At 38.9% G+C, this 101164-nt stretch overlaps 1 protein-coding gene across 1 annotated transcript; it reads right to left on the reverse strand.

The window, feature by feature from the left end:
• Nucleotides 1–2082: 2082 nt before the first annotated feature.
• Nucleotides 2083–80329, reverse strand: LOC134658403 (nuclear factor 1 X-type). The gene is made up of 14 exons (XM_063514087.1): nt 80128–80329; nt 27819–27974; nt 26694–26885; nt 25794–25977; nt 24061–24129; nt 14177–14272; nt 13344–13502; nt 10346–10447; nt 9206–9321; nt 8264–8372; nt 6727–6893; nt 3141–3265; nt 2720–2808; nt 2083–2278 (listed from the first exon to the last, which is right to left on the reverse strand). The coding sequence occupies exons 1-14, from the start codon at nt 80203–80205 to the stop codon at nt 2160–2162; spliced, it is 1761 nt and encodes a 586-aa protein (XP_063370157.1). The 5' UTR covers nt 80206–80329; the 3' UTR covers nt 2083–2159.
• Between the last annotated feature and the right edge of the window lie 20835 nt (nt 80330–101164).

Consider the following 101164-nt stretch of genomic DNA (forward strand, 5'->3'; position numbering starts at 1 on the left):
CTTGATTACAGCAAGGGCAGTATACGTGTTTGTCACGTACCTCCAAAAACGGAAAATTGCCACAATATTCGAGTACAGATGACATTTTAGAGCGTTTTCTTATACATTAGTAAATATACATTTTAGCTAAATATAATCGTGAAGATACAATAGCTAAACAATAACGAAGTCAATTTATTGTTTATCTGATTGACAATGTGTCAGTCAAAAACGTACTTACTCATTTCAAGTGGCGATATCGTTTAATAAAGAGGTTGATAAATGATAAGTGATAATTGTTTATGAAAATCAAAAATACTATTTGAAATCATCCTATAAGTGGTTTGACGTCATCCGCACTTTTTGTCCGACCCCTGATTATCCTATAGGCAAATTAATATAACATTTTTATTAGTTAAGGACTAGCTATAATACAGACAGGCGACGCCGCAAAGTAAAATCTAAATTTCAACTACAACCATTATTATAAATATTTACACTAAACGTCTTTGCCCTGAATTATTATTGCTTTTAGTTTCACAAACCAGTACGGATGGTGAACTGGAACTATAATCTTACGATTTATTTTACACAGTAAACTGTAGATGGTAAATGCGTGTTAAGTTTTATTAAATAGATGGTCATCATGTTCAAAAATTTTAATTGTAGATGGTCTATACCAGCGGTCACAACCCGCGGCCTGCGGGCCGCATGCGGCCCGTGAACCTGTCACTTGCGGCCCGCGAGCGAGGCTATTTTGTATATAATATTAACAAACGACAAGGTCTGATAAAGTCATAAATATTAACAAAGTGCGGCCCGCGTCAACTTCGTAAATTACTATGTGGTTCTTGGCTGCTAAAAGGTTGCCGACCGCTGGTCTATACCGAGTCTACCGCGACAAGGATTGTCGAATCATATTTCCGTAGCAGGGATGTTGCGAACATCCGCATCCGCATCCGCAACCGCGGAACTTCCGCATTATTTTCAACATCCGCATCCGCATAAAATCGATGCGGAGCTTATGCGGATGCGGATGTCGAACAAGTCGGTACAGGAACGTCTTAGCGGAAGCGTAAGTGCTAGGTAATTTCGTCATTACCTATAACGAAATCGTCTAGATCCAGAAAAGTCGGCCAAGTTACTGTTGATTAAATATAACGCACCTATATTCTTGCTCAAATACTAAACGTTTCGTTTTTTTTTTAATAAAAAAGTTTTAAAAATGTAATATTTGACGTTTTCTAAGTACCTAGTCTTGACATCCGCATCCGCATCCGCATCCGCGGATGTGAGCCTTTAAATATCCGCATCCGCATCCGCGTCCGCGGATGTCAAAAAATCTGCAACCGCAACATCCCTGTTCCGTAGGTATGTATGTAGATGTTACAGGCTGTGAAATTAATCACATACCTACATTTTATAATGAAGAAATTAATAATGTTTTGCTTTTGTTTTGTTTGACGTAGCCTTGTCGCGCAATTACTTCAATTATTTCATTAAATTTATCTGAAAACTTTTTTTCACGATGTATTTAAATGGTCGTTATAATATAAATTGAAAAATGACCATGCTAACTTGAAATCTGAAATTTCCTTCAGTGGTACTTCAGATAAATTATTTTTTTTTACCAGAACTGTGTAACTATAGGTCGTGTTATGAACGGGTTTAACACGACACTAAACTACCCGAAAATAGTTTATAAAAATGTTTCATAAATTATTTTCGGGTAGTTTGTCTTTCCTTATCTCCGTTGACATTTTGATGGGACGTCAATCGTCCATGACAGCTGGTGCAAGCCAGCTGAAATGTCGGATAAGGTAAAAAGAATGAAATTATATCGCGTCAGACCCGTTCTAAACTAGATATCTAAATGATTCGATTAGTTAAGTGAGCGCTTCATTCGCCAACAAACTGGTTACAGTTTGGCATCATAAATTTTGTTTGTGAGCATGTACCTTTTGTGTAAATAAAAAAAAACATATGTGCAGGAAACACGAGAGTCAGTGTTAGAACTGTGTAGGTATATTGCACGTCTGTGTTTAATTGGCTCTATGCAGTACAGGTCGCCAATGCGGCGGCGGCGCGGGCGTCCAGCGCAGCACCGTGTGCGCGTCCAGCTCGGCGGCGGCGCGCTCGCACGACGCCGCCGCCGCCGCGTGCGCCGCCGACGCTGCGGATCACGGCGAGCGCAGGTCCGGCGCTTTGTCCGGCGCGATGTCCTCGGAGTCGACGGCGACGGCCGCCGTGTCCATCGCCGTCGCTTCGGAGGTTATCACGTTTGATTGGAAGAAGCGTTCTGGAAGGGAATGATAAATTAGTACCAAGCACTCAATACACAATTATATGCAATTACATGGAGGATAAATGCTCTGCGGGATATATGGCTGCTGCCAAATTGGGACCAGCAAAGATTTCTTGTAAATTAAGTATTAAAGGAGGTGAGAGCCAAAGATAATGCAATGTAACAATTAAGATAATGGTCTTAATGCCACGTCGAAGTAATATTCGGCACAAAAATTGCATGAACTGTATGGAATACATTCATAAAGTGGCCATGCACTTTTGAAGCTAGGTGCACTTGACACTCAAAACCAATATCCGCTGTGTATGGTTTTCCTACTCTTAAGCTTGACGTGCATAAATAAAAGCCAATAAATACCATTAGCCTAATTAACTACTGACATAGAAAAAGTTTTGTAAAGTAATGAGTAATGATAATAAAGTTGTCATTACTTACCATCGTCCAATAGAACGACATGGTCGGGCCCCGCGGGCGCAGTCATAATGTTGAATTCCTCCTCCAGAGTCGGGAATGGCGCGTTCCATCTGAAATTATCATAAGACAACATTTTACAAAAACAAACCAAAGGGAACCTATCTTGTCCAAGCGAAGCTTTTAAATATTAACGGAAGCCTATGCGAGAAGAAATCACAATTGGTATTGTTTCTGCGGGCACTGAATATAGATATACAACCGATTTTTTTAAATTCAAATTCATAAATTTATGTTAGGGCTGCCCTAGTGGCATATAGCCGCACCACCGGCTCAGAACTACTCGGCCTCCTGCGTGAGTTGAGTTAGAACTTGAGTTGAGAACGCCAAAAAGGCCCAAATGTTACGTTATAGTATAGGTATAAGAGTGGTCCCGTACTGGTACCTGACGGCGGCGCGCGGCGGGGCGCGCGGGTACAGGCCCAGCCCCCCCGGCGGCGACGCGCCCCCGCCCCCGCCCCCCGCGCCGCCCGTCAGCCCCACGCCGCCCAGCGGCCCGTAGCTGAACACCTGGAACACAAACAATACACCAGGGGTCACCAAGTAGTTTCTTCAGGGGTCCGGTTCTTAAAATAAAATGACCAGTCACGTAATCACGTTCCTTTGAATTTATTAAATAAGCAAAAAAAATACAATAGGTCGGCGATCCGAATGCGGACCGCGGTCCGGACGTTCCTCCAAAATATTTTTGCTCATTAAAGACCGAATGGCATTACAGTGCTTGTAGCACTTTTTTCTGCCCCAAACACCAAATCGCATGCGTGATATAACAGGATGTACCTACAAGCTACAACCTAAGCAGGGAACCAGAGCCGAACCAAAACTGGTGTGATTGGGACTAATCCTTTTTCCATATTTTTACCCGCAGCAGATTTTAAAATGTCATTCTATGGAACTTGCTAACTAGGTATGTAAACAAAAATCACTAATAAATTCATCAATTAGAGACAACTTCAATATGGCGGTTCGTTTACATAGTTAACAAGTTCCACATGAGTTCCATAAAATTGATATGATTCAGTACGGTTACAGATATTAATTACATCAGGACAAAATAAAAACATGACGAGTGCTCAAAGTTTCCAGCTATATATCTTTCCAGCTCTATAATTAGACATATGTAGTAGGTATTCGTATAGCGCGCGTTACTTGAAACTAATAGCGGCGCGTCGCGTGTCAGATTTGTATTTATTTATAATCTCTCGATAGATAGGTCGACCAACTCGATGATTTTAAAAATAGCACTTAGAAATTATGCATGTGATACGTCGTGTTCTATTCGGATTTTAAATGTGTATCGGTGACCGATCGGTTTTCCGCTATCGCTATTTAAAAAAATACTTACTAATTAAGATTTGTTTAGGTAAAAAAGTTTATACCTAGTGAGCTAAAATTTTAAATTAGTTTTTTTTTAAGAACTTCACCGTAAGATTTTTGAGTAAGTCACCTAAAAATGTATTTTAGTATGATGATATATATAAGAATAAGAAGATATTTTCTTTTAACGAAAAAAATAATGGGATTTATTATAGTTTTTTTTTCTATATCCCTTTCATTTATTTCAGAAATATAAATACGTACAAAACTTAAGAACTAAAAGCCGTTCTGAGCCATGCCGGGTCCAAAGGTCCCCATCACACTAGCAGCGTTACCCCGCTATATGGCGATGGAGACCTGTTGGACTAGCCATGACTCAGAACGGGGGTCAGTATTCGCTAGGTGCACGACTGGTGCTGCCCTCATTTTGGCAGACTTTCTACGTTAAATCTTATGGAGTAAAATTAGTTCAATCGGCTGCCGCTAGTACTAATGGCGGCCATTCCATAAGATTCCCTGTGTGTTTGTGACGATCAGCGCCACTTCCCCCTCCACCGACTTCGCACCTTGCCAATATTATATCATATTTTTCTATATTACGAGTATAGGCCCGATTCGGATTTTGAACTAGATATCTATTAGACATCACCAAGATACGATATTTTTAAGATCTAGCCTGTCAAATTTGACATTTCGACGATTCTGGAGATACTCTTGAACGATTTCCACAATGTCTAAAACGTCTCGTTAAGTATTTTTTAGATCTTATATACGATTTTGAAACGATCTTAAATTATATTTAAGGTAAAAGTGACATTGGTTGCCCGAATTGACTGCAAAAGATATCTAGTTGAAATCTAAACTACCAGGTATCTAGTACATATCGAATCGTTCTCTAGAACGGATCTTGTTTTCCGAATACCGCGGTTCATCACCTGCTGGGGCTGTGAGAAGTGGTTGTAGTGCGATATCGGCGGGCAGTCGGCGCGGTAGTGCGGCGAGCGGCGGCGCGGGGAGGCGGGCGGGGAGCGCTCCGGGGACGGCGGGGAGCTGAGCTCGCTCGCGGGGAGCGACGACAGCGCCATGTAGTCCTCGCGGGCCGCTGTAATGTCATTAAACGATGTACCTGCTGGGGCTGCGAGAAGTGGTTGTAGTGCGATATCGGCGGGCAGTCGGCGCGGTAGTGCGGCGAGCGGCGGCGCGGGGAGGCGGGCGGGGAGCGCTCCGGGGACGGCGGGGAGCTGAGCTCGCTCGCGGGGAGCGACGACAGCGCCATGTAGTCCTCGCGGGCCGCTGTAATGTCATTAAACGATGTACCTGCTGGGGCTGCGAGAAGTGGTTGTAGTGCGATATCGGCGGGCAGTCGGCGCGGTAGTGCGGCGAGCGGCGGCGCGGGGAGGCGGGCGGGGAGCGCTCCGGGGACGGCGGGGAGCTGAGCTCGCTCGCGGGGAGCGACGACAGCGCCATGTAGTCCTCGCGGGCCGCTGTAATGTCATTAAACGATGTACCTGCTGGGGCTGCGAGAAGTGGTTGTAGTGCGATATCGGCGGGCAGTCGGCGCGGTAGTGCGGCGAGCGGCGGCGCGGGGAGGCGGGCGGGGAGCGCTCCGGGGACGGCGGGGAGCTGAGCTCGCTCGCGGGGAGCGACGACAGCGCCATGTAGTCCTCGCGGGCCGCTGTAATGTCATTAAACGATGTACCTGCTGGGGCTGCGAGAAGTGGTTGTAGTGCGATATCGGCGGGCAGTCGGCGCGGTAGTGCGGCGAGCGGCGGCGCGGGGAGGCGGGCGGGGAGCGCTCCGGGGACGGCGGGGAGCTGAGCTCGCTCGCGGGGAGCGACGACAGCGCCATGTAGTCCTCGCGGGCCGCTGTAATGTCATTAAACGATGTACCTGCTGGGGCTGCGAGAAGTGGTTGTAGTGCGATATCGGCGGGCAGTCGGCGCGGTAGTGCGGCGAGCGGCGGCGCGGGGAGGCGGGCGGGGAGCGCTCCGGGGACGGCGGGGAGCTGAGCTCGCTCGCGGGGAGCGACGACAGCGCCATGTAGTCCTCGCGGGCCGCTGTAATGTCATTAAACGATGTACCTGCTGGGGCTGCGAGAAGTGGTTGTAGTGCGATATCGGCGGGCAGTCGGCGCGGTAGTGCGGCGAGCGGCGGCGCGGGGAGGCGGGCGGGGAGCGCTCCGGGGACGGCGGGGAGCTGAGCTCGCTCGCGGGGAGCGACGACAGCGCCATGTAGTCCTCGCGGGCCGCTGTAATGTCATTAAACGATGTACCTGCTGGGGCTGCGAGAAGTGGTTGTAGTGCGATATCGGCGGGCAGTCGGCGCGGTAGTGCGGCGAGCGGCGGCGCGGGGAGGCGGGCGGGGAGCGCTCCGGGGACGGCGGGGAGCTGAGCTCGCTCGCGGGGAGCGACGACAGCGCCATGTAGTCCTCGCGGGCCGCTGTAATGTCATTAAACGATGTACCTGCTGGGGCTGCGAGAAGTGGTTGTAGTGCGATATCGGCGGGCAGTCGGCGCGGTAGTGCGGCGAGCGGCGGCGCGGGGAGGCGGGCGGGGAGCGCTCCGGGGACGGCGGGGAGCTGAGCTCGCTCGCGGGGAGCGACGACAGCGCCATGTAGTCCTCGCGGGCCGCTGTAATGTCATTAAACGATGTACCTGCTGGGGCTGCGAGAAGTGGTTGTAGTGCGATATCGGCGGGCAGTCGGCGCGGTAGTGCGGCGAGCGGCGGCGCGGGGAGGCGGGCGGGGAGCGCTCCGGGGACGGCGGGGAGCTGAGCTCGCTCGCGGGGAGCGACGACAGCGCCATGTAGTCCTCGCGGGCCGCTGGAATGTCATTCAATATTACAATAATAAATTAATAATGACATTAATTAGTGGTTGGATCAAGGGCCAGATGCAGAAGGCGGTGATCTTGGACACGGCGCAGATAGTCCGCCGGTTCCTCTCTCTGCGGCCCTGACCACCGGCAGCTTGGGCCCTGCCCCGCTGCTGGCGGCACCCTAGGTTAGGTTTTTTATAATGTGTTTAGGTATATGTATTTTTTATTGTTTTGTAAGTGTTTATATATTTAATTTTATATTCATATTGTAAAGAACCTAACGTAAAACGAAAAATAAATAAAGTGAACATAAATCACTATCACTACAAAGTATAAAACAAAATGGCTTCCCGCTGTATATCTGTCCCTATGTATGCATATATCTTTAAAACTACGCAACGGATTTGATGCGATTTTTTTTAATAGATAGAGTGATTCAAGAGGAAGGTTTATGTATAATTTATTAACCCGTGCGAAGCCGGACGGGTCGCTAGTAATACAAATTGTCGAAATCTAATTAATTACCTATCTCTAAACATTAGGATTAATAAATAATAATCCTAACTATTTCCTACAAATAACCGAAATACTTGATTAAATTCTTGTTAAGTAATTAACAAGTAATGCGCTGCCTCCTTCAACGCTTCCATGCGAGTGTGACCTTCCTTCCTTTATTTGACCGAAGAAATTTTCTCCTCACTGCCTCAACGACGTGTGATACTGTGTAGACAGAATGGAATGAAGTCTTTCCGTCTGGGACCGGAAAAATGGGAAAACCGTGGAGGCGTTAAGGATAACTCACGATAGACTGAGCCGTGTCCGGGCCGGAGCGTCCGACATATCGTTTTATATGACGGCTGATCGGTGATCACGTGGTGCTTTCCATAAAACGAAGCGCCGGAAGCTCCTGCCCGGTCTAGCGTGAGTCATCCTTAAGTGTAAGGCCTGAGTGGACGCTCGAGTTGGGCGTGCAGCGGGGCGGGGTGTGCGGCGTGCATGTTAAACAAATGCAAGCGTATAGGAGCGGCCTTAGTGCACGCTGCTCAAATTACTCCAGACCCCGACGCCACGCTGCACGCCCCGCCGAACGCTCCGCTTCGAGCGTCCACTCAGGCCTTACACTTAGCTGAATATTGCGAATGATGTGATGATGATGTTGTAATGAAATCGTGCGAAGTGAAGCAGAAAAAGAAGGAAAGCTGACCCTGGGCTCCGAAGCAACAGTGGAGGATGCAACAGCGATAACCGAGAACCAATACTAATGAGAGAGAGAGACAGAGAGAGAGAGAGAGAGAGAGAAAGAGTGAGAGAGAGAGAGAAAGACAGAGAAATTAGTGAATGAAGTGTGTATTGTGGTGTGACTTACAACAATTACCTGTGGACCGTATGATGGCCACGGGCCGCGCCATGGGCGGCAGCGGCGCCGGCGGCAGCATCGAGCTGCTGAAGTATGCCGGCTTCGGACTTCGGGAGAGGCCGTGAACCTGGAAGGAGACGGAACGATTCATTCAATCATTATACAGATTCGTCTACTTCTGAAGATAAAGATAAAAGATTTTTATTCGTGACCATCACAAAACATGTACGATCACTAAAGTACATACGCATCACGTCTTCTGCATACGTTCACTAAAATATGGCGGTAGGCGTCCGATAGAGGGACGTTTTAGTGCCAGTTGCACCATCCGCACTTGACAGACTGATCAACGTCACCCGGCGCGCCGCGGCGGTTTACTATGAAACTGTCCATACAATAAAATGTAGCGAAGTCATTAACGATGACAAACAGTTTGGTGCAACCGACCCTAAGTCAATAAGATAAATGTAACCTTAAATAATTTATTCAAAGTTATCGTTCCAACGATCCAAAATCACGTGTGTCAACTGAGGGCGGGTGAAGGAGAGGCAAAAAGTCCTGGTTAGGGCGAACCAATGAATATTACTTTAACATGGTAACATTTCAAAAAACAAAATATAATATTGATAACCACTGTATATATTTTATGTACCTAAATAAATGCTGAACACTTACCGCAATTTGCACAACTATAAGTTGGACAGCTGGCCCCCGTAGACAACATGCCATCGCTAACGCTCCGTAGCGAACGAAATGCAGCTGTCACTGTCACACTAATATGGAAGAGTGATAGAGAGACATAAAGCGACTCGATGACGAAGCGATAGCGGTTGCCACCTTGGCTAATAGGCCGCCTGGTTCGAGGCCTCAGTTGTTTCTGAAGATAGCAATGCTTACTTTGCTCACTCTGCACCTCTGAGATGCCCACGGACAACAAGGCAAATAGTAAATGAAGGTTACCTGTAGTTGCTGAATATCCGTAGGCTCCTGACAGACGAAGGTCACGAAGTCTCCGAGTGAGTCCTGCGGCGTCCCGTCGTATTTGGCGCTGTGGTGGCTGCTCAACGCGTCTGAGGCTGGAAGGGAGGAATTAGCTCATTATTTATATTTTGTAGCTTTCTAATAGACCCCGAAGGCTAATCCTATCGTCTATTGTTAAAAAAAACCGCTCGTGCCACGTGCCACAACCACCTGCATAAAAAATCGGTACTTCGGTTACTGAGTGCCGGCGAGTCGAACGCTACAGAACCAGTCTAAAATGTGTCATCGAGATGCGTAACAAAGGCGCGTTATCGGAGAGCGCACCTACACTGGTTTTTTGAGCGTTGGACTAGCCCGCTCTCAGGTGCCAAATAGAATAATTAGGACCCTTTTTTGCTGGTAAGTAGCACGTGCGGTTTTACTGAACAATAGACAATAGGATAAGCCTTCGGGGTCTACTAGAAAGCTACAAACTATACTTGTACCTATGGTGAATGAGTAGATAGAAAATAGTAGGTAATCACATCGAAAGTTGCCAAACAACCCCTAAGCATAAGTCATAATCAGAAGGAGTCACTGACCAAGGAATAAAAAAATAACGACTAACTGCTGCTGAAATGCTGAAATTTTTCATACATATGTAAATCAGATGAAAATGCAATATTATAATGACATTGAGCCGATCTGATGATGGAGACAGGAGTTAGCCATGGCAACATGTGATAAAACAATGTGATAATTGTGTAGGTTATTGAACTGAAATAAAAGTGCAGTCATCTATAAAAACTTGTACCAAAAATGTAATCTGTACCAAAAACTTATGTTCCTTACAATTAGTCCTTGTTTTAATCAGTAAGTACCCTTATTAAGCCTACCATCACTAAGGTACGCTCGTTGGGTCGACGACATCACGGAAGATCACGGAACACTTATGGATGAAACTTAGCCCAGGACCGGGATAATGGGATCAACAATGGACGACAGGAGGCTAAAATGTTGATGATGATGTTAATAATGACCAATTTATTTGCTTCTTAACGATCTCGGAAATGTCTGAATTCAAGCAGGAAAGCCTGACAGCACCTTTCAAATGATCTCTGCATACTTTTACTCACTCACCAGTTGGATGTGTGTCGGTGGGCGGCGGTGGGTGCTGGTAGAATATGGTGTTGGATGACACCAGCGGGGCTTGGCTGAGACCCGCTGAACTGGGAGGGATACCTGAAATAAAGATAGAAGCGATTAAATAAAGGCAAGCGCGAAAAGACCAAGAGGCAATAGTACCCCAACTCGAGCGTTATACCAGGGATTCAGAACTCTTGAAGTAATGGTCCACGAGCCAGGCGCAAATTTCGTCAGTCATCGCCTCCCGGGTGAAAACTCGTATACTGGTTAACGGCCATATATGATGAACCCTCGTGGACGTCAGCTGCCGCTACGTTGGTGGGTTGAGGAATGGCAGCCACCGAAACACGTAAAAAAACATTTTTTTTTTCAGTCATCGCCTCCCGTTTCATACTTAGTCAGATAAAAGTTTAGGTGCTATTGTTAATAAAAACAATCGTCAGCCGGTTGTATCGCGGTGGAATCACCGTCAGCTGTACACATGAACATGTAAAAAAAATTTTTTTTTTCAGTCATCGCCTCCCGCTTGATACTTTGTCAGATGATAGTTTAGGTGCTATTGTTAATAAAAAAACTCGTCAGCCGGTTGTATCGCGGTGGAATCACCGTCAGCTGGTCACATGAACATGTAAAAAAAAATTTTTTTTTCAGTCATCGCCTCCCGCTTGATATTTTGTCAGATGATAGTTTAGGTGCTATTGTTAATAAAACAAATCGTCAGCCGGTTGTATCGCGGTGGAATCACCGTCAGCTGGTCACATGAACATGTAAAAAAAAAATATTTTTTCAGTCATCGCCTCCCGCTTGATACTTTGTCAGATGATAGTTTAGGTGATATTGTTAATAAAAAAAATCGTCAGCCGGTTGTATCGCGGTGGAATCACCGTCAGCTGGTCACATGAATTTATAAAGCAAATAAATAAATACAATCTAAAATTTAAAATAATTGGTTTCAGTCATCGCCTCCCGTTTGATACTTTGCCAGATGATAGTTTAGGTGCTGTTGTTAATAAAAAGAATCGTCAGCCGGTTGTATCGCGGTGGAATCACCGTCAGCTGGTCACATGAACATGTAAAAAAAATTTTTTTTTTCAGTCATCGCCTCCCGCTTGATACTTTGTCAGATGATAGTTTAGGTGCTATTGTTAATAAAACAAATCGTCAGCCGGTTGTATCGCGGTGGAATCACCGTCAGCTGGTCACATGAACATGTAAAAAAAAAAAATTTTTCAGTCATCGCCTCCCGCTTGATACTTTGTCAGATGATAGTTTAGGTGCTATTATTAATAAAAAGAATCGTCAGCCGGTTGTATCGCGGTGGAATCACCGTCAGCTGGTCACATGAACATGTAAAAAAAAAATATTTTTTCAGTCATCGCCTCCCGCTTGATACTTTGTCGGATGATAGTTTAGGTGCTATTGTTAATAAAAGAGATCGTCAGCCGGTTGTATCGCGGTGGAATCACCGTCAGCTGGTCACATGAACATGTAAAAAAAAAATATTTTTTCAGTCATCGCCTCCCGCTTGATACTTTGTCAGATGATAGTTTAGGTGCTATTGTTAATAAAAAACATCGTCAGCCGGTTGTATCGCGGTGGAATCACCGTCAGCTGGTCACATGAACATATATCAAGCAAATAAATAAATAAAATCTAATATATGTTCATATGACCAGCTGACGGTGATTCCACCGCGATACAACCGGCTGACGATGTTTTTTATTAACAATAGCACCTAAACTATCATCTGACAAAGTATCAAGCGGGAGGCGATGACTGAAAAAATAAATTTTTTTTACATGTTCATGTGACCAGCTGACGGTGATTCCACCGCGATACAACCGGCTGACGATTATTTTTATTAACAATAGCACCTAAACTATCATCTGACAAAGTATCAAGCGGGAGGCGATGACTGAAAAAAAAATTTTTTTTACATGTTCATGTGACCAGCTGACGGTGATTCCACCGCGATACAACCGGCTGACGATTTTTTTTATTAACAATAGCACCTAAACTATCATCTGACAAAGTATCAAGCGGGAGGCGATGACTGAAAAAAAAATTTTTTTTTACATGTTCATGTGACCAGCTGACGGTGATTCCACCGCGATACAACCGGCTGACGATGTTTTTTATTAACAATAGCACCTAAACTATCATCTGACAGAGTATCAAGCGGGAGGCGATGACTGAAAAAAAAATTTTTTTTTACATGTTCATGTGACCAGCTGACGGTGTTTCCACCGCGATACAACCGGCTGACGATTTTTTTTATTAACAATAGCACCTAAACTATCATCTGGCAAAGTATCAAACGGGAGGCGATGACTGAAAATATTTTTTTTTTTTACGTGTTTCGGTTGCTGCCATTCCTCAACCCACCAACGGAGCGGCAGCTGACGTCCACGAGGATTCATCATACGTAGCCGTTAACCACTATAGGAGTTATCGCCTGGGAGGCGATTGGTCATGGAAACCTGTTCGTGGCTCGCGGTCTATAATGTGAAGAATCTTCATGCTTTACTGTGTCTCGCTCTGCCCTGACACCAGCTTTACACCTGCCTCTTGAAGAAGGCTTGAGTATATTTAGTAGATGAAAGGTCTTTAATGCAGAATACTTACAGAAGCATTGTCCTACAAGCATAGATGATAACATGGCGTGCTCTGCCGGAAGCATTACGCGGGTACGCAAATCTACGGTACCCACAATAATCCTCGAGCTATAAACCTAAATAAATCTGTCTTTTGAAGGCTGAAGTATACAGATGATGATGATGATAAAAAGGTCTTTAATGCAGGATACTTACAGAAGCATTCTCCAACCAGCATAGAAGACATAGCACGATCAGCTGGAGGCTCGAAGGTGGGTAATGCGCGGGTCTACTGTACCCACAATAATCCTCGAGCTTCATACCGAAGTAAATCTGTCTTATGAAGGCTGAAGTATACAGATGATGATGATGAAAGGTCTTTAATGCAGGATACTTACTGAAGCATTGTCCAACCAGCATGGAAGGCGTGGCTCGCTCAGCAGGAGGCTCGAACGCGGGCGGCGCGGGACTATTGTACCCACAGTAGTACCCCGACTCGAGCTTTATGCCGCCTGAGCCGCTTGGGGACTCCGAACCCGTTTCTTGGAGGATTGAGGCTGGAGTTTAACAATAACAGGTTATTAAATAAATATATCAGACTTAATGGCGGACCGCGGTTCAAATCCGGACCGCTGACCTATATTATTTTTTCACTTATACACTTATTTAATAAACTCACTTAAAAACGGACGGTAATGGTCATATTATTTTAAAAACCGGACCCCTGAAGAAACTAATTGGTCACCCCAAGTATAGTGTTATGCGAGTGTTGAAATAAGACTACTCTTTAAGATGATAGAAAGACTTGACTTCCTAGCTTACTCTTAACACTTCTTAGCTCTCAAAGGCAAAAGTATAGGTACACTAATAGAAAACTCTTGAACTGTACGCAGTTAGCGAAACCATTTAGAAACTACCTATAAATCTTATTGATCAATCTACTGGAATTTCCTAGAGTCCTCACGACACAGGCTTGACCTAGTGTGAGGGCTGCTGCTAACCAAACTGTAATTTTGTAAGTGAAACTGATTTGTTTATCCTAGATTTCATCTATGCTTTGTAACGAAATAATTTTTTGTTATATTTTTTTTATAGTACCTATCTTTGCAGTCATCTGCAGTTGCAACGGCTAAATAGGTATTCGCAAAATAGATCCATTTTTAAGAACTTATTGGACATCTTCAGAAGAAATGTAGCCCTTATATCTATGTAATAGAGTTGCAAAGATTACCTTTGGACAGCTTCCAGAGTTCCTTCGATGAGAAGACGCCGGTCGCTAGAATAATATCGTTGCAAATTACTCCGTTGTACGGATTGTGGCTATAGCCTGAAAGTTCCCAGATACATTCAGTCGTGACATCGCTGTAAACTAGGGGATCATTTCAGCAATTTCGTGACATGTCAAATATATTAAAACGGGTCACTCACGTGTCGAAAATTCCACGACATGTATCACTCCGTACCGAGGAGCATCAGCCTTGGTTGCAGCGGGGGTTGCAGACCGTGGGAGTGAAACTTGTCGAGCTATTTTCGACTTAAAATACGTGAGTGACCCGTTTTAATATATTTGACATGTCAAATACTCTAAAACTTAGAGATTTTACAGCTGTTGCTTGTTCTTTTAACGCTGTAAGTAGTTCGATAACCATAAATATCTTTCAATCTTTAATCAAAAATTAATCGAAAAACATTATAATTACAAAAACTGTCACTGTAAAAATTATAAACCACTGAAGATTTTTTTACCTATTAACATCATGATTCATTATTAGGTAAAATATATAGAGGTCATTTAACAGATTCGTTAAACACACTATAGACATCAGTTCATAGAATATTATAAAGACGTAAGTCAATTCTTCAAGAACTAAAACAACAAAAACATTACGTAATTTAATTAACCTGAATTTAAACATGGGATCTCATAATATTGCTGAAATGAACCAATAACTAGAAACTATACAGTTCAAGCATCCATACAAACTGTACGAGTATGAACGCTAAAACTATCTATATCTAACACTATATTGAATGGTCTATAATTTTCCATACAAATAAAGGGGGCATATTTACAGGAAGCCACATATGCATTCCTCTGGATGAGAAATCGCATACCAAAAATATCAAGTCTATTTATAATAAGATGTGACAGATATTTCAAGACAGATAAGTCATAGAAGCCAAGGAACAAAAAGGTCATAAGCACCGTATTTAGTGCTGTATTTATAATCTTTCTTTTCAGTGAATCTTTAATAGTATTTACATTCTAAAGCGCACTTAACGATTTTGATAGCACACGCAGTGCAAGTGTTATTTTAAACGCCAAACTTCTATGAAATTATGACGTATAAATAACATTTGCACTGCGTATGCTATCAAAATCGTTGCAGACTTTTCTTGGTCTAACTCAATCGTTTCGTTCTAATTTCAGTCGTTTCAACGACGCTATAGCTAGACTGAAATTTGTGGCTGCACCGACTCATCGTCAATTATCATTTAAAACTGAAAAAAGTCAATGCTTTTCTGTAGTTAAAATGAAGTATACGTTAGAAAAGCATCGATGTAACACAAAGATAAAAAGAGTGAAAGAGAAAGAACACCGACTACATGTACAAATAACAACAAACGAGCATGATCAAAATCTGTACTGAAGAGCGAAAATTTTGCAATTTATATACCTAGTTATAAAAAGATCTATCTAACAGAATATATACATATCGTACTAAACAATATTAAACACTACCACGTTAAAAATGATTCTTAGAAATATGAAGATGATCCTAAACTGAATGTTAAGCTCTTCCAAATAACATTTTGTACCCTACACGGTACAGTCAAGTGTAAAAATATGGGTGCACAAATCATCACAAAAATATGTCCCATAGCTCTTACGTCAGCGAATTAAGAACTATTATGGGACATATTTTGAGTAAGTTGTCTGTACCCATATTTTTACACTTGACTCTACAAGGTATAAAAAAATCATAAAAGCCAGACTTGCTTTATTCAGTGCACTACGTAACCTATCAGTTTAAGTATTTAATAGAATCAACCAATGACCAAAACTTTCGCTCACAGTGAAGATATAAAAACAAAAATACGTCCAAATCAGAAAATAATTTTGTAACCAAAAAGCATGAAAGGTGTGAGAGCAAGCCAATGCGGGATTAAAAATTTAAAAATCCACAAATTACTAGAGAAAATTAAAGTAAATTTGAAAGACACTGTGCAACACCAATCACTGGTTATGTTGTTTCTTTAGAAGTAAGTAAATGTGGTGATCAGTTTACACAGGGTGTCTTCTTGGTACCCTGTCACAAGGCACAAAGCTGGACCCAGTTTTTTATTTATAATTTTAGCTATTGTAGTTTGTTGTAGTTTTTAATTTTAGTTTATAACTTTTTGCTTATATTACTTGTTTACGGTTTACGGTTTGGGTGGACTTAACCAATTTTACATGTTTATTTTATTATTTTGTTTCATATCTTCCCTGTAAATTGTGATTTTTCATGTTTTGTGATAGAACTCACCATCATAGTTGGAGCGGCTAATAGATGACGAAGGACCAGCGGAAGGAAGCGCAGCCCGAAGATAAGATGGGGCTATGGCTATGTATGAATAAATTATGGGATTAATGGGCCGACCTTACCTGCATGTAATTTTCATTGGATTCGGCGGCCGCCAGAAATGTGGTTCGTTATTCCTTCTTCCTTCTCCGTTCTCTTTTAACCTCTATATTATTCACACGCGAAACGTATTTTCATAATAGTTTATATTGATTGACATGTTTTTTTTTGCTCAATGACAGCAAAGCCAATATTTAAATTGTTTACTTTTTATTTGCGGTTTGATAGGTCGGCAGAAAAGGCGGGTGATGTGAAAAATGAGGTCGAATATATTTATGAAAGAAAGAGTGAGCGATATGGATGAATGTGAATGATAATGAATGAAAAGGGGCGCGAACATTCTCCCCCGGCTTTAAAGGGTTCCTTTAAAGGAAACAAAACTGAATAAAGTAAGAGATAACCCTTCTCATCAAACTAAGAAACGAACATTCACAACAATAGCGAAATAACAAACTAAAGAAAAATATTATCCTAACGAATTATACTATGTACATATTATTGGTTAGGCAATGGGCACAATCGCACGACAGGCCGTACAAAACTTCCCTTATTTGTCCTGATAGTGACAACGCGGGTTGAGCCGTCCTTTGAAGGATGTTCTGCCTCTACAACGCCTAAAGGCCACGAAAATGGCGGCGCATTATCTACCTTTATAACAACCACAGTGCCAATTACGATAGGAACTGATGACGTGGTCCATTTAGCTCGAGACTGCAACTGATGCAGATACTCTGCACGCCATCGCTGCCAGAAAGACTGCACTATCTTATCCAGGAGGGCATGTCGGTCACGTAAATTTCCTGACTCCACCAATGGAACAGGTAAAGACAACAGCGGAGCAGTGTTGAGAAAATGAGCCGGGGTGAGAGCTGACGGTTCAGCGGGATCACTGCTCAGGGCTGTCAGTGGTCGTGAATTTACCAGAGCCTCTATCTGCGCAAGCGTGGTCAGAAGTTCCTCGTATGACAGTATTTGCGTACCGATTACCTTGAAAAGGTGATTTTTGACTATTTTCACCATACTTTCCCATGCGCCTCCAAAGTGTGGAGAAGCGGGAGGAATAAACTTCCAATCAATACGGTTCTCCGCGAGCTCCATCTCAAGATGTGGACGTTGTTCGTCCAAAAACTTGTAGAGGTCTCGCATATAAGAATTGGCGCCAGTAAAATTAGTCCCATTATCCGAATATATGCATTGGACGGGGCCACGCCGCGCCAAGAAGCGCTTTAAAGCAGCCAAGAAGTTAGCGGTACTCAATTCCGTCGCTATCTCGATATGAAGGCAGCGCGTCGTGAGGCAAGTGAAAATGCATAACCAAGCCTTGCGACTCTTGACTCCTCTGCCACGAGTAGGTGTGTATTGCATAGGACCTGCATAATCACACCCCGTATGCGTAAAAGGTTTATCTACCTGATTCACGCGACAGCTCGGCAAGTCTGCCATGAGTGGGAAAGACGATTGTGGATTCGCTCTGAAACACGTGTTGCATTTGGAAACGCGGTCACGAATGACACGACGAGCCGACAGTATCCAATACTGAAGCCTAAGTATAGACATCAATGACTCAGGACCAGCATGCAAATGCTTTCTGTGGAAGTAATCAACAATCATATTAACTACATGATCACGTCGCGGAAGCACAATTGGGTGTTTCTGCGAATATTCTAAGTCAGCATTTGATAGTCGGCCTCCAACACGAATCAGACCGTCTTTATCTATGAACGGTTTTAGCTTTTGTAAGGCCGGTGAGCAATACTTCTTGCTCTTAATTTTGTCAATATCGTCACTAAAGTGTTGACTTTGTAACGATGAAAGAATTTTACCTTCAGCGAACTCTAAGTCAGATCGAGTAAGTGCCGTAGAACGCGGTTTCGGTTTAAGAATGCGATACACGTATACGATGATGCGCAATAATCGAGACCACGACGATATCCGCTGAGCGAGCGAATAAAGTGGCGACTCTGACACATCCGTAGTTGTAGCGTGTTTAAGCTCTGGCACTTCACCGATGGACTCTCGATCGAGCTCCCTTAAAGGCCACTCTGATGGATGCTTGGAAGCCCAAGCTGGTCCCGTGAACCACAAAGGATGATCCACTAGCTTAGCAGGCGTCAGTCCACGGGACAGGCAATCCGCGGGATTTTCCAAGCCCGCCACATGATAGAAGCAGCTGGCCGGAATAGCTTCGATAATCTTAACTACCCGGTTGGCAACAAACGTTTGCCAGCGGTGTGGTGATGACTGAATCCAGCAGAGGGCAACCTTCGAATCAGTAAACGCGTAGATCTCGTTAATGTTATAACGGGATTCGAAGTTATCTTGCACCTTCCGCATGAGCTTTGCCAGGAGGACCGCAGCACACAGTTCTAACCTCGCGACGGAGACTGTTTTAAGGGGACAGACCTTCGACTTGGAACACACCAGCCGGACAGTCACTTCGTCTCCCTTTAGAACCTGAAGATATACTACACCTCCATATGCACGCTCAGATGCATCACCGAAGCCTAAAAGGTTTATAGTACAACCCTGTACTACTCCAAGATGGCGCGGTATGTGGATTTCATTGAGTTTAGGCAACTCCGAACGGAATCGTTCCCATAAATCCACAATATGGGGTGGGGGAGTCTCATCCCAGTCGCATTTGATCAACCAAAGCTCCTGGATGAGGAGTTTTGCATATAAGACCACTGGAGCTACTAAGCCCACATTATCCCATAGACGTGCCACTGCGGACAAGATCGTCCTTTTAGTGCACGTTGAGTCTGGTTCTTTCACTTTGAAATGGAAGTAATCCCCAGATTTATTCCAACATAAGCCAAGAACCTTTTGCGAGACCCCTGGGTCAATTTCAATGTCTACGGAAGCCCGATGCGAAGCAGGTATTTCACGTAGCACGGCGTCTGAATTGCAGGTCCATTTCACAAGATCAAATTGACCGCATTTGAATAGATCAATCAGCTCCTTAGCCGCGGCAATAGCAACAAACTCATCCTGCTGTTGCGAGTCATCTGACATAATGCTAAAGCATACGTCATCCATGTAAGTACAGGAGGACGCAATCGCTGCAGCCTTGGGAAACTTATGCCCGTCGTCTGCAATCAGCTGACGGACGACGCGGAGCGCGTGATAGGGACTCGACTTCATGCCAAAACACACACGATTAAACTCGTATGTAGTAATGGGATCTGCCGGGCGGAATCTATATAAGATTCGTTGAAACTGGCGGTCCGCTTCGCGAATACCAATCTGTAGAAACATTTGACGACAATCGGCCGAAAGCGCTATTTTGAATAAGCGAAAGTTTAGAAGGATTGAAAACAAATCCCCTTGAAGGTTGGGCCCTGAGTGCAAAACATCATTCAGCGACAGGCCTGTGCTTGTTTTGCTACTCGAGTCCAGGACCATACGCACTTTTGTCGTCGTTTTGTCCTCGCGCACGACAGCATGGTGAGGAATTATATACGCGATGGCTAGTGAGGCGTTCATGGAGTTAGTTACCTCCGATATGTAACCCTTACTGACGTATTCACGAATGATATCGTCATAGGCGGCACGTAAGATACTCGATAACTCTAGCTTCCTTTCAAGGCAAAGAAAGCGCCTCTTAGCAGCAGAGTGCGACTCTCCAAGCTTGAACACGTCATCTCGGAAAGGCAATGCGACAGTATATCTACCACTAGCGTCGCGCGTGGTGGTAGCACGAAAGTAATCCTCGCATTCAAGGTCATCTTGACTTTGAGCGGGCGGAGCGAAAACTTCCTCAAGCTCCCAGAACCTTTTGAGGAGGTGGTCCATGGAGTCCTGAACGGAAGTACAACATGCCGAAGTATATTTACGCGGTGCCTGTAAAGCAGGGACCGAACCCATTAAAATATACCCCAATACCGTCTGAATAGCCGGTGGCATATGGTTCACGTCGCTTTTAACAATGTGCGGTAGCAACAAATGTGGGAATATAGTTGCACCCACCAGCACATCAATTGCGACGGGCGTATCTAACGTGTCGTCAGCTAAAGGGAGTCCATGAACATGCGTGAGTGTTGACATGTCCACGGGCACTGACGGCAAGTCGTCGGTAATGCGATCTACCACAAGACTCGAAACGTCAAAGTTGACGTTTTCGTCAAACCGCGAAAATACTTTAATGTTTGCGTTCCCTTTAACAATTTTTTTAGTTTTCCCAATGCCAAATACAGCGCTTGGTTTTTTATTAAAATTCAAACCTAATCGCTTACAACACTCCTCAGTAATGAAGTTACTTTGTGACGCGGTGTCAAGTAAACATTTGATGACTTGTGTGCCACCCTTATTATCGCGGACGATAACCTTTGCGGTGGACAGCAAAACCGTATCACACGAAGATGTTGAGTTTTGATTTGACATCTTATTGTTAGAGGCCGCTAGTGCTTGAGTCACGATAGACGTGTTACAAGATGTGCTCTCCGGCGGTGAAGACGACTCAGCCGCGGCGCTCGCAGATGTATTTGACACATCAGACGTCGTAGCCTTTTCATCCTTGTCGTTGTCAAAATGCAACAGAGTATGATGCTTTTGACGGCAAACTCGACATTTCACCTCGGAATTGCACTCGCGGGTGCGGTGTTTGATACTAAGGCAGTTAACACATGCCTTAAGCTCTTTAGCGCGTTTGAAGCGTTCGGAAGGCGTTAAGTTGTTGAGGGACGGACATTTAAATAAATGTTCATGGACAATATTGTCACACAAACATTTAGTAGTGCTCGCGCAAGCGACATAACTTTGTAGTTTTGGTGCGGCACTACGCGGTTGAGACGACTTAACACCCTTTTCGCGCGATGGATTTACGGCGGCGGAGACGGCGGTACATGGTTGCACATTTTGACAAATCCTAAACTGACTCTTCATAAAATCTGACAGATCACGAAAGGTAGGCAACTTCGTATTGCGGTGCAGCATTTCAAATGCTCGTAGAGATTCCTGGTCTAACTTTTTTAATGCTATATGCAGAAGCATAAAGTCGCTTAAGTCATCAAGCTTAAGCGCTTTAAGCGCATTCGCAGCTGTGACGAATTTATCGATGAATGTCTGAAAGTTAGAATTAACCTTTAAATTGAGCATTTGATCCATGTAGGTCGAGGCAAGAGTGCGCTTGTCTTGAAATCTGTCAATTAAACTATCGAGGATAAGCTGATAATTTTCAGCGCTCGGAGTTATACCCGCGAAGACAGTTTGAGCTTTTGGTGACAATTTCCCAATAAGATAGAAAAGCTTCTCTTCGTCGGTAAGCGACAGATTGTCGTGCACTCTAGATTTAAAACTAGCGTAGAACAGCGGCCAGTTACGTATGTCTCCATCGAACGCTATCAGTTCCATCGTTGGCAAAGAAGGTCTGGCTCTCTCCACTATAGAAGGTGGCGAAGAGGCCGGCGGTGCGGCTGGTTGCAGCCGCTTAACCGCTCTCCTGATGCGGCAGTACAAATCTTCGAAGGCTATGATCGGCTGATAATTAGGGACGGCAGCCGCCTTAGCCCTAAGCAACGTGCGATTATACTCATTAACAACCTCTTTGAACTCCGAGCGAAGTTCGTCGATATTTTCCGCAGCGGCAAGGAAACTCTCGCGACTGTCTGCATCTGTATCAACGACTAGCGACTTATTGTAAATGCCCTGGACGAGTTCAAAGAAGATATTGCGTTTTGCTTCAAGCATCAACAACTCATCTTCATAATACGCGCTGTCGACGCTTTCGATTTTTTTTTGTATCTTTCGCCATAGTGCAGGAGACGGGTTAAGTATGCGGTAAAACAATTTATGTTCATATAAATAAGGATAAACTCTTATAAACGTAAGTATACCTAAATTGCGGGTGCGGTTAAGAAATTATATTTAGGTAACTAGTTTATAAGGGCGGCGCGGAGAATAATAATACTCATATAAATAAATACCTAAACTGCGGGAGCGATTAATAAAGAATAATTTAGGTAATATTTATACGGGCGGAGCGGGAGGAGAACGATTCGCAATGAATGTATGAGGAGAGAAAAGGGAAAAGAAGAGAAGAGAATCCGGTTCGAAGGACCAGAAATGGAGCGGCTAATAGATGACGAAGGACCAGCGGAAGGAAGCGCAGCCCGAAGATAAGATGGGGCTATGGCTATGTATGAATAAATTATGGGATTAATGGGCCGACCTTACCTGCATGTAATTTTCATTGGATTCGGCGGCCGCCAGAAATGTGGTTCGTTATTCCTTCTTCCTTCTCCGTTCTCTTTTAACCTCTATATTATTCACACGCGAAACGTATTTTCATAATAGTTTATATTGATTGACATGTTTTTTTTTGCTCAATGACAGCAAAGCCAATATTTAAATTGTTTACTTTTTATTTGCGGTTTGATAGGTCGGCAGAAAAGGCGGGTGATGTGAAAAATGAGGTCGAATATATTTATGAAAGAAAGAGTGAGCGATATGGATGAATGTGAATGATAATGAATGAAAAGGGGCGCGAACATAGTAATGTTTTTAAGATTTGATCTTCTATGATTTGTATCTTCTAGGTCGGTGATAGTATTGACAACCCACAGTGCATTGCATAAATTGTTTTTTTTTTTTTAATTTTTATGTTTAAGGATTTCTGTTACTCTACTTTTTGGGAGATTACCGTTTCGTTTAGAATAGTAGTGGTTATTTAGGCCCCCCGCTGCGTCGTTCATTTGGTTTCAAAAATGGAACCTTAGATGGTTAATAACAACTATTTCTAAATTAAAAAAGTTTGTGTGTCATCGGTGACTGACTTAAGATACAACGAGTTTAGACTAAAGATATACTTAAGGGCTCATTTAAACGGTGCGAGAACTCGCATGCGTATCGTATACGATTTTAGTTATACATTGCGGACCACTGAGGTAACAACAATTCAGCCGACCGATCAAATGACGCAATTTAAATGAAACTCTCATGCAAGTTCGCGCTCCGTCTAAATCAGCCCTAACCTGTAGTATTCTTGAGAATGCACTTAGTACTTACTAACTTTTATGTTAACTTTTATGTTAAATTTAAAACTCGAAGGAATACACTACCTATATGAAGCAAATTTAATTAAGTGGGATAATTTAGATTGATCTAAGGTAGGTATTTTGTTTCTTTCTTCTAGACTTATTTTCACATCAAATTCTTATCATTTACGAGTATTAAATTTCAAATCTTTTTAGACGTCCGGTCGGATGAAAAGAAAAATGTTACCATTAATATCCAAAAGGAATAAACGACTGCTTCTTTTTGTATGGGTTGTGATAGTTTTTAGGTCGATTTTAAAACAGGTGACGCTATTGCATCTTTGCCAAGGTTTATCCATTTTCTATTTATCTTATTGCAAGTTTTGAACTATGTGTTGGTTTTTTATTTTATTTTTTCATGATTTAGTCTCTATTTTATAGGCATTAAAGCCGAAATTCGTAAACCGACCACCGTAAAGAAACAACACACCGCACACCGACAGCGCCGGCGTTACCTTTGCTCTTGGCGTCGTGTTCGTTCTCTTTCTCCCGCGGGTTGGGTGAAAGAGAGCCACTTAGGATATCTGAAACACATTAGCTGTTAAAGTATATAAGCTTATTTTACGATTTAGTGCAGAGGTCACCAGACCCGTAAGCTGGATCTTAAGGCCCATCCAGACGAGATGATCAATCGACCAATCTGATCAGGAAAAAAATTGGCACCAATCTCTAGCGTCCACACGTACACAATTTAATTACCAATTGATTTATAGTGACATTTGAGCGCTCGAATTTAGAAAATGCCTCAAAAGCGCATAATAGCGTCGAAAATTGGCATTCTTGCGTCCGCATCTCCATTTATCGGTCAAAATTTTAAAATCGAATCGAGTGGGATCGGCGAACTAATTTCATTTTTGGGTCCACACCACCTGATTTGATCAGACAATTTAATCAGATTGGGCGAAAATTATTCCATCTGGACTGGCCTTTAAAAATCCAAAAACATACATTGCGGCCCCCAAAAAGAAGATGAAGATCCAAAGACCTGGCTGTGGCCTTCGGGTCAAAATTTTTGGAGTCTCCTGGTTCAATGATAGCATAGATAGTTATGTCATAATGACACATCTCTCTTTATTTCCATGCATCTAGCTCTAGCATAGTCAACAGCGAAAAGTGACAAGCAGGTTCAGGAAGAGGGTGAACTAATACGTGAGCTCACGATTTGTTATTACATTTCCAATAACAATGCTTTTAAAAACGAATGCAATTCCATTGAATTGAAACTTGCATTTTTTTTATGCTATAATGTTAAAAACAAAATCCAGTGAAAAATTCTCTATTACTGACCATTGTCTAGTATGTAGTTCTATTATGTACAAAGAAAATTTGAAATTTGATGGGACCGAATTTTTTTGCGATTCTGGAGTTCAGTATACTAAGTTTTGAGAATCCCATGAAATTGTCTACCGTTATCCCGAACGAATTTTCTGAAGATTTGCAGGTACAAGAGTTTCCTTTTCTAAGACAAATAGTCAAAAATATACACAGAAAAATAATCACCAGCGTCAAATGCCGGAAAAAAGTCGCAACACAAGAAATAAAATGGGTCTGTAGGGGACAGCCCGTGGAATGCTCCTTTTTCATCTCGAATGGTAGGTTTAAGGATGACTCACGCTAGAGCTTCCGGCGCTTCATTTTTTAAGGAAAACACCACGTGATTACCGATCAGCCGTCATAGAAAATGACATGTCGGACGACTCGACCCTGGTACGGCCCGATCTAGCGTGAGTCATTCTTTAATCTAAACAAACATGAATTACCGCCCGCGTTTCCATGCACCATGCAGCTCAGTGGCGAGCGACCAGAGCTCAACGGGGCGTGAAGCGTTGCGTCGAGCGTCACTGAGGTCAATCGCATGTTTTCGGATACATTTGTTTAACATAGACGCTCTGGACGCCCTACTGGTAGGGCTGCCATTTGTCCGGGTTTCCCCGGATTTGTCCTAGTTTGGAGGCCGTCCGGAGGCCGTCCGGGGAGGTTTTCAAAAAGTGTCCAGGAAAAACCCGGACACTTTTTAGAATGAAAGAAAAAGCGATTGTTTCGGACACGTCCGGGGAAAAAATGCGATTTACGGCATTCGGCGAATTTAGAGATGGCAACCCTACCTACTGGCCACCATGCTTAAGCTATCTACACCTACAAGTTAGATAAGTGAGCGAAAGACCTGGCAGACCGTCGCTCCCATTACCATAGCTGTTGATGAAGTTGGCCAGGTACAGGTCTAGTTCTCTCACTGACACGTTGATGTGGTATGGGTTGACGCAGAGACCTGGCTGCGCGCATTCAGGGTGTTTCTCTAAGCGTTCACCGTCTGTGCTCTCGAGGGGTATCGCTTTGAATAGTATTACCATTACTAGGTCTAGGCGCCACACCTGGAAAATAGAGTTGCGTGTTTAAGGTTTTGGTGACTTCACAAATACTATCTATTTACATTTACGACTGTTCGATTCAATATTCAGTTCTGACTTTATCCTCCAAAACCTCCATTGTATTTTGACATATCAAACCAATTTGTCAGTAAATAAGAACAAAAAAAACTATACCCATGCTTTTCTTTTGGGTACTAGTACTAGTGTAAGATAAAGATAGTATGATACTCTCTGTATATGCTTGATATGAGACAGTCCTTTGACAAACTACATGTTTTTTATGATATAGGAGGCAAACGAGCAGACGGATCCCCTGATATGTATCAAAATTTCATTTTTCTTGGCAAATTTTATTTCGTGGGCAGCTAGAGGATAGAGATTATGTCTATGTCTAAATTATTCCTTTATAATTTTTTGTGCCTTCGTTATTGTTGCATTAAATCCACGGCGCCTTAAAGGCAAAAAAAAATTTTTTTTTCGGGCTGTGGCATACGAATGCGATGTCTCAGATATCTGTCTAAATTTTATTGATAACATGTGGTCGTACGAATAATTATGTAACTATGTCTTTCTCATTTTAAACATCAGCCTACCTTAAACAGACTTGCCCTTCTTGGTTTCGGAGCACACACACGGCTGGCCTTACCCTGGCGATACTCAGGACGAAAATCTCCCAACATTGTCTATATAGATTATATACAAAAATATATCTGTCTCACCTTATCGGCCTGTCTCAAGCAGTCTATCCTCCTCATCTTGCCCTTCTGATCTGGGTTGGAGAGCACACACACCGCCGGCCTTTTCCCCGTGATGCTCAGGACGAAATCCTCCCGACAATCCTGTGTGATGTCCTTTCTCAACTTGCCTAACAGCCGCGACGCCCATTTTTGTTTAACTTCTGCCTTTTCGTTCTGAAACCATTAAAATTGTGAAATTTAATTCCAAATTGTCTTTACTTTTCCCGGAGGATAGTTGAAGAAAGCTAGACCAGAATATTGTGGCCAAAAATTCTACAACTGTAGCACTATCCTACACTGTAGGGCGTGTAAGTACATAAATACAGAACCATCAATTTCAACGGTAAAAGCGTCCACAAAATATCAAATATCAAATAATATCAAATATCAACATTTATTCAGCAAATAGGCCACAAGGGCACTTTTACACGTCAATATGGAATTTACATACAGCAAAAAAAAAAACACATCAATAATTATAAAATACAACTAAGCCGTAAATATCAAATCAAACTAACATAGAGATGTATAAAGCCTCTAAATGTCGAATTACAGAAAACGCAATAACAATAGTATTGAAAAAAAAAAAAAAACACAAAGATACAAAAACTATAATCTAAAATTATTTAGAGATGTAAATGTCTCTAAGTGTCATCATAACTAAAAGATTAAAATATATAGTAGTTAATCAAATTATCCTTAGAGATGTATAGGGTCTCCAAGAGTCAAAATCCTGTATACCTAATTAAAACATTCATTAAATTAAAGAAAATGATAGTAAAAATAAAATAGCATACGAGAACCGAATGAGGTGTGTCCATGTAATTATACTCAAAAATAAAGTTACTAAATATAATAGCTCGTGTTAGCTTAAATAGACCAGTCTCCACAAACAGCACCCGTTCACGAGTATGACGCGTATCTCAGCCATCGCCTCTCTCAACCTTCATTCGGGAAAGTGGCGACCCGATCAACAACGCCACCGTAAGCAAAGACTTTTAAGCGAGCATGCAAATAATTGTTTATGCGTCTCAGCATGATATAAACATTTTCTTTTTACTTTTACCTCTAGAATATCACCATATGTTAATAAAAAATAATAATTACCTGTAATTCATACTTCGTATGCCGCTCCTCTTCAAGGCTCATTCGTTTTTCGTGTTTCTTATAATATTTCCGCTTCGCCGCTTGTAGATTGAACCATGTGTACGAAAAGGACTTCACGAAGGGCATCAGGGCCTCTATGAACGGATGGAACTCGTCCTGCGAACATTCCAATAACCAGAACCAGATTAGAACTAAAATACAAACGGATATGCAATGTCAAATCCCGATATTTATTTGAAGAAGACCAAGATAACATGACAGCGATCGATTAAAGATTCCGGGCCAATAAAAACAACCTTTAAAATTTTGCCTGATTTGCCTTTTAATCAATCATAAAATTTCTTTCAAAGAATATGCTTTGGTCAATTTTGGTGGGGGTGTTTCTATGACAGGATCTTTTATTATAACGTATGTTTAAACGATCAATTAAACAAAAATATCAACACAAAATTATATTTTACAATCTTCCATGACCGGGACTCGAACCCGAGACTTTTTTTTAACTGGCGCCCAACGTGGGGCTATATTTTGGCGACGAGAACTCCACAAACTTCTCAAGTTTTTACAAGCAGTTAGCTGTGAAATATTGCTGCTTTCAGGAAACTTGAAGACAATGGAACGTAGATCAAATGCAATTCTTATAGGAATAGTTAATCCAAACTTACTTAATTTATAACTTAAATAGCTGTGGAATGGAAACATTCGTTAATCATGGCATACAAACATTTGTCTATACGAGTACACAGGGATTGACATTATTAACATAGTACATACATGGGAGTGTTTTGATGATATATTATAGTAATATATTCTCAAAACAATCATAAATAAACATAGGCTTTTAAAACGGAAGACAAAAGCTGCAAGGCGAACGTGTTGAACTATAAATAAATGGTTTTGGCTTAGGTCTCGTACAGTCAACAGCAGAAATTGCTAAGCAGGCGAGGTGTTCAAAATTACCTTGACACGCTCTTATTCTCTTGACAATAAAGTCGCGTCAAGATGATTTTGAACACCTTGTCCGCTTAGCAACTTCTGCTGCTGACTGTATCGAATGAAATTTAACACTAGGGTTACTTAAGATTATATGACTAAACAAATCCTAAACATCGACATTGTTTCCAAAAGATCGAATAAATATCCGTCATTAACAACAACCCTAAGAAAGCCCAAATAGATGTATTGATAACCCAGAACAGATATGCCTGGCGACGAATGACGAGAAGAGCCGACCCTAAATCAAATGGGAATAGACTTCTTCTTTTCATCCTGTTACCCTCATCTGGCGTGTAGGGCTCGAATCATATTCCTCCACTTACTCCGGTCCTGGGCAGCTTGGGTAGCCTCCCACCCGATGGGGATGCCCAATACACCCAGCTCTTGCTCCACAGAACGCCAAGTCCGTTTACTGGGCATTTTCCAGGCCAGGGACACTTTGGATAAGTGGGTGTCAGGTTTCCTGCGGATATGCCCAATCCAATACTATGCCAAAGACTAGGCAAAAAAACCGGCCAAGTGCGAGTCGGACTCGCGCACGGAGGGTTCCGCACCATCAACAAAAAATAGAACAAAACAAGCAAAAAAACGGTCACCCATCCAAGTACTGACCCCGCCCGACGTTGCTTAACTTCGGTCAAAAATCACGTGTCTTGTATGGGAGCCCCACTTAAATCTTTATTTTATTCTGTTTTTAGTATTTGTTGTTATAGCGGCAACAGAAATACATCATCTGTGAAAATTTCAACTGTCTAGCTGTCACGGTTCGTGAGCTACAGCCTGGTGACAGACGGACGGACGGACGGACAGCGGAGTCTTAGTAATAGGGTCCCGTTTTTACCCTTTGGGTACGGAACCCTAAAAAAGAAGAAGAAGTGTTTCGTTTGTTTTGTGTTAGGTATGTTGGCGGTAGGCTCATATCATAACTGTCATCTTTTAATTGTCATGTTTTAATTACTGTTTTATCTATTTTCTTTCTCTATTTTTGTCTGTATTCCTTAACCTTAAGTTAATTATAAGTTAGATCCCCACCGAAAATCAGCGCTGCGGCTTACCGGCTTTCCTTTTTAACGTCTATCGCATCTAATACGTAGTCTATGTAATTAACTGGTTTGACGTAAATAAATGTATTTTCTGTCTTTCTATATTGAGATGGTTTGAATCCAACTCTTTCATAGCTTTTATTCATAAACAACCCTATGACCAAAAATAAGTGAGCATGGAAGTTTCTTCCACATACTATTTCCTATTTTACCGCAAACACATCAGTCACATTATACCGCACTCGATTAAACTTAACGACAAATCGTAAACACAAACACAACACTTAGGTAAATCCTGAATTCCTCACATAATAAACATGAGGCATTTGCATATGTATATTACGTTATGATTCAAACCGTCACAATACATGTGCATGCGTCGCATACGCAATTAATTGTATGTTGATATGACACATGTATTTGTATGAAATGGGGTCAGGGGTTTATCTTTAAGGGGAGGGGTTTTAGAAGAAAATAAGTTTATTGGTATTTGCATATCTACATGAAAAATTCATAAATAAAGTATTTAGTATTTGCTGCCGGCCCCATATTGGGATACCCTCCTCCAATTGAGGGGGGATTTAAATCTTCTCGAGGCAGAGGTGTAGCGTTGGGCCCGGTGTAGCTTTATTTGACGTTCATAAACGCATTGTAATATTAAACTAACCCACAATGCATCTCTCTCGTACTGACATTGGTGCAAGCGATATATAATGAAATCTTTAACTTTTATTTCAGGCAACTAGTGGCCCATACATAACTACCTTAAATACTAGCATACATATTATAAAAATATAACTAAACACTAAAAAACACATTATGATTGCGACGCATTACGCAACCCCGCAATGTTAGGGAACCGGCCGCGGAACCGCCGAAACTTGACACCCTTCGGCCAAAACTCTTCCTTGATAATATGCACTGCGTTGAAGTTGACGCAATCGCTAGCGTAAAACTCATGGTAAGGGTACTACTGTTCACTATTCAATTACAAAGTACATAACTCTACCTTAAGCTAGTCAATGAATAAACACAATTAATTTCTCCCCTTTAAGGACTTGAAAGAAAATCAATGCGACGTATTTGCAAACCATAAAAAACCGGCCAAGTGCGAGTCGGACTCGCGCACGGAGGGTTCCGCACCATCAACAAAAAATAGAACAAAACAAGCAAAAAAACGGTCACCCATCCAAGTACTGACCCCGCCCGACGTTGCTTAACTTCGGTCAAAAATCACGTGTCTTGTATGGGAGCCCCACTTAAATCTTTATTTTATTCTGTTTTTAGTATTTGTTGTTATAGCGGCAACAGAAATACATCATCTGTGAAAATTTCAACTGTCTAGCTGTCACGGTTCGTGAGCTACAGCCTGGTGACAGACGGACGGACGGACGGACAGCGGAGTCTTAGTAATAGGGTCCCGTTTTTACCCTTTGGGTACGGAACCCTAAAAAAGAAGAAGAAGTGTTTCGTTTGTTTTGTGTTAGGTATGTTGGCGGTAGGCTCATATCATAACTGTCATCTTTTAATTGTCATGTTTTAATTACTGTTTTATCTATTTTCTTTCTCTATTTTTGTCTGTATTCCTTAACCTTAAGTTAATTATAAGTTAGATCCCCACCGAAAATCAGCGCTGCGGCTTACCGGCTTTCCTTTTTAACGTCTATCGCATCTAATACGTAGTCTATGTAATTAACTGGTTTGACGTAAATAAATGTATTTTCTGTCTTTCTATATTGAGATGGTTTGAATCCAACTCTTTCATAGCTTTTATTCATAAACAACCCTATGACCAAAAATAAGTGAGCATGGAAGTTTCTTCCACATACTATTTCCTATTTTACCGCAAACACATCAGTCACATTATACCGCACTCGATTAAACTTAACGACAAATCGTAAACACAAACACAACACTTAGGTAAATCCTGAATTCCTCACATAATAAACATGAGGCATTTGCATATGTATATTACGTTATGATTCAAACCGTCACAATACATGTGCATGCGTCGCATACGCAATTAATTGTATGTTGATATGACACATGTATTTGTATGAAATGGGGTCAGGGGTTTATCTTTAAGGGGAGGGGTTTTAGAAGAAAATAAGTTTATTGGTATTTGCATATCTACATGAAAAATTCATAAATAAAGTATTTAGTATTTGCTGCCGGCCCCATATTGGGATACCCTCCTCCAATTGAGGGGGGATTTAAATCTTCTCGAGGCAGAGGTGTAGCGTTGGGCCCGGTGTAGCTTTATTTGACGTTCATAAACGCATTGTAATATTAAACTAACCCACAATGCATCTCTCTCGTACTGACATTGGTGCAAGCGATATATAATGAAATCTTTAACTTTTATTTCAGGCAACTAGTGGCCCATACATAACTACCTTAAATACTAGCATACATATTATAAAAATATAACTAAACACTAAAAAACACATTATGATTGCGACGCATTACGCAACCCCGCAATGTTAGGGAACCGGCCGCGGAACCGCCGAAACTTGACACCCTTCGGCCAAAACTCTTCCTTGATAATATGCACTGCGTTGAAGTTGACGCAATCGCTAGCGTAAAACTCATGGTAAGGGTACTACTGTTCACTATTCAATTACAAAGTACATAACTCTACCTTAAGCTAGTCAATGAATAAACACAATTAATTTCTCCCCTTTAAGGACTTGAAAGAAAATCAATGCGACGTATTTGCAAACCATAAAAAACGGGGTCAGTGACCTTCGTCCATTGTTATAGGTTCAACGCCCCAGCTTTATAAGATTTTCTAAAGTCCTGCTTTTTGCTTAACGGTATTTAAGATATAATTTATTCAGTTCATTTTGTATGTCAAACATCTTTCAATTGTTTATAAAATTATCTTCTATATATATAAATGCAAGTGTCCTGACTGACTGACTGACTGACTGACTGACTGACTGATTCATCAAGGCAGAGCCGAAACTACAAAAGCTAGAAAGTTGAAATTTGCACACTAGGTTGCATTTATAAAGTGTACAAGAGATAAGAAGCGATTTTGAAAAATTCAACCCCTAAGGGGGTTAAAAAGGGGATGAAAGGTTGTATGGGGTACAAGTTTTATTTTAAGCTAGGAATTTGAAACTTTGTAAAAATGTATTATATTAAAAAACAAGAAAACTAATTTCAGCGTTTTTGAAAATTCATCCCCCAACGTGGTGAAAAAGGGGTTGAAAGTTTGTATGGAGATCAAATATTTTTGTGAGTGTGGGACTTGAAACTTTGTAAATGGGGATATTATTATAAGACAAGAAAAGTAATTTCAGCGTTTTTGAAAATTCATCCCCTAACAGGGTTAAAAAGGGGTTGAAAGATTGAATCCATTACAAATGCTTTGAAACTTCTTAGAAAGGCATAATAGCCGATTACAAAATAAAGTAATTGCGACGTTTTTGGAAATTCAACCCCTAAGGGGGTTAAAAAGGGGATGAAAGTTCGTCTTGGGGTGCAAATTTTATTTTAAGCTAGGAACTTGAAACTTTGCAAATAGATATTAAATTTAAATACAAGAAAACTAATTTCAGCGTTTTTGAAAATTCATCCCCTAAGGTGGTGAAAAAAGGGTTGAAAGTTTGTATGGATATCAAACATTTTTTCGAGCGCGGGACTTGAATCTTTGTATTTGGGGATATTATTAAAAGACAGGAAAAGTAATTTCAGCGTTTTGTAAAATTCATCCCCTAACAGGGTTAAAAAGAAATTGAAAGTTTGTATGTGGTTCAAATTTTATTTTAAGCTAGGTACTTGAAAGTTCGTAAAAAGATATAATATTAAAATACAAGAAAACTAATTTCTGCGTTTTTGAAAATTCATCCCGTAAGGTGGTAAAAAAGGGGTTGAAAGTTTGTATGGATATCAAACATTTTTTCGAACGCGGGACTTGAATCTTTGTATTTCGGGATATTATTAAAAGACAGGAAAAGTAATTTCAGCGTTTTGTAAAATTCATCCCCAAACAGGGTTAAAAAGGGGTTGAAAGTTTGAATCCATAACAAATGCTTTGAAACTTCTTAGAAAGGCATAATAGCCGATTACAACATAAAGTAATTGCAACGTTTTTGGAAATTCAACCCCTAAGGGATTTAAAAAGGGCATAAAAGTTCGTCTTGGGGTGCAAATTTTATTTTAAGGTAGGAACTTGAAAATTTGCAAAAAGATATTAAATTTAAACACAAGAAAACTAATTTCAGCGTTTTTGAAAATTCATCCCCTAAGGTGACGAGAAAGGGGTTGAAATTTTGTATGGATATCAAAATTTTTTTTGAGCGCGGGACTTGAATCTTTGTATTTGTGGATATTATTAGAAGACAATACAAGTAATTTCAGTGTTTTGTAAAATTCATCCCCTAACAGGTTTAAAAAGGGGTTGAAAGTTTGTACAGGGTACAAATTTTATTTTAAGCTAGGAACTTGAAACTTCATAAAAAGGTATTATTTTAAGACGGAAAAAAAATAAATTCAGCGTTTTTGAAAATTTATATCTCAAGGTGGTTAAAAAGGGGTTGAAAGTTTGTATGGAGTTCAAACATTTTTGTGAGAACGGGCTTGAATCTTTGTACAGAGGCATATTATTAGAATACAAGAAAAGTAATTTCAGCGTTTTTTAAAATTCATCCCCTAAAATGGTTTAAAAGGGGTTGAAAGTTTATATAGGGTTCAAATTTTATTTACTTCAAACTTCGTAAATAGGTAGTTAGGTAAATAGAGGACATGAAAATCTTCTAAGGGGTTTGAGAGGGATTATGTCGAGAACAATTTTATTTAGTTAGGGGCTAGAAACTTCGTAGGTTGTGAAAGACAAGTCTCATGCGTTGTATAATATTAATAATTAACAAATGATTAACCGTCCTACTGCAATATTTTGCTGCATAATGTTCTAAGCTAATGTAGAATAAATAACCACCAATATACAAATCCACGCGTACGAAGTCGCGGGCAACAGCTAGTTCCGTATAAGTACCTAATGTGATACGATGCATACAATATTGTATTTTGTCGTGTTTACTGACCTTTTTTTATAATCGTAGCTTACTATTTATACTGAATTTAGCAAACAATCTAAACATGTCGAGAGCTTAATATAAGTTTATATTGGCTTTTTTTAGATATTTCATATGCATGTCTAATAAATATGTGATTTATAATATCATTGATAATACTTTCTTTTTTTTTTGAAGCGCTGGTGGTAAGAACGTGCGACTTGCAATCCGGAGGTGGCGAGTTTGAACCCCAGCTCGTACCAATGAGTTTTTCGGAACTTATATACGAAATATCATTTGATATTTACCAGTCGCTTTTCGGTGAAGGGGAAACATCGTGAGGAAACCGGACTAATACCAATACGGGCCTAGTTTACCCTCGGGGTTGGAAGGTCAGATGGCAGTCGCTTTCGTAAAAACTAGTGCCCACGTGCCGGGACAACGCAAGGTAGATGATTGATAATACTTTTTTTGAAAATTCCCGCTAGAATTTTCCTATTGAAAACTTGCGTTAAATTCTCGTGTAAGTTTCCAGAAACTTACGAGAATGTTCTTGCATGTTTGAGAATGATTTGCAACTTGCACATTGCTATTTTCGACACAATAGGGTATTTGACTACTGGATAGTCAAATCAGTTTCTTTTTTCGAACTGTCAAAACGATTTTGTTAGGTACTATGGAATTTATATGAAACACTAGCATGTGAAGTCAAATTACCTGCCCTTTATAGTTTAATACGGGTTTTAACATAGAAATTGTGTCTAAAAATAACTGCTGTCTACGTTTCTCTATGAATCTTCTGGTGCTTTATTTAATGCATCGTGTAAAATAATTTATTTTAATACTGTCAAATACCCTATACCAAATACCGGTGTGCACATGCGTGTCCATACAGTGAGCTGAAGCTGCGCTGTGTACGCAACTGGTATGTTTCCTCTTCAAAGATATCTAATGTTTTGTTGAATCAAAAATGGCCTTCAAAACTCACAACACCACCTTTTACGAGCCACCGTCACAATAAACTAAGAACCGGCCAACAGCGAACAGTCAAAACATTCAGTTGGCGAACGCCTCAGACACTTGGCAGGACCCCGTGTGACGTCACGGAATCTCCTGGCACTCGGTGAACTCGTGAACCGGCCAATAATAGCGTTTTGGCAATATTTTTGGGGTTTCCCTGTTTAGTATGCGAACGAGAGATCAATGACTGATAGGTTAAAAAAATTACGGATAGACTATGGTCACCTATGGTATTCTCTGGAATATCATGGTAGAAGCTACCCCCTCTAAAACCTGTTAGATCAATTACCATACGTTACTATCTACCAATATCTGGGAGACCGAGCAAAGCTCGGAAAATATACAAAAACCCAGAGATAAGACCTAGTTAGATCGTTTTTTCGCCCCCGAAAACCCCCATATAGCAAATTTAATCGAAATCTTAGAGCCGTTTCCGAGATCCCCGAAATATATACATAAATAAAAATATAATACAAGAATTGCTCGTTTAAAGGTATAAGATTGGTTGCTTGGAAGACATTGTTCTGTAGCGATGAATAAGTAATCAGAAATAACATTTTGCTGAAAACATGTAGGTTTGAATTATACTGGCAACTTTGGTTACTTACTCCCAATCAAGCGAAGCGGAGATTAATAGACTGTCTCATTTCAAACATAGACAGAGAGAATCATACTATCTTTGTCTTACACTAGTACTAGCACCCAAAAGGAAAGGATGAGTATAGTTTTCCTGGTTACTGACTGACAAATTGGTTTGATCAACTATAACCAATGCTCTTATCTTCGCTCATCTCCGCCTCAGTGGCAAGGCAGCCTTATAGTTTCAACGATGTTATGCAAACAGAAACGATATTCGATAAAATACGTTCGATTATTGATAAAGTAAAGATTCAAAATTAAATGCCCTTAAAACTATAATAGTTATTTTCGATACAAGTGCGAAAAAGAGGAAATTCGAAACGAGTGGCGATAAATTAAAACACGACCGAAGGGAGTGTTTTAAATCGACACGAGTTGCGAATTACCTATTCGCACGGGTATCGAACAACGTTTTACAGTACATATGGCACTTTAAAGTTTCGACATACGCACGAAAAGTGCTATTTTACGCACTAGTGCGGAAAAGTAGACCCATATGTACTGTAAAAATAAATGTATGTCAACTTCAAACCACGCATACACACAAAGTTTGCAGTCAATAACTGTTGAATAAACATCCTCCCAATATTGATCGCAAATTGAAGTTACGTCATAGTTCTGTATAAACTAGGTACTCCACGAAAGAAACTCCACTGTTATGTATATTATACTAGCGGCCCGCCCCTCCATCGCACGGATTAACAAATTATACATAAACCTTCCTCTTGAATCACTCTATCTATGAAAAAACCCGCATCAATAGTTTTAAAGATCTAAGCATACAAAGGGACAAACATGTAGTGACTTGATATGAATCGGAACTGATAAAAATCTCCGACGAATACTCCGCACACAGCGTTACTTTACTATCGTAGTTTTGCCAAGAATCCAAATGGCTTTACACTGTTGCCGAGCCTTAAGGGGCCCACTGATTAACAGTCCGCCGGATATCGGCCTGTCAGTTAGAACAAAAAGTTGACAGCTCCGAACAACTGACAGACCGATACCGTCCGGCGGACTGATAATCAGTGGGCCCCTTGAAATTGAAATTGAAATTGAAATATTTATTGTCATATTGTGAGTTACAATGATCTTAAAATTATGTTAAGGTAGAATCATCACAATCAACCGCGATGCGGAGTACAATATTAATACTAAAACAAATCTTACAGCTAAATATTTATACAAATATCATGCCATTACATGTGATACGAATAAAATGATTGGTACTATGTCAATGAGTAAATTAATAAATATTACTATTCGTACGAATTATTGTTCGAAGACATAAAGTGGTCACTTATCTTATAGTAAGATTTTTCTAGGCACCATTTATAAAGTTTACGTCCGAAGTCAGGTTGTTCAAGTATTTTAATTTCATTAGGCAAGTGGTTAAATGTGTGAACAGACATATAAAACACACTCTTTCTAAAGTAAGCTGTTTTGTGATCAATGGGATAGCACAAGTTAAAGCCATGGAGTTTGGACGTTATTCTCGGATTGCTTTTTTGTATATTAAACTTGTGTAGATTTTTTTTCACATAAAGACAGATTTCATATACATATAAAGAGGGGACCGTTAGTATTTGTAATTCCTTGAACAATGGTAGGCACGAGTCTCTACTTCGGGCGCTACAGATCGCCCTTACACATTTTTTCTGCAGCTTAAAAACTCTGTTAATGTCTTTGCAATTGCCCCATAAGATGATGCCATAGCGGAGGTTGGACATTATATGGCCATGAAATGCCGATATCGATGCTTGCCTGGAAGCGATATTCCTCAATCTACGCAGAGCAAAGATAAACCTAGTCAATTTCTTAATTAAGTGTTCAATATGGACTTCCCAACTATTGTGACAATCTATCATAACGCCTAAAAATCGCAAAGATGTTACGCTATGTATCTTTACATTGTTATACATAATGTTGATATTTGTGGGGTTACCCTGAGGAGCATAAAATTCCATATAATTTGTTTTATTTAAATTAACTCTTAACTTATTATTATCTAGCCAAACATTAATATCATGGAAAACAGTATTTACTTCAAACTCGTAAGTAGCAGGATCTTTGCAGCAAACAACAACGGAACAATCATCAGCAAACAGAGTTACTTTGTGCTTAGTAATATTAGGTAGATCATTTATATATACAAGAAATAATAACGGACCAAGTATACTGCCTTGTGGAACACCCTGTTTTACAATTTCAACGTCAGAGTGAAACTTTACTATAGTTTGAGTCTTAGGACAGTATTTTGTGGTTTCGGTTAACTGTTGCCTGTTCACTAAATACGATTCTATCCAGTCCGCACAGATCCCACGTATGCCATATTTATGCAATTTGTCTAATAGAATATTGTGCTGGACATAGTCAAACGCTTTTGACATGTCCATGAATATTGCTGTCACGGGCAACCTCTTCTCTCTGCTCTCAGCAATATCTTCTAGCAACTCAAGTATAGCCGACGTTGTAGACCTGTTCTTTCTAAAGCCAAATTGACGATCAGACAGGACATCAAACCTATCAAAGAAATTTAACATTCGAGAATACATCACCCGCTCAAATACTTTATGGTATACCCTAACTTACACCCGTTATAGATTTACTGTTTTGAGTTTTGACAGTACCTATTGAAGAAAACTTTCATTTCTACAATCTAACGTTAGATTAGGAAAGAGGGACAATAGGCTACATGACTAATTTTTTTTATGTTATCAATCGATCGGGTTTGTTTTTAGGATCAAATGTCTATATGGGACCCATTGCATTAAAGTAACACAAAAGTCAGAAATTGTAGTCAAAGTCCGACAGTCGCACTTCACTCGCGAAACGCCCTATACAAAACGGCCAGAGGCCGTGACGTCATCGCCCATCTTGTAGTACGGACAAAACAAGAAAATTGCGTTTTTGTCGGTGAAATATTGCGTTTATGTATATAGTTGCTATACAATATTTTTTTTTGGTGAAATGTAAGGAATCGAATGGTACCCTTACTTTAATCGTTTTTGGAAGTTAAAAAAAAAACTTAAATTTTGAAACTTTCAGGTCCTGTAATTTTGTAATTATTCAATATTTTATTTTAATATCCACATTATTGTGATAAATTGCTCGTTTGCTATCTATTTTACTAGATTTTGTTAAAAAATTCAACATGTGTCATCATCCCTATTGTAAAATATAATATAAAATCTACGTTAATTTAAAAAGACCGCTATATCTTCAAGTTTATTTGTCAATAATACCAACGTGAACGACATTAAAATACCTTGATATTGCTATGACCTTCCTAACTCAATTTGCGAAATAAAAATAAATTCTTAAAGCACTCCAGACGCGGCAAATGCAAAATGGAGTCGTAAAAATATCAGAAAACGCGATACGGTGCGAATATTTGGCAATAGAGCGGTTTTCAGTTCAAACAAAAATGTTATTCAGGAACTTGAAAAGGAAATGAGGCTGTATTTTAAAACGTAAGTGGATTTTTCGAAAATTTATTGAGATTATTTCGAGGTGCTTTAAGACGAGCTAGACCGGGCCATGCCCGGGCCGAGGTGTCAAACATGTCGTTTTCTATGACGGCGGTGATCTCGTGGTGCTTTTCATAGAAAACGAAGCGCCAGAAGCTCCGGCCCGGCCCCAGCCCGGTCTATTAGCGTGAGTCATCCTTTAATTATACCGAAGGGTAAACGCCAATTTCATAGTGTGCTTTAACTGTAGTGAAAGCTCATGCATTTTGAATCTCATAGGATTTGAAACACCTACATCAATAATTTACCAACATATAAACAGTTAAGCAGGAATTATGATAGCGATAGCTTTGTGAATGGGTGTGAGAGCTAACTTCTAAAATTGACGCTTTTCTGAAACTATAAGGGCCACTTACACTAACCCACTAACCCGAGGTTAAGCTGTTAAACCGTTACCCCAGTATCAAATTGTACTGGTAACCATGGTAGCTCCAGGTTTAACCGGTTAACCCCGGGTTAGTGGGATAGTGCAAGTGGCGCTACAAGTGTTACCAGTGTTACCACACCAATCGATCGATGGCATAAATTGACGTCGACATGGAACAGATTGGATCATATCTAACTTTACAAAATGGATCATAATATCTAACTTTAGTTCAGCGTCCTTAATTGACTACCTACACATTGCGTTCATCAAGTCTAAAATTATTTCAACTAATTTAATATATCACGAAATACAAAATACCATCGCAACAAAATAAGCGAATATTTGGCAAAAGAGTTCGGCTGAATAGTGATAGTTGGCACAACTGCCCGAACGGTGATATCACTTGATCGCTTATCGAGTATATCTATGTGTATTATAGGTTATGATTGTCTAGTCATTTGCATTGTATTACAATGTAGGTAATGAATAAAGTACGTACTCTTATATTGTAATACTTGCCCATTATACATCACTACAACTTGAGAAATTACCTAACAATTATTTTGTACGAAATATATTATGGTCTCAGATCTAACTTTTATTGATCAGAATTTTTTAGTTAAAGTCATTCGTGTTTATCTATAAAACAATATGTATGAAATCACATAAAACGCAATAAGATTAATGTAATTCTAATAAATGAAAAACTTCATTGATAATAAAACAGGAATTTCTTACTTTTAAAAACTTAGACAAGACAAGACAAGACAAATTATTTATTTGTAAACATAGGTAACAGTGTTGGATAGGTACAAAAAGTATTTGAGAACGCTATGTTTCGCCGGCCGGCATACAAATTTGAAATTAGGTATACACATACTTAAGTACTACACTTAAGTAGTACGAAAACTGATTATATTCCCGGCTTTTAAGTTATTTTAATATCGTTAGCAGAGGAAGTTGAAACAACACATTGATACTCATATTTTTTTGAAGTTCGAATTCACAACGATAAAATAGTAGTTAAAAGATAAACTTTGAACATCACAAACAGAAACAACGGGTAACATGAACTTAGCCGTTAAATCTAGTATCTTTAGGTAAAATAATTCATTAAAACATTTTTAAGAAACCATCACAAGGCAACTGTGCAAATGTAAACATTGTAAACTCATTAAAACATCAACTCCGCAATCAAACTAAAAGGTAGAACCGCTCAAACTTTGTTTACAAACATATACTATTACTATGTTCCCTTATCAAATCAAACTATTAGGACAGGTTCCAAGAGCGGCATGCCAAACTCCAGTGCGTTCACCCCGCAATTTTGGCGGGAAATCTATGACGTTTTACTTCATTATTTTTTTTCGCGGTCAAATTTATTTTATAGATATTGGCTCTGGTTCATCGGGGATGCCCTGGACTTGGCCCTGGCATCGGTTGGCGAGCCTAACTGGGGCGCCGCGTCACCGGGGCTCTGGCCAAAAACACGGTAAAGAGGAAATGCCGTGAAAAAATCCGCCATTTTGAAACGTGGCGCAACAAGTGATGCGTGCCGCGTAGATTTATAATTGGAACGCATCAGTTGGATAAAGCGCGATCAAAAGATTATGCTTTTTAACAAGTTTCTGGAGGATTTTCAGTGTCAAGTAATCTGTTATTATCATAGTTTACACGTAGGTATAATAATATGACAAAACTCATCTTCAGAAACTTCCCCTCAGTTTAATACTTCTTTATATTTATCTATTATATATCGTCGCTATACTTACTCAACCTCATATCTGCAACAATCATTTGATGGAAATGTCGCTTTTCTTTCATTCGGAATACGGGTGTTTTTGTCATCAAATGAGTGTTGCAGATACGAGGTTGAGTAAATATAGCGGCGATATTTTGTTATCAGTTATCACAAATATCACAATCTATAATTGAATAGTGACAGGTTTATTAAATTAACTGCTACCTAATGTACGAATACATTTTCAGGAATTTTACTAAGTTCACCTCATAGATGGCCTGTCAGTTACTATAAAATTTCATAAGAAAGAAGTGACCTGAATTCTCCGTAGATAGGTAAGTACTTTAAAGTTATTTTCGATTGTTCGTAAAACTCAACATCATGTCTCATGATTCAGATATAGGTATAATTTACTGGAAATTTCCGAGTATACGTAAGTTACGTAAAATTGATTATTTGCTGAACTGTCTGCTCAAGCTGCGCCATCATGTTGACACTCAAAATACCATAAAAATATTTATGGCGCAAATAAGCCATCACACTCGACTTTTTAATTTTAGTCCGCGTAACGCACAACCACGCCACGTTTTACCACAATTAACTTAATCAAATATAACTCTTTGGCAAAAAAATCTTTTTTGGTACAAGCTTATATCGCTGTCTGTACTTTTCTTTCCACAGGCAACCAATACTCATCGAGACAATTCTAAAAACCCCAAACACATTAGGTTTCGTCATTTTATCACAGAGTTCCTATGGCCACCTCCTGTCTCCATCATCAGATCCGCTCGATGGTACCATAATATTGCATTGTCACCCGACTTACATATGTATGCAAGTTTTCAGCTTCATTGGAAGTGGATCAAATTTAACTTGCAAGATTTGACCCGTACATACCAAACATACATACCAGGAGCCCGTTTCTCAAAAGCTTGTAACTTGTAATACAAGTGGAAGTCCCTTTCCAACAAAAGCTGCCAAAAAGTGACATCCGCTTGTATTACAAGTTACGAGCTTTTGAGAAACGAGCCCCTGTATATTGCAAGTTAAATAAAAGCTTGTAATAATTATAAAAACATCTTTATAGCATGAATAATCCATCAAATACGCATAACGGAGTTTATAATCTCGGACCGCGTAATGCACAAACGCGCCACGCGCCATTTTGGCGCATCACCAGCATGCGTTAACGCGTTGCACGTACTTCTACAATAAATCCATCGGTTACCGGAATGCAAAGGCCGGGCCGTTCGTTCTCATTGCATGTGCTAGCGCAGAACTCGAGTAAAACCAGTTAAAATTGCGCATAACCCTTTAACGGGCAGGACTAAAAAAAATAAGAAAGGTATGTTGAGATGGTATGGACACGTGGAAAGAATGAGTGAAAGAAAGTTGACAAAGAGAGTGTAAAAGGGAGAAGTAGAAGAGGGAGTTGGAATGAGCAGACCTCGGCGGACTCTCTCTGATCAGATCGAGGAAATCCTGAAGAGAGGCCAGGTCAAGAGCACCCTAAACCGGCGAGCGTGTATGAGGAATGTTATGAAAGTAACGGAAGCGAAAGAGGTATGTCAGGATCATAGCAAGTGGAAATCCGTGTTTCCCTCCGGGAAATAAACTTATATGTATGTATGTGTGTATGTAAAGTTCATTTATATTGGTTTTATCTCAGACTCTTAATAGCCCCGCGGTCGCTAAGCGATTGCAACTAAGCCGTGCGCGTACGCACGAAGAATATGCGTGGATATTTAGAATTTCCAAAGATGGAAAAGTCCGGGTGCGCCCTATCAACTTTCTAGGAACTTGATGGATGGGGGTACGTGTGCTGAGATCATTGTTTTCAATAAATACAATATTTTATTCAAGATAAAAACAACAATTTGGAAAAATAGAGCAAGGTAACCTACTTTACAAAGCATATTAGGAATAAGTGAAACGTGGAAAATTCACTGCGAATATTTCCATCATGTCACTCATAAGTTTATTAAATGCATATACATATATGTTAGTCTGTAAGGTATTTGTAGTTTGTTGCCTGATTTAAATTTCTAAGTAAATAAATATGTGCTTTAGCACTCATATCGTTTGTAGACATTTCTGCTATACACAATTAAGTTAAGGTACCTTACATAGTATATCATAAAAATTCCGTCGACGTAACCGAAACTAATTTGAGTTTCATTTTTTATGAAAAACTAAAAAAAGACTACATTCTGAAAACTTCAATCGGGGAGAATTCGGAAGTAAAAGGTAACCGTCACGAACAAACCGACTGAACGTTTGATAGCTGTTTCGTAGCAGTCGTAAACCGCCTTCTAACCACCAGAAACATCTACACAATTCTGTACTTTATGCCATTGTAATAAGACGACACATGCATGTATATTTTTGAGGTGAGTCGCTCACCCAGTTTCGCAACTGTTTTTTCAGCTGACCGTTTGACGTTTGTAGCTTTTGTGATTTTGGGTTTCAGGGATTACCGCGATTTCCGATTCGAGAGACATCTTTTGCAAAGCCACTTGCACCATTCACTAACCCGGGGTTAACCGGTTAAACCTGGAGTTATCATGGTAACCAGTACAATTTGACACTGGGTTAATGGTTTAACCGCTTAACCCCGGGTTAGCGGGATGTTGCAAAACAGATACAAGCGAACATATGAAGCTCCCGATGGGAATAAGGTGCGAAGGTCAAAGCTATGCTGATAGCACAATTTGTTCTTAAGTTTGGTGTCCAAAGTCAAATCAAAGAATAAATATTGTTAAAGACTCACGGCCTGATTCGAACTTTAAGATAGGTAGACTCTGTTAGGAAAGAGAAGAGTCGTAAAATATAGGGTAGCCCATACATTCTACGACTCTTCTCTTTCCGCACAGACCCTACGTCAAAAATTTGCTAATTATACGATATCGATTGAATATGTCAGTGTCAAATGTGATCACTTTTGACACTGACATATACGATCCATGTCGTATCTTTAGCAAATGTTTGATGTATCTCAAAGTACGAATCAGGACGTCAGATGCCGTGAATATTTTAGCCATATCTCATTCAGTACTTTTTATCGAATCAAGCTAAATGAACCTACTGATGATGACCATCGAGTAGTGTCCGAGAATGAAGCGAACCTTATCACTCGATAAGCATAACCGCTGTCAGAAAGCTCGATAAAAATATCATGTAAAAATGTGAAATATTATCACGCAATAAAGACGAATCTTGTTAGAAAGAGACACAAACTTATCACGCGATAAAATCACTACCAAAACCGCCTAAATGCTTATCCGTATGCAATTTCGCCTGAACGCGATCGCCGTTCGCCGTCGAATCAATCACGGGCCGCCATATTTTAGCAGCGCGTATTTATACCGTACCTACGGCCAGCTGAACGCTGCGATAGAAAATAGTTTCAAGAACAAAGGCTGCGGCCTGTGTGGCAGCGGTTCAGAGACAAGCGACTTTTATAAGCAACAGCGGGTAAAGGAAATGTGTAAATTTGTGTTTATTTTTTAATCGGTCATCTCATTTGAAGGGTTTCAGAAATTATGTTAGCAATACATGAATTTATAAATAACGGATACTAGGTATCCGTGGTTCATATGCGTATTGATACTAAACCTCACTAAAAATCCCATATTTTAGTGAGTTACAACGTGCAACAGGTACATAAGACATAACAAAGGTTCTTCAAAGTCAAATGCCGAAATTACAAAACGAGACGAAGTCGAGAGAGTTTCGAAGACACCAGCAGCAAACACGTTAAATACTAATACCGTATTAGTAATACGTAAAATATTCTTTAAACTACTGGATCGATTTTTATAAAACATAGCTAAGAACTGCAGGGACACTAGCTTTCACGTAAAAAAAAACCGCATCGAAATTGGTCCATCCGTTGAAGAGCTACGATGGCACAGACAGACAGACATTGGCGTCAAATATACAGGGTGGATTTTCTTTTTGGGTCAGTGAGGGCAGCTACCAGATCCCGTGCTGCTACGAGAAAATGGTCTTAGAAGACCTTCCTTCGATTTCAAATTAATGAAGATTGGCTTTTACAGATTTTGAAAAAAACATACAGGGTGCGAGAAAAAGGTCATTTTTGACTAACTTTTTTTTATGCCAATCGATCCCATTCCTATTGAGGATCAAAAACTTGTATGGAACCAAAAAAAATTTTCCGGCTAGAAAAGCCACAAATCAAGGAAAACTTTTCCCATACGATTTGTATGAAAATGAAAGCTTTTATTTTTCACATGCTATTTTTGTATGCCAATCGATTACATTCCTATCCAGTATCAATAGTTTCCTAGGGGTCAACTTTCGATAGTGTACTAAAAAGCCACAAATTAATAAACACTTTTGCATACATTTACTATGGAGAAAACGTGAAATTTGATTCACAATTTTCTATCTCGCCCATCAGTCTTACAGCAATGTCTTTATACAGTATTATGATCCTTAAATGTAACAGGACTGATTGGGCAGATAGAAAAATGTGAATTAAATTTCACGTTTTCTCACAAACACAAATCATTCACACACTTCAAATTACAAAAAAACTCTTATCCGTTCAAATTCACTCGCGAGTCTCGCGACCCTCAAAACTCATACACTCCTCACAACTCGCAACAGAGTCTCTGGATCGCGCGAGGCGCTAGGTGCTCGCCTGCTCGCTGACACTCAAAACTCAAATGTCTCAAATGAAGAAACGAGTAATGATCCACACTGTCAACTGCCGAACTACAAACCTTATTGCAACGACAAAAGGTCCACCGAGAAATGCGTTGAGTTTGTACCACTCACCGCCTCTCTATGACATGAACCCCTCAAAAATCCTTTCAAAATGAAACAATGAATTAGAAATACCCAAAGAGGGAGTGAGACCGACACGCGACGTACTTCAATATCGCTTCGCGTCACCACCGAAAATACGTTAACAATTAAACACGAAAGACACAAGCGTAAGCGCTGCAAGCTTCCATACATCTTAAAAAAATTGTCGCTGTTGGTATTAATGGAATAGTTGACGCTGAAAATATGCTAGTACCTGACCTCATTTGAAGTAAGACATTATAACACCTCATTTTAGAAAATGAGGTACTCATACAAACTCATTTTAAATTGATGTCCTACCCATCACTAGTCGGGGGTTAAAATAGTTATTTACGATACAAGTGCGGAAAAGAGGAAATTCGAAACGAGTGGCGATAAATTAAAACACGACTGAAGGGAGTGTTTTAAATCGACACGAGTTGCGAATTACCTATTCGCACGCGTATCGTACAACGTTTTACAGTACATATGCCCCTTTAAATATTTGATAGCAACGAAAAGTGCTTATGTACGCACTAGTAGGAAAGTAGCACCATATGTACTGTAAAAGGTTATAATGACCCGCTTGACGCTGATAGCGACCGCTATAACTGGCGCCTTACCCGCTGCAGCGGCCTCGAGCGTACATATAACTAATCGAAGAACTTCCTCTAATGCAATTCTAGATCTGGGCCCGAAGATCACTCAAACATACGTGGAGCAAAAAAAAATTTCTTATTAATTCAAAATATCATTATATATACGCAAAATATAGTTATTTTGGCCTCCATATACAGTTAGAATGGAGAAGATTTTTTGTCACTTTCGAAGCAACCCTTACTTAAAATATGGCTATATGAATAGGTGTGAATAGAATATACAAAGTATATACATGTGGGCGTTAATAATCCGAAAGATTTAAATCAACGATTTTGTACATTTTTGGTCAATATTTTTAGTATTATTAGTTTTTTCTACTCCAGCACTTAAATGTGTCAATTAAATGACTGTCAGTGATATCTAAAGCAATGTCATTTGAATGGTTTGTCTATAGGCTCATAAGATGACTGCTAGCAGTCATCTTATGAGTATAATACAACTGCTTTATTTTTTTTAAAGATACAACTTCCGATCATCTTGATTGAAAGAGGTATGTTTTCATTTACAATATTATTTTTTTTACAATAACTTTTTTTTGGCTCTATGTTTTGCTGTGTGCATAATAATTCATACAAAGTAACCCATTTTCTTAGTCTCAACTGTTTTGTGTCGGGTGCAGCTGTCATAGAAAAAGTAATGTATGCAACAGCTCATAATTGGTTCTTAAAATTCTCGGGTCTTTTTTTACAAAACTCGACTACGTCTCGTTTTGTAACTTCGACCCTTGAATTTTAAGAACCCTTATTATATCACTGTTGCATAAACTACTATTATAATATCACCTACATGCAACACGAGATTGATGCAAATGGTGCTGGTTAAAATATGTACAAGACGACAGGAGACCCGATATCTACTGACTTAAATATTTATACATTTTTATTGTAAATATTTGAGCTCATCAACTTAACAAAACAGCGTTTAAATCACTGTCACTACATAGTATAAAACAAAGTCGCTTCCCGCTGTCTGTCTGTCTGTATGCTTAGATCTTTAAAACTACGCAACGGATTTTGATGCGGTTTTTTTTAAATAGATAGAGTGACTCAAGAGGAAGGTTTATGCATAATTTGTTAACCCGTGCGAAGCCGGGGCGGGTCGCTAGTATACTATAAAACCAGCTATAAACATTTTTATCCCCGCCGTAATTCATCAACACAACAGGTGTGGTGCTCAGTGATATATATATACATTATCTACCAATACGGATTCACGGAGCTCCCAAGATAACGTGACGTATGCAAAGTTGCACGTAACGTGGAAGCTTATTCTGGTAGCTTAAATGATATTGTAGTACGTTCTGAAACACGTTAAACTACGTACAGTGGCCGGAAAATTAGGAATTGGCGGCCGAGTAGTTTTTGGAGGCCGAGCGCAGCGAGTTCGTATAAAGATACGAGGCTGGCAATGTTTTTTCTCGAGAAAAATACGTGCAATTATTTAAGACCTTACAACCAATAACAACAATCTAATATCTAAAATCGCTGTTGTGGTGGAGATTTTTGATACAATGAATGTTGAAAACCTTTATTCACCAAACATGGTTTTTACGTACCTACAATCTACATATACTTCTCAAAAGTTATTTATCTTTAACTTTCATTATTAGTAGCCCTTTGCTTCTAATCCACCTCAAATCCCTTTTCAAATCCCTCACACACTCAGTATTCAGAATCCGCCTCATTATTATAATGGCGCTTGTTCACGTGTTAGCCGATTACGTGTACATACATACATACATACATACATACAGACAAACATCCGGGAGCGCGTGCAAGTTCACAACGGTATCTCAGGACTCCGGTATGTTGATGAAGTTTGAGCTAGAATTTAGGCTACGAGTTAGTGTCTATTCGTAGAGCTTGCATGGGAAAAAATGTATTTATTTATCGTACTTTTAAGGGGTGAAATAACAACTTTGATCTTACAATTGAACACACAAATAAAAATTTAATCACGCCGTGTGCACGAAAAAATCAACATAACTTTGGTTTTGGTACCTCCATGATTTTACCGTTTTTGCAAAAAATTTGCTTTGCAAAGATATTGATGTAGGTAGGCCAAATCATTTCCGTTCCGGTTTTAGAAAATACTAAAAATATCAATATTGGGCATTACTCTTGCGCTAATATTAAAATGGCCATGAATGGAAAATGGCGTGAAACCCCAATCGTTTAGAAATCATGGAATGATGGAAAGTTGATCATTTTTAGGGTTCCGTACCCAAAGGGTAAAAAACGGGACCCTATTACTAAGACTTCGCTATCCGTCCGTCCGTCCGTCCGTCTGTCACCAGGCTGTATCTCATGAAATTTTCACAAATGATGTATCTCTGTTGCCGCTATAACAATAAATACTAAAAATAAAATAAATATTGAAGGGGGGCTCCCATACAACAAACACGATTTTTTTGCTCTATTTTTTGTTGATGGTGCGGAACCCTCCGTACGAGAGTCCGACTCGCACTTGGCCGGTTTTTCTGTATAATTTGCCACATTTTTAGAGACTTGTCAAATACCTACCCCAGACTAATATTTAAGATCCTAGACTCTGATAACTTCCTGTCATCTAATCAGCCTCCCAATTTCCCAATTCAGAACAACCAATCACTGGAAAATTGCTACCGAAACTTTATGATTCATCATAAGTTTCGAGCGAACCCGATACCGGGTAATATTTTATTTGGCGCGCGGTCAACTCCTCAAGGTTACCGTAGGGCTAAACTTGAAGAAATAAGATTTAAAACCGCATGACATATTTCTAACTAATGAGTACCTCAAGGTTACGGTGAGGGTTTTGTTGTGTAGTTAAAGAATAGAGAGACAAAATGTCTGGGAAAATCGTGAAAAAAAATAACATTGACGATAAAAACAATAAATGAATTTCAAAGAATTAAATGTAAGTATTTAAAAGTATCACTGCAATGTGCCTCTGTTAAATTTCTTTTATTGTTAAATAAATATATTGTTAGATATTGTTATTGTTAGGTCACTAAATTAAATGGTAATGAAAATTGATACTCTTACAAGATTAAAGAATAACGGCTTATGGGGGTCCAAATTGGGGTTGTTGAGATTTGGGTGTGTATCTCCGGAACCCGCGAAAACTATATGCCCCATTTACTAAATTTGCGAGATGGTTTGACTTGTTATGCATTGTCACAATTTACGACGAACATAAAATTTAATTGTAAGCCATAAACTAAATAAGAAGAAGCGTATTTGGATCTAATAAAATAAAAATGCAACGATTCAAACTCAGTCTCGCTCGCAGTTAATTTGTGTGAGCGCGATGCAGTAATATAAATAACATCCTAAAATGGTCATTCGCAAATGTCCGAATAATCTTTAAATTATAAAAAGTTGAAAAAAATACAGACGGCCCTAGCAGCTTTAAGCCAATTTGAGATACTATCCTATCATGGCTAGTAAATCTTTCAATATTAAACTATAAGATTTATTCGGGTACCTAATTTCGAATATTGAAAACTGTCGAATAATTTCCAAAAGTACTCTAAATGTGATGAAATTTTGTAATATGATGGAATGTTGGGTAATTTTCATTTTATCGGATTTATCCGACATACGCAATTACCCGAATACACATTATTTAGGGCGATTTATTACGACTTCAAGCTAACATTGTCTTTTACATATCAATTATCAGAAATCGCTACAATAAATTTACTCCGTAAATTAAAAGAACTTGGAGCAACGGGCTAGTGATCCAGAGACAGTGGATATTTCCACTTTTCATTTATTACTAAGTTTTGTGGTATTGTTTGCAGGCGTTTCTGCTTAATACAGATAAATTTCGCTTATAGGTATCGATATCTAGAGCAATTTAAAAAGAAACTATCTATACTCTAACAGACCTATGAGTGATATCTGGAACTGAGTAAACATGAATAGCATGTTGCTATGAAAACATGAAACGCTATTCTATTTTCGTCCGAATCACCCAACTTATATATAACACTTATCCCATTTTCCTCGATCCCTTCTAAACTCATTATTATTGCGGCAGCGTCTCCGCAACATGTTTTGTTATAAGAATTAATTGGAAAAGTTAGGCAGTCGCGTATCGATTCAAACATGGCGCTTATCGCGACGATACACGATAAATATATTTTATTGACGTGACTCTTAGGGATGTATACTTGGTCAAGCAAATCTTGTCAGTAGAAAAAGGCGGAAAATTTAAAAGAAAAGTCGCGGGTTAGCAATACTACGTTTGAATTGTTCAAAAATCGCGTGTAATTTACCTATATCTTATCCGTGGAACTGGTTTGTTTAAATTTCATCGTTGTACATTGGTTCCTTACTACAAGGACTGCCTTGATCTAAAGCGGAATTCAATCAATGTGTAACCAGGCCCAAATGTGAAGGCCAGCTATACTTGTCCCTAAGCCACACTTACCCGTATTGACTTACCTACATGGTTTTTACAAGTCTAGTCATTCTAAGAGTTGATTATGTAGGACATATTAGACAACTTTATGGGACCGAAACGAAATAAAAACGACTGTTCTAAACTTCAACTCTAACTTAAGATTCGAATAATATTTTGTTTTATTTACCCCAGAACAGTATATCACTTCCTTAGATCCCAATTTCTTGCCATAATTAAAAAGAATTGGATTAGAAATGTATTAAAAAAAATAAGTTTTTCTAACACAATTATTTTTTCTTACACATTTTTACTTCTCAAACCGAGAAACATTGTTACAATTAAATGTGAGAACACCGAACCCGATTACGTTGATCCAAAACGCACCAACAATACCAAGTGCACTATTTGCTATTCACCACACGCCACGCAAGGTGAGCGGCGGGCGATGCACCAGCATTATTTGCAAATACGCCAAAGGCATTCGGCTCACGCGCCGATTTTTACAATGCCTGACGCATTTATTAGCTTGTTAATTGTTATTATTCTGTTGCGTAATTGGCGTAGCCGGAAAAACTAGACGTTGGAATTTTTGGTGCGACAATTATTGGAGCAAAATTGTGAACATTCTTGGTGCAAAAGTGTGCAATTGAATGACATTATTCACATTCTTGTCGTAGAAATTGTCAATTTTCTGGAAGGAACACGCTCTTAAAGTCACTCTTTAAAAACATTGCTTTAACCCTATAACCGCCAGAGTCTGATATATAAGACATTACATATCCGGCTCATTTCGCCACAGTCTGATAAATAAGACAAAGATCTGATTTGGTTTTTACAGCACATTTATAACTCCCGTAACTATGCCAACCTTACTCTGCGTGGTATAATTATTGTCGGTGGCGACACGAGCACGCTCGATCAAAAATTGCTGGCGGTTAAAAGGTTAATAAGATTTTAATTTACTAAAGAATAAGATTCTATTTTCGTTTTAGATTTTAATTTTAATTTATAGGAAACTTTTTTATGAAATTAGATATTTCAAATATTATTTATGACTTGTAAAACAACTTGACATGTGTAAGTGCCATTGTGCCCTATTTGTTTACTGAATAAATGTTTGAGTTATGTAAATTAATCTACGAACCTATGCTATACTCCTTTCCTCCCCTCGTAAACTTAAGGCGAGCTGCACCCAATAAATTCTGAGCCATTAATATGACTAACTCCCGCCAATAGCGTACTAACATGTTTGCCTATATCTTACCTAAGCCGACGACACACTAACTTGTGTGGGCTTTCCAGCTTAACTCAGATTATAGATGTGCTAAAGCAGTAGTACAACTGAGTAGAGACGTTCGAGACATGTCTACATGTTCGTAACACGAAAATTTTGGAACAACGAGGATTATATTTATTTATTTATTTATTTACATAAGGAGATCCAACAGCTAACTAAATGACAATGGAATCTTAAATAGATATATAGAGCCACTTACAGGAACTCACAAATAGATATGTAATAAAAACATATACTTAAGTAACACGCATCACACACACACACACATTGCATACATGAAAGAGATAAGACTCAATCCAAAACTAAACAGAACTAACAACATTCACTTACATAAATCAAACCTACTACCGGTAACAGGACACCAATAGTGTAAAAACTAAGAACAAAATAAGGATTAGATACTACATATATCACTGTGAAACGGTCTAAAAATGGTAGATAACGCTCTAAACGATAATATTTATTTCTTAGGAGAGAAACACAGTAGGTTGTTACTTATAAGACAAGCTTAAAAGTACTGACGGAAAACAATGGAAAACGGTGACACAGATTGTCCCAAAATATGGTTTATGGAACTATAGCTGGGGAAAGGCTAAGCCTAATAAATAATACCTGCTTACTTCTGTTAGGACTCCTCTAATACCTAATTCATAACATAATACACAACAGAACAAAATACTATCAAACCCTAACAAAATTTTGGTGGTGGCTGGTAATTCAGAAATGTCGTTATGTATAAAAATTAAATCCTTCATCACAAAAAAACTGCAACATCGCAAATCTACAAAATTGGTAAAAACATCATCAACGGCAAGCTGCAGTGAATTAAGAAATTTTCCATTAAAATTTGGCAAACGTTTTGAGAGTGCTATCACTCCGCCGTGCCGTCTGGTACCTTCTAATAAAGGTACTTTATTAGACAGTGGGTTAATTTAGAAAAATAATTAAAATTACCTTCCATCAGGGAAAATTTGGATGGTATCCTATTATCGCCTGAGTCAAAAAGGAAGGAAATACCTCCTGAATTTGGTCGGTTGATGTTATCCTCTCTAGAAGATAGATTACCACCTGAGTCAAAAAGGAAGGAAATACCTTCCGAATTCGGTCGGTTTTATCTCTCAGTGTAACCGACCTACTGCTTTAGCGTATGTCTGTGCTAGGGGAGCAGGGATTCTAGCATTGAGCTTAAGGTTCTGTTAATCCCCACATTTGCATACGGCGACCGTAACCGTCCGGGAATCGACGTCTTGCCGGCTCGCTGGTAATTGCTGGGGTTATCGTGTTTGTGTGCACTTACGAGCAATGAAAAGGGATCACATTGTATAATTGGGGTCTAGGCAGTAGTAGGCACAGCCTCCACTAAGTTGAGAAAAAAGTAACAAGCAAAAGTACTATGCTTTTCTCAAAGCTGTTTAAGGCATTTTTTATTTCACAGGCCTGGCAAAGATGACAAGCGTATATCGAAAAACGATAAACGAAAATAAAAAATGTATTCGGGTGAGAGATGATACCAAAACTTACGTGACAATTTGGCATATGTTTCGATTGGCATTTTCTATCAACGATTGTTAACTTGACTAAGCCCCCAGATCAGCGAGGGCCTGTCAGATTACCTAACAGATCTGCAAGTAGCAGAAAGTTTCCAAAATATGAAAAATTTCTCTAAGACTTCAAAAACACACCAAAAATACTAAAGGGGCGTTAAAAATATTACAGTAAAAAGTTTTCCATATAAAAAGTTTCACAATTTCAAAAACTTTACGTCTGTACATAATATACAGTCGCCATCAGATATATCGGAGCGGCCAAGGTGTTCACAATATCTGTATCTGTTCAGATATTTGTGAGCGCCTTGACCGCTCCGATATATCTGATAGCGACTGTACCGTAGCGACATATGGACAGTATGTCTTGTCGTTTGACGTAGTCAAATCGGCGGCCATTGCCTTCGATCGTGGTCACGTAGGACCATGCGTCGTGCTAAGTTAGGAGCTCAATGGGTAACTGACACATAGTACACATATTGCAAGTACTTGACTAGTGAACTGATGTCATTACATAGCACTTACGAATCACTACATACTATAAAACAAAGTCGCTTCCCGCTGTCTGTCTGTCCCTGTGTATGTTTAGATCTTTAAAACTACGCAACGGATTTTGATGCGGTTTTTTTTAAATAGATAGAGTTATTCAAAAGGAAGGTTTATCTATAATTTGTTAACCCGTGCGAAGCCGGGCGGGTCGCTAGTAATTAATAACTCGCACTTGAGTAATCCTTTAGTATGAGTTAGCCTTTTGTGAATAATTAGCCTAGTCGGTAGTGACCCTGCCTACGAACCAGGGGATCCCGATCCCAGGTTCGAATCCCGGTAAGGGCTTTTAAGTGTAGTATAAATTCAATATACGCGATATAATCCGTTTTAATAATTTTATTTCATCAGTAACTATCGCGGTAACCGAAGACAATCATTTAAATGTGTTTTAATATCACGAATATTTGCTACTCAGTTATGGATATTATCTATGTATCTAAGTATATATTTATATATATAAGTTTGTACGAGTACATCGCCTCCTAGTATCCATATTTAGTACAAGCTTTGCTTAGTTTGGGGCAATCGATCTGTGTAGAATAATCCCCAAATATTTATTAACTTATTTATTTTAGAATACCTTAGTAAAATATACCCAAATTATATTTTTCTTAAACAAAATTAGGTATTTGGGCGCCTTAAATAAAAGGAATGTTTGTATGTTTATTTATAAAAACTAATAAATGCAGTCATTTATATTCAAGACGTATCGACCAATTTACTTGCGGTTTTTGTGCTGCTGTGCCTTCCCTTCTAACTTATTGAGCGTATTATGGTTGCGATAATCACACATGACATGATACACGTTACTACAGTATATCACTTTCTGACAAGGTGCTTTTTTAAAGTCGAGTGCTAGTATCATGTCGTCTTGCGCGATATAACCATACCTACGTATGTAGCCATATCTCGCAGCACTTCGTCTGTGTATGTTTAATAGGTATGTAATTTGAAATCCTATTGACAATGCATGTTCAAGTACTAACTCAATACAATTGACAAGACAGGAATGCCACCTATAGCCATCAAAATGATAAACTTTATCATAAACAATACCGTAAACCGCGCGCCGCCCATACAAATCAAACATCAATTCATCACTTGGTGAAAACACTTATAATGCAACTTTGGAGGCGTATTCTGATCGTAAAAACAGATTATACATTTGATCCGGATTATATAGACATGATTTGATAGTGTCAAAAGTGACGTTTCCCAACATGAATCTAGTATTTTAACTGGATAGGGCATAAGTGGTGGGGATCTGACAGAACGGGATAGTCTTATGTATCTTTCACTAGGAGTAGCAGAGAAAGCACTATTATTGTTTGTGCTTGTCACAGTCTCACTTTTTTTTTTATTCCCCACCGTAAATTTAGTATGGATTATGGTAGGCAACAAATAAATTCGACCAATCATAGCGTCGCATTGCGTATGTTTTGTCCCTCACGGAGGCACGCGTAGACCCCTTCTATAGGATCCTACCTTCTATGTTTCCCAATTAAGTAATGTCATATGAAATGTCGTGTTCATGATCAAGGTCGTGTCAAAAGATGAAAACCATATCGATTTGTTACAACAGAATCGGTCGGTCAGTGTTCCGATACACGCAGAATACTAAGTGGATATTTATTACAAGATTGTCGCAGAATTTTGTATGCAGTTGTGTAAAGTAGTAAACAAATGAACAGTTTGGTCAGTTAGGTACTGCAGTGACATTCTGAATCTGATTTAAAATTTGGATTGTCTTAAAAAAAAGGTAAATGTTTGAGTCTGCGCAGCATTAGCAGTACTGACTAAACATTCCCATACTAAACTGTTGCCATGTTTAAGTGTTTTACGTCAAAAATGTGACAGTTACGTAGGAAGTGGCGCCCTCAATATTTTTCTAAAATTTCTTGTCGGACTATACCTACTCAGATTTATTAATTATGTCATAATTGTAAATAGATACATACATATAATCACGCCAGTTTCCCGGAGGGGTAGGCAGAAGCCACGGATGTCCACTTGCTACGATCCTGACACCTGGCCGCGTAGCCAACGTGCCAATCGCTTACGCTCCGTAGCGATCGAAACGCAACTGTCAACACAAAGCGATTCGATAGCGAAGCGCAAAGGATCATCACCTTGGCTAGGCCGCTTGTTTCGCTTCCGTTACTTTCATAACATTCCTCATACACGCTCGCCGGTTCAGGGTGCTCTTGACCTGGCCTTTCTTCAGGATTTCATTGTATCATATTTTGAAAACACAAGTACAAAGAAGTTAATCGTCCTGTAAGTATACCAGAGGATTTTTCTTCTGTAGCGTCTGCAAGAAACTAGGAATGAGAGGAAAGTCACGTCTACACCCTAGAGTCCGTTCGAATTCGTTAGGCCGAAGTAATTAAAAGAAAAACTGTTCAGTCCGCGTTGCAGTAAGGATTCCAAAAAAAGAAATACCTAGTTCACTGTTAAAGTATCTCTCGCTTTGCATAATAATTAGTTCCCATCCCTATAATTCATTATGTAGTTACTGTAGTTAGCTAATTTTATCTCGTCTTTAACCAATAGTGTAGATTTTTATTTGATTTTCGAAAAAGACAAGTAGATGTTAGTCTTAAAATAACTTCTTACAAGTTCAAGAACGACCTGGGACCTGTTTCTCAAGCTTGTTACTTGTAATACAAGTGGAAGTCCCTTTCTAACAAAGGCTGTCAAAAAGGGACTTCAACTTGTATTACAAGTTGCAAGCTTTTGAGAAACGGGCCCCAGTGCCCTGTTTATCAAAAGTGCACTTGTAATACAATTGGTGTCCCTTTCTAACAAAAGCTGTCAAAAAGTGACATCCGCTTGTATTGCTTGTTCAGCCCATTGACTTATTGTTATACTGAGATTATGTGTTCCAATTTGGTCATAACAGCCCTAAACCACCCATGAAGCCCGTTAAAAATCCCGGCAACGCCGCCAACCAGCGCGTACATTCCAAAATCAGCGTCAAATTGTGCAACCGTTTACTCGTAAACACGACGCTGGCAGCTGCAGAGGGCCTACCGCGAACCACGTTCGACGTGTTGCCTCCCTGTCACACTTACGTACGAATTTACAAGTGCGACAGAGAGCCAACACGTCGAACGTGGTTCGCGGTAGACCCTCAGGAGCCATCGCTTCATTCAATATTTTTTTTACCGAACGCTGTAATTTCTTGGCTCCAACGCATCCGTATACATGCCAAACAATAAATTTATTAGAAGGAGTGGCTTAACGTCACGCCACGTCACACCTACGTCACGCTTTTCGAAAATTCCAAATATGAATAACGGAAAACCGTTATATAATCTCAAGGTGACTCGGAGCTTCTGTTGCGTCTATTTCTGGGAATTCATAAATATACTGACAGCTCTCGTCGGCCATTTTGGTTGCGCAAAGATGATAGGGATGTGCGTCCTTGCTAATTTAGGAGTCCTTTCTCAAAGTTTAGTTTTATGAGGTAATGTGTGACGTGGGCTTGGCAGATTGCCGGGTGCCGTGGTGCGAGTGGTAAAAAGCGCGCGTGCTGGGTTATTATTAGACGTGTCCCCGCCACGCACCTTGAGGGACAGCGGACGCCCGGATTCTACGAGAATATCTGTAACGACTTCTATCACCCTTTCTTTAAAGTACCTAACTACTCGCCAATATAGATAGATAAGTTTTTTAACTCGGACCGTATTCAGATAGACATCAGGGTCTATGGTTAAAGTTAATCCGCTTATTGGGGTCCACACTATATTTGATCTAAAGCTTATAATGGCCGACATTTTCACTTGTTTCAAGTTACATATCAACAATTCAAATAATTCAGTAATACTTCTAGATTCTAGTTTAATTCAGTTTACCTAATAAATTATAAAATGCTTAGGTATAAAAGTGTGTAAAACTCTACTCAAACTATAGTTTGTCAGTAAATAAGAACAAAAAAACTGCACTCATTCCTTTGGGTGCTAGTACCTACTAGCGTAAGACAAAGGCAGTATGATTTTCTCTCTCTAATGTTTGAAATAAGTCCCTGGCCAAATTAATTCGACCTTCAAAAGTGTGAGATTAGAAAAAAATATAATCGTTTGCTTAAAATAGCAAGTCTATCGATAGTATAATGTCACTCTATTAACTATGGGACTCATAAAAGTTTACTAGTTTTCGTTCGAGTGATAAGTAAAGTTACTTAATTCACTCGTATATATTCCTTTTTTCACGATACTATACTCGTACTACTTTGTTGGTGGAACGTTTTATACGACAACATATAAAATATCTTTCATTTGTCTGCATTGTTTTAAATTATAAATCCAAATATATACTTAGCAACGAGCCTAGGGGCCCGATTCGGATTTTGAACTAGATATCTATTAGATATATATATAGACATCATCAAGATATGTCAGTGTCAAACAAGTGACAAAAGTGACATTTTTGTTTGAAGACACGTCACTTTTGACACTTGTTTGACACTGACATGTCTTGGTGATGTCTAATAGATATCTAATATTTGACGTATCTTAAAGTTCGAATACGGCTGTTGAGAATGTTGGTACAATAAATGTTATTGTACATTATCTGACGGTGCAATATTGTCAGTAATAGTTTGCGTTGCTATGTCTATTATGACTCGCTGGCATTTAATAGATCACCTTGAAAATTTAAGGCTAAAACACACCAGGCGGTCTAGCATGAGTTGCGTTCTCGCGCGCGACTCCATACATCTTGCGCGACTTCAAGTATGGAGTCGCGCGCGAGAACGCAGCTCATGCTAGACTACCTGATGCGTATGCACGGCTCCAGTCCTCTACGTAAACATTTATGTATGCATGTTATGTAATGTATGGAATTACATGTCAACTGTCACAGTGCTGACACGCTGACGTTTCGCTGCTCCCGAATGTGACGGCACGGACATTTCCTCCCTTTTTCCCTTTAAACGATAATTTCCACAAAAACTTACTTTATAAACACACACGTTACGCAAGCCCATTCCTACTTTGTATAAAACTAGCGACCCGCCCCGGCTTCGCACGGGTTAACAAATTATACATAAACCTTCATCTTGAATCCCTCTATCTATTAAAAAAAACCGCATTAAAATCCATGACGTAGTTTTAAAGATGGTTTACTAATGAATGGGCCAAAAACGTTTCCCAAAGTATCACATCCCAAACTATGTTTCCCAAATTATCATTTCCCAAAAAAATGTTTGGCAAAACAACTTATCGCAATTTTTCAGTTAGCAATAGTCTTTTTTGGCAAGTTATTGTTTAGCAAATAATTACTTGGTCAAGTTTCATTTTATCAAGTATTATTTAGTCAAATGTATCATTAAGCATAACTTACATGTCCCAAAATATTACATGGCATACAATTTACATACCAATAATAGAGGGCAGTAATTTTATTTTTGCTTTCATTTGAAATACTTTATCCCGACCTTGGTTTTTTTTATCATTTTGGTTATGTTTCATGCAAACGGATGTAATTTGTTGAACCATGAATTCTATGCATTTCGCTCTTACTGACATATTAGTGCGAGCGAGATGTAGGTACTATAGAAAGTAAATTACATGGTTACGTATATGTCAGTGTTGACACTGTCAGTGACTCATGGTTCGGGGTACTGAATGGTAACCGTAAAGTTCCAATTTTAAAAGACACGTATTTAACCGGTCAACTAATTAATCGAATTTGGGTAGTTTAAATAAATAGAAATGGCTACTAAAATTAATAGTTTGGCAACAAAAATAGAGCCTTAAAATATATCAATATGAGTTGTATTTTAATGCCGTTACAGGTTTTGATTATTTTTAGGCAGGTACCAAGTATTTATTTGGCAACTGAATTAATATATTGGAGACCATTTATGAAGCACATTTAAAAAAGAAAACGGCTATCTATTAATTAAAAAATTAAGTTCTTTTAAAATATTTTGTTTGGTCATTACACGGTCAACCTAACACGCTCCTCCTCGCTTCGCTCGTCGTCGCACCTATCAGTTGACTCTAGCAGAACACAGTGGTAACTATTGAAATAAGTAATTAAAATTTTAAAGATCTAATGGTATGACATTTTGATGATTAAAAATTTTAAAAACATAGTAATTTTTTTGGTACTGCATTGTACCTACCTACTATAACTTAATTTATGAAGATTACCCCCAATCTGCATTACACAGAACTGTGATTTTTTGTATTATTTCCAGTTAGAATCACGAGCTCTTTCGACCCTAATACGAGAAAAAATGTGTCGCCAAAATTTCATACAAATGCAGCAAAAACGAACGAACGAATTTAGGTTCAAATTTAAATAGTGATGCCTATTTGCCAAATTTGCGAAGTAACAATTTGAGCAAACATCTTTTTGGAATATAATATTAGCCAATAAAAAACGTTTGCTAAATAAGTTTTTGTCCTAATAACATTTGACAAAGTAAAATCATGCCAAATGATAATTTGACCAAATAAGTTATTGCGAAATGCAACTTTGCTAAAGGTTCCTTTGGGAAATGAAACTACTACGATAAGTTTGTTGGGAAGTGAAATTTGGCGAAATGTATTTGGGCCAAACGGAAGTACACCTTTAAAGATCTAAGCATACATAGGGACAGACAGACAGCAGGAAGCGACTTTGTTTTATACTATAGTGATGTATTTTGTCCACCCTTTTTTTCTTAAACATGTTTATATTGTTTTCACTTAGTTAGTGCATGTTAGCTGTATTTTTGTGGACATCTATTATTGGCTATGTTTTCTATTCATTGTGCTATGTATCATGTACTTTTTGTATTGCTGTTGTTGCCCCAAATAAATAAATAAAAAAAATATTTTTTTTTCACGTTTTCAAAGTTGCTTGATTTGTGTGACAAAATATGGTACCTATGTATAGCCTGTTTTTTCCATTTCGCTTGGTAATTAAGCTAGACTGTACAGTGTACAATTTATAAATTTTCCTCCCGAAAAATTCGCATGTAATAGCTATACAGGATATATATTATACTTCTACGGAGTAAACTAACGAAAACTTGAACTGACGCTGTGCGCTTCGCTGCCCCGTATCTGACGGCACGGACTTTTCCTCCCATTTTCGTCCTTTCAATGATAATTATCTATTTTCGAAAAACTAACTTTATAAATAGATTATTTCATGTTTCAAGAACGCTTGACCTGTACAAGTGTAAAGTGTCATTCTATGGAACTTGCTAACTATGTAAACAAGTCACCAGTAAATTCATCATTCAGAGACAATTCCAATATGGCGGTTTGTTTACATAGTTAACAAGTTCCATAGAATGACACTTTAAAACGCCAATTTTTTGTATAAGTAGGTACTTGTCCCATGGATTAAGAAAAACTGCAACTCGATTTTTGACTAATCATCATACGAGATTATTTTTAATTTAGCAGTATGTCACACAAAAAATATCTCTATCACATTGTAATCAATGTAAAGATCTATTTTGTGAACATTTTCAATATTTTAGACCCAGTAGTTTCCCTAAAAAGCGCGCTTCAATAACAAACCAATATTCCCCGATAAGAAGCGACAACGCAAAACATGAAACTTGAAAGTGCGTCCTGATCCTACATACACCATTATACTACTGATAATTCCTCGTTCTTAGCAAGAACGTTTTGTTCTAACTCAGAATACAATAATTCCCCAATAAAAAAAAACACCCAAAGAAAACGGCAAGCGTGACGCAACGCTTTTTCGTCCGAGCCCTCAGCGTCTAGAGCGCGCCACAATTTTTCCGATAATAGAACACCCGTCTCGCTCTAACGCGACGTTGCGCCAGCTCGATGCTAAAACAGGCACACTAAATTTAGTTCTGCAACTGCACTGCTGTCCTGCCCTAGCGGGGAAACCACATATTACGGCAGATTTTCGGCACATACTGTATAATATTCAATTAGCTGGATATTGATAGCTCGGCCGGCAATTTTGGTTAGGGCATCTGCTGCGCTTAACGCGGGAGATATACGATTAGTTTTCGATGGGAACGGCCTGTTAGATAAATATGTATGTTGTGAGGGCGCAGGGTGCGTTTAAGCTGCGGTTTTAGGCTGCGTATAGGAGAATAACTTATGTAAATTGTGTGTAATGGAAAAGCAAATAAGTGTGAAATGTACCTAGTGATGACGGCGCATTAATAATCTATAAGAAATTTGACAGACACGTACAGAATCGTTTGATAATTAGTCATTAGTTTTTCAATGATGACGCGTTTGCACACTCTGTTTGTAATGGACAGTCGCCATCAGATATATCGGAGCGGCCAAGGTTTTCACAATATCTGAACGCGCACTCTAACGCCTTGATAATAGATCAGATCTTGTGTTCAGATACTTGTGAGCGCCTTGACCGCTCCTATATATCTGAGGTATTACTACCAAGCAACGCAAACGCTGTGACAGTTGGCAATACAATAAAGTATAAAGAACTTGACATGTAATTCCATGCATTACATTTTGTTTACATGCGCGTAAATACGCAAAGAATTGCTGGTGTGATTTGGCCTTAAATGATTTCAACATTTATCTATGTAATCTATCAAATACAAGCGAGGAATAATAAGACAGCAACGCAAACTGACAATTTTGCACTGTCAGATAATGTACAATAAGATTTATTGTACCAACATTCTCAAGACTCTACTAAATATATATTTCGATTTATAATAACAACGCAGATAAATTAAAATATTTTTTATTGACTGTCCACTATGTATTTTCCATTCAAATTATAACTGCCACGAATAATTAATGTCATAAACAATCACCGTTAAAATAAAAACATTTTCAAAAGCAGAATGTTGTCAACGTTCCGTTACATTCAAGACTGGCAGCTTATTCGAATTTCAAACTCATTTGACGCATAACTTCAGCAACCTCTTATAATTACTACAAATGCATACCAAATTTAAACTTTATTTATACGTTCGTAGAGTGTTTTTTAGATAACGTGAATGCGTGAGATCAGTGGTACCAAACCTAACGTTTTCACTCGGTTTATTTGTTGCCTCGCGACTGGCCGAAAATAAACGTGAAAACAAAATATACATTATCTTTGAAGCTTTTGGGTGATTCTAGTATTTCGTACAAATCGCATAGTGCTCAAACTAAATCTTAAGTTGGGTAAAACTTGAGGTAAATTCAGCTTCGTATTTGACCGCTGATGTAGATGGCGACAGCTCTGTACATAATCGAATTTAAACTGTTGTGAGACATACTAAAGCGAGTTGTGTTGTGTAGTTGTGAAAGTGACTTTAAACAAGTGAGTCTAAACCGTAAAACTATTCAAAGCTCTGTACATTATGCGGTAACTTTTGTTGTCAAAAGTTGACGTTTGATAATCCAATGACCGCAAAGCATAAGCCACAGCCAACTATAGCGCCATTTAACTCAGCTGTCAACTAGCGGTGACGGTTTGTCTTGAAACTTTGCAGCCTTTCTACAATCATACAAAATTTTGGACCTTTCTAACGCTAATATAAATTTGGAAAAAAGAGAGAAGTCAAACGAAGGGGCATTGCCATGGTTAATATACACTAAATGATGTAAAAATATCTTTAATAATGTCAATATCCAAAGAGAAAAATAGGAACTAAGTTTGTATGGATGGACTATCCCTTAAGACTGTCCCTCAACACATTGAGTCAGCCATATTTGAACTTTAAGATACGTCAAATATTAGATATTGAAATGATATGGATCGTTTGATATGACGTTTCTTCAAACAAAAACGTCACTTTTGACACTTGTTGACACTGACATATCCGATCCATATCGTTTCAATATCTAATATTTGACGTATCTTAAAGTTCGAATATGGCTCGCTCGGCGGGTTCCCTGTCCGTATTCGCTTTCCTTTACAAAGCGGGAAAACGCTAGGATCGGCTCCGATCCTAACGCTACCAAAACGTTGGCAGTAAATGCGTTAAGTCTTCGTTAGTAAAATAATCACAATGTTAGTTATTTATTCATTCCACACAGTCCATTATTGAGACGGACCTGATCTATTAGAATTTCACGCAAACTGGGAATTCTTGTGCACGTCTGAATGGTAATGCACTTAGGGTTGCATCATTGCTGTCATAAATAGAATGCAGTGAAGGTAGAGTGGTATTATACTCTGGCAAACCCCCTTTGTCAGTAGAAAAAGGCGCGAAATTCAAGACGACCCACCGCGCCTACGTTTTTTAAATTGGCCGCCTTTTCCTCCTGACGCAAACAATGATATTATATAACCATAGATATGTTATACTCATACTTGAGGAACACAAAAAATACTTCCATATTTATTTCTGTGCCTACGAAGAAATCATTTTTGATTAATTTTCTCATTCCATCCGTCTTTGTCACACTGGCTGTTAAAAACATAAGGTCGTCTCTTTCTCTTTCGGTGTGCGGGAGCTCGTTAGCACGTGCACATTTCTCGCTTGTCCACCCGCGACTAAAGGCAACTTGTCCAATTTGTCACAAGGTAAGCGCTTCAATTTTGGAACGCTTATAACCTATCTTGACTTAGGTATAAAACATTGGACGCAAATACATTAACAATCCGCCGGACGATATCGGTCTGTCAGTTAAACGCAAAAGGTGACAGTTCCGAACAACTGGCACGCCGAAATCGTCCGGCGGACAGATCATCAGTGGGCCCCTTAATTGATGATACCAGGCCCCTATTTCATCACGGCGACAGGTGCGACAATTCGACAAATGTCACTGTTGCTGACGTCACAGGCATCCATGGGCTACGGTTACCGCTTACCGTCGGGCGGGCCGTATTCCTGTTTGCCACCATCATTGTATTATTTAAAAAAACTTTATTATATCGGCAAAAAACAGGTATTTCTCTTTCGAAGTTTATGATGATGATGATGACAATTGTCACACGATTTAATAGAACTTTCGGTAAATCTTGACAGAAAATGAGTTCTGTGTCGGAATTTCGTGACAATTGTCGTGTTTCTTGTGACAATTGTCATTAGCTTCGCAAAATAAGTACTTATTTATTGGCGATATAATGGAGTTTTTTTTTATTAATATGTTGGTGGCAAACACGCACACCGCCCCTCCGATGGTAAGCGGTTACCGTAGTCTATGGAGGCCTATGACGTCAGTAACAGTGATGTCGACAATGGTCGCACCTATCACCGTGGTGAAATAGGGGCCAGGCCGTTGGACACAGGCGAAGATAGGAATTATCGTACCTGCTTCAAGACGTCTGGTATAACATTAGCACCTGTATTAATGTTATACCAGACAATAAATATAATGTCATTTTCTTATTACAATACCTTTATTGTAATAAGAAAATGACATTATATTATTTATTGTCATTAAGAACCATAAAATCAACACAAAACTCGTCTTATCATTATCCTTGATCAATAACTGTAGAGTCGGACCAAGTTAACTCTGCACTGATTGTGCAATGACATGTCTCAAAGGTCAAATTTATTTCAAAATATGACGTTTGTTGTAGCACTCGCACACCTTGTCACATCAAAGTAAGTGCTGTAGTACTAAGATGGTCGGCTCTTTATCATTTGTCACCATGCATGCCTGTCACGTTCTAACAAATGTGTAAGTGTGAAACATTCTCGTATCACAAGTCAAAAGTCTACACCTCGACATTGGCAGAATTACCTTGCTAAATTTAGTGAGGAGTAAAAGCCATTCATTATTTAAAAAAAGTGTGAAAGTGACGCATGGCATGACAGGTGATAAAAATGCGACGATGATAGCGCTGCAGAGTTGGCTTGGATGTACTGAACGTTAGTTTTTCTAAAAACACCGCGAAAGGTACATTAAATTGGATAGTAATCGATGGTACCGGGCCGTCAGACACAGGCGAAGATAGGAATTATCGTACCTGCCTCAAGATGTCTGGTATTGACATCGCTACGTGGCAATTTACGAACCTCTAGTGCTTTCTTTGTGATGTACTGATGTTACTATCGGTACCAAGATAAAGAAAGGGGTTCCATTATGAAATAAAGCTATTAAAACGGATTACAGTTACGATTATGATTGAACAAGAATATCGTCCAAGAACATATGAAGTGTTTAGAGTAGAGCATATCATGGGCCTACATGGGCATATTAGAGCATAGAATATCGTTAGAATATTATAACACCACACCTATTCTCCTCTCATGTAAAATGTGCTCACGGTTCAGGCTAAAGGACGACTCACGTTAGACCGGGCCGTGTCCGGGCCGGAGCTTCCGGCGCTTACTTTTCTATGACAGATGACAGTTGATCACGAGATGTTTTCCATAGAAAACGAAGCTCCGGAAGCTCCGGCCCGGACACGGCCCGGTCTAACGTCAGTCATCCGTAATTCGTTTAAGCTTACAAACCCTTAAGTAATTTTTTCCCGTTAATAACAAAAAAACTAGTAAACTTTCTATTGGCCTTTTTAGTAGGTAATCGACGAATGAAAAAATGGATTCAGCTCAGAGGGCCAATTTTTGAATTTCGAGCGCTCGATTTCGTCACTTGAAAATTTGTGGAAAACGGCGAACCGCTATTCAAAAATCGTATTTCGAAAATTTCGAGTATCTCTGTCACTCTAATTACGCCTTTATTGGAATAAAAGAGAAAGATGTCCGAATTTTGCGAACTTCAATGTTCGCGGTAGGCCCTCTGAAATTAATAGTCCTGTCCTAGATACATACACATCTGCATAAAGCATTCAAAACGTGTTATTTTTATAAAAAGCGACCTGTTTATCATTCCTCTTAAGTGTACTGTAAATGAATGGTGTTATTTAAGGATTTCCGTGAATCTAGACGACACAAAAACGATTCAACCAACTTGGCAACTGGCAGATCACCACTGCCAACTGTCATATGTCAGTAGCCCGGCCTTGACACCGCGTACACTGTCAATGTCATTGTGTTTTTGACAGTTATAAATACTTCTGACTAAGTAGGAACGCCTACAGTGAGAACTAATTTGTTGTTAATGTATGTTTGTGAACGACTAGTTGTCTTTCATCGATGTAAATATTTGAAAAGGCCTCTTTAAAATGTCTCTGGGCCTCTATACGATTCGTACTGAAATATGTATGACACCCCGATTTGCGACGCTTTCGTAACAGCTACAAAATAACATTATAACTTTTTTTAAATACCACATCGGTGGCAAACAAGCATACGGGCCGCCTGATGGTTCGCAGTCACCGTAGCCTATGGACGCCTGCAACTCCAGAGGTGTTACATGCGCGTTGCCGACCCTTTAAAATCCTGTACACTCCTTTTTTGAAGAACCCCATACTGTAGGCTCGGGAAAACCTCAGAAGGGAGCTCATTCCACAGCCAGAGCGTTCGCGGGAGGAAATTCCTCTTAAACCGCACAGTACGCGACCATTTAGGTCATAACTAAGGAATATTTACACAAACCAAGCGATCGTAAATGTTTATTTAACTATTTCTATTTAACCGAATGGTAGACTGGCAGAGAATGCTAATACTATAGATTCACATGTCGACTGCCCGGTCTAGCGTGAGTCACCCTTTAAGCTTCACTCCTCCTTAGATATATAGTTGGTAAATAAGAACAAAAAACTATACCTACTCATCCTTTTCTTTTGGGTGCTAGTACTAGTGTAAGACAAAGATAGTATAATTATCTGTCTATGTTTGAAATGAGGCAGTCCTTTGACAAACTATAGTCAACCAAAGCTCAACAAAAGCAGCACAAGCTCATCTCGTTAACCAGGCAACTGCCGTAAAAAGTAAAACGGCAAGTTTAAATGTGACAAATAAACGTTAGGCCCGGGCCCGTGTGCCAAACCGTGTTGAGGCGCTGCCAGACCATCTGCGGCCTTGACATCTGCTCCATATCACAGGGACATATATAGTGGGATAGGACCATGTAATCCACAAAAATGAACTTAATCCACTAAATCCATGCACCGATTAGGCAGCATATTGCAAGGGGAATAAATAGATCGGACCCAATATCAGTCTAATGAGGTATACAGGATTTTGACAGGATTCTGGTGATCAAAATTGACACTAGCCATATTCGAACTTTAATATACGTCAAACGTATATATTGAACGACGTTTCTACAAACAAATGCGCCACTTTTGACACTTGTTTGACACTGACATCAAAAAAACAAATGCGCCACTTTTGACACTGCCCAATCCATATCGTTTCAATCTTATATTTGACGTATCTTATAGTTCGAATATGTTGTTATTCAGCTGTCCACCCTAGCTCTTTATACCCCTCAATTGAAAAAACTAGTAAACATTTTCCGAATGTGAAATGACAGATTTTACAGCACAATCCAAATCTGAATCTAGATTCTCTAGAACTTTCCACGTTAACACCTAATACGTCATACATTAAATTTTAACACTTAACACGAAAAAGGATACACCGTAACAAATACAACGTCGGTTAGAACCCTACGTAACTTAACCAAGTTATATCTTGAGTGTCGAACGTTGCCCAACTTTCCCCAACTTGTAAGCCCGGGCTCGGGGAGAATGGGGATCATCGGATCAGGTTTGCTCAGCGTTTACATACATTTTGACACTTGTGAGGTAAGTTGGCGATGGTGGGAATTGTTGAAGCACTTGTTAGGTATAGGGCATTTTCCTGTATTTAAAATAAATTATTTCACACCAAGCACGAAATAAAGCACCAGATAATTATAAGAAAACATAGATAGCAGTTATTTTTAAGCACAAGTCTTATTTAATAAATCCGATAGAAATATAAAAAGTAGGCGAGTTGACCGTGACGTCACAATGTAATGTTTCATATAAATTCCATATTAGCAAATCGTTTTGACAGTTCTAAAAAAGAAACTGATTTGACTAGTAGGAAAATGCCCTATTGGGTAAAATTGAGTAAATTGTCGCCAAACTGCCGGGGTCTTTTAACAGCGGGCGTTGGCGACGCAGCTACAATCCTGATCTAATCTTCGTCAGCGAAAATATCAGCTCGCAGTGCTCTAAGGTCGTCTGCGCCCCAATCCCCAGGACGCAACACCGGCCTATAATGTGCCGGATTCAGGCGGTCGTGAAGCCCATCAAAGTCCCATTCCGACGGCGTTTTAACTTCGCAAAAGCCGAATGGAGAAAATACTCTGCGGATATAGACGGAAAGCTGCGCTCCTTGCAACTACAACCCGTCGCCTCCAACTACGATGAGTTTATTGGGATTGTCCAGTCCGTATCGCGCCAGTCGATACCCAGAGGTTGCCGGTCAAACTACATCCCGGGTCTCAACCCAACGTCGTCAAAACTACTGCAGTCCTACGAAGTCCAGTTCAGGAACGACCCCTTCTCTGCTGAAACTATACAAACGGGCACAGAGCTAATGGATGAGCTGGCCAAGTCTCGCAGAGAAAAGTGGGCAGAGAGCGTTTCCAATATCAACCTGACACACAACAGCAAAAAAGCCTGGTCCACTCTCCACAAGCTCACTGGCGAAGCACCCGCGGCCACGCGCCCGGGCTTGATCACGGCCAACCAGGTTGCAAGTCAACTCCTGCTGAATGGTAAGCCGCCTCACCGCATACCTAGGCCCCCTTCCACCGCGGCTCTTCAGGATAACACCAACCATAGCCTGAGCAGACCATTTACTGTATATGAACTCCAAACTGCCATAAAAACCCTGAAAAGCGGAAAGGCGTCTGGCATGGACGACCTCACAGTGGAACAAATTAAGAACTTCGGACCTGTGGCGACCTCCTGGCTTCTGGCTCTCTTCAACGATTGTCTGGTGTCGCTCAGCATACCTAAAGTGTGGCGCAAATCAAAAGTAGTAGCGCTGCTGAAACCCGGGAAGCCTCCCGATGATGCTAAAAGCTACCGCCCGATCTCCTTACTGTGCCACACTTACAAGCTGTTTGAGCGTCTTCTCCTCAACCGGCTGACACAAGCAGTGGATCATCTTCTTATCAACGAACAAGCAGGATTCCGCCCCGGCAAGTCGTGTACGAGTCAGACCCTAAAACTGACGCAGCACATTGAGGACGGCTTTGAGCTTGGCATGGTCACTGGTGTGGCTTTCGTCGATCTATCTGCAGCCTACGACACTGTGAACATCAAGATCTTGCTGTCAAAAGTTGCCAACGTCACTCGAGATGGAGGCTTCGTTCGTGTACTTGGTGAACTGCTACGGAACCGCTGTTTTCAAGTCCAGCTCCATACGGGGAAGAGCCGATGGCGACGCCAAAAGAATGGTCTCCCCCAAGGCAGCGTGTTGGCGCCAACCCTTTTCAACCTATACACGAACGACCAGCCAAGCCCACCGGGGACTCAACGTTTCATCTACGCAGACGATCTAGCCCTCGCAGCTCAGTGTCGCTCTTTCGAAGACGTGGAAGGGACTCTGTCTGGGGCATTGGAGCAACTCGGAAGTTACTATAGGGCTAACTGCCTCCGACCAAACCCAAGCAAAACTCAGACATGTGCGTTTCACTTGCGAAACCATCACGCAAACAGACCCCTTCGCGTAGAGTGGGATGGTGTAACACTTGAACATTGCCCCCACCCACGATACCTAGGAATAACTCTAGATAGAGCGCTAACCTACAGGGCGCACTGTTCTAACACACGCATGAAAGTTAGTGCGCGGAACAACCTACTGCGTAGGCTAACTTCAACAAGCTGGGGCGCAACCGCGCACACCTTGCGTACCACCGGACTAGCTTTGTGCTTTTCTGCTGGAGAGTTTGCCTGCCCAGTCTGGCATCGGTCCCCACACGCCAGCCTCGTAACCGCCGCGCTCAACGACACCTGCCGCACCGTCTCAGGCTGCCTCAAGCCGACCCCGCTCAACAAGGTTTATCCTTTAGCTGGAGTGGCTCCCCCTGATATCCGCCGGGAGGTAGCCTGCGCTGTCGAAAAGCACAAACAGGAGAACGACCAGCGGCACCCCTTGCATGGTCATATCCCACCACCGGCTCGTCTTAAAAGTCGCAGGAGTTTCATGCGGAGCACCAGCCCCCTGCAGGGTGAGCCGCCCGATGTGCGCCGCTTGCTGTGGCAGACCCGGTGCCCTCCACCGGACGTGTACGTGGAGGCTTTGGAGCAACTACCGCCTGGCCATAAAGAACCTTGGCCAATTTGGAAGTCCTTAAACAGGCTCAGGTCCCAAGTTGGTCGCTGTAGGCAAAACATGGCCAAATGGGGACTGCTCCGTAGCCCCTCGACTCAGTGTATCTGTGACACAGCAACGCAAACCATGGCACATCTACTGGCGTGCCCCGCTTGCCCGCATCACTGCTCGGAGCTGGATCTGAGGGACGCGACAGCCAGGGCTGTCAACACCGCTGCCTACTGGGCATCCATTGTATAAAAAAAAGGAACCTCGACACGAAAAGAAGAAGAAGTAAATTGTGACTTTTCCTTAAAAACGATTAGTTAACATTTAAAACCTTAAATGCAGAACTTGTAAAAAGAGACTTTCGCTAGTATTAAAACTTACATGATTTTTTGAAACGGGCCCTTGGTTTAAATGATCCTTAAAAAATGCTGTTGTATAAAATACCTATACAGCAATCCAAAAAGCAGTCTCAAAAATGTTTATATTGTATATAGCAAGTAGCAGGCTTTTTAGATAAATCAATTTTTTAAATCTAATAAAATGTTTATTGTACATACCTTGCAGTAATTTCTCCGTGAAATAAAGATAACAATTGATAAGAATTCCGCTGGCGACCTAATAAATAAAAGATCAGGAAAGTCAAGTGAACGAGACGACAACATTATTATTTATATCTGCGGAAGAAAAATATTTTCCGCTGTCCCTACTTCCGATATCGCAATACGCTTTTAGCAAAAACAAAACGCTATCGGCGTTCGAATTTTAAATATCGATGTTCCAATTTTTTAAAAGTCGACGTCCGTATTTTACATTTTTAAACTTTGGAACCAACGGACGTTCGCCTTGCAGCCGCAAATCAAATCAATCCAATCCCGCAAATGGAGCCTTTGCCTTCTGTTAAAAAAAAAGATTAAAAAATAAAAACGTGCAACACATTCCTGGGGTTAGTGCATTCGGGAATCATGCACTTACAAATTTAATAACTAACATTAAGATATTAAAACAAAAAAATGTTATGTGAATCAATATGCAGTCCAAATAAAACGGAACACATCTCATGCTTCGATACTAAAAATTCAATCTAGTTCCGACATTTTATGCTATGGTTAGTCGAATTCACTTCAGTTAAAGTGGCTTTTAAAAATAGAATCAGCCGAACTGATACAAGCTTATACGGGATAACCTCAGATATCGCGCAAACATAAAAATATATAACCTATATAAAATCTATTCTGTTTATGTGTCGGCTATTACGTGTTAAAATTAACTTTTCTATGAAGAAATGTGAGCGGCAATTTGACAGCACTCAACGTAGCGTGTGACAGAACTCTTGCGTCAATTTTTTTTAATCCTACGCACGAAACTACCATAGACAAAACAGATATTGATTCATATAACAAGTCTAAATGCATATACTCATGTAGCCTAGTAAATTTTATACATTGCATAAATAGGCAAATTTTTTACATATAGTCTGGCAAACACAAGTTGTCAGTCAGTAAGAACCAGGAAAACTATAATCTCTTTCTTTTAGGTGCTAGCGTAAGACAAACCCAATATGATTTTCTCTGTCTATGTTTGAAATGCGGACAGTCCTGGGCCAAACTATATTTTGAGTGTATACATTTGACTTATAGACAATCTGATCTGACCACACACATTTCAAAGTTTTTTTTTTAAATCAGACGGTCTACAATAAACATTAACATAGAATAGGGGTTAGAATATCAACATTAACAGTTAGTGAAAAACATTCAACACCGAGAGTGGCAAGAAAGAGTGAGAAAGAAGAAACGACATGAGGTAACATCGAGTATATTGTAAGACATCGATGCGACGCGGCAACTGCCGCCGGGTATTCTTGTTTTTTTTTTCTTTTTTCATTGTTCTTATTTTGAATTCGTCTAGCAGTGCTCTATCGGTTACCGATTTTCATTTGTTTTTCATTTCAGAGCATTTTATGGTTTAATAGGAGTTTATCACGCTGTTATTTTATTTGTGTTTTGTTATGTTATTACATAGTGTTGTTATTTATTTGTTTTTATTTTATTTTAATCGTTTATGTTTGATTTCAAAGTTCAGACTTTTATAGACTTTCAATTTACATACTTTATTTTCACATTTCAATGCTATGACTAGATAAAATTTGTTGAATTAAAAGATGTAGTTATTTTTTAATCAATCATATTGTTCATTTCAGATTGCCATCGACCATCAAAATAAATTAAATATTGCAACAATTTACCGATTTTGTTATACTTAGCGTAATAAAATAAAAATAAATCTAATCATTTATATGATTATCTATTATATAATAATATTCATCTATTATATAATGTAGGTTTATTTTTGGTTTTGTTTCTTTTTGATCTTTTTACCCATTTCTTAACTTTTAGCAATAAAGGAAATCCTTTCGTCCCACCACATCAATTTAATTCGTTATTTAAGATTTTAAGATTCGAGTTATTATAGTTGTTTCCAAGCAATTCTTTCAACTTTATTTGACATTATTAATCCTTACGTGCCCAAAACTTTACGTTATTTTACTTGTAGAGTAAGTAGAGTTAGACCAAGACAAGTCTGCAACGATTTTGATAGCACACGCAGTGCAAGTGTTATTTCAAATGTCAAACTTCCCAAATGTCTTCTGGAAGAGATTCCTCAAAGGGATAAGTTCGCCTTTGTACTTCTTACTATTTTTAGTTTTTTTCAATATGTCTTTTTGTACAATAAAGAGTTTATTACTCCTACTACTACTACAAACTTCTATGAAATTATGACGTATAAATAATACTTGCACCGTATGCTATCAAAATCTTTGCAGACCTTTCTTGATCTAACTCTAGTGATTATTGGTTTAGTACTGTTGAAGTCGTATTTTATTGTTTATTTTAAAAGATATTTTTTTCTTGATTTGTAAATAGGTTTTTAATTTAAAGCAACTTTGCTTTAATTTTTCACCAAAGTCAATTTAATTAATTAATTACCAAAAATCTGTGACAAATTGAATTTTATTACAATTTTCCATCACACAAATAAACGTAGATAGAGATAAATTGTTATTCAATAGAACTTGCTAACTATGTAAACAAACTGCCATACTAAAATTAACACTGAATGTCAATTTACTAGTAACTTTTGTTTACATTAAAAAAAGTTGCTTTTAGTTAGCAAGTTCTATTGAATGACACTTTGTATGTATAGATTCAGATCATTCCCGTATTACTCCGTAACCAAATCGTTCAGTTTCCTTCAGTCAGCATTCATTCGTTCCGCCTGGTGCCGACGCCAGGAGACGGTTTCTCACGTTCAAAACCTTATCTTGATTCGATATTGATCATATAGTATAAGAAGAACAAGATATTTGTACATATACTTGGTCAACCAGATGAGTAGAAAAAAGCGGCAAATTTGAAAAATGTAGGCGCGAAGGGATATCGCGCCTTTTTTTACTGACAAGATTTGGTTGACCAGCTATATAATATAGACCCCATAGGTTAAGCTAGGTTTAGTTTAATTTAATTTGTATAAGTGTGTTTTGTTAATGAGATTATACATTTTTGTCATTTATATGCCATTGTAGAAGTTGTTGGTGTGAGAACTTTCTGCCAATTATTTCAATTTCAATTTTTATTATATATATATATATGTATTTATAAACGAACAAGATGCGTTGCATATTTTTTTGGGGAATTATTTGTACACGTTCACATTTTTTGCAGACCTCCTCACTAGGTATTACCTGTTTTGTAAAAGTTAAAGTATAGCTGGTCAACCAAAGCTTGTCAGTAAAAAAAGGCGCCAAATTCACATTTTCTATGGGACGATATCCCTTCGCGCCTACATTTTTCAAACTTGCCGCCTTTTTCTACTGACAAGATCTGGTTGACCAAGTATATATTGACAATTTCCTACTTTTACATGAAAAACTGTTATTAAGTATGTATATATCAAGTATAAACTGAAACGAATAATATTTATTATTGTTGGAAAATAACAATGGGAACAGTTCTGAAATTAAGATTTTGTAATCTAATAAAAGAAAGGTAAAATTAAATGTCAAATCAAGATCAGATTTTTAAAGTTGGATGCCGCGCTAGGCCCAGATGCACCGGTTTTGTTCTTCAGAATAGACTAGATGTTGTTTTTTTTTGTTTTGCTTTTATAGAGCTAAGGCAATGCCGATACTGCCGATACGAACGATGTTGTTTTGAGGTCAATATCTTATTTAACGTATTGATATGTGACTTAATGGTTTTATCAATATTTCTATGATTTTATCATATTCTTCATGTTTGTTTTAATAATTACAATTTAAATAAACACAAACAACAGTCCCGCTTACTTGCTCCATTTTTAATTCATAATTAGCTGAATTGTAATGGAAAACAATTACCTAATCGTTTTTTTTTATTGTGGAAAATCAAATTCAGAATGAATTTAAATGTCCAGATCTTGCAGTGTCTTTTAATTGAAAAACGCTTTTCAAAAATCAGTAACTACTTATTATAAAAGCAAAATCATGTAGGTAAATATCGTATAGTGTTTAATGTGTTTATCAATAAAAAGACACTTCAAGATTGTTTACCTTTTTTCTAATGCAAAAAACCGGCCAAGTGCGAGTCGGACTCGCGCACGGAGGGTTCCGCACCATCAACAAAAAATAGAGCAAAACAAGCAAAAAAACGGTCACCCATCCAAGTACTGACCCCGCCCGACGTTGCTTAACTTCGGTCAAAAATCACGTTTGTTGTATGGGAGCCCCACTTAAATCTTTATTTTATTCTGTTTTTAGTATTTGTTGTTATAGCGGCAACAGAAATACATCATCTGTGAAAATTTCAACTGTCTAGCTATCACGGTTCGTGAGATACAGCCTGGTGACAGACGAACGGACGGACGGACGGACGGACAGCGGAGTCTTAGTAATAGGGTCCCGTTTTTACCCTTTGGGTACGAAACCCTAAAAAACTAACTATACCAACACTTTAACCCTCATTGCTTTAAGGATAAGGTCTGCTAATCTCCACTTAAACTGTCTCCATTCCCACAATCGGACATACTGCTGACTCTGCAGCTGAGACCTGCATCTATGCATTTAGATACTTTGCATTTTCAACTTTATTAACAACGCCTAAAGTCGCATTTTGAACTTAGATGTGTTACTATTTCCTTTGCATTTTGTGTAACTTATCCAAAGTCTTATTAGGATTGTTTTTAGAATTTCGAACTTTGTGTAGATTGAGTAAGGTTGAGATTGGGACAATTAGGTTTGAGCAAATTCTGTTTAGACTTGCTAAAGGTGTTTTCGTGCACTTTAGGTAATTTTGTTCACAATGCAATGCAACGTGAGGACCCGATTAATTGCATAAATCTGTAATATATTTTATTTTATTTAGTTTAATAAGATTGGTCTGCTTTTATTGTATAAACCCCTGTATTTGTTAGTTTTTTTTTTTTTCTTTCTATTATTATAGTTGTAAGTCCTCGCTTTCAGTACTTTCTTATAGTATTTAGTAGGTTGCCCAAACTTAAGTATCAATGCGCCATATAGAAAAGTGGATACTACGTCAAGGTACCTACTGTACCTACGTATTTAATGTACTTAAGTTTTTTTTGCACCCACGTGTACTTAAAGAAATTTTAAAGTGAAAAATAAACATTTTCTCCATAAATTCGTCGCTTCAAAATTGAAAACTATCAAAAATCCTAGCGAATTGATATTGTCATACTGTTTATACGACAACGGTTTCACTCACTTGAATTTTTAGTCGCTATTGGCGACATGTTTCGGGCCCTTCGGGGGTCCTTCCTCAGGCTCGAGTGCTCGCGGCGACTGCAACTCGTGCAAAAATTTAAGTGAGTGAAACCGTTGTCGTATAAACAGTTTGAAAATATGTCTCACGAAAGTTTAATATCGATGATATTGTCATGTTATGAAATATATTTTTGACAGCAACTTTTGTAACTCCTTTTTTGCAATTAAATTATTATGAATTTTGAATTATTATTCGGTTACTTATAGATTTTTTTTAATCTTTCGTTTTTTGATATATTTTAGCTAGTTTTACGTACAATTTTATTTGAGTACTGTGATATAATGTTATCGGTTTTTTATTTGCATTGTATTTCTATGACTAATACATTTGTTAAATCATTATTTGGATGGTTTAACAGTACCTTGCTTAAAAGTCCCGAAACCAATCAGATTTTATAATCTTCTCTAGGTAATTTCCATGATCCATGTTTAAAAAAAATGCTTAAAAATTAATTTTGTTTAGGTTAATATCATTCGTTACATTCCTATTTCGCAATTTATTATAGGTATTTTATTCTATTTTGAAAGCCGTTTATAACCTAAACCTAAATCATATGTCAATAGCACGTTTTTTTATATCACTTCATTTTTTAGAGAAATCTTCCAACACATTATTTTGTGCTTTTGAAAACATAAAGATCGATTTAGTCTGTATCAACTATTTTCTTAATTCCCATTAAAGCAAGACAGTTTGAATAATTTTAACCACTATATTTTTAAGTACTAATGTATTTCAATCCTTTTCCTAAAACCAGTCATATCTTTTATATTCTGCAGATCTCTTTAAAACTTGAAAAGCTGGCAGCTTTGGCATAACACACACAGTCCAATGAACCATTTAAAAATAATCGTACCATAGACTAGATAATTGGCCTTAGAAAAAAAAACAAAATCAGAAATGAAATCACGTGGTCGTACCCGCAGCAGACATGAATGGGCGTTATGCTACTCTATGCCGTATTTCGCCTGCAGTTCACATCTCCACACCATATCGATTTACCATCCACCAAGCCATCTTACAAATGTAACCTTTGATTTATTATTTATTTATTTGTTTATTTAGAAATATCTATAGTTTAGTAAGACACTAGTAGTACGTTGTTGTTTCGTGTAATTGTAAATTTGGATCCGTCATTCATTTTATAAACACGTGTTTTTCAGTTGACAATACGCTGATTCTTTTTTTCTCTTTTTGCGGAGGAATGCTTTAACAGTTTCAGTTTTATTTTCGGCCAGCGATCGCCGTTCGGTTGAAATGTAACTGGCCAGTTTTAGAATAGTTTTGTAGCAAGAGAAAAGATGTTTATCAACATTTGAATATTTGAAAATCGAATTCTTTATAGAATTAGATTATACTTTCGAAATTTGATTGAGTTATGTCAGGGTTATACAAACAGTTATTTTTTATAGGTATTTAGTTAATATTGCGAAACGTTTAGATTTATATTTCTCATGTCTGTATGGATATTTTACGAATATTTGTTAAAAGAGTATTCGGTTTAATTATGCTTTATTTTAAGATTTGTTACAATATTTTAATAATTTAACCACGTTGTTTGTAATGCGATATTTACGATTTTCCCCGACGAACATTATATCAGATCTAAAGGAAAACTATTTCACGTGCAATTGAACTTCTCCTGCCATCGATCTGTTTACCATCACTGTACAACACTCAAATTCAAAATCCACTCGCAAAAATACCCCGGCGGCGGCGCGTAAGCGACATTTAGCCACAACATCTGTTAATATGATTGTTAATTACATATGTTGTTGTTAAAATGTAGCCACCTGTCCCGAGGAGGGCGCCTGGAGGTAGGTAGCTACGTCGTCAACCATACAGGCTCGCGGTAGGTCGGGGAGGAACATAATACGCTAAGGCATCGCGTGCTGCCTCCGCGGCGGGCCGCGACAGACTGGCGAGAGGGATCGGGACGCCCCGCCCCGAGGGTAGGGCTGCGGCGGGAAATGTTTTGGGATTTTTCATTATTGTAGCTTACCTATTGGTTGATTTGTTTTATTTTAGATTTGTACGTTTTAATATTTACAGAATACTTGTGATTTATATTTATACCACGCTGTTCTGTTGAAATTTTGGTAGTTTTTATGTATAATGTTCTTGCTTACTCAAGCATAAAACATAACCTACAAAAACTATTAACTGGGCGGCAAATATTTGAAGATTTTAGGAAGTGGGTTGGTTGGGAAAACATTTTATTTCAGCCAAAGGTTTGAGGACTTTACCTTAATCCTACTCAATAAATAAATGAACCAGTTTTGAATATTTTGGCACATTTAATAATTAAACCTTATTTATTGTGTATAGCTTAATTGCATAGTGCAATTTATAACTGCCTTTTGCCTATGCTGCCTTGGACTCGGTTTGTTGATGTCTGAAGTGCAATCATATTTAACATACGCACAATCATTGTACGCCATTTGTAAGACAATAAATAGCAATACATTTAAAACGTGCAGCATATTTATTTATTTATAAAGGGGCCCACTGATTACCAGTCCGTCGGACGATTTCGGCCTGTCAGTTGTTCGGAGCTGTCAACTTTTTGTTCTAACTGACAGGCCGATATCATCCGGCGGACTGTTCATCAGTGGGCCCCTTTAATATAATTCTATAACTACAACTACCAAAAAAACATTATTTTTGTTTTAAGAAAACTCGAAAAAAATATTCCGAATTTTTCCTCAGCGCCAACCCTACGCCACTACGTCGTAATGCATTCGCGGCAGTGGCTGCGTCTCGGCGCCTCTCGGACCCGATCGGTACGCGTTCGGCTCCCCTCGGAAAGCTCTTTCAAATTCGGAACACAGGCATGACATATCTGTATCCAATACCTAAGCCAATTTCAACCTTAAAAGTACTGGTTTAAGGTTCAAATTGAGTTGTCAATTGATTATTTCAAGTGTTGTATTTGACTTTTGAAATATCCTAATTTTATTGCATAAGTGGTAATCGTTTTCGACTTTATATCTTTGTGATTAAGTTTAAATTTGTCTAATTATGGTTTTCAGCTGACGCGTTTATAAATGTCGCGTTCGCGTGTGTTGTGCATGTGTGCGTGTGATTCGAATGGTTTAGGCGGACTTTTTGAGTTGAATACTAATATTTTAAAATTGGAATTGATTTTTTTTAAAGAGCAAAGAACGAACTACTTACTTCCAGTTTTTTTCTGGTAAAGGCACGGCTGGTGCTCGACGCGGTCCCAATGTCCAGTACATGTCATCTTAAAACTTAAGTCATCGTCAATAGAGGTGACAGCAGGGTGTCATCTATTGGGCATTAGCCTTATATATTTAGTCCGTTTGTACAATTTTATATCGTTTATATAAAAATATTTTTCTGCTTTAACAATTTTAAGTGCAACCGTATTTTTATGGAAAAGATGGTGTTGACTGTGAGCTAGGCTCTGGGCCGCGGTGGCCTATAAAAGTGCTAACTCGCCGCTTACATCAAATGATAATCCTCGACCACAGACCTAACAATTACTAGACTTTACCCTTAAATATAACTTCGAGACCCGATGCTAGTGCGAGCATTTTCTGAGGTTCTACCATCTGTACAAAAAAATAAGGTTTTAGATAAGGTTAAAAAAAAGGTTTTTAATTGTATAAAAAAACCGGGTGATAACCGGAATTTCATACAAATAAAAACCGGTTTACATTCCTTAGTTTTAGATAAAAAATCAACAAAGTTACTTTTATATGGAAATATTTTTCAATAAAATAAATCGCGTACAAGAAATACCAATTGTACGAAGAAGAAAAAACGATTTTCTGTTGGAAATTATTTCGGTAGGAACTTAACAGATACATATGTAGAAAGGGCTATTATTAGAGACGCTTTCCATACAAGCTCGCACAGTGAGTTTGACAACCGGCATCATGGGCAGGACAGCAATAGAATTATGTGCGTGCAATAGTTTGACAACCGGCATCATGGGCGGGACAGCAATAGAATTATGTGCGTGCAATATATCTCTAGATAGCAACAGTCGGGTCAATATACCAAAATCTTTTTTTTTATACCACATCGGTGGCAAACAAGCACCTGATGGTAAGCAGTCACCGTAGCCTATGGACGCCTGCAACTCCAGAGGTGTTACATGCGCGTTGCCGACCTTTTTAAAAACCTGTACACTCCTTTTTTGAAGAACCCCATACTGTAGACACTCGGGAAAACCTCGGAAGGGAGCTCATTCCACAGCCGGAGCGTCCGCGGGAGGAAATTCCTCTTAAACCTATATGGAAAGTGTCTCTGCTTTAGGGACAGTCACACGGCTCCGCCAATATATGATGTACTGACAATTTAAAGGGGCCCACTGATTAACAGTTCATAACAATATCGGCCTATCAGTTAGAACAAAAAGTTGACAGCTCCGAACAACTGACAGGCCGATATGGACCGGCGGACTGGTAATCAGTGGGCCCCTTAACTTCTAGCCGATGCATACATAAACGCAGTCGGAGAGGACAATAATGATATGTGACTTTTTATCAGAGAAGGGTCCTTATGCACATGGAGCATACGGACCCTTTAGGCATGGAACGCCACAAATAGACAATGTTTTTTAAAAATAACAAAAAATAAACTACATTAAATTAAACACTATAATGGGGGTGTGTAATGTTTTTAATAACAACTATTTTCGAATTTTCATTTTGCATAATTCTAATTGCATAATTTTGAAAGCAGAAATGATTATTTAGTATAAAAACAAAATGAATAAGAACAAATTTCATAATTTCAGTAGTAATAATAATTTTTTCTACTCCAGCACTTAAATGTGTCAATTAAATGACTGACAGTGATATCTAAAGCAATGTCATTTGAATGATTTGTCTATAGGCTCATAAGATGACTGCTAGCAGTCATCTTATGAGTATAATACAACTGCTTTATTTTTTTTAAAGATACAAGTTCCGATCATCTTGATTGAAAGAGGTATGTTTTCATTTACAATAATAACTCTTTTTTTTTTTTAATAATAACTCAATTTTTTTTAAATAATAACTCTTTTTTTTTAATAATAACTCTTTTTTTTTGCTGCAGCTGTCATAGAAAAAGTAATGTATGCAACAGCTCATAATTGGTTCTTAAAATTCTCGGGTCTTTTTTTACAAAACTCGACTACGTCTCGTTTTGTAACTTCGACCCTTGAATTTTAAGAACCCTTATTATATCACTGTTGCATAAACTACTATAGTTGCATAGTAATGTATTTGCATAACAGGCAATCAGTATAATGATCACTTTGTATACTATTTAATGCTCATAACGATATAATGTTCATAGAATATAAACGCCTACTGAAAATTGATAAGCAAAATATAAACGCCTCACTGCTGGGCACAGGCCTCCTCTCATGATCGAGACTCGAGAGGGTAATAAAGCGTATTATAAAATAAGTCGGTTCTGGCGCTTCGCCGGCCGCTGCCGCGGCACGCTCGCTTCGCTCGCTCGGCTCGCGCGCTGTAGGGTCGCAGTTCTACCTAACACTCCTCCTCGCTTCGCTCGTCGTCGTACCTAACGGCGACCTGCCTTAAGGTAGAATATGTACTAAAGTTGTTTTATAATTTATGTCATATATTATATGATGTCACCCGATCATTCGTTAAAATATGGTTCTACATTTTAATCATAATACTAACTGTATGTTATAACAAGTAAAATTATTCCTAATGATCGTTATAAACAACGTTTTTATGATCACAGAACATTCTGTAATTTAATTGTTATAACGAATAATATTATGGATTTTGTTTCTATACATTATGTTTATTATGAGTTTTAAAAGTAGTTAAATGTAATTATGCAAAATGTTTGTATTAAAATTGAACGGCACCCCTATAATGGGTCCCGTTTCTGAGTCGTTAGACCGCTTATTTTTTTTATATATTATTTTTGTTTTTCACTCGAATTTGTGTGGACTTGGTATGCAGTTTGGTATGGATCTGTACGGCTACCATCAGTTCGGCACTGACATAAACGCTATCGAGAACGTATTAATTTACTTTCTATTCATCTCGCTCGTACTCGCATATTAGTGCAAACATGTCAGTTTTGACACTGTCAGTGACTCATGGTACGGGCTCTGTTGTGACAAAAGTTACGTTACTGAGTGAATAGATGTCGCTTTTGACACAGATAAATCATATCCATAACATATCCAGATCAAATCAATATAATTATACCATCCTTTCTGTAAATTCCTAATGCTATATCCCGCGACGTTGCTCGTAATATAAATTCCTATCCAATATTCACAAATTTCCGCGGCGCATTTTAATGGCGTTCGGGCAAATTGCAATCTTTCGCGGCGGGTTAGTGACGGCACGAAATTACCATCAAAAGTTAAGGGTTATATGGTACGTGCACTCAAAGGTTAACTGGAAGAGACGCCTCAATAGGATAAGTTCGCGTTTGTACTTAGCTTTTCCTAATTGTAAGTTATTTTGATTATGTTTTTTGTACAATTGAGATTACTTACTACTTCTATGTGGACTCTGTACCCCTAGTGTATATTCGATAGCGTGACGTTTACGTTAAGTGTCATTTTGTATGTGATTTTGAGTTTCCAAAACGTCCCGCTAGCGCGTCAAAAACCCATACAAAAATAAACATAACGCAAACGCGAACGCTCGTTACGCCATCGAATTAAATTTACACTACATTCTGGGGGGATTGCGAAAACCAAAATCCGAAAATTGCGGAGATTTTGCTCTTTTACTCTAATTAAGACGTAATTGGAGTGACAGAGAAAAAAACCCGCAATTGCCGAACTTGGCATTGCTCTCGCTATGAGCATGTGGAGTGGAGCCCGCGCTACGAGATCCTAGCTACGTTCGCTACGACCTCGCTACGCCGTAGAGCTCTACGCTACGCTAGGCTCTACGGGAGTGCTTGCGATTGTCTATAAATAGCAATAACATAAATTTCTTAATATTCTGTAATAGTTTTGTCTTATATTTGGTCAACCAGATCTTGACAGTAGAAAAAGGCGGCAAATTTGAAAAATGTAGGCGCGAAGGGATATCGTCCCATAGAAAATTTGAATTTCGCGCCTTTTTTTACTGACAAGATTTGGTGACCAGCTATAGTTAAACGATTGTAATGATGACATTTTGTAAAAGATGTGTACATAAGTAAAAAAAAGTTCAAAAATACTTTGTTAACGTATTTTTGGGTCACCTGTATTATTACGTATTTTTAAAATCAGATAAGGATCATACACATATTGTATTTCTCTTATAGATAATTTTTAACTGCTTGGTACATATCACAATCAACATCACATTTTATTGAAAAGGAAGGCCCCTTAAGGGCTTTATCAGAAAATTTCGTTTTTTTAAACTTAGGTAAGTATATTCACTTTATTTGCCTATACGCCTGATTAGTCATTATTTAAGAGCCAGAGCAACCGTAATTCTTAAATTCATGAAACCAAAAGATTTGTCGCAATTCCAAAGTCACCCTGTATAAGTGTATATCGCAATGCCTCTATATGACTTGTATATATGTACAGACATGCAGCCGTAGCGACCCGGGGCAACCGTAACTCTTTTTAATTTAGTCGAGATTTGTCACAATTCCGAAGTCACCCTGTATAACTGTATACCCCAATGCCTGTATATGACGTGTATATACAGACATGCAGCCGTAGCGACCCGGGGCAACCGTAACTCTTTTTAATTTAGTCGAGATTTGTCACAATTCCGAAGTCACCCTGTATAACTGTATACCCCAATGCCTGTATATGACGTGTATATACAGACATGCAGCCGTAGCGACCCGGCGCAGCCGTAACTCTTTTTAGTTTAGTCGAGATTTGTCACAATACCAAAGTCGCCCTGTATAACTGTATACCCCAATGCCTGTATATGACGTGTATATACAGACATGTAGCCGTAGCGACCCGGGGCAACCGTAACTCTTTTTAATTCGCGTCGCACTTTATGCCGCGGTGGCCAACGACCTACGACTTATGAACAGAGAAGTCAAAAATATTTTTTCTGCCCTCCGGCTGCAAAGCGTCAACTTTCGGCCCGCTGCGCTAAACGAAGTTGCCGCTTTCCGGCTCCGTCGAACAGAAAAATAATATGAATACACACCTTGTTCTAAGATGTTTCTTACTTTACTGCCCTAGGTATGTAATATACTATTATTTATCATTTAGTGCCATTATAACTTTACAATACAATAACTTTACAATTTTTACTGCACACCTTAATAGAACGAATAAAATAATACTGAAAGAAAATAGCGACTCAATTAGATTTAATAAACGGCGGTCTTATAGCTAAAAAGCAATCTCTTCTAGAAAAGCTTTAGGGCTACCTAAATTTATAAATGTATTAATTTAATAAATTTACAAATGCCGCGGTCACTTTTCGTCTGTTCTTTACTTGGTCTCGTTTAAAAGCATACACTAATACGAGTAGGAGTGTACTTAACGTAGTATACCAAAAAAAAACAAGGTGAGTTCGACTAAGATCGGACACCGGATAAGATCGTATGATTTAAATTTCTGCCTGTTGCGGGGCTTTTTTTTAATGCTGGCAAGGTGATGCAATGCGCTGTTTTGTCCCGCACCCCCCTTTAGGACCCACTTGTCGCTCCGACTAACAAGTCGCAAGATATATACGGTTAAGTGCAAACGTCCAAAAAATGAGATTTTTTTTTGTGTCCGGAATTATCCTTCTCCAGTTTTTCTTGAATAACTGGCAAGTTGAAGCGTTATTTGTTTCTTTTACAGATTGCATGTTATTTTTATTAAATTTGTGACAAATCTGTATATTTGGAATTTTGATACGATGCCTGTAGGCCGAGATCCGGTCTTATCCGAAGTGGTAAAAGATAGGATGCTAATCATCCGATCTTATTTTCTCAGGGATGCTCAAACTTTATTCGTGTCACCATTATATCTGATTAAATTAGGTATTAGGTAAATATGATTAATAGAAGATATTAAATCACAATAAAGCTCCCAAATCATCTTGTATTGATCGCTACACTTAACTAAGTAACGACACATGCTTAATTGATCTCTTATTCTTAAACAAATATGTTTTCATCATTATAAATAATAAAAACGCAGACTGATTAAAAATGGTCGTATTCATTCCTCCACTTTCATCCTTAAATCCTCTTTCATCACCTTTTGTCAACCTAACGCGCTTATGGTGTCAATGAACCCACGTGGTTCATTGACCCTACACGGGTTCATTGACTCCACATTTAAAGTTTGGCAACCATAATTTCTTGAAAATTTAGCGCATGATGTAAGATCAGACAGAAAAAATGCAAAAAAATAAACATCGGGTCGGATATGATAGCCCGAATTACTCCTAGGCCAATTCTTCTATATATTAATCAGCGGGTAATACCGGTTATTTTGCAATAGTAAACTCTATGATACCGGCAATAGGACCGAACTTATAGGCCCGTCCGTTCTTACACCACCAGGTAAAAAAAGAATGCTGTTGTAAGGTGAGGATTCGGAGCTGAGTACAAACAAGTGTTCAGCTAGAATGATGATTTATTACTGCACTAAATACATGAGTAAATGGTCCTTATATATATCCTATGAACTACGTACATAACTATATCTAGTATACACTACACCATCCATCGCATGTTTAAAAAAAAATAAAAATAAACATTTATATTTTTTTTGTTTATAATACATTACTAAGTAACTATACCTACGTACAATGTTAACAGGTTACTTACACTAATAATATTCAAAGTTATAGAAAATAAAAAAACTACAATAACAAAACTACGAATATAAAATATTTACAAAATACAAGGTTTGGTGCGATTTTTATGCACCACGTCTTCTTTTCCATTTTTAAGTATTTTTACATTACATCCTAAATCCTCTAAAACTAAATAAGGTCCTACATAGATGCTTTGCATCTTATTATCCGATACATTTCTTAACCATAAGTAACTATTGTTGCTATAGCTAACAGGCTTTGAATGGGAGTCATATTTCTCCTTCCTTTTAAGTTTGCTGTTTATTAAATTAGTACGAGCATCTGCCTGCGCCAGCTCTAATCTATACTTTAATTCTAAAGGATAACTACCGTGATTATATAAGGGATTAACGTTACCATCTCTTAAGTTACTAGGAAGCATGCATAACTTACCGAAAACTAATTCATGAGGCGTGTACTTCGTCTCCGTGTGCACGGTGTTGTTATACGTAAAGCACCAGTAAGGCAACCAGTCGCTCCAAGAATTCGGTTTATTTTCGCATTGTATCCTTAAATAAGCTCCCATAGTTTTATGCGAATTCTCTAGAGCGCCGATTGATTCATGGTGATACGCTGTAGAGGGCAAATGAGTAATTTTTAGTAAATCACATACCTCTTTCATAGTGCTACTGATGAACTCGGTTCCTCGATCGGTTGCTATTTCTAATGGAATTCCATACCGTAGTACAAAGTTCTCTACGAATGATCGAGCTACAGTAACTGTATCTTTGGATCGTAAAGGATACGCTTCTACGAACTTTGACAGTTCGCACTGTAAGGTCAGCACGTAACAATAACCATGTTCATCTTTTGGTAAAGGACCCACTGTGTCTAAATAAACTTTTTCTAAAGCGCTATTGGCAGTAGTTGTTATTTCCATTGGTTGTTTAGTAGGTGCACAATATTTTTGTTTTTGGCATTGAGTACATTTTGACACAAAATCTCGTATGTCCTTTTCCATACTAGGCCAATAATAGTGCTTTTTAATGTTATTAGACATTCTCCTAATCCCCGCGTGGCCACTTGTGGGAAGTAGGTGAAAGTCATTAATTATTACGCGTCTATCATGTAAATTATTTATTCTTTGTACATTACTTAACACACATATTCGCGGTCCGGACCAAACGTCATAGCTATTTATTTCTTGTATTAAGCCCGCAATAAAATCTTTATTTAATTCGTTTCTTATTATGCATAACTCTTTTACATTTATTTTCTTGCAAATTGAATCCAAATCTCTCGCTAATTCGGCTCGCGACAATAGCGATTGAGATGTTGAATTGAAATAAATACACGATTTGCTGGGCACGTAATTAAAATATTTAGACGTCTCTTTCACGAAATTCTCTCTCATAGCTTTTTTGTAATCCCTACATGACATAACACATAACTCAGTAAAATTTTCCGGTTTTTTAATGATATCCACAATTCTTGGGTGATCAGGCCTCGAATTAGTGGGTATATTAACAACCGAAGAACTTGTACTGTCTGTACCTTGCATACTCTCGATCTTTCGTCTTTGCGCTCGTGTCATCACATTTATAACTTGCTCATTCATTTGTTTCAAATCCTCTGACGTAATATTTATGCGAGACAGAGCGTCTGCCACGGAATTCTTAGAACCTTTCAAGTACTCAACCGTAAAATTATACTCCTCTAATTGTAATCGGAACTTTAGTAATCTACTGGTAGGGTCTTTCATAGTAAACAAATACACTAGTGGTCGGTGGTCTGTTTGCACTTTAAACTTTCTGCCGTATAGATAGGGTCTAAAATAGCGAATGCTCCACACTAGCGCTAATAACTCTTTTTCAACTGTAGGGTAATTTAATTCTGCCTTATTAAGACTTCGACTAGCGTAAGCTACAGGTCGACCATCATCGTTGCATAAAACTGATCCTAAAGCTTTTCCTGACGCATCACATTGTAAAAGAAATTGGTTTTCCTCCGAAAAATTTGGATATTGAAGTACTGGTGGTTTAACTAAAGCAGACTTTAATATTTGAAAAGACTGTTCACACTCTTGGGTCCATATAAATGGTACATCTTTACAGCACAACTTATTGAGCGGATATGCTTTATCTGCGAAATTGACAATGAATTTACGATAGTAACTAGCAAATGCCACGAAACGTTTAACTTCGTCGGCGTTCTGAGGAGTCGGATAATTATATAGAACTTTCGTTTTTTCGGGATCTGGTAAAATGCCCTTTTCTGAAACTACATGACCCAGATATAATATTTCTTTTTGTAAAAATTGGCATTTGGCAGGATTGAGCTTTAAATTTACTTTTCTTAATCTGCTGAAAACGTCTAATAAGTTTTGATTGTGTATAGCTAAACTTCTTCCGAAAACAACTAAGTCATCCTGATATACCAGACACTGTTCATAATTTAGACCGGACATGGCCACGGTCATCATCCGTGAAAAAGCGTTAGGGGAGGTTTTACAGCCTTGGGGGAGTCTGGTCATTTGATATTGATTTTTACTAGTTTGAAAAGCTGTAAGGGGGCGGCTTGATTTATCTAAATTTATTTGATAAAATCCCTGATACAAGTCTAGATGCGAAAAATAGATAGATCCTGATAAGGAGTCTAAAACTTCAGTTATATTAGGGAGTGGGAATTTATCGTCTTTTATCTGATTATTTAACTTTCTATAGTCGATGACCACGCGCCATTTCTTCTGTTTCGAGGAATCTAATTTTTTAGGAACTAACAATAACGGACTCGACCACGCGCTTCTTGCCTCTTCAATTATTCCATCATCTAACATTCCTTTAATCTGCCTATCAATTTCAGCCTTTTGCGAGTAAGGTAATCTGTAAGGTTTTACATAAACTGGTGAACTACCCGGTTTTAATTCTATCGTCTGGTTATAAAGCTTTGTGGTGGTTAATTTATCACCCGGTAGGAAAAAGACATCCAGATATTTTGCGCATATATTCTCAATGGATTTCTGTTCCTCTTCGTTTAATTTACTCAAATCTAAAGCAGAAAACAACAACTTCACCCTTTCGGCATTCATAGTTGGCTTACTAAATTCACAAATAAAGAAATCGCTCAATCTGCTCTTATTAATTGTAAATCGGCTTAAATTTACGTCGCTATCCCTTGTATTTAATATTTTAATTGGTATTTTACCCTGAATTGGTTTAACTATAGCACTCGCAACATATATTCCCTCGCATAATTCCTGACTATTTACTACAAAATCCTCCGTAATACTAGTATCCATGTAATGAATGATTTCACTACGAGCGGGTATAGTTAAATAACTATTTGCCGGTTCTGATGAGCTTCTAAACCCTATCTTAGCTAACTGTCCATGTCGCGATAGTAATCGTACAGTGTTTGTTTCAAAATCAATATTGGCTTTATGCTTTGCAAAGAAATCTTGACCTAAAATACCATCCGCGCTACATGATAAATTCTCAAAAACAAAAAATGAATGCTCGAACTCACAGCCATTGTAATTTAATTTTAACATAACATATCCGTTAGATGTTACTTGTCCGCCTATACCTGTGACACATAATCTCTTATTATGGAACGGAATGTCCCAATTTTGTATGATTTCATACTTTATCGCGCACAAAGATGCTCCCGTATCCAATAGCCAGTTGTAAGCGGTTTTCCCTATATTTAAGGTTACCCTATTTAAATCACTACACGTGTAAATAACATCAGTCTCGAAAAAAATGATTCAGCGATTCCGTATTTGGTGCACTCGGGTGTTGACCGGTCGAGCCATTCTCGGCGTGCCGTATCACGTGCACGCTGCCACGAGCGGTGACCCCTCGGGCACGGGACCCGAAATACGAACCCCCTCGTGCCGGCCTGCCTCGTGACTTGTATCCACGGCCACCTCCTCGCGAGTTGCCTTGTTGGGGTTGAGGATATCGACCATAGGAGTACTGTCGCGGACCCCTTTGATTACGATGCCGATGACCTCTGTACGAGCTGTGAGCAAAGCCTCTGTGGTACCTGTTAAAAGAGTTTTGTGAGCGGTACATACCCATGACCTCCGATTGGCTGGACGTTGTCGGCCTCGATACATCTTCGTCCTGCGCAGCCTGGATCGCATCCTTCAAGCTGCTGAAGTTCCGCGCCGCAATGATGGTGCTGAGCCTTGGATCCTTCAAACCATCTGTGAACTTTTTAATGCACATTTTTTCGTTCAGCGGCTTTAGCACATCATAACTCGCCGAATTACCTTCTGCCTGAGTTATAGTCAACTCCGAAAAAAGTTTCTCTATTTCGGATCCATACTGATCTATACTACGCCAACCCTGACTTATATTTTGAAGTCGGGAATGGATTGCTGTAAAGGACTTTTTAGGTAAAAGTGAGTTACGTAAATCCCTTATAAGTTGCTCTACGGTCGTATAAGTAGCTGACATACGTAATTTCGCACTTTCAGACAACCTTCCTTTTAACACAAATGTAATTAGCGACTTTTTACCTGTCTCGTTTAACATACCCGAATACATATCAACAGCATCTATTAATCTCTTTGTTGTTTCCTCAGTACCATCCATAAGTGGTATAAGACTACACGCTGACTTTAAATCGAACTCCATGGTGTCGAATTCACTGTATTCGCTATCGCTACTTGTACTTTCCTCTACCTCAGACTTTGAACATAACTCTAATATTTCGTTATGCAAACTAGTAATATTAGCATACAATTTGTTGGTCTCCTCAATAACTCCGATTTTACGTCCTTTAGTAGGGAAAATTGTGCGATAAAATTATTACACCTATCTATAATATCATTAACTTTTGACAGTTGATTTTTTGTTATGTTACCTTCAAACCTTGATTTCACTTTTTTAACTAAATATTTTCTTATTACGATTAACTCTTCGTAACATTTCAATAATTCATCTGCCATCACAAAATTATACCTACTACTTTAATATACCTACGTGTTTTAACTTACATTGGCGTCACATTACTGTCCTTAATTTTCTTCATATGAAACTTTGTTCACTATATCACTTAGCAACAGTTGTTTCTCGGTCCGTTGAATTGTATCATAAAACAAAATCCGATACACACACTACACGATATACGTTATCCGTTAACACTTCACTCAAACACTTATAGGAGCCGTACGAGTAGCACGCTGCAGCTCAGCTAGAGCGACCTCCTGGCGCATCCATTTCTTGTGGGTTTTCTTACACCTTCTGTACAGGGCGTAGCCTCCTCCAATGACGAATAAGACGAGCATTATACCCAGGATAATATTAGTGGTACTTGCGTGGAATCGAAGTTCGTCGGTGCCCGCAGAAGCCTTATTGTCACCTCCGGCCGCAGTTTGTGCGATGATAACCTCTTCTTTTGATTTTGTAGCCCCCATGATGAAACTTTGAATCAGCAACAGCGTAACCACTTAACCGTGAGAAACAGCATTACATTATTTAATTGTTCTATTAATCGTCCACTTGAGCTATGTTTACATTGTAACTAATTGAGCTCTCAATATCACTCGGTGACTGACCGCACGCGCGACACCGTATATGGCAGGGTCGCCATGTAAGGTGAGGATTCGGAGCTGAGTACAAACAAGTGTTCAGCTAGAATGATGATTTATTACTGCACTAAATACATGAGTAAATGGTCCTTATATATATCCTATGAACTACGTACATAACTATATCTAGTATACACTACACTGTCAATTTATTTTGTTTCCTATATTTAAACACTCATTACACGCTCATTATGACATCTAGAAAGGTAATAAAATTCTATTATATAGCGCATTTCATTATTATCAATTCTGTAATTGAATCATGTCCATACCCTATCCACAAACTTAGAAAAAAAATCAAATCCAACATCATCTCAACCCACCTAAAAACGTCCGAAACTTCTATATATTCTTCTATATATTAATCAGCGGGTAATACCGGTTATTTTGCAATAGTAAACTCTATGATACCGGCAATAGGACCGAACTTATAGGCCCATCCGTTCTTACACCACCAGGTAAAAAAAGAATGCTGTCAATTTATTTTGTTTCCTATATTTAAACACTCATTACACGCTCATTATGACATCTAGAAAGATAATAAAATTCTATTATATAGAGCATTTCATTATTATCAATTCTGTAATTGAATCATGTCCATACCCTATCCACAAGCTTAGAAAAAAAATCAAATCCAACATCATCTCAACCCACCTAAAAACGTCCGAAACTTACCCGAACTCACCTCATTTCTTTCGATTAACTTAATTAATACGAAAAAGAAACTTATTTCAATATGTTTTGGATTAAAGCCTGGTTATTAACTCCACTAAATTATTTTTTCTACTCCAGCACTTAAATGTGTCAATTAAATGACTGACAGTGATATCTAAAGCAATGTCATTTGAATGCTTTGTCTATAGGCTCATAAGATGACTGCTAGCAGTCATCTTATGAGTATAATACAACTGCTTTATTTTTTTTAAAGATACAAGTTCCGATCATCTTGATTGAAAGAGGTATGTTTTCATTTACAATAATAACTCTTTTTTTTTTTGAAATAATAACTCAATTTTTTTTAAATAATAACTCTTTTTTTTTAATAATAACTCTTTTTTTTTAATAATAACTCTCTTGTTTTAATAATAACTCTTTTTTTAATAATAACTCTCTTTTTTTTTTTTTTTTTTTTTTTTTTTTTTTTTTTTTTTTTTTTTTTTGCTGCAGCTGTCATAGAAAAAGTAATGTATGCAACAGCTCATAATTGGTTCTTAAAATTCTCGGGTCTTTTTTTACAAAACTCGACTTTTTTTTTTTTTTTTTTGCTGCAGCTGTCATAGAAAAAGTAATGTATGCAACAGCTCATAATTGGTTCTTAAAATTCTCGGGTCTTTTTTTACAAAACTCGACTACGTCTCGTTTTGTAACTTCGACCCTTGAATTTTAAGAACCCTTATTATATCACTGTTGCATAAACTACTATTAAACTCACCCGTAAAATATTAGGATACTACTACATTATACATATTACTGTTTATTATTTAGGTAGTTTAGACTGTTGTCTCTTGTCGGCGGACAAAAATATTTTAGTTGAGTCAGAAACTTTTTAGTATGAGTTAAGGTTATGTGACTTTCCTATGGATATCTATGTATGTATGTATGTCACTTTATTGCACATAAACAAGTTTACACAAAACAGAAAACAACAGCGTAAAAGATGTAAGTGTATGTACAAAGGCAAAGGAGGAAAGGGGAACGTGTATACCATCTACTTATTTACATATGTATGACGAAAATCTTAGAAAAAAACAATCAAATCGTTAACTTTTATGATGCTCAACGTCCACATAAAATACTCCAGTTTTCCCAAACGTGTTTGACCTAGTTCCGGATTACTTGTCCATACATTTCGTTTATCCCTGGCGGTATCAGTATCAGTAGCAATATTCGAGCCACCAATATACGAACTAGCAATATTGCCATATTGCCATATCGTTTTATGGACGCCAATGGCCATAGACATTTAGCGGTTTTTAACGGGCGACGCTATCTGTGCTATTTACAGTGTTTACATTAACTAGTAATTATAGGAATGCAGGGTGGGTGATATTTTGAGAATGTATTGTATGCATGCTAAGAGGGATATGTATATTGGGTCGAATATATGTATGTACTAATAACGTCTCAGAGGAGGCCAATTGGAACGTACATTTTGACATCTAAATGATGGCACTTTATTATCTTCTTATGCCGGAACCACACTTCGCTATGCGTTATTTGTTATGCGCGTTATTCGGCCGCATACGACGAAGTGTGGAGGGTTCATTCATCTATATATGCTATATTTGCCCGCATAACGCATAAGCGCGAATAGCAAATACGCCTATCCGTCCACCTGTCGGTTTTTTGACACACTTCAAAGGACACGAATAAGCCGAATATGCGTCTCGACTGCCCACACTTCGTTCACTCATTCACTCGCTTACGCTTTTCAAAGTCAAAACGCACCACATATGTTTGGCACACCGGCACCAAGTTTGGCACACCGGCACGAAGTGTGGATACCGTGTTTGTTGTTCGCTCACATAACAAATATTACAGCGAATACAGCGTAGTCGCATAACAAATAACGCATAGCGAAGTGTGGTTCCGGCATTACGCGTGCATTTTGTTCGTACATGTATTGGCGCGAACGAGACGGGCATGTGAATAATAATAAATTGACATCGTTTAAGTATTTATCTAAATTTATGTATGATAGTCTCTTATACCTTGCCTATACCCAGCAGTAATAAGACGTAGGGATATAAGTTTTAATTTTGGGGTAGATATTTTTTCTTGGCGCAGTTTATAATTATATTCGTAAACCCTGGGAAGGAACTAGGTCTTACTGGGATGAAGGATGACTCACGCTAGAATGGGCCTGGGCCGGGCCGGAGTTTCCGGCGCTTTTTCTATGAAAAGTACCACGTGATCACCGATCAGCCGTCATAGAAAATAATATACAGGTGATTCATGAGACGTGAGCAGGACTAAGCCTATACAATCAGTAAATGTAAAAGAATCGTTCACCACAATATTTAAGTAAAACAATCACGCTTTTTTCTGTTGTTATACTTTTTGGTAAGGACAAATTTAATTATCTTCAATCATGGATACCCTACAACATTTGATTAACATAGATAAAACCTTTTTAAGCGTTATGACAGGACTTTGAGTATGAAGAAAATAAAATGTCACACTTCAGTGAGATACGATTTTTCAAAAGTAACTAGACTCCGATGACATTCAATTTGGCACTTGTTATGGATGAAACAAAGAGGGTGACCATAAATGTCGTAAATAAATTAAAACTTTTTTTTTAAACAGTATAAAATAAATAAATTAAATTAAAGTCTCGCAAATACTGATACGAAACAGTTGTTTATAACGTACTGTATGCGTAGGCTTAATCCTGCTCACGTCTCCTGAATCACCCTGTATATGTTGGTGGTCTCAGCCCGGGGCCGGCACGGTCTAGCGTGAGTCATCCTTAATCCCAGCAAGACCTAGGGGAAGCTAGCTTCCCCTGGGTTAGAAGATTCTTAAGTGTCACTAAAAAGCAACTGTTTGTGGTTCAAACCTTCCTTGAACCATAGTTTTCAATTATGAAACCGCACACGCTACCTAAATATTTAGATAAACATATATAGCTAGTTATATGTTATATAATAAACTTTAATCTTACAGTTATATAATATACCGCCTAAACTGCACAGTATAAAGCAGTTTTCAGACATATGGAGCCGGTTCATTAGCCTGGCTGCGCGCTATAATTTATGTGAACTTATTATCAGAGCTATATGTGACGCGGGTGCAGTGTGTAGGGTACCTAAAGACAGAGACACGAAAAGACTTACATTGAAATAACTAGATATAGCACAAGATGAGAACCCCTTTTTATAAGCGTTAAGTATCATATTGTTAATACGACGTAGTGATGGAGACCCTTAATTTATTAACCGACTTCCAAATCTCAAAAGAAAGAGGTTAGCAATTCGGTTATATGTTTTTTTTTAATGTTTGTTACTCCATATATTAGTCATTACTGGACCGATTTTTAAAATTCTTTTTTGTTAACCAACTCTTAAATCAACGTTTTTTTTTCAGGCAGACCAACAAAGATATGGCATGTCCTAGACGTATTTTTCTTAGTTTGATGTGTGCATCAAATTAAGCTTCAAATTAAAATTATTAACGCTACTTAGCATAGTCATCACCAATCAACTGAGAGGATTTAAAGGTAACGCGGTTGTTTTACATTTACCGTATTACATAGAAGTATATCAGGAACTGCATGTTACGACCAAAAACTACCGACTGCGCCAATAATGTGGCGAAAAATTATAATGTCCTGACCAGTTCAGTATTTGTGTAAATGTTTTATTTATGTCCAGGGGCCCGTTTCTCAAAATTAACTTGGAACTCCGTTTCTAACAAAAGCAAAAAGTGACATCCGCTTGTATTACAAGTTACAAGCTTTTGAGAAACGGGCCCCAGTTTTCCAATTTTCATTTAGCAAGCTGCCCCTCAGTTTGTGGTGTGTTTGTGACGACCTGTCTAGCCTAGTGGGTGTAGTGATCCTGCCTATAATGAAGCCTATGGTCCTGGGTTCAAATCCCAGTAAGGGCATTTATTTATGCGATGAGCATGGATTGCTTCTGAGTTATGGGTGTTTTCTATGTAAAGTATATGCTCCGTTTCTATGGTTTGTTGTCAAAACAACATCAACTCAAGCCGCAAAATACTGGTTCTCTGTGCTGGTACTATTCGTAGTACCTAATAATAGTTTAATGTTATAACAAGAGTGAAATGGCAAAGTAGATTTTGGATCCTAATTTAATATTTGTATTTTTTTAAAGGTAAATTGTTGACCACAATCTCACCTAATGGTAAGTGCCGATGCAGTCTAGGATGGAACATGCTTATCTGCTATTATTTTGCCAAAGAAGCTCTTCGTCCTAATGAACATATTTGGTACCAGGGGCCCGTTTCTCAAAAGCTTTGTAACTTGTAATACAAGTGGATGTCACTTTTTGACAGCTCTCGTTAGGGATTTCCACTTGTATTACAAGTTACAAGCTTTTGAGAAACGAGCCCCTGATCTCTCTGTCTTGTTGTACCCTGGACACAATCAGGCCGTAGTAAATCTAATACAGCGCGCCGCCGCGGCTCCTACACTGATTTTTGTAGACACGGCTTATGTAATATATGTACAACTCCGAGCAATTGTTTCACTTTAACTTATTGCTAGTGATTTCCTTTGTCAATTGATTCTAAAGTTTAGTAAATTTAAGAACGTACTGGTGCTCGACGGGGTCCCAGTACATGTCATCTTGAAACTTAAGTCATTGTCAATAGGTGACAGCAGGGTGTCATCTATTGGGCATTAGCATGTCGAACACTAGTACCTTATAGGGGTTTATATAGATATCTACCCCTTTTATGTATTTGCATAAATAAAATAAATATTTAAGTGGGGCTATAATACAACAATAGTTATTTGTACAACAAGAGATCAAAGTTTGATATTTCTTCGAGTGCTTATTTTGAGTCCCGTGCAAGCGAAAGATTCTATACTAATAGAATCTTGAGCGTAGTAAGGGACTCAAAAGCGCACGAGATGTAAATAACTTTGATCTCGTGTAGTTCACAAAACTTTTCACCTCAGCAGTGAGAACATATTAGAGAACCCGAAAAATGTATTCCTTCTTCATCACTTACCTCTATTCACTCATGTTTTCTTAAGATATACCAACAATTAAATTTTCACCTCAGTAGCTCGAACAAGGGTACTTTGCTACTTAAAAACAGTGAGCAAAATCGCATTTTGCTCACTGAGTGAGCAAACTCGCATTTTGGTCATTTTGTCTCACTCAGTGAGCAGAATGCGATTTCGCTCACTGTTTTTAAGTAGCAAAGTACCCTTGTTCGAGATGCTAAGGTGAAAATGTGATTTTTTTGCCGTGTTTTGCGTAATGGTACGGAACCCTTCGTGCGCGAGTCCGACTCGCACTTGGCGTTTTTAATGATATGATGCAAACGAGCAGTCAAATCGCCTGATGGTAAGCAATTATCGCCCATGGACACCTGGGGCCCGTTTCTCAAAAACTTGTAACTTCCAATACAAGCGGATGTCACTTTTTGACAGGTTTTGTTAGAAAGGGACAAGTTGCAAGCTTTTGAGAAAAAGGCACCTGCAACACCACAGGGGTTACAAGTGCGTTGCCGGCATTTTATATATAAAACTGGGAGATGAGAGTACGCTCTTTTCTTGAAGGATTGAAGGTCGTATCGGTCTGAAAATACCGCGAGCGGGAGTTCATTCCACAGTTCAGCTGGGGTAGGCCGGAAGTTTCTGGAGAAACGCACATAAGCTATAAGTGAGGACTATTACCAACCATCTCTATGAAGGATGGTTGGCGATGATTTTTCTCTCTTTGAAAGGCCAGGTCAAGAGCACCCTAAACCGGCGAGCGTGTATGAGGAATGTTATGAAAGTAACGGAAGCGAAAGAGGTATGTCAGGATCGTAGCAAATGGAAATCCGTGGTCTCTGCCTACCCCTCCGGGAAATAGGCGTGATTATATGTATGTATATGAAGATGGAAATGTTGTTTATATTATATGCATGAATATGTGTGTGGGTATGATAATCGTTGTCCAGCATTATCGTCTATGGTGCAGCGGCGACAACGCAGCCCCTCCGCCGCAAATTTATAATTTCACACAATTACCCGCCCGAGACATCGTTGCCCATAGACCTACAGCTCTATAGAGTGTTCTGAATTAAGAATATTTTAACACATTCATTGCCACCCAGACAAACAAGACATCCGCGCCAGGCCACAATTTTTTTTTCATATAAAGCTGTAGTACCACGACCCCGACTATCGGCCGGTCGTCCGGCCTGGAAACGAAATCATATAATACCCGATAGTCGGGTTTCGACACTAAATGTGTTAAAGTAGATATTACCGTTTTGTAGTATTTGGAGTTGAAACTCTAGGTCCATGGGGTCCCAGCGCGCACAAGTTGTATGCGAAGCGTCTGGTTGATGTAACTGGTGACCGACGAGCTGGCGGCTTCCTCGAAAACGTATCAGCATTGCGATCATGTTTTTCCATTTTTCCTTTATTTCTAAGCATTATGGTCATTGAGTTATTAGGTATTACTAGCTTTGTGCTAGCCATAACCAAAAAACTAAATATCGCAGGCTCTACCACGCGATCAAAATGTCGTAAGCGCCGTGTAATTCATGGCGCTTACGCGTTTAGGTCGCGAGATTCACGCTCCGCTTCCATGGTTTTTTGTCAGCCGACAACAACTCATGGCGGCAATTACTGGTTCTCTGTGCCGGTTCTATACGTAGTAATATATAGTGTGTCAAAGGACTGTCTTATTTCAAACATAGAATGAGAGAATCATACTATCTTTGTCTTACACTAGTACTAACACCCAAAACAAAATGATTGAGTTTAGTTTTTTTTGTTCCTATTTACTGACAAATGGGTTTGACCAACTATAGTTCAAT

The sequence above is a fragment of the Cydia amplana genome, chromosome 22, assembly GCF_948474715.1.
Source record: "Cydia amplana chromosome 22, ilCydAmpl1.1, whole genome shotgun sequence".
NCBI lineage: Eukaryota > Metazoa > Arthropoda > Insecta > Lepidoptera > Tortricidae > Cydia > Cydia amplana.

Excerpts from the sequence above, each read along its gene's own strand:
- LOC134658403 (XM_063514087.1), bottom strand. The coding sequence starts at position 80,205 with ATGTTCCTCCCCGACCTACCGCGAGCCTGTATGGTTGACGACGTAGCT. Across the intron at positions 10,448-13,343 it reads GCTGGTTGGACAATGCTTCA|GTATCCCTCCCAGTTCAGCG; the intron begins GTAAGTATCCTG and ends TCTTTATTTCAG. Across the intron at positions 8,373-9,205 it reads CGGATATTCAGCAACTACAG|GTTCACGGCCTCTCCCGAAG; the intron begins GTAACCTTCATT and ends GTCTCCTTCCAG.